Consider the following 116,089-nt stretch of genomic DNA (forward strand, 5'->3'; position numbering starts at 1 on the left):
TAGGGACCCTGGCCCAGTGGGTAACAGTTCAAGTTCATGTGACCCCCCCTCAGCTATATGGATAACATAAGTGCCCTCCCATCCCTAGAGATAAATTTCCTCAGGGATGAGGCTATAGAAAAATCAATGTTCCCAGAAGGGCTACTTCACAGGGTAACTACACAGACAGAGAAATATTTATGAGATTCCCTGGGAGCTGTACATTCTTGTATATCACCAGAAAACTAAATCAAAGACAGATTGGCTGAGCAGAGTACAGGCTGAGCCCAGTGGACTGGAATAAAATCAAAGCAATTTTTCCTACTTCATAGAAGGTCCGGTCAGTGCACAGGCTGGTCCAACTTCAAGCTTCTTTGCCAGCACAAAGCACCAAGAGAAAAGTTCCCAAGTCTCTGTGAGTCATTTCTCAGAAAAAGTACTAGAGCTGGCAGGGCTTTTTCAGGAAAATTATTGCTTCACTTTTTTCTCAGTTTGCAGTAAGCCTCAAAGTTACTTATAAATCAGACAAGGCAGACTTGTTGCCAGCACAGATAGGCAGACTGGGTGTAATGCTGCTTTCTTTTCCACTTGCCTTCCAGAATTTCTAAAAACATTGCCTCATTTAGCACTCTTTCCCCTTAATAAACTAAATCAAGGATCTGTCATTAATAGAAATTTCATCCATCTTACTGTAAGAAGGAAAGGAAATTTCATCCTCTTTTGCTACTGGCCTAGCAATCAAAAACGAATTCAGTTTTAAAAAGTGATGCATCTCTAGGTAGTTTTGCAAGGCCATATGAATGGATTTCTGAATATGTTCAACATTTCTCCTCAGATTTTTATGTAGATAATGTCATTTTAAAAGCTTGCATGACTCAGACAGAAAATAAAGAAGAGAAGGGAGGATAAATTCCTGCCCCTGTCCAGTAAGGTCTCTTTTACATAAAAATACCCATATGAAGCAGTGGCATGTATAAATGCATATGTATGAACCAGTGGTCAAGTGACCTGGAAAAAACTCACAAGGTGACGATCTGGTGACCTTGAACACAAATGGTTGCTTTTTTGCCCCAGAAAAAAATCATGTATCCTTTCTTACAGAAAAATCAAAATACTACAAGTTCCTGGTTGAAATGTAATCTAGAAGTAAATCAGTAACCCTGCACTGAATATTGCTTCTTTGTGTGTGCAGGAAAGTGATATGAATAATGGAGAAGAATTAATCTGCTCATCCTGGCAGGGGCAGTGACTTTCTTTTGTTTAAATCTCAAATTTCTGTGTTGATTTTCTGTTTGTTAAATGAATATTAAAGCAGAGTAGTCTAAGGCCACAATTCAAGAAAGCCCTGAAGCATGTGCTCAAGTGCTGTCCCAAATAGGGATGGTTTCCTAAATTGGGGCTTAGTTCTTCATCTCTTCCTTTAGGCTCTCATATTGCGGTGTCAATTTCAGAATGCTGCCTGCTGACAGATGTTACTGGACCATACTTTACACATTCTAGGGAAAGTTCTTTGGATATTTCCTGGAGGTACGTAGCCCCAGATTTCTATGAATTTAAAAATACTTTCTCTGGTATCAGAGGGTATGATGAGGATTTGTGCCTTATGTTGTAATAAAAATCTGTAAGATCCAGTAGTTATTTAATTTTGAGATATAACCCATATGAAGGGCTGAGGGAAAGAGGGTGGTATTGTAACACCATTTGTAAATGATGGTCAGGGGAGATTGCTAGTGATACCCAAACAAGAAAAAGGACAGTTGGAAACAATACTTTGAGAGTCTCTTAAATAGACAAACCCCTTTTAGGGCAGAGGTGCCACTATATGATCTTAATGTGGTGCCTGAGCCTGACCTAACAGAGGAGGAGGTGAGAAGCGTAGTCCAGGAAATGAAGGCAGAGGGACCTGGTCCCAATACATAAGAAGGGAAGCATCCATGAACGTGTTAACTTATTGAGCTATTAGCACAAGAGAGGAAGATTGGAAGTTTACTCTAGGGGAAGGCAGAATGTGCCCTCCCCCCCCCCCCCGAGTTCAGCCACAAATACATAGTGTCATTAATAAAGAGGTGCAGCCTGCAGTGCTCTGCCCTGATCACACCTCTCAACCTGCCAGACCCACCCCCCCCAACACACACTGGGATGCAGCATGTGACAAAGACCCTGAATAGGGGTGCTGTGACTCCATGTCAGAGGTAGCTAACTTTCAACCAAAAAAGTAACAGGGACCCCAGCTCTGTGCGGCCACAAGGACTCCTGGGATTAAAATGAGGGGGTTTGTCTCAATCTAAGTTGCAAAGGGGAGTCAGAGTCTAGGCTGCCAGCATCAAGTGGCACATGCACTGATGGGCTGTGCCGTCCCAGTGGGGTGTGTGGCTGCAGAGCATGCTGGGAGCTGTCATCTCCCCAGGGCTGGGGTGCAGCGGTGCATGTTGGGAGCTGTCATCTCCCCAAGGCTGGGGTGCAGGGGTGCATGCTGGGAGCTGGCATGTCCCAGGGCTGGGGTGCAGGGGCACATGCTGGGAGCTGGCATCTCCCCAGGGCTGGGGTGCAGGGGCACATGCTGGGAGCTGGCATCTCCCCAGGGCTGGGGTGCAGCGGTGCATGCTGGGACCTGCTGGCATGTCCCAGGGCTGGGGTGCAGTGGTGCATGCTGGGAGCTGGCATGTCCCAGGGCTGGGGTGCAGCGGTGCATGCTGGGAGCTGGCATCTCCCCAGAGCTGGGGTGCAGCGGTGCATGCTGGGAGCTGGCATGTCCCAGGGCTGGGGTGCAGCGGTGCATGCTGGGAGCTGCTGGCATGTCCCAGGGCTGGGGTGCAGCGTTGCATGCTGGGAGCTGTCATCTCCCCAGGGCTGGGGTGCAGTGGTGCATGCTGGGACCTGCTGGCATGTCCCAGGGCTGGGGTGCAGTGGTGCATGCTGGGAGCTGTCATCTCCCCAGGGCTGGGGTGCAGGGGTGCATGCTGGGAGCTGTCATCTCCCCAGGGCTGGGGTGCAGCGGTGCATGCTGGGACCTGCTGGCATGTCCCAGGGCTGGGGTGCAGCGGTGCATGCTGGGACCTGCTGGCATGTCCCAGGGCTGGGGTGCAGCAGTGCATGCTGGGAGCTGCTGGCTGCCCCTTCTGCATGGAAGTGGGGGCTGCTACGACCTGCTCCCGTCTGTGCCGCGCAGGGGACCCAGGCCAGAGCCCCGGCACGTCCCAGCGCCGCAGCCCGCGCTGAGCCCACCTGCGCGCAGCCCCAGGCCGCGGCCCCTTTAAGAAGGCGCCGAGCAAAGGCCGATCCAGACGGGACGGGCGTTGCAGCCAGCCAGTAGCGACAGGCTTCCCCGCCCAGGGGAGCCAATGAGAGCCCGGGGCGGGGCTGGAGCAGCCCCGCTGAGCCAATGAGAGCCGGGGGCGGGGCTGGAACGGCTGCTCCCAGGGGCCAGGTGGGTGCTGGTGCTCGCGGGGCGGCCGGGCGCGGGGGCTGCTCAGTGTCCGTGAGTTCGCGGCGGGGCCGCGTTTGTGACCCCCCCCCGGCTGGGCTCTGCGGGGGGGTCCCGGAGCACCCACCGCTCCGCGTTCCTGCCCCGGCGGGGCGCCATGTGCTGGTGCCCGGGAGGCGTCGGACCGCGGCCGGGGCGAGGGGGGGGCTTCTCCCTCCCGGGCTAGCCCGTGGCTAGGGGTGGCCCTGGCTCGACATGAGTGGGGGACTTGCGGTGGGGAGCGAGGCGCCTGTGAAAGGCCGGGGAATCGTGGCTCCAGGACCCAGGAGCGGCGGGGTGGGGGGAGCCCCGGAGGGACCCGCCCGGCAGCGGCGGGGTGGGGGGCGGGGAGCCCCGCCCGGCAGCGGCGGGGTGGGGGGCGGGGAGCCCCGGAGGGAGCCGCCCGGCAGCGGCGGGGTGGGGGGCGGGGAGCCCCGGAGGGAGCCGCCCGGCAGCGGCGGGGTAGGGTGTGGGGCGGGGAGCCCCGGAGGGACCCGCCCGGGAGCGGCGGGGTGTGGGGCGGGGAGCCCCGGAGGGACCCGCCCGGCAGCGGCGGGGTGGGGGGCGGGGAGCCCCGGAGGGACCCGCCCGGCAGCGGCGGGGTGCGCAGAAGGACGGTGTGGAGGGAGGCTAGTTCCAAAGGGGCAGTTCCCCCAAGGCGCACGGTGACCCGCAGTGGCTCGGCAGAGAAGTGGGGGCATCAGTTCCTGCTCCCTGGGGTTTTGGGGAGGCTGAAGGGTCCCCTTCCCATATCCCCTCACCTTCTTAGTGGCGCGCTCCTGTCAAGGCTGGTGCTTGGGTCCTGACATCTCTTTCTGGGGGTGGATCGTGCTGGGAAGCTGAGCCTGAAAAGGGCAATTGCTGGAGGGGACGATACCTGTACTTCTGCCTGGGCTTGTTAGCTGGGCCAAGGCTCCTACGGGCATTGCCAACTTGGGCTGGGCCCCGCACAGAGGCCTTGTCTTGCTCTCTGATTGAAACGCCTACTAGGGCAAATGTGACTTCCTCCCCCTGCCCCATGCTGCAGTGATGGGGGAGCACTGAAGGGGAGATGGGACGCACTGTCCCATAAATCGAGGCAGTTCTCTGAGCATCGTGGGGCTCACAGAATTAAGCTGCCTTCTGGTGCTTTTTTGTAGACTGGTACTGCGTGAGTCTCTGGAAAGGTGCTCTCTGGGGGGTGCCCATCCATGCTGTGCTCTTGGCTGAGGGCTTTACTCTGAATTCCCCCTTGGCAAGTGACTTGGGGCTGGTGGGGCAGGGTGGTGTGGTCAGGAGCCCAGGAAAGTGAGACCGGGTAGCTAGGGTCCTGTTTGTTAAAGGACTTGTACCTTGGCATGGTGACTACAGCCTCTAGCTTGCCTGTTGTTCGGGAAGCGTCCCAGCTGGGTGTGTGTTCCCCTCTGGTGACCCAGCATGCTGCTGCCTTCTGCGCTAGCTGCAGCCCATCTCGTAGCTGGGCTGGCAGCCTGGCCTGAAGGGGCTGGCAGTGAGAGGCAAAGCCCAGCAAGCAATGGGCTGGGGGGACAGTGGCTAAAGCAAGGATGAATTCATTATGGCCCTACGCAGCCCTGTTGGACCCCTGAGTCTCCCTGGCCAGTGACTGGTTAAGGGACGCTCCTGGACTTGTCCCAGCCATGTTTGTCCTTTCAGGGCCCAGGGTTCTGGGAGCACACTCCACGGAGTGACAAGTGTGAACAGGAATGTCGCTGTTACGTTTCAAGGGAGTGTAACTTTACCTCCCATGTTGTGTCAGGATCGCAAGGAGCCTGGTCATTAGCAAGGGCCTGAGAACCAGGAGGGGATGCTGACCGGGTGGGATTTGTTTGTTTTTTATGGGCCTGATCTTCATTATTCTACTGAAGTAGCACCCAGAGGCCCCCAGTGCTGGGTGCTGCACTGACTTGCAGTGTGAGACGGGCCTTTGATTTACACTGTTCAACCCATCAGGCCAGGGACTAAGGATGGGAGACGGTCAGGATCACTCTCCCACCTACTCACCTGGTCCTCCTCACTGTGGATCTGAGCATCTTTCTTCATTCCAGAGCGAGAGAAAGGAAAACGAGCAGTGGCAGTGGTGAAGAGAGAACTTCTATTAAAAACTCGCCAGTCTTTGCCTTTCGATAACTGGGGAGAGGGGTGTGACACTGAGGAGTAACTTCCTAAAACATGGCTCTTTTCTGGCCTGTGCCTTTGCTGTAGAGCGGTGGTTTTCAAACGACTTGCATTGGTGACCCCTTTCACACAGTGAGCCTCTGAGTATCACCCCCTCTTATAAGTTAAAAACGGGGGTGGGGGGAATTTAAAGGGGGCTGTCAGCCCCATAGAATGGGTAGTTCGTGACCCCCATGTAATTACCTTGGGACCCCCTGAGGGGTCACACCTCCAGTTTGAGAACCCCTGCCGTAGTGGATAGGAATGGCTAGAGCCGAGCCAGGCATTGCTGTGTGGTGCATGATGGTGCTTCAGCCAGGAGGCTGGAAGGGCCCAGACAGGGAGAAGGATGCTCTCTGGCAAGCCTAGAGCCCCGAGATGGTGGGTAGGCAGTTCTGAGCTGCATCTTCTGTCAAGTGTATTGCATTAGGGCCTCGAAGTTCAGTTCCTGGCTGGGACCCCAAGGTTCTAGGCACAGCACTGCAGGTCTTGTCTGGGTGTTTGGGCTGCAGACTCTGCTCGCAGTCCCTCTATGGCTGCTGAACATGACCCCCACAATTGTTTGCCTCAGTAGCTCCAGTTGCAAGTGTAGGTCACGGGTCGTTTTTTGTCTTGGGCTGGTGTCCAAGACCAGCATTGGTTTCGCTTCTGTAATTAACTGGCAGAAAGGCTGACACCTACTCCAGAGGAGGATGCCAAGGCACCTGATCTCCATCAGCTGTCACCAGACCAGTCTCTTCCTGTCCATCCCAAACCTGTTCTCTTACATGTTCATCTCCTGCTCCGCCCAGGTTGATGGGCACTCTGCTCTCATCTGTCCTCTGTGGAGCTGGGTTCCCCCTGTGTCTGACAGCAGCCAGGGTGTTCCCGCTCCATCTGCGAGCTGGCTGACCCTGCGCAGAGGGGTGCCTGGCCCTTCTCCTGCCCTGGCTGGGAGGTGACCTGTTAGCGTGTTTGCTGTGAGCGGCAGGTGCCTTTCCTCAGCGCGCTGCTTTGCTTGTAATAAACAGCTCCCAGTGAATGGTGTTTGCCCGCAGACCAAGCTCTTGCTGTGAACAAGCCTCCCTTGGTGCTGGGAGTGTTCTCTGCTGTATCCAGAGCAGTAGTGGGTTGTGCGGTGGAGACACAAGGTTCCTGTTTCTCTTTGAGGCCTTGGCTTGTCCTCCGCCCTCTGAGTGTGAGGCCAGGCTGGGAAGCTGGGTTGACCTAATCTGCCTGCCCTTGGACTCTTGGCAGCATCACTCGTTCACCTCTTCCTGGGGATTTTTTTTGCCATACTTGGCTCTAAAGCAGCCCAGTTTATGGGTCGCTCTGGTATCGGGTCCAGACATCTCCAAGCAGGGGCTGGGTGGGGATTTCAGACTCTGCAAGAGACTCCTCAAGCTTGATTCATTGATTGGTTTTTATTTTCAGATACCTTGGAAAAGAGGAATGAAACCTCTCTCCGAATGGCTGGCCTTCTGGAACTATCCCCTTGACTGAAGACCAAGAGCCTACCTGAGGGTGCAGCCCAGCCCAGAGGTTCCAACCGCCCTTGTTCCTCCAGCACCAGGGTAATCTCCACTGCCGGGTGTTTGGCAGCCAGGCCTTTCTGAAACCCTGGTGAGAGGCTCACCGGCCGCCCGTCCTGCTGTAGAATTTGGATCTGGGAAATATTTTCCCTCTGCCAGTTAGGCTCTTTGCTGCCTGTGAGCTTGATGGCTCCTCATTCCTCCCCATGCTGCGCCACGTTAGGCTCCATCTCCCAGCGAAGCCCAGCTCCCAGGTCTTGCTATAAATGGAAACAAGTTAGGGAAACGTGTGGTTGCAGTGATCCTGGGATCGGCCTCAGATTAACTCTTCCATGCCGGGCTGCTGGCTCTGGGAATTTCAGGTGCTTTGGTTCTGTGCCATTTGGAAACCCTCTGGTGGTAGCTTAGGGTCCCGGACCCTGGCTGTGGCTGAGTTATGATCGCTATTTATCAGAGTGAGAGTGCTGACTTCCCCTAGAGTGCTAGGCTGCGGAGAGGCAGGATCTGGGTTCTAAGGCCCCATTTCAAGGTAGCTCTTGAATCTCAAACTACAGTTCTTCTTAATCTCCCTCTGGGGAAAAAACCCCAAACAAAACATCCTCTTCTGTCATTACTTCCTAGTTAGTTGATCCTTGGCTCACCTCTCTGCCATGGCTTCTGGAGGGGAGGGTCTGGCTGATGGCTTCCCTGACTGGGGTGACACCAGCATCGATCTCAGCTCGCCAGGCCTCGCCAAGGCCAGCGCCTCCATCCTGGACAATGGGGAGGACTTCGAAGTCCTCAATGAGGATGACGACGATGACGACTTGAGTGAACTCCCCCCTTTGGAGGACATAGGGACAGGAAGGACCCCACCAGCCAGAGATGACACCCAGGTGCCTGAGTCAGAGCAAGCCCCAGAGGTGGCCTCCAACATGCCCCAGGCAGCTGAGGAGTGGCTTGATGTCTTGGGTAAGATCCTGTGTAGGAAGATGCCATGCTGTTTCCCGTTGTCGTAAGCCCTTCCCCTTCTCCCTGCCTCCCAGTGAGGGCAAGCAGGCTGAAGTCATGGCTCCCATGTGCCCCCGGCAGCAGCTCTGCCGTAGTGGTGTGGGAAAGGGGGCCCGAAGGTGTGGCAGATGCCTCGCTATGGAGCCTTTGGCCTCTGGGCCACCTGTCTGTACCCAGGTCAGGTGTCAGCAGTCATTGCGGTTTGATTACAGTGCCTCCTGTGAATCAGGTGTGCGTTCATTCAGCAGAGGTCTTGGCCCAGCCTCCAGCAGTATGCAGGTTGTTGGCTTGGATCGCCACAGCATTCAGAGCGTGCTAGTGCTTCCCTAGAAGAAAAAGATCTGGGGACTGTGGTGGCTAATCCGCTGAACGAGAGCACCCAGTGAGATGCTGTGGCAAAAGGGCTAATGCCATCCAGGGAAGCACAAACGGGGGGACGGTGAGCGGGTGCAGAGAGGTTATGTCACGTATGCACTTGGCACTGGTGTGACTGCGGCTGGAATCCTGCGTCCAGCCGTGGTGCCCACAGTTCAGGAAGGATGCTCATACTTAGAGAGAAAAGCCACGAGGCTGATGAAAGAATTTGATGACGTGTCCCTCCAGGAGGGACTTGGGAGCTCAGTCTGTTTGGTGTGACAAAGAGGTTAAGGAAGGACTTGGTCCGTCTAAATCCCTACCTGGGAAACAGAGATCTGATGATGGGCTCTTCAGCGTAGCAGACCAGGGGATGATGTAACACAACCGAAGGGCTGGAAGTTGAAGCCAGACCAATTCAGACTGGAAATATTCTTTAAATTTTCAACAGTGAGAGTCGTTAACTCGTTTACCAAGGGGTGAGCTGGATTCTCGATCGCTGGTGATTTTAAAGTCAAGATTGGATGATTTTCCAAAAGTTTCATAGATCCTAAGGTCAGAAGGGCTCATTGTGATCATCTAGTCTTACTCCCTGCAGAGCACAGGCCAGAGACCTGCCCCCTCAATAATCCCTAGAGCAGATTGGTTAGAGAAACATCCAGTCTTGATTTAAAAATGGCCAGTGATGGAGACTCCCCCGTGACCCTCGGTAAGTTGTCCTGATGGTTAAATACGAAGAGCTACTCTAGAATGAACGGGGGCAAGTTTCTGGTCTATGTTACCTGGGAGGTCAGACTAGCTGATCACAACGGTCCTTTCTGGCCTTGGAACCTACAAAATGCTGAGCAAGACACAGCCCCCACCCCCGGGAGGTAAGTGGCAGCTCTTTAGGGGATCCCCCAGCTAACATCTCAGCAGAGAGGCATGGAGCGTGAACCCTCCCTCTTGTCTCTAGCCCAGTCCCTCCCTGGCAGGATAGTAACAGGTTGGTGGTAGTTGCTGGGGATGACTTTGCTTTGTCCCGCTCTCCCTCCTCGGTGTCTGTATCCAGGAGCCTTGGTTCCCCAAGGCTGTGAATCTAGTGGTTCTTCAGGGCCACCACGTTCTTGTCAACATGAGCTGCGGGAGCAGTGGCTGTGTGGCCAACTCTGAGCCTGGCATCAGCTCCCTAGTGGGAATGTGCCAATTTGTCTGCCTCCCTTCCTACTTTAAACCCAAGTGGACGTGGGCGGCATGAGCCAAGAGAGCCTATCTCCCTCCCGCTGGCTGTGATGTGCTTCTGGCTCCTGTCTGTCTGCCCAGGGAGTGGCTTACTCAAGAAGAAGACCCTGGTGCCTGGTCAAGGCGTGGAGAGCCGGCCACGCAAAGGCCAGGATGTCACTGTCCGACTCAAGGCGATGCTGGAGGATGGCAGCGTGGTGGAGGACAATCCCAGCCTCTCCTTCACCTTGGGAGACTGTGACGTCATGCAGGTAGGTGCGAGGTGACTGAGGCCTGTGTGCCCTGGAGCTGGAGATGTTTGGGGCAGTGGAGGAGAAGAATCTCTGCACGGCACTGACCTGCCTGGGGGAACCCAGCCTGCGTGCAAAGCCTGGTTCATTGACTTGGGAATGTTCAGGTGGGAGGGCCCAGTGTGAGTCAGACTCCTGCTTCCTCTGGGCCCGGTATCCTGCCTGCCCGGAGTGACTGCAGACACCTGGTGCTCCAGGGAGAGCTCTTGTTCCTTTGTCATCTCCATAATGCACCTGGCTAACTGAGAAATGCTGTATGTGGGGCAGTGCAGGGGAGGAAGAGCCCAGGAAATTTCTTCTTTATCCCCAAAGGGGATATCTGTACCCTGAGGCAGAGGCCGTTTATCTTACACCCAGCTGCCGTGTAGCTCTGTGGATTTGGCAGCTGGCAGCTCCTCTAAGAACTCGGGGAGAGAGAGGAGGTGGAGCGGGAGCACGTCCTCCCTGGTGACCCACAGGAGCTGTGTGAGTGCTTCCTTTGCCCGCCTTGGCAGCGGGGCTCCCTGCCTTGCTCGAAGGCACCTGATCGCATTGGCTGATTGACCTGGTGCTCTGCGCAGAGACCCAATTCTGGGACCTACAGGCTGATGCCCTCTTGCCCTGCCCCGCTCTGTCCCTGCATTGTGCCGTGCTCACTCTGGTTTGCCTGGTGCCCGGCCGGCCTGCATGCTGAACTGCTCTGTGCTGGTTTAATGGCCTATCCAGCAGTACAGCCCCTTTGCCCACACTACAGCAGCCCTCTGGGGAGGAGCCCAAGTCTGGCTGTGGGATTTGAATCCATGACCACGCGCTCCCGTGCAGAGAGGGCCCTCCGCTGACCTCCCTCTGAACTCTGGATCCCTGCAGGCCCTAGACCTGTGTGCACAGCTGATGGAAATGGGAGAAACTGCCTTGATCATGTCGGATGGCAAGTACTGCTTCGGCCCGCAGGGCAGGTGAGTGGGGTCCTGGGACTTGTGGAGAGGTAACCACAGCAGGACCAAAGGAAGCGGGGGGATCCTTTGAGAGGAGGCTTAGCCAGTGTGGCCCCTGGCCTGCAGCAGCGAGGCCAAAGGCTGGAATCTGCCATGCGGAGAGTGAGAGGAGGTGTTGGTCTCAGGGCCGGCACAACCCATTAGATGACCTGGGCGGTTGCCTAGGGCGCTAACATTTGGGGGGTGGCGACCACGCGGCTGGATGTTTGGCCGCCCCAGTTGTCAGTGGTATTTCAGGGGTGGGACCTTCTGCCATCTGGAGCGCCAAAAAAGCTGGCAGTGCTCCTGGTTGGTCTTATTACAGTTCCTCATCAACGTGTCCCCAGCAAAGTTCACCCCCCAGCCGCAGTCCCAGTAGATAAGCCCAGGTGTCAGTCGGGGTGGGGTGGGATTTCTCCAGGGCAGGAATGAGGCATAGCTGGCAACAGGGTCTGTTCTTCTGCCCTCCCTGGTCTGGCTGCCTCCACACATGTCAGTCTTTGGGGTGCCCCTTTCCCCAGTGCTGAATCTGCATGGCTCCTCGGCAGCCCGGGGGTGTTCGGGGGCAGCAGCTGGCACCGGGCAGCTCTGATGCAGAGCAATAGTGTTGCTGGCCCCAGAGCCACAGCAGCCTAGGCTGGGCCTATTCTTCCTCCTGCAAGAGGTGCCATCGTGTCTCCTCCATCATGTGAGCAGGAGCCCCGACATCCCGCCCCACGCAGCCCTCACCCTGGAAGTTCAGCTGCTGGCCGTGCAGGACGCTCCTGATCTGGAGCTCCTCCGTGGGAGTGAGAAAATCCAGCTGGCCAATCGCAAGCGGGAAACCGGGAACTTCTACTACCAGCAGGCAGACTATGTGCTGGCCATCAACTCCTACGACATTGCCCTGAAGACCATTGACTCCAGCTCCAAAGGTACCTGCCCTGCCCTGGGGTCAGCCAGACCTGCCCAGGCAGTGGGGCTCTGGGAAGTGGAGTTACTGCACATCTGAGGTGTCTCCACCACCACTGTGCCCGACCCTCAGGGCTCAGCCCTCCTCATCCTCCTGTGTGATGCTGGCCCCTCTGGGACACACTGCTCATCGAACAGCGTCTCCTTGCCTGAGCCAGGGAGTCCCCTGCCTGGGAGCTGGGTCTCCTGGCAGCCTGTGTCTCTTGGGAGCTGTTGCCCTCTGAGATGCCTCCTTGCCTGGGGCACTTCTGCAGTGCCAGGGGAGATTTTTTGGAAAGCAGTGTTTGGTGGCTTTACAGCCTGCTTCCTTCATTGCCCACCTGCTCCTCACCCAGCATCCCCTGCGGGCAGCCATAGCAGCACGATTCTGAGATCCGGATCTCCATGGGCACCCTCTGTTGGTGTGTCCATGGCTGTGAGCCCTTGGGGCAGAGGCTGGCTCCTCTCTGCCCTGCCCAGAGCCCAGCAGCAGCCTATTGGGGCTCCCCTAGGGGTAATCTTCCTGGGCTGTTGGTGGCCCAGGTGAGGTCTAGACACCTCCATGGCTTGCAGGATAGGGAGGTGGGTTCCCTGCAATGCAAAACGAAGGGAACTGGAGGGAACGAAGGGTTGGAAAGCAGCTGTACTGCAGGTGTAACTTAGCTTTGGGATCTCTGCAGTCGACTATAGCCCGGAGGAGGAGGCTGAGCTGCTGGAGGTGAAGATGAAATGCCTCAACAACCTGGCAGCTTCTCAGCTCAAGCTGGACCATTATGAGGCTGCCCTGAGATCCTGCACCCAAGTCCTGGAGCACCAGCCGGAGAACATCAAGGCCCTCTTCCGCAAGGGGAAGGTAAGGGTGGGGCTCTGTGCTGCGCGAGGCCCCCTCCCTTTGGCATGCGGGAGCGTCGGATGGAGACCCTGGCCTCTCGCGGCCTGGGTGAGAGCATGTCCACTGGGGGTGGCCAGGGCCTCTCTGCTCAGCTTTGTGGCTTGTCTTCCAGGTGCTGGCACAGCAGGGAGAGTACAGCGAGGCTATACCCCTCCTCAAAGCAGCTTTGAAGCTGGAGCCATCAAACAAGGTAGGCTGCTGTGCCCGCTGCTGGCTGGGCTTGGGTAGCAGATTCCTCTGCCTGCTGGGATATAAGCGAGCGACCATCTGAGGATTTTCTCCTCTGGAGCCGCCAGGCTCCTGGTTGTGTGGCATCGCCTCTCTGAGACTCTGTTCTTGTTGCCAGCGATCCTGGCGTGGGGAGGCTGACTGGAGCAGGGCAGTGCTGCTCTGCTGGCCCATGCGAGGCAGGCAGTCTCTCCTGGGGGCTCAGATTCAGTGGTGCCATATGGCGTGTGTTCACACTGTGTAGTGCGGAGACTGAACCTGCTCTGGCTACGGATGGGAAAATGGATCTACTGGGTCTCTGCTTTTTCCCCTTCCTCCTTTGCCCCCAAAATCAAGTCCCATGGCAGGCAGGGCCCCCTCCAGCCCAGGCTTTGTTAAAAATGCCCCCTCCATTGATGGTTCCAGCCCAGCAACTTCCAGTGTCTTGGGCCATCATTGCAGGAGGTGGGGTGGAAAGCAAGCCCTGGCTCCTTGCTTGGCACTGCAGGGCATGACTGCCCTGGGAGCAGCCCTGTAGGGCTAGACTCCAGTTCAGCACATGGGCCGGGACGAGCTCTGGGTAGAGAATTTCCTGCTGCAGGAGTGGAAGCCCTGAAGCAGCCTGGAAATACCCTGGATGGCAGTGAGGATCGTGGACCAGGGCAGAAGACACACACTCCATGTGGCAGGGCAGAGAGTGGAGTAGGGCTTTGGTCTGGGTATGAGCACTCCCTGTCTGTCAGTGAGTGCCCCTGACTATGAAAAGGCATCTCAGTAGGCACTTCACTGCAGAGGTGTTAGACTTTATATCCCTGTGGCACCTGAAGGCCACAGATAAGATGGGCCCATTGTGCTAGGGGCTGTACAAACCTAGTGAATGACGATCCCTGCCCCAGAGAGGCTACAGCGTAAAAGGGGGCATCTCTGTTAGGAAGAGAGGTGGTGTTTGTGACGGGTTGGATCACAGAAACCCTCTTGGGAGCTGCCACCTGATGTGCCAAGACTACTTCTACCCCTGCCTTCCCTGCCAGCTCAGGGCCCCACCACCCTGTCTTGCTGAGCCAGACACTCCCACCTTCTCCAACAAAGACCCAGTGTCTGAATTACTTGCCCCAAAGCTGCAGGTTTACCTGAAAGCAGTTAACAGAAGTGTTCTTGTCTTTAACACTCAGATGCCCAGCTCCCAAAGGGGTCTAAACCCAAATAAATCTGTTTTACCCTGTATAGAGCTTATGCAGGGTAAACTCATGAATTGTTCGCCCGCTATAACACTGATAGAGAGAGATGCACAGCTGTTTGCTCCCCCAGGTATTAATACATACTCTGAGTTAATAAGTAAAAAATGATTTTATTAAATACAGAAAGTAGGATTTAAGTGGTTCCAAGTAGTAACAGACAGAACAAAGTCAGGCGCCAAGCAAAATAAAATAAAATCAAACTGAATACAGATAAGATCCTCACCAGTTCCAGAATGCTCCCTTTTACAAATTTAAACTCCTTTTAGCCTGGGTCCAGCAATCACTCAAACCGCTTGCACACTGTCCTTTGTTCCAGTTTCTTTCAAATATCCTGGGGGGTGGAAAGGCTCTCTCTTTAGCCTCTATGTGGAGGTGCCAGATTCTAACTCTTCAAATAGAGTAGGTGAAAAGGAGGCTCTGGCTAATTCCTTCCCCCCACGGGGGCAGGTTCTGCTCTGGAGATGTCTTGCTGCACAGCAAGGGACTGCACCCAAAAATTCCTCATGGGCTTGCAACTCTCATGAAAGCTATTGGACGTGACACCTTCCTAACAGGACCGACCTGGCAGACAGCCTGTGGGGTTTGGACAAGCAGCAATCACTGGGCTAACTTGTTGCATTTCACTCTCAAAAGCATCTTAAACACACCATCTGGAATCCAATCTTCTCTTGGGCGCCACTGATTTTTATTACTTTGGAAACGGTCAGATTAAATTTGGCTCGAAAGGCTGTTTTTTGAAAGGCTCCTCTTTCCAGAGCCTAAATCTCTTTCCATGAAAGGCAGAAACTGGAAATTCTGCATAGCTTGTCAAGGAAGAGCCCTTCCCCTGCAGCGCTCGGCTAGCGTACAGGAACCAAAGCAAGACGGCCCTGACTGCTCATTGCTCCAAATGAGAGAAGTCATGGGGAGAGCCCATCAGTGGGGAACAGCAAACTTGGATCTTTTAAATTAGCTGAATTTTAGAAACACCCAGGATAAATAACAGGAGTCCAGGTACTTTTCACCATGCCCGTGTGCCTTTACAAAGCCACTTCGTGGGATTACCTGCTGTGAAGAGACAAGTAGCCAGCTTCCCACAGCAGAGGGCGCAGTCCCACTACACAAGTGGCAAAGGCCGGAAGCCAAATACCTGACGCTTTCCAGGCCCTGGGTATGTCTTGTCCGCACTCGGCTCTGTTCTGGTTCTTCTGATGTGGGCTTTGGGAGCTGGCTAGTGGCTGCTTGGAATCCTCAGCCCATGGGCCAGGGGCTATTACTGCTGTATTCCAGAGAGTGGGGCTGAGACAGTGACCTCTGGCCACCCAAGGTGCTGGGAAAATGCCCCTGAATGGATCTCGAACCTGTCTTGTCTGAACCTAGCTCAGCTCTAAGAGGGTAGGACTGCAGGGCGGCACAGGCCGCGAGCTGAGTTCCATGCTGCACAGGGACTAGCCTGCACCTCTTGTGAAACCTCAGGGCTTTCCAGCGGAACTTCCCGGTGCTCCCAGGGATGCAGGCCAGGAGGGAGCGGATTTCAGTCACAGAATCCACTAAATTTTGTCACTGCTTCTTAGAGCAGCCAGGTGACCATGCTAAAGAGACTGGCAGGGGCTTGACGGATCCTGCTAGAGTCCAACTTCCGGCTGATCTTAACTGACCCTCTCCTCCCTTGTCCAGTCTCTCTGGTGGGAATCCGAACAAACACTGCTGCATTGCTGCTGTTCTTGGTTTCTTGGATACAGAGTTTTAGTCTCATTTACAACCAAAAAAAGTCCTTTTCCAATCAGCACACGGCACCGCTTCCTGTGAGGTGGCCTTTGGCCCCTCGCCCAGCCAAAGTCCCCTACCGATGGGCCGTTATACCCGGTGAGCAGAGGCAAGTTTGGCTTCCAGGAAGGATGGAATCTGACATCTGTTCCATCTCTTCAGAGCTATGGGGGGGTTGGGGTTCTGGTGTGTCCGTCTGTCCAGCCATCTTGCTCTTCCCTTCACTCCTGCTTCCCCGTAAGGCCCCTGTGATGGGGTCTGTTTACCCCACGCTAGCCCAGACAGGGTTAAGCCCCAGGTATTGACAGCGGAAGTCCCGCCTCCCTGGCAACACTGGGCATGCTCCAAGTGCTCTAGTAATATAAAGGGAGGGAGACCAGCTCATTCTGGGCTGGAGGCTGCAGGGGAAGGACCTGCCTGGGAAGCTCCCGTGGAGAGTCAGCCACAGCCTCTGACTGCACCAGGAATCAAAGCCATCCACAGCCCGCCTGCACCCCGACAACTGGAGGAAACCCTGGGGACGACTGGCCCTGCCAAGCACAGGGGAAAGCCCAGCACAGACTCTGGTAGGAAGTGACCCAGGGAGGGTGACGGAGTAGTATGTCCCACCTGGGGAAACTCAGCATGTTTCCGTAGGACCCCTGCTCTGAGTCAGTGGCAAGCCACTGTGCCACTGTTAGGGCCCTGGGTTAGGGCCTGGTGGAGTTAGGTGGGCCCAGACCCTGCTACCAGGGTTGCCCCACCCCATAAGGGGCACCGCAATGCTTTGTAGACTCTGGCCGCTAGGCCACACTGCTCTACGCTGAAGGGCTGCTTCGTAGACTGTGACGGATAGGCCGCGCGGGCTGTTGCAGCCCCATACTGCTGTGCACCTTCGCTTGCTGAGGTGGGCTAGCCTCTGCTCCGCTCTCACTTGATCCTGGGCCACGTCTCTTAGATGCAGGGGCAGCTCCAAGCGCATGCCTGAGGTGGCAAGCCACGGGGGCGCTCTGCTGATGCCATGTGGGCAGCAGGCAGGGTGCCTTCGGCGGCGTGCCTGCGAAAGATACGCTGGTCCTGTGGCTTTGGTGGACCGCCCACAGGCGTGTCTGCGGAAGGTCTGCCGAAGCCACGGGACCAGCGGACCCTCCGTGCTTGGGGTGGCAAAATGTCTAGAGCCGCCCCTGCTTAGTTGTGTTTACTCCAAGCCTGGGCTGCTTTCCCTCCTCCCAAGCCGGGTCTCTGTGACTCTCGGAGCTGGGAGCACAGAAAATAGCGGGACCTGGGAGCAGCCTGGCTAGGCCGCCATGCCCAGCACCTGCCAGGAGCTCAGGCCTGAGCCTAACAGCAGTGTCCTGCCATAACAGCTGTGGCACTGGCTGCAGCTGCACCTTGGAAGAGGCTGGAAGCTGCAGTACCTGCTTTGCCTGGGACCCTCCTGTTGTCCTGCCCTTGCTGGTGCTCTCCCCTCTGCTGGGGATTCCATGGCCTGACCAGCAGCCCCAGCCAGGCAGGGCAAACAGCCATCCCCAGGGGTTGTGATGGGCCTGTTGCGGCTGATGGAGCCAGGCTGAGCCACGTGCTCGTGGAGGGATCTGGTTTGGTGGCAGGGCGGGGGGTGATGGGGAGAGGAATTGTAGCAGGACTTTGCCCCAGGGTGGGGCTCCGGCAGACCAGCTGCAGAGGTGTGGCTTCGTTACCCACCACTAGGGTGCATCTCGCCCTCTAGCAGCGGATCTCAAACTCTTTTACTGGCGACTCTTTTCACATCGCAAGCCTCTGAGTGTGAGCCCCCCACCCCCAATAAGTTAAACGCACTGTTAAATGTATTTAACACCATTATAAGTGTTGGAGGCAAAGTGGGGTTTGGGGTGGAGGTTGACAGCTCATGACCCCCCCATGACCTTGTGACCCCCTGAGGGGTCCTGACTCCCAGTTTGGGAACTCCTGCTTTAGAGGGCTGGAGCAAATACAAGGCCCTGTCACCCACACGTGAGGCTCTTGGAGGTGGGAAACTGAGGCACAGAAGTGATGTGTCTTGCTGTACAGCAAGGACTCGTACTCAGGAGTCCTTGTTCTGAGCTGCATGCTCTCCCAGGCAGAAGCCTGGCCTGCCTGAACTGAGCAGCCTGGGTGTGCTGCCCCTGCTCAGAGGGGGGCTAGGTGGCAGTGGGGAGAGGCTGCTTGGGCACAGATGGCTTCTGCTGCTCAGGGGGGTGGCACAGCCTTGGTGTCTGAGCTCCTCTGTGCAGCCCTTGGATGCCCAGTTTGGCAGAGCCCAGCTCCGAGGGGCTGCTGGCTCTCTGTCCTCGCAGGGCTGTCGTGTTGCTCTTTCCTCCCTGCCCCCGTGTGCAGAGCGCCCTGGGAGCTGGCTGGAGAGGGGAAGTGGGGCTGGCATCTCATGTGTGCCTGGCTGTCTCGCTCCCAGACCATCCATGCGGAGCTGTCCAAGTTGGTGAAGAAACACGTGGAGCAGAAGAACGTGGAGACCGCAATGTACAGGAAGATGCTGGGGAACGCCAGCACCACCAGCACCGCTGCACCGTGCAAAGACAAGGCGCCCCGGGTGAGTGGTGGAGGATGCGGGAGTGGGAAGGAGCCTGGGAAAGCAGCAATGTGCTGGGGCCTCTGAGATCTGTCCCGGCTCTGAGTGGTTCCATGCTCGCTGTGTTCTGGCTGCCACTGCTTGTGCCCCCACATGCTGGCAGAGCAGGCCGCAGAGTGCGTGAGCCTTGCTGGGGCTCTCCTAGTCAGCACAGAGCCAGCACATGCCAGGGAAACTGCTGTTGTGTGCCAGGCTCTGAGCTGAGTCTGGAGCTGCCAGCTGGAGGGGTCTGTGGTGGAGAGGGCAGAGGTGCCAGCTTGTTGTGGCTGGTCGCGAGGGGGCAGGCTGCGAGTGGGGCAGAGGCATGGCTCCCGATCCGGCAGCCCAGAGAGCTGCAACGTCATCGGTCCACCTGATGGCATCACCCCTGGCCAGATAAAGGGAGCCCCCTCTCCTTCTCTGCTGCGCACAGGCTGCTAGTCCGGCCCTGCTGTGCCCAAATGCTCCTGGGGCAGGGAACCTCCCTGCACCCCAATTTAGGATTGGGGTTCCCAATCCCCCCATGTGACAGGCACAGGACTGGTGCCTCCTGCTCTTTCCATGCTGCTTTTGGGCCCCAGAGCCAGCGGGGTTCTAACGAATTCCCTGTCAAGGGCGGCCTACCCATGGAGCACCCCGGCTGGGTCCAGCTGGCTCTCCTCTAACATTCGTGGCTCTTTCCTTCCTTTCCAGTCTATTCCCTGGAAGTGGCTCTTCGGCGCAACAGCTGTAGCACTCGGTGGCGTGGCCTTGTCCGTCGTCATAGCCGCAAGGAACTAGCGTAGTCTGCGGAGAGGCCCAAGGAGCTGTGCCACGCCCCAGTCTGCTCACCAACTGCCCCGGCACATCCGGACCTGCCCCGGTGAGGACTGTCTGATTTTCTCCCCCTGGAGCGGAGCTGGGGCTCTGTGCATCGCTCCCCTTCCCCTACCCACTGATTGTAAATCACAGACTCAACCTCCTCTGCCTGAGGGTCCTGGCCAGCAGCAGTTGCAGCGACACCTTTGCAGCAGGACGGGGCGTGGGTGGAGAGGTGGCAGGCCAGGTGGAGATGCCCAGGGCGGGTGAGCCCTCTGCGTGTGGGATGAAGAGCCCAGCATCTCTGCACCTTGACTGCTGGTTCGTCATTGTCCTACCCCGCAGAACCTGCGACCTGGTGCCATCTTCCCCTTTCTGATGGTCAGGCAAGGAGGGGCTCCCCCAAAGAACCACTCTGTTAAGGGATGCACCTGTTTCTGGGGAAGGGTAGAGCAGGCAGGGCTTGTGTGGCCATGACTCTGGTTCTGCAGAGCCGGTTCCATGGTGGGGGATGCTCTCCATGTGGCTGTGGGGGAGGGCATGCGCTTGGCACCCCATCCCCCTAGTTAGAGGGAGCTGGGAGCTGTGCCCATGGGTGAGGGCTGGTTTTCCTGTTGTAAAGGGTTCTAGTGCCATTGCAGCCACCATGCTCTGCGACAGGCTCCTCAGGGTGTTGGAAGGTGGCACCTTGGCCCTGTCCCTGGATCCCTTGGGCAGTGGGGCTGGGCGGGAGTGTACAGCCCCTCCAGCAGAGTTCTCGCTGATATATCAGGGTCGGGGGGGCTCTCTTGGAGCACGCCCTGCCCCTCAGCCTTCATGCGCACCCTGCTGCCTTCTTCACAGGGTGGGGTCTAGTGTGCGATGGCCAAGAACTGTCCTGGGAGCATGAGATGCCCCCTGGAAGCAAAACGCCATGTGGCAGGAATGGTGCAGGGACAAAATGTCTGTGTCCATTTCATCCTGCTGGTGCCCAGGGCTTTGATCTCTCTGCGGGTCCCCTGGGGAGGGTATTTCCCCTCTGACTGTAGCTCTTTCCAGCTCTGGTCCTGGATTTCCCAGCTGCTCTGTCTCCCTCCCCACTGGGCAGCAGGGCCTGTGTCTTCTGTGTGTCCACACTGTCCTAACAGCTGCGCTTCTAAGGAGTCAAAGTACTATTCCGCCCCCAATCAACTGTGAAAACCCTCCAATAAAAGGACAAGTCACAATTGTGTCTCCTCCAGAGCTGGGCCTCTTCCTTGCTTTGGGTTTCTGTCCTGCTGGGGCAGGGGCAAGACCTGGCTGTAACTGCCTGGCCCTCGCACCAGCGGCTGTGAATGGGACAGAGGCAGCAGCTGTGGCCACAAGCTGGGGGGTGGGGGGGGGAGGTGATTATTTACCCTGCCCATCCGTGCCCTCCCTGGTTCAGGTCTAGGTCTGGTTCCTCCCAGAGGAGGGACCTGTTGGATTCTCCGTTGAGCCAGCAGGGAGGGATGGGGTGAGGGAGGAGACCCTCCCCTGGCCAGGAGCCACAGCTGGTCCTTGGAAACACTTGCTGTGAAAGCATCCAACTTGCAGCGTGTGGTCCAGGCTGTCCCCTTGCGGGTGTGTCTCCCCCACATGCCTCTCAGCCCATCCTCCTTGGCCCTCAGCCCCCCCCCCCCAGGTATGTCTTCATAGACTCATAGATTTTAAGGTCAGAAGGGACCATTATGATCATCTAGTCTGACCTCCTGCACAATTCAGGCTGCAGAATGTCACCCACCTACTCCTGTATCAAACCTATGTCTGAGCCATTGAAGTCCTCAAATCGTGGTTTAAAGACTTCAAGGTTCAGAGAATCTTCCAGCAAATGACCCATGCCCCACGCTGCAGAGGAAGGCAAAACCCCCCAGGGCTTCTGCCAATCTGCCCTGGAGGAAAATTCCTTCCTTGCCCCAGATATAGTGATCACTTAAACCCTGAGCATGTGGGCAAGACTCACCAGCCAGCACCCAGGAAAGAATTCTCTGTGGTAACTCAGATCCCACCCCATCTAACATCCCATCGGGCATATTTACTGCTAGTAGTCAAAGGGGAGAACTCCTGTCTTTAATTGGGGCTCAGGAAATACCCAGCCCCTCTTCTGTAAGGGGAGCTGCTTGGGGGCCTTTGCTGGCTGGAGATCTGCCTTGGGCCAGCGGGGAGAGATGGTCCAGGCAGTGGGAGGGGGATTCTGAGCCGTGCTGGGGCAGTGGCTGATGAGGGGCAGAGCAGTTGTGCTGGCTTCTCTGGACAACTGGCTGGGGGGCTGAGCCCTGCCGATGAGCAGCACCATGAGCACCCCTAGCCCAGGAGCTGGCCCCGCAGGGGCAGAGGGGAGCAGTTGGTGCTGCCGGCACTGTTGCTCAGGTTGCAATGGGGGCTGAAGCTTTTTGTTCTCACTGCTGCTAAATGTGTGGGACAGGCCGGGACAGTGCTGCTCAGACTTGGGGAGGAAAAGCATTTGGCAGAGAACCAGCCCGTGTGCAGGGGTGGGGGCGAACAGATGGGGGAACAGGCCTGTCTTGCTGTCACCTTCTCCAACACCCAGGATCTTTCAGTCAGACGGCAGGGCCAGGCAGCCCTTCCCAGGAAACGCCTTCGGGGTCCCAGCACCTCAGGGCAGGGGGAGAATGGCCAGTTGCACCAGCGGAGCGGCGGGCTGGACTGCAGGCATGCACCGCTGGGAGCAGGATGTGTCCAGTACCTCACAGCCTGGTGGGAAAAGCCTCCTGCAGCTGGGGCAACCACCCTGGTCCCTGCACAGGTGGATCTAGCCCCACCCCCCACATACCTTCCAGAGGGCAGGGATGGGGATTTCTGATTTGCTGTCACACTCTTGCACCTGCCCCTGTATTTACCCCTCACACACACGGCTCTCAGCTGCTGTGCAAGGAAACCCAAGTCCATCTGCAGGCCAGATTACCAGGCACTGGAGCCATGATTCACCCCAGCCTCTGTCCGCCCATGGGCACCTGTGCCCTGCGGTCTGCAGAATGGAGCTTTGTCTCTGGCCAGGTGGCTTTGCAGCATGGCACTGTCTCCTCTTGGGGCTCTCTCCTATCAGGTGGGACCAAGGGGAGTGCCACATGGGCCATGCCCATTGGGAAAGCCCTTTTGGGGGAGCTGCTGAGTGAGTCCCCAGCACCCCTGAAAGCCTCTCCACATCTGGCAGCCCCACTCACAGGCCAGCCCCATGTCAGTGTCTGCTACAAGATAGGCAGAGCGCACTGCAGTGGGAACAGCACAGGGGAGTCAGGGTTGGGCTCTTCCTTTGCCTGCTGCGTTCTGAGCTGCTGGGCCATTACCTGCATCCCATGACCAAACTTTTCTCTGGCCCCATTAGGATGAGCCCCTTCCTCAGTGTTTTTCTTGAAAGCAGCTGGGACTCAGCACCTGGAGTCCCAGGTGCTAGCACGAGATGTGCCATGATGCCAGAGAGTTGGCAGCATGGAGCTCGGTCGGACCCTGGCCCTTTCTCCACTGCCAATGGGAGACCATCGGCCACAGAAACCACGGCGTTTTCTGCGCCATGTTGGGCCCAAACCTGCTGACGGGTCCAGAAAACCACTGGCTCCCTTGTGGCTGAAATACTGCAGATGCCAGCGCGCTCTGCCATAGGTCAGAGCACCGGGCGCCCAGTGGCTGCTGCTCCACTTTAATAAACAAGGTGCCAGCTGGCGGGCGGAGAGGACAAGCCCAGCCTTTCCCTTCCCGGCCAGCGCTGGGCAGTGGAAGCTGGGGGTAACTGGAGAAGAATGTTCTCAAGAAAACAGCCTCAATCTCCCCCGTTCAGCCAAGGTTTGTGACCTGCCCCTGTAGGCATGGGCTGCGGAAGAATGACACAATCGTGGGACGCGCATCCCAGGCCCCTGGAGCGACTCCTAAAGAGCCAAGTTCATCTGTGAGTGGCTGAACCTGGGTTCTAAAAGCCAGCCCAGCAGCGTGGACACCTCGCATCCTCGGCACAGGTTAGCTGAGATCTGAGATGGCTGCTTGGTTCCCTCCTGTTGGCTATAAACGCACCTGGGGAAGGAGAAGCGTGAGCACTGGCTGTGCTAAGCTGCTGCACCGCAGTTGTTCCATAACTGAGCCCATGTGCGTCTGGGGCAGGGGCTAGAGCATCTACACACTGTGACACTGCAGAAGAGCCATGGCAACAGCTGGAAGAAGGGGACAGAAAACCCCTCACCATATGCTTGGCTGCTAGCTCTTGGAGATGCTGTGATTATGGTTTTGGTGCCCTCCAAAGGTCTGTCTACAGTGCAATTCGACCCCGTGACTGGCCTGTGCCAGCTGATTTGAGCTCACGGGGTTCAGACTAAGGGGCAGTTTAATTGTAGTGCAGACATTTTGAGCTCTGGGACCCTCCCACCTTGCAGGGGCCTAAAGCCTGGGCTCCAGCCCAAGCCCGCATGTCTGCACCGCTATTAAACAGCCCCTTAGCCCAAGCCCCACGAGCCCAACTGAGCTGGCACAGGCCAGCCGTGGGTTTTTAATTGCAGTGTGGACAGACCCATGACGCCCTGCTCAGGATACTGTGGCTGATTCCTGGGTCTGGAGCTATTTTTAGTTGCTCAGGAGACAAACTCTATCCTGGTTTCTAGTGAAGTCACAGAACCCATCTGGGGGGTGGCAGCCCGAGCAGACCTACGGATGTGGCTTGGCTGGGCTGCTATTGCTGTAGTTTAATAACCTCCCAGGAGCTCTGGAAGGTGCACGCGCATGCACAGATAATTCTAATCCCCTTTCTCAGGGACGGATGGGCTGTCCCTGAGGCTGCTACCTGGTGTTGCCTGTGCTGAATTTCACAGGCTAGCTGCATTTCAAATAGCACAATGGTAAACTAAACCAAAAGGCAGCATGTCCTTTGGGGAGAGGAGCCTCCTTTCTGCCCGCTGATCCACAGCGTAGCATGAGCTCAGGAGGCCAGACCCAGCTCGGGGAGCCAGTGGGCTGTGTCCCAGATGCTGCTCATTCCTTCCAGGGCAGCAGGTGCAGCCTGGTTCACTGGCTGCCCTGTCTGCATTTTGAGGAACTTCTTTTCTAACAACGGAAGTACCAGTAAGGTGACCAGACAGCAAGTGTGAAAAATTGGGACAGGAGGTGGAGGGTAATAGGAGTCTGTATAAGAAAAACACCCCACAATGGGACTGTCCCTGTAAAATCAGGACATCTGGTCACTCTAAGTACCAGAGATGGCACCATGAGCTTTCTTGTCAAGTGCTGGGGGGCTAGGGAACCCCTACATCCTCCAGCCTTGCAACTGTTCCCTGCAGTAGCCCTGAGACTAGCTGGCGATGGAGGCTGAGTGGGGTAGGGTGGAGCAATGACGTGCAGCTGCCAGAAACTACGAACGTTCCCCCAGTTTCAGAGGAGGAGCAAACCTCCCACAAGCAGCGGAAGGAAGCGATGCCAGCACAGAAGCGAGAGGGACCCTCCACTGGTACTGTACCAGCTGTTCCACTGTACGCTGGGCTCGCCACAAATCGCAGCACTTAGTCACAGGTGCCTGGGACTTTGACATGTAGAGGGCTGCTAGCAGCATGTCCTTCAGTGAGGCGCTTGGTGGCTGCCTGGCTCTACTACAGAGCTGAGTCTGCTAACAAAGCTGGGGGGAGCAGCTAGGGCCAGTGCTCAGCACACGCTGCTGCCTCTTTGCAGTGCTAGATCTGAAGAAGTTTTTCCATGCTGACCCCAGCCCACCCTTTCTCTGGTGGCAGCAACCTCATGCATTCGTTTAGTAGACTATACAAAGCGGGGCCCTAATCCTCTGGGCATTTAAACGTATGGCTGGAGCATTTGGCATGTGGGTGAGCCTATGTTCCTAAAGCCCAAAACCCTCTCCTGGAGCCTGTGCTGTAGTGGACTCTGCATGGGCCTGGGGGCACAGGAAGTTGGACTAAAGCAGGGTAGGCAACCTATGGCAGGTGTGCCAAAGGCAGCATGTGAGCTGTTCGTTAGTGGCACTCACAGTGCCCGGGTCCTGGCCACTGGTCCGAGGGGGCTCTGCATTTTAATTTACTTTTAAATGAAGCTTCTTAAACATTTTATAAACCTTGTTTACTTTACATACAACAATAGTATATTATAGACTTATAGAAAGAGACCTTCTAAAAACGTTAACATGTATTACTGGCACGCGAAACCTTAACTTAGAGTGAATAAATTAAGACTCAGCACAGCACTTCTGAAAGGTTGCCGAACCCTGGACTAAAGGGATGGGCTGGTGCTGGCATTATGACACTGGCTGGGCCCGTTCCAGAGACTGCACCAGCTGTCAAACGAGGATGACCGCCCTTCCTTTTGCCAGCCCTGTGTAGACAAGGCCTGCTGCACAGTGTCCCACGGGCTGAGTTACTGGTGGGAGTGATCTACTGCCAGCTATGCAGCTTCCTGTGTGGACACTTGTATGGGCTTGAAGTGCATCAGGCAAAAGCTAAATCACTGCAACCAATGTGGGCTACGTGGCATTTGTATCAGTAGCACTGTAATAATGAGGGGTGAGTAATTTACCAGTACAACCCCTCACACGGATGTCATGAACTGGTAAAAAAATTCCTTACAGGGGTGCAGTGTATTCCCCATCCCATAGCGTAGTCCTGTGTTTGGAGTGACTCTGGTATAAACGTGCTCACTCTGGAGTGGGGGCAGCTGTTGCTTTAACCCCCGCTGATGCTGTAATTAGCAGGGTGTGAACCAGAGTACATCTAACCCCCCCACCCAGCCTGGGGCAGCCAGGCTACAAACTGCAGAGCTGGTGGGCTTGGGGTCAAGCCGGGACCCTGAGGCCCTTCCCCTTGCAGGGGGCCAGGACCCCCACTCGCACCCCCTCCCCCTGGCAGGGTGCAGCCCCGCGTCCCCCATCCCACCGCGCGGGAACAAGGGCCCCCTACACTAGGGAATCTATCACCCCCCACTGCTCTCCGCCTGAGGGTGGCTCCAGGACCACACTACCCACAATGGACAGCGGCCTTTATTTGATTACCCCCGCCTCTCACGGCCGTACACCAATCGGAAGCCAGCCTTCCTCAGCCTGGCCAATCAGAGCGCGCTTGCCCGCCCTTTTCCCCCTCTTAGCCCAGCAACAGGCTCGCCGGCGGGGCGGGGCTCAGCGATTGGCCTGGTGAATAATCCATGAGGGGGCGTGTCCTAGGGCGGGAGGCCCCGTCCTGCCCAGCGCGGAGGGGGAGATGGTCCCAAGATGGCGGCGCTGCAGGCGGAGCGCGGGTACGGGCTGTCCTGCGGGCGGCTCGGCCGGGGCACCCGCGTCTCCGTCTTCCACGTCAAGCTGACGGACAGCGCGGTGCGGGCCTTCGAGGGCTACCAGGGCAGCAAGGTACCGGGGGCCGGCGGGGGGCTCCTGGGTATTGGGGGGCGGCCGGGGGAGCGCAGCTGGGTATGAGGGGGCGTAGCTGGGTATGGGGGAATGGCTGGGGGGGCTCCTGGGTATGGGGGGGCGGCTGGGGGGGCGGCCGGGGGGACTCCTGGGTATGGAGGGGCTCCTGGGTATGGGGGGGCGCCTGGGGGAGCGCAGCTGGGTATGGGGGGGCGGCTGGGGGCGCAGCTGGGTATGGGGGGGCGGCGGGGGGAGCGCAGCTGGGTATGGGGGGCGGCTGGGGGGGCTCCTGGGTATGGGGGGGCCGCTGGGGAGGTTGTAGCTGGGTATGGGGGGGATTCCTGAGTATGGGGGGGGCGGCCAGGGGGACTCCTGGGTAGGGGGGGGCTCCTGGGTATGAGGGGGCGGCCGGGGGGGCGCAGCTGGGTATAGGGGGAGCGGCTGGGGGAGCGCAGCTGGGTATGGGGGGGCGGCTGGGGGGAGCGCAGCTGGGTATGGGGGGGCGGCTGGGGGGAGCGCAGCTGGGTATGGGGGGGCGGCTGGGGGGAGCGCAGCTGGGTATGGGGGGGCGGCTGGGGGGAGCGCAGCTGGGTATGGGGGGATTCCTGAGTATGGGGGGGGCGGCCAGGGGGACTCTTGGGTAGGGGGGGACTCCTGGGTATGAGGGGGCGGCTGGGGGCGCAGCTGGGTATGGGGAGGTGGCTGGGGAGGGTGCAGCTGGGTATGGGGGGATTCCTGAGTATGGGGGGGGCGGCCGGGGGCGCAGCTGGGTATGGGGAGGTGGCTGGGGAGGGTGCAGCTGGGTATGGGGGGATTCCTGAGTATGGGGGGGGCGGCCAGGGGGACTCCTGGGTAGGGGGGGACTCCTGGGTATGGGGGAGGCGGCTGGGGAGGTTGCAGCTGGGTATGGGGGGGCTCCTGGGTATGAGGAGGGTGGCTGGGGGGCTCCTGGATATAAGGGGGATGGCTGAGGGGTGCAGCTGGGCATGGGGGGTCGGCTGGGGGGTCTCCTGGATATGGGGAGGTGGTCGAGAGGACTCCTGGATATGGGGAAGGGTGGGGGGGGCATAGAGGGCAGGCTCCTGTACATGGGGGACAGTGGAGTGATGTAGCACTTTCCTGGGGTCTCAGGGATCTGATCCCGTTCTCCCCACAGGCAGGGAAGGCAGTGTGGGGACAGGCGAGGGCCCTTCCATTGTGAGGGTAGTGTGTGGGTCCCCCACCCAAGTGCCAGGAATTGGAGGGCAGCGTCCCTGGTCCTGTGCTGGTGTTGATGAGGTTGCTGCTCTAAGGGGAGCTGGATAGGGGTGATCCAGGAGGTGCCCATTCCTGCTGGGGTGTGTCTTCTGTGAGGATGTTCCGCCCAGCCTATGGGGCATCTGTCCCAGCTTCCCTGGCCAGGGGCCTGGATCCCCCTTGTATGCTGTAAGGAGCAGCAGGGGGCACTGGGCTTGGAGTCAGGCCTGGCATAGGGCTTAGCTAGGATCAAGTAGATAGAGAATGTTATTGAGGCACCTTGCACACCCCTTTGGTGGTTTTGGGGGGAGGGGCCTGATGGGACAGGTTCTCTCCCATGGAGTAGAAATCCAGGGTGGTGGGGCTTGGGTCACCTCCATCGAGAAAGGGTTAAAATCCTTGGCCCCTTGCCAAGAGCCAGTGATGGGTTTTATACTGTGAACTGTCAGACCCCATCCTCCCTTGCTTGGGCTGGGGGCTGTAACCTTCAGTTTGAAACTTCACCTGTGTAAACTGAAAATACCAAGAATTTACACACACACACACACACGGCAGAGATCTATGTTGTAATGTAATGAGGGGTTCAGCACCACAACAATTCAGGGGGAGTTAATCCTTGTGTATCACGGAGTGATAAAGAAGGGGTGAATCAGATTCTCTTCAACTGGAAAGAGCCCAGCTTCCACCCTGTAGGAGCATTCAAGAGAGAGACTTCCCAGGAAGGAAGAGGCTACAGCTTTCACTCACTGTTGAATATTTAACACTGTTGGGTAAAATGGGGAATTTCCTTCTCCTGTCCCCGTCATTGCTGCTGCTGATCTCACTAAAAGCTCTGATTTATCGGCTTCTCCTTCCAGGCAGGCAGATACCTTGCACTGACCATAGACAAGGGTTCCCCATGCTCTAGAGCAGACTGTTGATTGCTGTAGGTGAGAAGGAAGCTAGCTTTTCTCTTTCTCTTCAAGTATCAGAGGGGTAGCTGTGTTAATCTGGATCTGTTAAAGCAGAAAAGAATCCTGTGGCACCTTATAGACTAACAGACGTTTTGGAGCATGAGCTTTCGTGGGTGAATACCCACTTCCTCAGATGCATGCACCTCAGATGCATATTCACCCACGAAAGCTCATGCTCCAAAACGTCTGTTAGTCTATAAGGTGCCACAGGATTCTTTGCTGCTCTTTCTCTTCGTCTTTGATATCTTTAAAATTTTCAGGAAGGCTGTTGTTGAGATGTTTCCTCAAATTGCATCCAGTTAGCTTATTAGCTACTGCATAAATAAATAAAAATGGAAACACTGGACATCTTTTACTAAGATGTCTCTAGAATTAATTAAAAAGATACCTCTTTTCTTTGCTCTTGCACAGTACACATTTTTCTGTCTTCACCTTGCAGGTAGGTGGTAAAAGCTGGGACTCTAACCTGTTTGTTGTTAGAAACATCCTGCTTGCCAGCGTCTGTAGAATAAACCATATGTTGTCACAACACTATTTTTAATTTAGGGTGTTGGTTACATCACATAAGTGAGTTGGGCAATCTCTGCATGAGGGTTAAAGGTAATTACAGTCCCAGGGTTTATCAATTTAACATTGGTAACAACAATTTATATTTTAATGAGTGTTTATCAGCTTTGTGAAAGGTCAGCAGCAATGAGTGAAGGAAACATTAGGCCTCTAATAGTGCGCTAGCTTTTCTCCAAAATGAGTCTGTCAAGGAAATTTTTGGGGGAAGCGGGGGAGATAAGGATTTTAGGCAGCTGTGTTAAATATTTTGGGAAACTTGTTTGAGTGCTTGTCGCACATGAATAGGGTTGCTTATTTTCTAAATGAAGTGTGGTTTCTATCTTTGTTTGGTAGCCAAGGGCTACTAATGGACTTTGCTTTCTGCTCCCCATCTGACACAGACAGACAGTTGGGCTTGTCTGCTACTAATGGTTAAATGGGTAGGAAAGGATAAGAGTTCACTAGTTTGTGTAATGAATAACATGACAATTCGTGGGCTATTAAACACATACACTGTTTCTGCATTTGTTCTATCAACAAGCTAGAGAAACTGTTTAACTTGTCGTCTTCCTCTGAAATGTGCTGTGCCAAGAAGCCGTCTTACTGCTCTTTCAGTATATGTGAAGGCTAGGCTTTAATTTCATTTGGGTTTGTAGAAGGTAAATAGAAGGATCTTGCAAAGGGTTTGTCCTGGTCTTTTTGAGTTTAAATTTGGTGTGACTGCAGTACTGGTCTAGCCCTTATCCAAGAAAATGTAAAAATCCAGTCCTGTTTGTTACCTGAAGTCAAATCTCTTTGGAGTCTGACCTGTCAATCCCTGTATAGTATGTTAGTGTGATTCCTATGGCCAGTCTCTGGAATTCTGCCAAAACAGTCAAGGTAAAAAAATTGTCTCCAGTTCCTTGCTGAGTTTGCTCTTTGACTTTGTAATGCATGTGTTGAGTGTATAGTCCATAAGTGAGCACCCAAAAGGAGTATTTGCCATCAGCTTTTCATTTTTCTCTTCCCCTCCATGTTCTTGCATGCTTGATAATAGCTTGCACCACTGGCAGATAACACAGACAGAGCTAACTTCTGTTCCATGACTTAGCTTCTAGTTAGAAGCCTCTGAGCAGCTTATTGGACTACTTCTTCCTAGCTGGGTCTTTGATACATGGTAAGTCATTTTTTGGCTCAAGTAGCTTTGATGTACCATTCTTGTAGACTTGGGAGTACTTGAAATATTATTTGTAGATGGAGGGCATAAAACTCCTTTTGGAGAAGGCCACATTACATTTTTACTTGTCCATGACTCAAGTGTGTAAAGTTAGGGTCATATACTCCCCTTGATCCACAATGGATCTCCCGATGAGATGGGCATAAAGATCAAGTATGTGCCGTGACCCTTGTGTAGTAACAAAACTTGTAGCAATGCTACATTCAGCGTCACTGGGTAGGAGAGGAGAATGCACTTCTAGGACCACTATTATTTCTGCCCTTTGTCTGACCAATTGCCCTCATGATTGTGGACTTTTGGAAACTAGATGCACAGTTGCACAGCTTACATTTGAATATCTGATTCCGTGTCATCATTCTGTTTAAGAACTAATAGCCACAGAGATAAAATGGGTAAATATTTCACATCTTAGCCTGAAACAGCTCTGTCTGAAATCCAAGGAAGATAGCTGTGCATCAGATTTGCTTTACTCCACCTCCGCTATTGGCATATGCGTATGTTCTGCTTGGCAGTCACCTTGTGTGTCAGGCAGGACACAATTGCCAGCTTTCTCCTGCCTCCTGTTCCTTCTGGTCAGTCAAAAATTCCCATTACTCTCCTGAAAGGGTCAGTTCAAGACACTGTTGGTGCACTTCCTGTTTTTCTGTTTATTTAGCCTGGGTCCTGAACATTGTACAGTACTAGTGTTGGCCCATTTCCTAATTCAGGACCAAAGATATGTTCTTAATCCACTCACCACCCTTTTCCTATGTAGACAATATAAGTTGTACCCATCCTCTCAGCCTGTTGTACAGCTGAAAACCATAGTACAGGATACTCCCAATTAGCTGAGTAGCATGAGGGATGGGGGTTTTATTCAGATAAATCCAGAGGACAGGAGCCATTCAGCTGTGGAGTGGCCTGGAATGATTATGACTCCTCTGAACCCTAGCGCAGGGTCTCTGCTGTGCCCCACTCACTCACTTCTGTCACAGCAGGACTGCAGAGGGCTCCCTGTGTTGTCACAGGACTGTTAACACCCCATCCCTGCAGGCGCAAGGTGTGGGACTGAGCAAAGACCTCCAGCCAGGACGACAGCCTTCCCTGAACCTTGTGCTTACAGGGATCAGGTGTCACTGGCCCTGCTGCAGTGCAGGGAGCTCTCTGCAACTCAGCTGTCACAACCCCATTGTCAGTGGGGCCACAGAGGGCTCCCTGCACTGCTGCAGTGGTCATCCTCCTCACATTTCTAACTGGGGGTCTCTGCTCTGTTATCTGAACTTCTGCATTATCCAACCCTTCATTTTCCCACAGCGTGAGATACTTGGGAGACGAGGAGGAGATTCAGATAATAGGTTTCAGAGTGGTAGCCATGTTAGTCTGTAGCAGCAAAAACAAGGAGGAGTACTTTGTTAGTCTCTAAGGTACCACAAGTACTCCCTGTAGTTTTTATTCCGATAATAGTTATTTTCAGATAAGAGTTTTGACTAAATGGGAATATACTGTACTAAAATGCGCATACATGACATGTCAGGCTTCAATGTCATGTTGTAACTGGCAAGGTTCTACATCCTGTGATGGGGCGGGTGAGGGTATGTGGATAGCATTAAAGCTGATGATAGAACCTTTAATTGTGAATCTCCTGAGTCTCTAGCCCAGGGGTGGGCAACCTTTCAGAAGTGCTGTGCCGAGTCTTCATTTATTCACTCTAATTTAAGGTTTTGCATGCCAGTAATGCATTTTAATGATTTTAGAAGGTCTCTTTCTATGTCTATAATATATAACTAAACTATTGTTGTATGTAAAGTAAATAAGGTTTTTAAAATGTTTAAGAAGCTTCATTTAAAATTAAATTAAAATGCAGAGCCCTCCGGACTGGTGGCCAGGACCCGGGCAGTGTGAGTGTCACTGAAAATCGGCACACGTGCGATAGGTTGCTTACCCCTGCTCTAGCCTGTAGTTCTTTAAAACTGCAGCTTCATGGTTTAAAGGACAATATGCTGTGAATGTTTAGAATTAATGTATCTGCTTTCTGTATTACATCTACCAGCCTTTCTCCTTTATTTGTGAAGATTGTAGTGATTATGAAATTCAGGAGCCAGTGGGGTTGCTGTGAGTATGACAGGTGGAGATGATGCAAGCTTCTGTCCCTGTTCCTCAGTCCTAGCCTGCAGGCACTCCTCCCCCACTACTTTTCCATAGCACCTCTCTTGAGCTGAGGCACCTGGTTGAGCCAGACTGGTGAATTTTGGGATGTGGACTACCACAGGGTATTGTCCCTCTGCAGCACACCCTAGTCTTTGGCTTCAATCCTGGAACCTTGGTTTGTTGACAAATCTGAATCTTCCAGATTTTGGAGTGAGGGTATGGCTACACTTGAAACTTGCAGCGCTTTGAAGTGTGAGTGTGGTTGCAGCCTCTATGGGTGTAGCTTGCAGCGCTGGGAGCCACACTCCCAGCGCTGCGGCACTGTTTACACTGGCGCTTTACAGCGCTGTATCTTGCTGCGCTCGGGTGTTTTTTTTCACACCGCTGAGCACGAAAGTTGCAGCGCTGTAAAGCGCCAGTGTAGCCATGGCCTTAGGTACTGCTCCTGTGCCAGCCGCTCTCTTGGTTTTATTTTCAGTCATATGCCCATTAATTTCTCAGTGGTAAAGTGAAGGCTTCCGAAGCAGCTGCTGAGTGGAGGAATAGATCAGTGGTTTGAGCATTGGCCTGCTAAACCCAGGGTTGTGAGTTCAGTCCATTTAGGGAACTGAGGTAAAATCTGTCTGGGGATTGGTCCTGCTTTGAGCAGGGAGTTGGACTAGATGGCCTCCTTAGGTCCCTTCCAACCCTGATATTCTATGAAATCTGCTTCATTTGCACATCAAGTTATTTTACATGTTTGGCCACACAGAGTTTTCTTTTTGTTGTCTTGTGGGAAATAAAAAATGAGGCCTTTAATTTTCAGCACAGACTGTTCAAAGGGATGGACATGTCTTGCTGCTTGTTGAGAGCATGTAGCTTTTTAATCAAAACCCATTAAACTATCTTAAAGATTTTTGCATAATTATTCCTTCTCTGTAACCTCTCTTCTCCTGCCTCATTAGTTCACAAATGCCTTCAGTCCATCAAAACTGAAGCATTTATGACATCATTAACATGGGATTGTGACGTTGCTAAGTGAATCAGTCAGGAAGAGGTTAGTTAGAAAGGAAACTCATCTGTTTGCACGTACACCCTTTGATGATAAGCAGTGATGGGGCTGGAGATAGCAAACATTACTGGTCTGTTAAAAGTTCTATTAGAGATTTTTTAATCTTGACCTGAATGTGCTGCCTTCCTTTTCGAGAAAGGGTACAGACAGAGATTTAATCTTGTGTTTGAGGTATGTTTTGGCTGTTTCCTTTCAGTTATTTAGGGTAGCTTTTCTTCCAACCATATATCATTTAGATCTGCTCAAATTATAGATTTATCTCTCTACTTTTCAAATTGCCTGGGAAAGAATTGTCTATAATTTACATCTAAAGTGACGTACAGTTGCTATGGGATTCAGTGGCAGATTATAAACCTATTATGTGCTTTTTTGTACTGCTGGTAGCTGACTAAAAACTAGGACTACTTGGTGATATGCCAGTGAAAAGTAGAGAGAGCAGTATTTTGTCAGACCATCACTGAAAATGGTAGCAAGAATTTGAAAAGTGCTGCAGCAAGTTTGTGCTTTAAAGAAGGTACACTATTAACTTGAAAATCACAATTCTGTCTTGAAATATTTTATCGATATATTTTAACAAGCAACTCTTAGAGCAACAAACACTGAAAGATTAGTGCCCAGTTCTTCATCTGCAGATAGGTCTTAAATCCTGGAAGGTGCTGAGGAAAAATTGTGGCACAAATCCAGCAGCTGGATTAAGGCCACTGTGTTCAGCATCTTGCAAGAAACTCATGCTTATTTCCATTGTGTGATCAACTAGCTTCTGTACTGAAAATCTCTTCTAAACATCAGCAGGGGAACAGAAAAAACATTTAAAATTCCTTACAAAATACTTTTAAATGTCAAACTATTATTTGAGGTATATCTTATCAAACTCTGGTCTTCCAAAATTAAACTTAAGAAAACCCTGTTTGATAACATCCTTTTCAGATGAGCCCTGTGCACTGTTAAAAAGTCTGTATCTCTAAGTGGCTTGTATGCTTACATTATAAACTAATGGTTGACCTTAGAGCCCTCTCTATTAATAGGTGACCCTCAAACACGTCTCCATCTCTTGGAAATGTTTTCTTCTTCTTCTTCACTTATTGTAATGTTCCCTGGCAGAGAGACTACTGCTGTTACGTCACAGTCACTCACTCACATAGTACAGGCTTTTGTCCTGCTAGCAGAGCAATTCTTTGTTAACAACTGGGAGAGGAGAGAGTCTTTTTAAAAAAAACAAACAAAAAAGCCCCCAAAAAACAAAACCTAAAATTTGAGAACTCAGTGTAGACAAATGAAGGCTGGTCAGTTGTGCGTTTATTTCCTGGATAATTTGCAGAGACCCCACTGTGTGCTGCGGGCAGGGCGAGTTTGCAAAGTATCTCTAAATCTCTGTGCATGTTATAAAGTGAGAAGGAAGAGACCATACATGCATCACTTTAATACCAATTTATGCCAAATAATCCCTGGAAGAAGAATGCATTTTGGCTGACTTAGCGGTTTGCTGAGTGAGATGGACGGAGTTGCTTTGCAAGAGTAAGTAAAGTTTGGAGCTACAGCAGCTACTTTTAGGCTCTCTAGAGTAGTCAGTGCAGTTGTAAGGATGCCAGGGGTTGGTTTTTTGGTGTGAGGGAAGAGGGGTTCTCCTTACTCTAGCAGCAGCAGTAATTTCAAGAGCATGAACAACTTTGTGCTTACCCCTGAAATGTTAGGGATAATGCCACTTTTATGAACATCATCATCCTAACAAAAGGAATCGGATTGACAGCCCCCAGACTAGCCATCCTCTTACCCACAGAGCAGGCACCAGTAAAGCCAGCTTTCTCCCTGGCCAGCATGCCTAAACCCTTACCTGGAGGCATCATCCAGAGAGGGAGCTTAAATTTTGTAGGAGAAATAACTTTCTGTGGTAGCATTAATGTTGCTTGGAGTAACCCATGCATTAACGCAGCCTTTGCACATTGTAGTAACTTAGTGTTGTGTGTTGATTGATCTTGAAGAATTTTGGTATAATAAACAGGATGGCACCATTTTTTTGCAGCTGTTGTCCTAACCTGATAGTTTGTTTTGAGTTCCAGTACTGCAGTGAAAAGGGAAACGTTAAAAATCCAATGCATTTTGCATTGCTGTACTGAATAGACAGGGTTTAGGAAAAAACACTGCTGTGTACACTTCGTCTCTCCTTTCTTTGTTTTGGACAGATGCCTTTTTAACTTAAAGAAACCAGATTTGTTTAACTTTGAAAAGTGGTCACTTGATATGAATATGACTTTATTTGGCAACCCACCTCCACCCATTTTGAGGCTTCTCTGATCTAGCTACAGTCTAGTGGCTTCTGTTAACCTCTCTCCTCCCCCCTCACCCAACAATCTATGCAGCAAAACCACTTTTTTGGCCTGTGTTATCTAGGAGAGAATTTCATGCAGTGTGGACTGTAGCAGCAAAGATCAAGTACTTGATGCAAAGGTTTTATTAGAAGGTCAGCCAGTTTTGTTCTGCTCCTGAGGGCTGTTCCTTACCTGACAGGTGATGTTCCAACCCATCAGCAGCCATGTGTGGCGTCTGCTTATGGGTCCAGCCTGCAACCATTCCTGGGCCCTTTGATGCAGAGAAAAGATAAACACTTTCTGATGCATTTGCCTCTTGGACCAACTGGAGTAGAGAAAAGGGGTGGCCCATGTGACTTGAGAGATGTGGTCTGAGCACAGGACTGTGAACCAAGGATTCTGGAGTTCTGCTTCTACTGGAACCTTTAGTCCAGATTATGCTGTTTATTTAAAGGTGGAGACTGAGTTCCCCTTTTTAGATCTATGCAGCTCCATGTGACAGATTAGCGGGTACTACAGAACACTCTAAACATTTCAGTCATTTCCTATATGTGTTTACTGGTGAAGTCTGATTATTACCACATCCCTTTTCAAGTTATTCTTTGGAGAGCTGGTTAAGAGCTTTCAAGCCCCAAATTCTAGTTCAGTAATTTTTGTCACTTGGATGACATGCCCTTCCTTTGATTAGAGAGAGAAGTAATTTTTGATACTTACAGCACTTCTGCTCATATTAATAAGATCTTGATAGTAAGAAGAGTTTAGTATGGACTAATTAATAGTGTGTAGAAAGAATAAGAATGTTGCACACAGTCTTAGCAAAGGATACTAGTAGGGATGGAAGAAATATTGGCTTAATCCACATTGTGTTATGCCCGAAGGATCTGCATCTCCCAGTACCCTAAATAGAAGAAGCTTTAATCTTCATTTTTATATTCCTGATAGCTGAGGGCCTGCATTATGTGATGGGCTTCAATCAGAAGCTTATGTGGCAGTTAATTATTAGAATCATATTCCACATTTCAGTGTCTAGACTCTGTTTGTATGATTTTTGTTGTTGTATCTTTTCAGATTCTTGGCACATATTTAAATTGTTATTGGCCCATTGTCATTGTCTCACCCCCCCCCCCAGAAAAAAAAAAGGCAGTGGAACAAGGGAATTGACAAAACTTCACTTGTATAACCTGTTAGCCACTGAATTGGGCTTTGCTGAGGAAACTCTCACTTGGGCAAGTTGTGTCAAGTAAACCTACTCTGAAAGCACTTTGAAATCTGCAATGGCTTGGAAGTCATACCACTTGATCACGAGATGACAGATGTGAGGAAAGATCACAAATTCTTGATTGGTTCAGTGGGACAAATATCTTTCAGTGAATGACATGGATATGAATTTTATTGTAAGTGTTTAAAAAAAAATACCCAAGGGAAATTAGAGACTCAAATTTAATCTTCCTAAAACTAAAAATAGCACTGAATCTGACTTAAACCCACAAAAGCAAGAAAATTCCTAGTTGAGACTGGAGTGAAGCAGCTTTTTAATTTGAGTCAGAACTGCTCTAGTCCATTTTCAACCAGGAACTTTCTTGCATTTGTATGTCTATAAGATCTTTAATATTCCAGCAAACACATTCTCAGTGGACTTCATCTTCTTTCCGTTGCCTTCAGTGGGAGCAAGATTTGGCCCCATCCCTTGAATCTTTAAAAGAGATGGACTGCTGTTATAAGTTGAATGATTTGTGCCTAAATCATACTTGCGTTACTACTGTGAATAGACCTACTGAATATAAAGGATCATCACAGAATATCAGGGTTGGATGGGACCTCAGAAGGTCATCTAGTCCAACCCCCTGCTCAAAGCAGGACCAATCCCCAACCAAATCATCCCAGCCAGGGCTTTGTCAAGCCTAACTTTAAAAACCTCTAAGGAAAGAGGTTCCACCACCTCCCTAGGTAGCCCATTCCAGTGCTTCACCACCCTCCTAGTGAAAAAGTTTTTCCTAATATCCAACCTAAACCTCCCCCACTGCAACTTGAGACCATTACTCCTTGTTCAGTCATCTGGTACTACTGAGAACAGTCTAGATTGATCCCCTTTTGAACTCCCTTTCAGGTAGTTGAAAGCAGCTATCAAATCCTCCCTCATTCTTCTCTTCTGCAGACTGAACAATCCCAGTTCCCTCAGCCTCTCCTCATAAGTCATGTGCTTCAGCCCCCTAATCATTTTTGTTGCCCTCCACTGGACTCTTCCCAATTTTTCCACATCCTTCTTGTAGCGTGGGGCCCAAAACTGAACAGTACTCCAGATGAGGCCTCACCAATGCCAAATAGAGAGGAATGATCACATCCCTCGATCTGCTGGCAATGCCCCTACGTATACAACCCAAAATGCTGTTAGCCTTCTTGCCAACAAGGGCACACTGTTGACTCATATCCAGCTTCTCATCCACTGTAACCCCTAGGTCCTTTCCTGCAGAACTGCTTCCTAACCATTCGGTCTCTAGTCTGTAAGAGTGAATGGGATTCTTCAGTCCTAAGTGCAGGACTCTGACTTGTCCTTGTTGAACCTCATCAAGTTTCTTTTGGCCCAATCCTCTAATTTGTCTAGGGCCCTCTGTATCCTATCCCTACCCTCCAGCGTATCTACCACTCCTCCCAGTTTAGTGTCATCTGCAAACTGGCTGAGAGTGCAGTCCACACCATCCTCCAGATCATTAATGAAGGTATTAAACAAAACCAGCCCCAGGACCGACCCTTGGGGCACTCCACTTGAAACCAGCTGCCAACTAGATATGGAGCCATTGATCACTACCCGTTGATCCCAATGATCTAGCCATCTTTCTGTCCACCTTATAGTCCGTTCATCCAGCCTATACTACTTTAACTTGCTGGCAAGAATACTGTGGGAGACCATATCAAAAGCTGTGCTAAAGTCAAGGAATAGCACATCCACTGCTTTCCCCTCATCCATAGACCCAGTTATCTCCTCATAGAAGGCAATTAGGTTAGTCAGGCATGACCTGCCTTTGGAGAATCCATGATGACTATTCCTGATCACTTTCCTCTCCTCTAAGTGCTTCAGAATTGATTCCTTGAGGACCTGCTTCATGATTTTTCCAGGGACTGAGGTGAGGCTGACTGGCCTGTAGTTCCCCAGATCCTCCTCCTTTCCTTTTTTTAAAGATAGGCACTACATTAGCCTTTTTCCAGTAAGATCTTTTTTATCATTAACTCTAACTGGCAAATGGAGCACTGTCTTGAGCTGGATTGGAAAAAAATTAGTCCCATGTGTGAAGCTGTGGTTACCTTGCTTGATGAAAGCTGCATTCATTGAAGAACCCATCTACGGGGAAAGAATGAACTTGGAAGAATATCAACAAATAGAGTAAAAGTTCAGAAACATCCTCAGTCTGATGAAATAACTATACTAGGTCTTCTTATATAAAATGTAAATTGGATCTTCCTACTGGAACTAATACAGACTAGTTAGTCTCGATTTTGAAAACAAAATAACTCATGATACCCACAGGAAAAAATTAAAAGTTGCAAATTTAAACTGGTAAAAGGAAATGGTATTGTTCATAACGCATTTTATGGCAGTGAGTTTCACAATTATATCGGGATTCACAAAGGGTTATGCATATGTCTGGGTAATAAAGTTCAAGTACATGATAGGTTAAGAATATAAGGATATAAACTTGTGATTCAAGACATAAGATAGCCCAGGGGTTGGCAGCCTTTCAGAATTGCTGTGCCGGGTCTTCATTTATTCACTATAATTTAAGGTTTCTCATGCCAGTAATATATTTTAATGTTTTTAGAAGGTCTCTCTCTTTAAGTCTATAATATATAACTAAACTGTTGTTGTATGTAAAGTAAAGAAGGTTTTTAAAATGTTTAAGAAGCTCAGTTTAAAATTAAACTAAAATGCAGAGCTCTCCAGACTGGTGGCCAGGACCTGGGCAGTGTGAGTGCCACTGAAAATCAGCTCGCGTGCCCGCTTTGGCACATGTGCCCTACGTTGCCTACCCCTGAGATAGACATAAGTTGACAGGAATTAGAAAGAAACTTCCTCCAGCACACTTGTCCATTTTTTTTGGTGATTAAAATTTGGTAGACCTAATTGGTTTAAATGTGTAATCAAAGAATTCACTCAATTTAATAAAATCATTAGAAATGACATGTCATAAGCAGTGTAAAGATGCTTACTCCTTTTAAATAGAGAACTCCAATAATTATATTACTGTATAACATTTATCTAAACAAAAGCTCACTGCTGCAATGATTATTGTATTGTCTCTGATACTTACCTGGCTAGGATTTCTAAAGCTGTTAAGACTTCCCAAGTAAATACATAAGTGAAGGTGAGGAGGGGAAGAAAGGAAAAAAAAGCTTACTCTTTAGTCAGGTTATTCCATAATCTTTTTCATGATGGGGTTTCTTGAACCTTCCTTGTAAGCATCTAGTACTGGCCAGTGTTAACCTGGGATGCTGGACCAAATGGACCATTCATCTGATCTCACAGCACTGTTTCCTAATATGTTTTAAGAAGAGATCCGAAAAACAGATCAGTTGAACTTTCAGGGGGTTTTAATGGGGTACTTATCAATCTTGGTAAATTCCAAATCTTGACTTATACTTTTTTATCCTTTAAGACAGAAATCTTATTAATCTAGTCTCCCACCTCCTCCATACCGAAAAACCCCTGACAAGTGTTTCAGTATTTTATTTTAAAGGGATGTTACTCAAAATCTCCTGACTTTCTTGAGCTAGTCTTTGCCCTCTGACTTCCCCACTCTGCTCCTGCACTGGGAGTTACATTATGTGCGATGACTTGTTAGCATCCTGTCCCCATCCCATGGGCAGCTGTTTGGTAAGAAGGGGAATCCCTGCCTGTCTGTGGGAATGCGAGCTTTCTCTGTTAGATCTCCAGTGTATGGTATAAGTGGTCTCTGTTCTGCTTTCTGTCTCCCATTCAGGATTTGGGAGTAGGGGGTGCTTCCTGTATTGCCACAGCAGTTGCCTGCAGCTGCAGTAATGGATCCCTGTGGGCTGCCTTTTGTTGACGTCATAGCAGAAGTTGGGGCTTGTTTCTAGTTTGAGGTTAAAAGTTTCTGTGTGTTCCTTATTGTCTCAGAAAACAACAAAACCCTTAAATTTCAGTTTGACTCCATAAGAAGCAGTTACTAATCCTGACTTTCACTTTACTGCAAAGTGAGAATGAGAGCATCATCCTAAATGGGAGTGCTTAGGAAATCAATGCAGGCAAGTGACCCTACAATAACAAACCAATATGTGCAGCTCAGAATTAAGAAGCAGGTCTGCAATAACAAACCTGGCGTGCTGGAACAAAAATAAGTTTACTGAGGAAGTTGGCTTTGGTTTTCAAGTTTCCAAAGGATTATTGTCAACAAAGGGGTAGTAGTGAGGATAGTTATATAACATTGATGAAAATAAATGGGATATCCTTTTAAATCTGCTTGAAATCTGAATTTCAATTTGTGTAACAGTTGTGATTAGGAACTTGCTGCAACTATTTTACTAGGGGCATGATTTATAAGTCCTAGATCATAATGGTCCCTCCTGACCTTGAAGTCTGAGTCTATAAGAATAAAACAAGAACTTTGTTGAAGCTGCCCACACACCACTGATCCCATTTTTAAGTAGTGCAGGACTGACTTCTACATCAAGATCAACTAAAATGTTTATTTTGTAATTCCTAAAGCTAAAAAGTCTTACTCCCACTTACCAGGAAGAAGTGGGTTTTTTTTACCCATGAAAGCTTATGCCCAAATAAATCTGTTAGTCTTTAAGGTGCCACCAGACTCCTTGTTGTATTTACCAGGAAGAGTTACCGCTGGTATTTTGCGGTATATAGACTGGCTGTTAGGGTTTATTTGTACAACTTCTGAGTGAAACTCTGCAATGTAGAGAAACCCACAGTGGTTGTACCTACCTGTCTAAAGATGAAACCGCATCTTTCACATATGCAGTTATGGAGCCAATGCATCCAGCTCAGTACTGAGAAGCTTTTTAAAAATTGAATCATAAAATGAAGCTTGGATGAACTGACAGCAAAGAAACATCCTGTGTCCGAGCTCAGATAGCCCAGCCATTTGCCTTCTTAAAACAATCCACTAGCATTCCAATTACCATTCTTCTGAGGCTAAAAATTCTGATCCCATAACTGCGTAAAGATTCAATGGCCATACTATCTCTTTGGCATGTGTGTTACTAGACTGAGGGTACGTCCAGACTACCCGCCGTATCGGCGGGTTAAAATCGATTGCTCGGGGATCGATATATCGCGTCTAATCTAGATGCGATATATCGATCCCCGAGTGCGCTTATATCGATTCCGGAACTCCATCAACCCCAACGGAGTTCCGGAATCGACACAGAGAGCCGCGGACATCGATCCCGCGCCTTCTGGATGGGTGAGTAATCCGATCTTAGATATTCGACTTCAGCTACGTTATTCACGTAGCTGAAGTTGCGTATCTAAGATCGATTTCCCCCCCCCCCCCCAGTGTGGACGAGCCGTAACTCTGCTCAGTGGCAGAGATTCTCTGTCTGCTCTGCTGTAAAAGGCTCTTGAGGACATCTAAGCTTGTGCCCCTGTGAGGTTTGGTGCAGGGATGTGGTTTTTCTCTGTTTAGCCAGCAGAGGTAGTATATTTTTACTGTTCTTATCTTAAGATTTTGATATTCATTTTTGGAATCCCTTGTAACCATGAACTTCCACAGAGTGCCTGATGGGAAGCAGAGAAACATCTGATTTTAAGGGCAGATTTCTTCAGTTTCTTCCATTGTTTTTGTTTTTGGAATGGATTTTGTTACCAATCAGCCTGGCAGTGTAAACAAAAAATGTGGCTAGAACAGAGCTAGTTTTGTGTGTTCTCATCCAGAAGGTCTATTGAGGGGAAGGGAGAGCCTCACTTCGCTCAGCGGAGGCCTCTCCAGCCAATTGTTAGTAGACAGGAAGGAGTCCAGCGGTACAGAGGGATGGTGGTTGCATCTTCTCAGCAGCAAGCAGTAATTGCAATGGGGAGGGAAAGATGGTTAGGCAGATGAATTAATTGTGAAGTTAACTCGTCTGCTTTGCATAATGCTGTCAACTTAGTTGGAAACAACTCAGTATCATTCCAGTGGAAGTGCTGAGTGTTTGCAATGACTCCATTTCTCATTTAATCTGCAAGGAAGAACTAGTGGTTTCCCTGAATTTCTGTGACTCGGAGGAGCTCTGAGTGTAACTGTGCTCTTAGATTCATAGATGCTAGGACTGGAAGGGACCTCGAGAGGTCGAGTCCAGTCCCCTGCCCTCATGGCAGGACCAGATACTGTCTAGACCATCCCTGATAGACATTTATCTAACCTCCTCTTAAATATCTCCAGAGATGGAGATTCCACAACCTCCCTAGGCAATTTATTCCAGTGTTTAACCACCCTGACAGTTAGGAACTTTTTCCTAATGTCCAACCTAAACCTCCCTTGTTACAGTTTAAGCCATTGCTTCTTATTCTATCCTTAGAAGCTAAGGTGAACAAGTTTTCTCCCTCCTCCTTCATGTCGTGTTTGACATTTTACTAAGGACTTGTCTACACTTACATTTTATAGTGTTCTAATTTGCTGGCTCGGGGGTGAAAAATCACTCCTGAGTGCAGCATGTCTGAGTGCTTTAAAGTGCTAGTGTAGACAGGCTCTGAGCACTGGGAGCTAATCCCCTCGTGGAGGTGGATTACTGCATGACCGCGGCAGCACTTTGAAGTTTCCAGTGTAGACTCAAAGTGCCTTGGCCTAGCTGGCGATGCTGCATGAAAGCATGGTGGAAGCTAAATTTGGACTCTTGGCTTCCTTTTTTATGGTTGGGATGAATTGTAGAGGGGTGGGATTTCTTCAGGCTTCACTTGATTCTTGTTCCCCCTCTGAAGGTCATGTGCCTTGCATTGCAGCAACCTACTTTCATCTCCATGTTGCTTCAGCTGTACAGCCTAATTATTTAAAAAGATAAATGTAGCAATAAAATCTGATGCCCACAGCAGTAAAACCAAGAAAACCAGTTCTGGCTGTTTATCCCAGGTTCAGCAATGCACGTGGTGAGGTATGTGCCATGGTTGGGACAGCGGGCATGTTAAGTCAATTTGAACTCTCGATTCCATGGCTGTCGTCTCTCCCGCAACAAAAGTAGCGTAAGGATCACAGTGACGCTTCTGCCAACTAGCGAAGATCTGTCTGGGGGCAAGTAGCCATATGAAAGAGCCTTGTATTTTGTTTAGCACGTTCTAAAACAAATGAGGTGTTTTCTTTACCAAACTTGGAGGCTTGGAATTACCATATTTTCATTAAGAATACAGAGAAAAAAATCCTCTTTAAAATTCAGCCTTGGTGTGGTTTCATAATATCCATTAACGGACAGTTAATGGAATTAGTCACTAATGTTTACTTTGTGTAATGAGTTTGATGTTGAGAATGGAGTACAGAACTGATGTTATTGCTACCCTTCTATTAGATTATCACTTGTTGTATATAGCTTGGTCTACTGACTAAACTTCCTTTTACAAAAACTGCCAGAACTTATATGTAGTAAAAAGCAACAGTCCTGTGGCACCTTATAGACTAACAGAAGTATTGGAGCATAAGCTTTTGTGGGTGACGAAGTGGGTATTCACCCACGAAAGCTCATGTTCCAATACTTCTGTTGTTCTGTAAGGTGCCACAGGACTCTTAGTCTGGATCTGTAAAAAGCAACAAACACAGCTATCCCTCCTGATACTTAAATGTAGTAGTTTCTAGAGCCTGGAAGAAAAGTTTTGGTTGCTAGTAGTTTGGTAACTTTGTTTTTAGTACAAAGGTCGTTATAAAGCCAGACAAATTTCAGGTCGGTGACCTGCAACTTCATTGGGGTTACAAATGGCCACTAGCTGCTCGTAGTTTGCATTTCTGAGTGAGAGTGCAACGAGTCGGATTTACAACGCCTGACTTATGTCGGATTCCACTTATAATGCTTTTCAATTGACTAGAGTGACCAGATGTCCCAATTTTATAGGGACAGTCCTGATTTTGGAGTCTTTCTTATATAGGCTCCTATCACCTCCCACCCCCTGTCTTGATTTTTCACATTTGCTGTCTGGTTTTTTTGCTGAGTGTAAAAACAAATAGTTTAAAAATTAGGAAAATAACTGTAAACACACACAGATTGGGAAGGGAGCAAAAGGGCAGAAATATTACTTGGAGTTATTAAGTACTTTTTAAAATGACTAGACTTTGACTTGACGGGGCCTCTTCAACACTTTTTTTTTTTTTTTTTTAATGCTGTTGGTGAAAAGGTGCTTGAGGGCTCAGTGAAACCCACTAGATAGTGTTAAAAGGAAAGGACAATGATGCTCATCCATTTTGGCAGTAATTGGGAGGCTATAGCAGCAAATACTTAGTTATGGCAAAATAATCAGCTGTTTGACGTGACAGTGATAACCAGAAATAACCGTTTAGAACTACCAAGAACTCCAGAATGACAGGGGATTTTAGATTTTTTTTTTTCCATTTCCAGTATTACTCTAAAGATACTGATTAAATTCCAGCTTTCCTTTGAGGATCTGAGTACTTGGCAGATATTAATAAATTAAGATTTATAGCACCTCGTGTATCACATAGGTTGTTAGCCATCTTTTACAGAAAGAAACAGGAGCACATTGGTGCAGTGGCTTCACAAGGTCATGCAAGCCTGTGGCAGGAGAAGTGGAGCCATGGTCCTGTCTCCAAATCCTGTGGTCTGGCCACTTGATAAAGCTTCTTCAAAATAACAAAGTACTTAAGCTGAAGATGTTTTATGATGGAATAACTTGGTTATTGTACTAATTTATATATATTCTCTCTCTTTTTCTTGGAGTGGACGAGAAGGAAGTTCTGGAAGAAATAGACTTCCATGGGACAATTTTGCTACATGTGGGAAAGCAGCTCTTTCTTTTCACAGTCTAGGATTTTGTACAGTACAAAAACTGAAGCCAAAATAAACAGGGAGCTTAAATAAACAGTCTGTAGTATTAAACAGTCCCTATATTTGATACAATTCAGCATGGAAAAGATTTCTTTGATCTACTTTACTGTTTAAATGGAGAGAAGTGATGGCAACTTTTTTTTACTCTAATGTCAAAGTTCATTAGTTTGGCCAAAGCATTTCAAACAAAAGCCAATAGGGAAAGGATGGGAGGTTGACTAGGTCAGTCGCTATTCTTGTTGTTCAGTTTGTATGAGGAAATTTGCCATAAAACTCTCAGTAGCTCTTGATTTGGGGAAATGTGATATAGAAGACAAAGGGCTTATTTTTCTTTCAGCAGATGCACATAACTTGTATTAAATGTAGTTGCACTTTAGTACTGTATTTATATTGCACTATATACAGGAGTCACTTCTTCTGTCCCCTCTGGAGTAGAACATGGCAGCTGTTTAACCATGCATTACAACACTACACAGTTTTAGAACAGGAGCTCAGGAAGAACAGCGTAACAAATTGAAGAAGAAAGAGATTTTTAAGCAGGCTGTAACTAGCCAGAGCCATAAGTTAATATCCCCAGTGAAAAATGCTATGGAATCTCCATTGTCCACAAATGGCCAGGAGTTCTGATTTACTTCTCTTCTGAAAGTAATGTGACTTCATTTTAAAAAATAGACCAGCAGGAATAATTAGTCTAAAATTTTTATTTTGGAAAGATTGGTGAAGAGTATTATGAAAGATGCCTTGCTTTTCCAGTCATGTGTGGGAAATCCCTCACCACCTCCAAACTACCTAGGAACCTATCTCACTAATGAACTATGTGTCGTTTTCAGAGTACTTCAGACAGTTCTTAACTCTTCTCTCTTTTTCTTCCTGGTCACAACTTGTTTGTTTCCCTTGTGAGAGGTGATCACATCTCAAGCATCTAGTACAGGGGTTCTCAAAATGGGGGTCTGGACCCTTCAAGGGGTCGCAAGGTTATTACATGGGGCGTCGCAAGCTGTCAGCTTCCACCTCAAACCCCACTTTGCCTCCAGCATTTATAATGGTGTTAAATATATTAAAAAGTGTGTTAAATGTATAAGGGGGGTTGCACTCAGAGGCTTGCAGTGTGAAAGGGGTTACCAGTACAAAAGTTTGAGAACCACTGACTAGTAAGTAGTTCAGGAAAGCTCTTCTCTCTTGGAGGGAGCACAGAAGCCTGATCTCAAGCTGCCTCAGGGAAATGGCTTTTAAAATATTAATCTAACACAGTCTAACTGTATAGTTAACTAATATTACTGATGTTTGGATCTTAAACTGCTTAAAATCTTGAGAGGGGAAAATAGCAGCTCTTTTAACAGGGTTGGGAATTTTGGAATATTCAGTTTCCTACTACCATATTTTTCATTCCTTTCCCAATTTAACAAGATTTGATTGTGCCAATAAAATACTTCTTCAGAAAAACCAATGTGGTTCAAAGAGATTATCTAGGGAGTTTTGAGTATGAATGTCTTCATGTGAATCTTGGCAGAACTGAGATCACTGTAAACCAGGCGTAAGCAACCCATGTCACGCATGCCGAAGGCACTACACGAGCTGATTTTCAGTGGCACTCACACTGCTCGGGTCCTATAGTTTAGTTATATGTTCTAGACTTATAGAAAGACACCTTCTAAAAATGGTAAAATGTATTACCGGCATGCGAAACCTTAAATCAGAGTGAATAAATGAAGACACAGCACACCACTTCTGAAAGGTTGCTGACCCCTGCTGTAAACTAACTTTCAATACAGAGGAGACCTCTTGAACTTTTATATACAGTAGGCTGCATCATTTGAGCTTCTTGAGATAATGTTAGTAATTATAAACTTAACACCATTGCACAGTTATAACAATTTTTCCAAATTGCTATGTACACTTTACTGGTGTGAAAGTTTTTTTTCTGCCTTATTGGTTAAGAACTCTGCCCTTGGTTTTAGAAGTGAAAATCACAAAAGGAAAGATCTTATTCTGTTGGTACACACTTTGAAAATGCAGTTATTTCACCTTTTGTGTAGCAGAGCAATCTTGAAATCTGCTGGTGATTCTGCCAACAGAAGTGTGCCAGAAGGTACATGGTTGTGCTTTGCGATATAGAAGTGCTGGCCTTTAGAGGTCACCTAAATTCCGACTCGGTCTTTCTAAAACATTTCCCCCTTCATAAGCAAATCACTAAATGTCTGCTATTTTTGTAAGAAATGGGTTTTGGAAACTGTTGCATTAATGCAGAATGGATTTTTCCTAGAGTTGTATTATATCATCCTTTTAAGCAAAAAAGTGTAGAAATTTTATGTTTTCTACTTCATTTCTTGACTCTGAATTTGCAAGCCCAGCATAATACTCTCAAGTGCTCTGGGAAATATTGTCAACTTGTTTTATACTCTCCTGGTATTGTCTTTTATTGCTGCTAGTCTGAGAGTTATAAGAACTATCTTGTCAATAGAACAGGATTACTTGTGGCACCTTAGACTAACAAATTTATTTGAGCATAAGCTTTTGTGGGCTACAGCCCACTTCATCGGATGCATGCAGTGGAAAATACAGTTGTCAATATAATCTGTCCGTTCCTAATACACAAACAAAGAGAGAGAAGAAGAACCCTTGAATAGCCATGTTTAACAGAAGTTTTCAAAGCTCATGATACTACATTGTGGATGGGAGTAGTTTCACATGCGGTCACTAAGAATAACTTACAAAATGCTAGCAGACTGCTGGACTGTTCTGAGGGATCATACTATATTTTAAGAATTGTTGAGTATGGCTTGATCCTGTGAGGTGCAAGGCCATTCAACTCCATTGGATGTGGTAAGAGTTGTGAGCACTTGGGGTTTGGCCTATTATTTTCTGGCAAATAAAACATTAAGGAGCCTAACTTTGCTTCCATAGTCCTTGGGAGTTCTGTCAGTGAGTTTAGAGGGAGACTGTGCTTAAGTATCTTTTCCCCAGCTAAGCACCGCCAGGCTTCTTCAGCTTTTTGTGGCACTGTGAATTTTAGCAAGGCAAGTTGAGAGTTCTTGATTGTCATTCCTCCAGGTGGGTTTATTCAGGATGGCCACCTCAAAAAAAAAAATTTACTAATTAAAATCTTTCCAATAAAGTTTGTGGAACTCCATTATCGGGAGCTCTCCAGTGGTGAGATTTATTTCTCATCCATGGTAAAGATGACAGTAATAGTCAGTGTGAGTGAACAAAACAATCAAATATAAATTAAACTGTAGCAATAGGACCTCACTACTTAATAAAAAGCAATTACATCATGATAAAGTAGTAGTTGTCCAAAGGTAAAACGGTGACGTGTTCCAGAATTGTTACCTTTTCTACAAGCTATGGAATCCTTTCAATTCAGGTATTTCCTGCCTTCAGTAAAAAAAACTGTATAGGTTAGTAGAAATTAAGTCTAGTCACTGTTTAACCCTAAATCCCAGTTGAGATGAAGATAATACTTAGACATGCTGTAAGGCCAGTGGCTCTAATTTTTGAACTCTTACTCTCAGAAACAAGGTTCGTATGTCTTCAGAACGTAACTTGTAAGCATATTGGTGGGCTTCTGCGATGCATGCACCTTATCCTGCAAATTGTCATTCCTGTCTAATAAGATTACATTTAAAATGGCACATTAAAGTTTTCCATTATTAACCTAATTTCAAATTCCAGTGGGCTGAAATCCTGACACTTTCTGGGGAAAAAACAAAGAAAAATCTCCCAAACTTCTGCATATCTTTTTAGTGGTTTGGGAGGTACTGGTGTTACCACATTATGTGTGACCAATTAGCCATTTTCTTATTGATGTTTAGGATGGTAATTTGAATTAATAGTAGGCAAATGACTATTTTATTATGCTATCATATATTGTGAAGATACAGAATGCTAAACAGGTGTGAAATATTGTGGCCAAAGTTTCTGAACTTGGGGACCTAACCACATACCCTGATTTTTCATAGGCACAGAGGCTCAGTAACTGTCATTGACTTCATTGGGAATGGTAGGTGCTTGGTGTCTGGGTTACAAGACTAATTATACCTGGTGGTCTCTTGGAGTGCACCCCCCATAGGTTTCAGGCCTCTGGACCAGAGCTTTTTAACCTTTTTCTTTCTGAGGCCCCCCCGCTATAAACTCTATAGCTAGCCCGCCTGTGCCACAACTGTTTTTCTGCGCATAAAAGTCAGGGCTGGTGTTAGTGAGTAGCAAGCAGGGCAGTTGTCTGGGGCCCTATACCACAGAGGACTCGGCAAAGCTAAGTTGCTCAGGCTTTGGCTTCAGCCTCGGATGACGGGGCCCCAGGCTTCAGCGCTGCTTTGCAGGGCTTTGGCTTTCTTCCCGGGCTGCAGTGACCCTGTAGCCATGCTTGGTGCTCCCCCCTCCTCCCCCCCCCCCGCTAGAACTTGCTCACGGACCCCCAGGAGGCCCCAGACCTCTGATTGAGAACTACTGCTTTATACATCACCTGGCTCAGGGTGGAATCTTGTGATTCTCCTATTCTCCAGCCACCCTTTAACTGCAGTCTCCTGGTGTTAACTATAATTACTGCAGTGGGCACTGAAGATCTGTTCCTTCCAGGAGTAATGACAGTGGCATCCAGTGACCCAACTGTCATCTTACAGCATTTATTTCAAACAAAAACATTTGACAGACAGACTGTAAACAATAAACCAGTCTCTCTGCATGCCTGCTTTTTCCTAAGGCTTAACATTCTTTGGATGTGGGGGAAGAGACAGCTCTTTGAGACTCCTAACAGCTTCTCTGTCAACCTGTCCTCCTGACAATTGACCTCATCTCTCCCGAAAAAGACTTTTGATCATTGGGTTTCTAACTTGGCAAAAGGTGCTTGCATCTTCACGGGAGACATGATGTAGGATCTTCAGAGCTAACAGTTTCCCATATTGTCTTGTAATTGCTCTCAAGTTTCTGCTTGGAGATTGCTTACCTGGATCCATTGTGTTGCTTCCCTGGTTATTTTTCTTACAGCTCCCTAATAAGCTAGATCAATACATTTTGTCCAGAAAGTATTGTTGTATATTGGGTTATAATTTCTCCTCACTGACCAGGTCACACATAGCGTATATAAAATTATTACATCTCCATATTAGATTACATAGCAATTCCACATCCATCACACTTGGCACTTGTGAAAATCCGGCTGTTTAGTAAGTGCCTAATCTCAGGCATTATTTTAGATTGCTTGCATAATATTTAGCATGTGCTAAAGTCAAATCCCATTTATTTTGAGAAATGTTTGTGTAAGGAATTGAATGTCTTGCAGTTCTCCTTCTGAAAGACACCCCTGAATTGTACTTACTGTGTGCACCTTTTTTTTGTTGGAAGACTGTGTCTTGTTTTTCTTAATGTCTTAGCTTTTTTGGTTGCGAGCAACGTCTACTCTAAGTCCCTGGATTTTAACTGTGGTGTACAGTGTGTTGATTTCATTACCAAAGGTGCCTTTCACAATATTTGTTGTCTGGTGCTAAAAAGGGGTTCAGAATATCACATCTCATGTCTCAGAGGCATCTGTTCTCTTGGGTGTTAAAGGCTTATTTTTGTACATACAGTGTAAGTAAAAACACAGTATGGCTCTGCAGTGAGGTGAAAATTCTCTCAAGAACAAGAGCCATTAGTGAAGTGAAGTTACACCAGCACTGAGGTTGAAATTAAAACAGTTTTCACTGTGCTTAAAGGGAAGGTTTATGTAACTTAAAACCGTTCTGTAAACAAATCATAGTAATATGCATTCACCCCAGTGTTAGAGCTCTTTTTGAAACCCCCTTATCAAACAGGAGCTTAGAAGACTGCATTGTTAGTTTGCCTCCATTGGACCTCCTCCATATCAGACAGATGGGGGTTGGAAGTAATTGGCCACTTACCACAGAAAACTGGAGGCTACTTCACAGCTAATTCTTCCCTTCAGCCATTTTGTTCAATCCACTTACTCTTAAGAGTGGTAGAAACTGTTCAACGTATCATACAAGTTGTGGCAATAGAACCAACCTCAAAGAAAAATTTCAGGAAGTTTACTCCATATCTTGGTTTCAGAATCTTCTGATGGCATCTGGACAATTTTAGACCTAAAGAGCTCTTTTTAAAAAAATTAAAATTCAAGCTGAAACCTTTCTGAAGTCCTCCCTTTCTCTAGTTCCCAACAAGATTATCTCTTCAGTTGACTGTAGGGATGCATTCATTTCTCCTACTGTTGAGATCATGACCAATACATACTCTTCTCCCCTTGGCTTTTACAAGCCTCCTAAGTTGCAGCTTCTCCAAAAAATAAAATAAATTATTTAGGCACTTAAGCCCCAATTCCTTATTGTGCTGAGATCCACAGTTCCATTAGAATGGTTACTTAAGCCTGCTTTCAGCTTGGGGGCAGAACCAGTTCACCATCACTGGCAGCAGGGGAATGCCCCACCCGCTTAAGTTCCCTGTACCAGGAGTGGTGAGTTGTATGGGGCCGTGGTGCTGTGCTCCACCAATATGAGAGCACGGGGGCCTAGCTCCACCAAAGTTTGGGGCTGGGTCTCTCCCCTGGCCCCACCTGCTGCCCTGCACACCTCCCCCAAAGCATCCCCCCGGCCCTGCCTGCTGCTCCTGGGCAATTTAAAATAGCCCATGAGCCTCGGCACTGCCACTGGCAGCACAGCGGGGCTGAGGTGGCTTCCTGCCCACTCGCTCCACTTCCAGAAGTGGCTGGCATGTCCCTGCGGTCCTTTGAGGGGGGGGGTGCATCCCCGTATGCTGCCCCCACCCCAAGTGCCGACTCTGCCAACTGTGGCCAATGGGAGCTGCAGCGGTGGTGCCTACGGGCAGCAGTGCGCAGACACCCTTCTGGCCCCCCTGCCTAGGAGCTGCTGCCAGAGGGGGGTGCGGGTGGCTTTTGGGAGCCGCCCAAGATAAGTGCTGCATCACGCCCCAGCCCGCACCCTAACTTCCTCCTAACCACCTGTCCCCTGCACTGCCTTCCACCTCCCAACCCCCTGCCCCAGCCCAGAGCCTGCACCCCGCACCCAAATGCCCTCCCAGAGCCCACCCCTGCACCCCCTCCTACAGCCCAGATCCTGCACCCAAACTCTCTCCCAGAGCCCCACCCTTCCCCCCTCCCACACCCAAACTCCCTTCCAGAGCCTTAGACGGGTGTGTGTGTCAGAGGGATACTTGGACCCATTCTGGGCACCACCAAAATGATACAAACCTGCTGCCTCTTCCCTGTAGTTTTAGTTGTCTCCCTAGCAGCCAGCTGCAGCGCTTTTTCTGAAGGAAAGTTTTATTTCAAATTTCTGATAATTGCGGCTCAGTGTCTCTAATTCCCAGTGGTGTTCCAGGACTGTGTTTTTCTTTTGGGGAGATTGCCCTCTCTGCTTTTACTCCTCTTGAGGCATTTGAAGCAGCTGCTGTCCCTAGAAGCTTCAAGGCAAGACGTAGGCCAAGAGCCAGAGGTTGTCTCTGGGTTCATCCCCTTATCAAGTTTTTCATTGGAGCTCTGCTGACACCAGGCAGGCAGGGTTGGAAAAACTACCTCAAGGGGTAAGCAGCTTCATGAGAGGAGTGATAATGGAAGGGCAGCATGCCAGATGGAGGATTGTACCTAAGTCCCTGGAGCCCACATTAGCAGCCATGCTTTGGACTGCAGAGCTCAGGTGCCTCCTTCCCTGCGCATGATCTTGGAACCTCATTCTGCTCCTTACAGAACTATCCAGATGGAATCTCCTGTGCTATCAGAGTAGACTTCCTGATAGTGATCTCCAGACAGACAAGTTTTGAAATTAGGAGCTTTCTCAAATGAGACATCTAGTGTTGTGCTTTTAATTAAGACAAGCAGATCTCCCAGCTATCACAGCATTCATTCACAACATAAATTCAAGAAATATTCTTCCTTCTGATAAGCATCAAAGTCCACATCTTAGGAGCACTGACAGTCTAAGGGGAGAGAAGTACATTTCTTCTGTACTGGGATCTGCTAGGTGTCCGTCAGTACATAAATTTACCAAGAATCTGTCAATCATCTAGTCTTCAGACAAAGCCATATTTTTGGTGGTAGTCTTCTCCATGCCTTAGTACCCAGATGAAGATGGAGGATATATAAAACACCTCATTTAGATGCCTGTATTTAAGGATAAACCTGCTTCCCACCCTGGAGGCACAGGGTGTGAAGATCCCATTTTCATTGACCTGTGGACCATAGAATGATGAATAGGAACACTCCGAGTAATAAGGTTCTTGCCCAGGAGATACTGATCATCCCAAATAGAGATGAGAACTGATGTCCAGACACTTGGGTTTGTTTCAGTGGTGGGAATTGCACATGGTCTGCATTAGGAAAAATTGTACTCTTTCCTCAAAGTGTATTGAATGCAATCTATAATTTAGTAAAATAGAATGGAATTACTTCGGCTATGGAATCTGTCTCAACTGGAGGGGAGTTTCAGTGGCAGGGTGGTTCCCTGCTGCTGATGAGTGAGAGGTCTGGTTGTACCCCAAGTTGCAAGCAGGCTGAAGTACCCATTGTACCGGATCTATGGTGCATATTTAAGTGACTGCATATTTAAGTACATGTTTATATTTCATTTGTTGTAGCATGACATGGACCTGTAATGCATCCCACACATACAAACTGCTTAACTTGAGCTGTTTATACCAGATATAACTAGAAGGACCAGACTCTTGTCCTTTCTACAAATTTTGGGATTATCTAGTTATACTTCAAACTAGATTTAAATGGGATTAGGGGAAAAGTCTTGAAATACATATGTGACTCATACTACATAACTTATATGGCAAACTCGAATGCATTTTTTTAATACTGACAGTGGACAAGTTCACTTTTAGTAAGGGAACTGTAATGCTGGGCCTGTTTAAACATTCCATACTTAAATACACCATGTTCCTTTTTATCCCTGGTGCTGCACATTGCTGTATGCTTGGCTCATTTTAATACCTTTTTGTTTACGTTAGCTCTGTGTGTGCATTATCTGAAGCTCAGCGTTAGGTTTGACTCTTTCATTCTGAAATCTCTTCATGCCAGTACATTCCCAATACTGACTTTGCTCTGCTTGTTGGAGCACATTCCATTTCCCTAGATTCTTGATTGTGACACAACTCCTCCTTCCACACATCAGGTCTGACAAGCCTCTTGTTGAAAGACACAACTCCCTTCATTGCCTGTTCATGTTTTCCATTTTCTGTATAGCTTCTGAAATTTCTTGCAAGAGTCTTGAGGCATTTTGACTCACCAAGTAATGTGACTGCAGTGGTACTGTTCACATGCTTTGTTAGGCACCTGCTTAAGTGTCTTACTGGATTGGAGTCATAATGAGTAGATCCACTGTAGTTTCTAGAACAAAAAACCCCAAATACAGAGTACATTTAGATTTTTATAATAAATGCTTGGGAGAAAAAAGTATTGGCAGTTGCTATGAGATACTATTTACAGATAACTCTGCTACCTATTTGAATCTCCATTTAAGAAGATAAAATTGCTTGTGCAGTAAACCTTGGCTACTAGTATTTTTTGGAGCATCTTTTAAAGTTATATTCTGAGAGTACTTCATAACAATTTGGGAAACTCTCTTTTTAATAGCTCATCAGATTTTTGTGAGAAACTGAATTGCTGTTCAAAGTAAACTGTTTCTTCTCATTTTCTATTCTGGAAAGTAGTAGTGGGATTTAGTGAAATAACTTCCTGCATTTAGATTCTTCCCAACCAATAGATTCAGTTCCTACCACATGCTGTTAATGTTGAATATATTTCTAATTGACAGTATTTAAGATCCACTGCAAACTTCATATATACATTTTCATAAACTAAGTGTACCAAATGGAAGCTCTGAATTCCAGTTGTATAAAATGTCAAATGGATGAAGATTAAGGCTAACACTGGCATGTCTACCTTTGACCATAGTAACCTCACTTATGACAACATCCACAGAAAATTCATAAGTTTTTATTGATATTCCAACTGAAGTTTGATCTTAACACTTTGACCTGTGGCTGAAGAGGGTTTTTATTTGTTTATTTCTATTTTATAAACTGTTTTTACACAGTCTTATGAAGGGTTAATTTTCAAAGCTGTCCTCTGTATGTTCCTTTTTCATCTGGACTCATTAGTCCTGTTACTAGATCTGTATCTGGATATTGTTAGTAAGACTAATCCTAATTAAGCTCTATCTGTGATGAGTTAAAGCTTAAAAGTATTGTTCCAGTTAGGTTCTTCCAGCAAGATTCAGAGCAATGAAACACATTCTGGAAACTGCTGCCCAGAAGTTCAGGAATCTGATTTAGTGACCTACTTTTTCTTGTACACGTAGCATAGCTTAAGATGTTTAGTGATCATGTAGCTGTTTCATCGAGATTGTTCTAAATGATGCTTTTTAACCTTTTCAGGTTTCTGTGGTGTAACAGTATATTGATCCTTTGATTACTATCAGACTTTCTGAGGGGAAAATAGTGATTTTTACTTTGTCTTCAGTGATTTTTCATGGTTAGACTTGGCAGAAGCACATGTTCTATGGGTAGCAAGCCCAGTTCTTGAGTGCAGTATGAGGATCTTGGTGAAGCAAAAGTCTTATCTGTTCAGTGGCAGAAGATCTCTTGTTCTGATACATGTTAATTATTGCCACCTCAGACAGTAAATGTAATTGTTGTCTTATAGATTGGACGTGTTTTACACTGAGCTCTGCTCAAGGTAATTTGAAGTTCTAATTAGTGTTGTCTTAACCAATTTCTAACAGAATTCTAATGAAATTATAACATCACAAGAGTGAAGAGACTGAAAGCTCATCAGCAGAAAGGAGGCGTATTTAAATCTTTGTTACTGTTTTTTCTTAACATCTAAATTCTGCTGCCTAATGAACCCTTGGGTGAAAAGACATCTTGACAATTCAGCATTCCATCCCCTCAAGTAAGGTGTGAGAGCTCCCACTGTGCTTGTGTGTGAGATTCGCCCCGCCCCCAAAGGTCTCCAGTGGACCCTGGGAATGCCAGACTTCATGTTCTTGATATTTCTAAGATTTAAAAAAAAACCAAACCCTTCCAGGCTGCCTTTATACCTAAGGGTTGAGGAAGGGGGTGGGGGGAAGGGCAGGTTTTAAAAAAAGTCCTTTGGCAAGTTGTATTTAAAACTTAAGGTCAATTCCAAAACAGTCCATTTACAGAAATTAGGATTCCTCTCTCCTCAAATCCTGCCTCCAGAGTCATGGCAGTACAGCAGTCCTGAGTGCGACTTGCAGGAAGTTCCTACATCACTCAGACTACTGTGTAATGGGGAAGTAAAGTGACAACAGGTTTCCTGTAATGCAGTGCACAGTGAAGGGTTCAGTTAGATTCAGCTGAGAATCTAAACTCAAATGAATTATCCATCTAAGGATCATATGAAGAAATGCAGTTCTGGCTTTTCATTACAGTCTGGTTTTTTTAACCTGGATTAGAAGAGGTTGTATCTGGGCATGTGTGAGAGAATAGACTTGAGCTGAGCTAGCTCTAGAGTTCCTTGTGAAGTGATGTCCTGATGACAGGGGAGTCAGTTGCTTGGAGGTTTGCATACTATTGTTTAGGGACCGGGTGTGTGTGGGTGTGTCTTTGCGCTCACAGTACAAAACCTTTTCATTATGCTACATCTTTAACTTGATGTACAGGAGTTGTAAATCTTCCCCCTAAACTGACTGACGTGAACCATCTCATGTGACTCAAGTGGTCTTGGTATTGTTGGTGGTCTTTTTGGAAATCACATTGCTGCAAAAGCACAAAAGTTGGCACCTGTTTGGTTGGTTGGTTCCCCCCACACCAAAAAAAACCCCAAGACCTGTTAGTGCTGAAATTCTCCAGGTCAGAGCCATAGTTCTGGAAGTTTAAAATCTGTAAGTGCCTTTAACTCAGTATTGGCACTCTAACCAAAACTTCTGTTTGAACTTTTCAATAAGAACAGAAATGAAGTAGCGCATCTAATTTCAGGTACTACAGTGCTGAGGAGATGGAATTCTCGCTATACCAATACAGTTTGAGTATGTGGTTGAGGGCAAGGAAAATAGTATAGGACTGGTTTCTAAACTATTAATTTATGGTGGATTAACACTTTACAATCCAAGTGAACTTTTTGTTCTTGTGTCCTTTTTATTCTGTGTTCGTAAAGCACCTATCAAAATGGGGTCTTGGTCATGTCAAGGGCTTGTAGGTTCTACTACCCCTGGCTTGCAAGAAGGCAGCATTTTAATAATATAAGCAATAGACAGGTGGTAAATTTCACTTTTAAAAGCATAGATGAGTTGACAATATTCCAGACAATATGCCCTTCTGAATGGATGGTGCCTCTATGCAGTCAGACTTTGGAATGTCTTGAGATAGACCTCTTTCATCTCTATTTAGCCTATGCCCTTTTCAGAACAATAGATGCTAACTTAATTGGTGACTAGTGAACTTGAATTTTCTTCACCCACCATTTGACGTTCCTGGAGTACGTTCCTTACAGATATTACCAGTGGGATTTGTATGCTGTGCTACTAGAACTCTTAATGAACCTTGGGACTCTGTGATGTGGATTTCTTATGATTCCTTGGCAACTAACCTTTGGATGTTTGTTTTTGCTTTGGTTTTTGCTGCATGTAGTTTCACTCTGCAGAAAGACTGGAGTGAGGTGTTTGAAACAAAACAATAAATAGTAGATAATCAAAACTACTTTCTTCAAGACTTCAATGGGGCACAGGGGTCTGCTTGTGCTGAGTAAATCATTGGATTGGAGCATGTCATGAGATTTACACAAATAGAATTCCTTGCCTTGTGTTTGGGCCTTTAGAGTACACTTGGGTCATGTTTTCCACTTTCTCTCTATAAGGGTAAGGGCTAGTTCGTTCCTTAGCTATGGCTGGGAAGGGTGGGAACTTTTTGCCTTAGGAAGCACCTAATGGAAAAGGCCACGAGGCAGCAATTGGACCCAGACTCGGGCACCCCCTGTACATTTGCCTAACTCAGCAAAGACAATGCCTCCTGCCAGAAGGTCCAAATCAGGAGCGGAGTCTACTCTTGGCCGGGTCTTGTTGGGAGAGCAGGGAGCATTCTCATAAGCGTGAGGCTAAGTCTTCCTCCAAATCCACTTGGAGCAGGTCTGATCCAGCCCTGCCTAAACCAAGCACTATCTCAGCTCAAGAGAATTTAGGACGTCCTAAGTCTGAGGCACAATACGAAAGCGCACAGTCTAGTATTCTGTTGGCACTGGATCAGAATTGTTTGGTGCCCGTGCCTGTGGTACTTCCCAAGCACAAACCTGGCATCTGCTGGTATCAGTGACGATTGAGTGATTGAGAACACCGATCATCCGCGGTTCTATCTTTGCTTTCAGCAGCTATGGCACAGATTGTCTCTATTGCAGCTCCTGCGGCCCAGGCAGACAGGACTCTTCTCATGCTGGGAAGAACAGACAGCTACACTCCTCCTGAGGACATCTTCGCTCTCCCAGTCCTGGAGTCTCCCACTCCTTTGGGTCCCTCCCTTTTGAGAGAGGTGGTCGTTCTACCAGGGAGCCATCCTTTGGAAGGAGTTTATCTCCCCTTCCATCTTCGGGCTGTGATTTTCCTCCAGTGGCACCCTCGGTAGCAGCATTGTAACTGGAGGTTCTTTGAGATGTGTAGTCTAATCAATCTGTATTCCACTGTTTGCCCTCCTTCCCCTCTGCTTCGGATCTTCTCTGATTCATAGTGGAGAAAGAACTGGAGAGGCAGTCAGACTGATATACTGTTTATCTCCTTGGTCAGAGGCCTGAGGTGAACCAGGGCACAAGTGTGGACCAATGGACACTGCTTTCAAAATTCTCCAGCTCTGGGCACATAGAGCACGTGTACCCACAGTGCATACAGATAGGGACCACACATCTCAAAGAACCTCCAGTTGCTGTAAGATAAGTACATTTCTCTTTTTGATGACAGTTCACATCCCAGAGCTCTTTTGTACTGAGGCTGCTACTTTGAATGACATTTGAAAGGCTTTCTATGCAAACATAATGCCTAGAAATATCTAAAAAAATAAGTGCTTATGTTCTGCAGAAACTGAATTTGACAGCAGATTAGCAGTTTGAAACCTCTAGTCTAGAGCTTTTGTATTTTGAAAACTTACTACTGTACATCACTGATAACTGAGGTATGGAGCAGGAGCAGTGAGAGCAGCAGTTAACAGATTGGAAATGGAGAGACAGGTTGTGTCTCCTAGGGAACAAGTGAATGATGGGGTGTAAAGTGGAAGGTTCCCTGTTTAAATAAGTGAAATTTGGAGATTATCAGAGTGGCAGGATTGTCACTGATTTTGGAGGTTGTGAAATAGAACATATATCAAATTTGAAGTTTAAGCTGTGGGTTATTCATAATTCTGAATAGCTTGATCAAGTCTTCAACTCTTAATTTCTGTACACCTTCTCAGAGTACAGCCCTGCTTCATTTTAGTCTAATGTTGGCTGATAACTTATGTTAACTGTGCAGATCTGGGAGAGAGGTAACACCTGTGAACCGCAATGGGAAGGATCATATTTCCTGAGTGAAATGAATGAATTAAGAAAAACGTATCTTATTTCTCATTCTAGGTAAATGCTTAGTAGGGCTTCTTGGCCATCTTTCAAAAATAAAATTACATTTGAGACAGTCTTCTCCCTAGCTCAGATGCTAAATGATGTGAGAAATCTGTGCTTACGTCTAAGTCTTTAGTAGATGATTTAGTCCCTGAACTTATAAGATCTCCAATTAGAGACACAAAATGGGTGAAGTAATATATTTTATTGGACCCAACCTCACCCACCTCGTCTCTAGTATCCTGGGACTGACATGGCTCCAGCTACACTGCGTACAAACTCTCCAGTGTTTTGACTTCTTGGCCCTCACTCTTAAGAAAAGGTGTCCTACTATAGAAAGGACCATAGCCATGATTTAGTACAGCTTTGGTCTAATGGTGATCTTACTAGAGAGAGCACAAAATGGCTACCTCACTGTTACTGTCATACAGGATGTGGCTTGGAGACACCTGTCTTATGGATCAAGGTCTACTGCTGTGGGAAGTATCTAATAGTCTTTTTGGAAAGGGTGAAACCTTGATAACCTTTCAATTCATTTATCATGGCCTGTAGTTCCTATTTTGAGGCATCTGAAACAATAATGAAACAGAGCAAATAACACTATGTAGTGTATTATGTCCACTGTTTGGATTTGCCATAGACTGGGTAATGAAGAAGGGTGTTAGCCATGTGAGTAGATAGCAAATGTCTAGAAGATTTAGACCATGCCAGTGATACTGCACTACAGAGCGTCACTGCCGTAAAGCTTTCAAGACCGATAACCTGGCAAAAATAGCAGGCCAAGCATGGCTCAGAATTAGTTACACCAAAACAAACATCCTCAAAGTGTAGATGTCAAGCGTTGTCATCACAGTAGAAGGCAAAAACAAAAGGAAAGTAGAACAGTTCCTGGGCAGCATCATACTAGCCAATGGAGACCTTAAGAAGGAAGCAACACTTAGTTAGGAAAGGCGTCCACAGCAGTTGTTAAACTCAACATATGGAAATCAGAGATACTAGGAGAAAACTGAAAATCAGATATGTCAGAACAAAACCGAGCATTTTCAATTCAAACATAATCTCAGTGCTAACATGTAGCTGCGAGAGCTGGAAATCTACCAAAGCGTTGGACCAAAACTAGACTCCTTCAGAAATAAGTGCCTATGAAAGATCCTGGTCATTGGATGGAAAGACTTGATCACCAACGAAGAGATCAAAGATATTGCCAACTTCTCCCTGTAGGAAGGGAAGAACGGTAGATAGGGCCGGCTCTAGGTTTTTTGCAACCACAAGCAAAAAGAATTTGGCTGCCTGCCACCCCAGCCCTGGACTCTCACCCCCCCCCCCCCCAACCTCCTGCCGCCCCAGCCCTGGGCTCTCTCTTCCTTCCACTGCCCTAGCCCTGGGCTCTCTCTTCTTCCCCCCCACCTGCACTCCCAGCACTGGATTCTCTCTCCCCCTCCCCCTCCAACCCGCACTCTTGCCCCAGTTCTGGGCTCCCACCCCACCAGTGCTGATTCTGCCCACTCCCCCCTCACCTCCAGCCGGTCTGGTGCTGGCAGGGTTGGGGTAAGCAGCAGGGCTCCCGGGCTGCGCCTTAGCTCTGAGTCCCTCCAGCCAGGGCTCCTGCCTCCAGGACCAGCCGGGACCCAGGAGGGCAGAGCTGGGGGACCACCCCAGCAAGGGGCTGAGGAGCCGGGGCAGGGTAGCCCCAGAGCGAGCAGAGCCCCGGAGACTGAGGCATGGGCGCTGCACAGCAGTGCCCCACCCTCTATGGCCTCGCTGCTGCTGCTTCTGTCCGCCCTTCCGCAGTCCCTAGGTGGCTCGGGCCGCTTCACACAGCCCCAGCTGCGGCGCTGGGGGGTGGCCGCCCTGTGGCACCTGCAGACAGCTCCATGTGCCCCGTGAGGCAGCCGCCAGCCTGACTGTCCCCTACTAGGAGCCTGCCCAGCCCAGCCACAAGGTGCTGGTGTTGCTCCCCTGCAGCACGAACCGCAGCAGCTCCATGGCACCCCTGCGCACGGCGCACTGCTGCTGTCAGGGCTGGCTCTAGGCTTTTGCCGCCAGAAGGAAAAAAAATGGCCAGAATGCCGCCCTTGAAAATGTGCTGCCCCCAGCATGTGCTTGGTTTTCTGGTGCCTAGAGCCTGCCTTGACAGTAGATAAACTTTTGAGCGTAGGGGAAAGTACAGTGTAAAATAAAGCTAAAGCTCGTCACCTAATTCATGAGACTCCTTCCCCTGGAATCTTTCATAAATCATCTCTTACTTCTGCAGTGGTGTGAAAGTGAATGTTGCTTGTTGGATATGTACATTTTATAAAATAAGTTCTGTGATTACAAATTTGTCATGATTTGCATACAATATGTCTGGACTTCATGGGATTGCTTTTTATTCCAGTTAAGTAATTTTCCAGATTAATTGCAGATTTTAAATCTGTAATTAGATATAGAAGTGCAATGCTCTTATGCAATGCAGTGTTCTTTAAAATGCCTTCAAATTTAGTGTCCTCTAAATTAGTCATATGGATTTATGGACATACACTGTACAGTACATGCTGACACGAAGAACAAGAGCTGGCCAGTCTGTCTATGAACAGTGTGCTGTGGTATGCAGTGTCGTGGTAGTTAAAGAATTTAGTGAACCCTGTATGAAGTGCATGAGAGACGTTTATCATTTCACCATGAAGTTACATTGTCTGCAGAGTATTCAGTACAATGCAGAAAGTGAGTGCTTTCCAGATTTCAAGACCACTGGTTTTCTTTAGTGATAGTGGATACCTGACTTGGTTACACTGCTGGAAGTTATGTTAATGACTTAAATCATAATGGATGTGTAGTGAAACACCCTGTGGATTTCATCTTGCTCTAAGCTTGTTGTTTGTCTATAGACTTTTTCTAGATCAGGGGTTTTCTTTGCTAAGCCACAATAATTTGATGTCAGTTGGAAAGATCCCTTATGGAATTCAATAGGGAAACTCTGCTTAATAGACTCTGAAGCCATTAACTCTTTCACAGCGAGGTACACCCTCTTACATATGCATATTTCTGGGGCAATTAATCATTGAAATCTGTGAAATGTTGGGATGTCCCAGATAAATGGAAGTAGCACAGAAAGTGTTCCCCTATTATGTGCACCCAAACACATCAAAAAAGTTAAAGCAATTCAGAGAGAAATCCTAATGGAATTCATTCCTTTGAAATGGCAGTCGTCAAGGTATATGTGACTAGTTGCTTTTCATCACTTGGAAGGCTGGTACTGAAATCAGTCTCTCCCTACCAAAATGTATTCATTAATTAAACATGCTTGCTACCCTATCAGTAGAGCATGATTGCTGGGCTGTAGGCAAGTATCTATTGCGTTAAAATGCACTGAAATGTTTTGGGGTTTAGGAAGTGAAAAGAACCTACATAGATTACACCAGCTTTCCAAACCAATTTGTAGTTATATACATATTTTTTTTCAGTCTTAGTATCTTTTAAGTAATTACTTTAAACTGATTATTCTTTAGCCTCCAGTGCCATCAAAGGTTAAGGTATCAGGGAATGCATACGGTATATTTGGTTTTTTGGATTACAGTGTATCCATAATCTAAATAAAATGTAATGATTGAATTCAATTGTCTATTATAAGGAACTTTTTATAGGGTTGTGACTGAACAAACAATAGCGGAACTTCCTGAAATGAAAGCAAATTAGTGTCACAGGAAAAATCTTTTTTGAAGTGGACAGTCAGAAAACATCACAACCTCATTGTAAGATATTGTTAACAGGAACCTGACAGCTAAGTACGTTGAAGAGTTAGGTGGAATGATAATTTACCTAAAATTCTAGATTTGAGTGCTGTAACAGATTTTTTTCCCTTAATCCTCTACTAAGAATGTAGGCTTACAAACTACTTAAGCATTGCAAATATACAACCAATGTGTCTGTATGTGCCTCAGATATAATGCTTCAAGGTGTAAGTTAATGATTACAGGGATCAGGAAGGAATTCAATATGTGGTATTTCAAAGGTGCCAGGAGCATTACAGTATTTTTGCGTTCCTCTGAAACATGTATGAAAGAATGTAAGTGCAAAGTATTACTGTTGGGTATTGGACACTACTGATGGCATAATAGACTAATGTCTAATTCAGTATGGCATTTTTTATTATTCTGGGGATGCATCCCTATTAAATTTACAACTTAAAAGATCAGTAGCAAAACTTTGTGGTTAGTTCACTATGCCTTTTCCTTCAGAATATATATACTGTAGTGTCCTTGTTAATGCAAACTGAATTATTTGAATATTTTTGGTAGTGCATGTTATAACTGAGACTGTTTGTTTTTTTTCTTGTTTTGTAGGACTCTGTTGCATTGAGACCAACAATCCAATTCCAAGGAAACCAAGGGGTAAGTTTTGTGTATGGGTCTGGCTGGAAGGCTGTCCCAGGGATGTGACTACTGACTGCTTTGAAGTTAACCTATCTGAGATCTGTCCTGGGTTCGAAAATGCATTAGATGAGTTCATGGAGAATAGGTCCATCAATGACTATTAGCCAAGATGGTCCAGGATGCAACTCCCATGTTTCGGGTGTCCTTAAGCCTCCAACTGCCTGAAGTTGGAACTGGACAATGGAATGGATCACTTGAAATTTCCCTGTTCTATTCATTCCCTCTGAAGCATCTGGCACTGGTTGCTGCCAGAAGACAGGATACTGGGCAAGATGGATACTGGGCAAGATGGATACTGGTCTGACCCAGTATGGCTGTTCTTATGCACATATCAAAGTCTACCTTACTGGGTGATATGATTTTTTTAAAAGCATTGAGTTGTGTGCACACAGTCTTTTCCAAGTAAAAGCATTGGGTGTTTCTACACAGACTGCCTTTCCTTACAGTTTCTCACTATTGTTTATCACTGTTGATAGCCATGGTGGGGCACAGTAAAAAAGCCTTGTTGCCAAGAAGAATGAGGAAATCAAAAATACAAGTGATACGACTATATGTGATAAGTGTAGCAATTCATGGAAGCCTTGCCTATGCCCTGGGGAAACACCTCACCCAACCTGGCAGTTCTGATGCTACATTTTGAAGTGTGAATCAGAATAATACTGGTAGGCTGAATTATTAGTTCACTGTGATATTTGGCTTGACATAAAATCAGTCCCAAGCAACTGTGCAGCTCATGTATTGAGCACAGCTCAAAGCTCTTCTATTCAAGAGTCTTGGTTCCTTTATCATTTCTCTTCCTTTTGCTGAATTAATCAGATGTTTATGGAAGCATGAAACTGATTTAGTTACTGACAAGGGAAGGGCTAAATTTCCATTATCTCAAATAAAAGTAACTGATCACTTCGATACATTTTAAAGCTGTCACTTATAGATCTTTAAATACAAAAGGTGTTATTTTTAATGTTGGGACTCTTAACTAGAAAAAAGAAAAATTCCTCATCAATTCTGCTGCTCAGTTCTTGACGCACTCTTTGTATCAAAGCATTGCATTAGTCTTAGAATTGAGTCATCTTAATTATCATGTGTTGACATGCTCAGGCATAGGAAGGAGAGCTAAGAATGGAGTAGCTGCCTTAATACTAGATACCCTTCTTGATTTTTTTTGTTTAAATGATTTCCTTTAACGGACAATTCTACTCTGAATGGCATTGTACGTTCCCTTACGGGGTATGCCTCTGTTGCAGTTAGATGCCAGCTGACTTGGGCTAAAGATCTATTTAATCGTTGTAGACATTTGGGTTAGGGCTGCAGTCCAAGCTCTAGGACCTTCCCACCTCACAGGATCCGAAAGCCTGGACTCCAGCCCAAGCCCAAATGTCTACACCGCACTTAAACAGCCCTGAGCCCAAGTCAGCTGTTTTTAATTGCCATGTAGATATTCCCACTATGTCTTAACTCCAGATCAAGTTTGGTCCACTTCCAGGATGACTTTTATTCCTAATCACGGTAGCACCGACTTACCCTGGAGTATGAAACAAGTTGTGTTCTTTCTACAAACCAGGTTCTGCTTTCATTTACATTGTGTGATCCCATGTCTTGTTTGTGTAGTTACACAGCTGTAACTGAACACTGAATATGGGCCCTGGCTTAAAACTTGGTTTTGAACATTTTGACCTGAGTACCTGAACTTGAGCTCCTAGATTCATATTTAGTAACCTAAATAAAAAATGGCCTTGGGCTGCGGAATATCTGCAGCTTTCAGTGTGATTTACACGTTGAAGTAAATTGTGTCATTCTGAGTTTACATCAATGTGAGAGAATTTGGCCCTAAATAAAGAGAACGAACACATGGAGCTCAAGCTGTGGGCAAAAGCTGTTTTGAACAATTTCTTCTCTAAATAGAATGAGTTACAGAAACAACAATGGCTACAGAATCAACAGTGCCTGTTTAATCAGTGATTACCAAGATGGTTCTGAATGCTCTGCTTTGAACATTGATTTTTGTAACCGAGTTAAGAACTTCTGTCAAAGTAGGTAGTTTAGGTTGAAATGCAGTCCCAGCATTTAATTGAACCAAAGTTTATATATAGCCGGCAAAATGTGCAATTTTTTCCCCCCAGGTGCACATGTAACAGCCTCAGTAGCATTGTGCTGAAACTATTTGGAAAAGAAAACAGATATGAGTATAATATGTAGCCCAAAGGAGAGTGTTGTGGTTGGCACAGAGTGGGACTGTAAATTTGAAGTCAGATTTTAAAATTGTGTATGTAAAGGCAATTTCTTCTCCTTTTGTTTAAAGGGCCCAGTTTATGCCCTCAGACATAATTTGCTTGTTAAAGCTGCTTTCCCTTGTTAAGATGAGAACTTTGCAAATGTGTGTTTGGCTCCTTCCCAACCCTGTTTAACCTTAACTTTCATGAGCCCCAAAAGTATACAAATCTCTTCCTGGATTTTGTAATAGGGTTCGTGCCTACGTCCAAGGCATTTTAGTTTTAAATAACTTCACACTGAACTGTTGGCCAGCAGGTTCTGGAAGCCTTCCCTGCTGCTGCCAGCTCATCCCAATTGGATGCTGATCTCTAACCCGAGGGAGTCTTTGGGATGGTGGATTGTGATGGAAGTCTCTGGCTGACATCTTGTATTAGTCTTAAACCTCATGTTGTTGTTGTTGTTGTTGTTGTTGTTGTTGTTGTTGTTGTTGTTGTTGTGATGACATGATTTACCTCCGCAATATGGCGGAATATACAGCAAGGCCAATCTGTCCTGACTACTCAATGAACTGTTAGGGATTGTTTGTGTAGTGAAAATGACAGGTCTTTTCATAAAAATTCAAATCAATTCAGTGTGTATAAATGTGAAATACACATTGGCGAGAATAATTAGAACTCACACACCTTCTAGGTGTATTTAACTGGATGCACACAGGAACAGTGGGGCATTACTGTGGTCAGCTCAATAAAGACCTTTGTTCAACATGCAACAGAAGTCAAAGCAAACAATGTTAACATGCATAGGGAATAGGTGTAAGAACAACTCACAAAATGCTATAATGCATCCTAAAAATAGTCTGGCCTCACATGGAATGTTCAGTCCTGGTCACTCAATCTGAAAACAAGATGTAGCTGATTTAGAGGGGGTAGGGAAATGGGCAACAGGAATGAACTGGTGGCATGGAAAATTGCTGTCCTATGCAAATTGAAAAACTAGGGACTACTTCCTCTAGAGGAGATAGGAGAACACGTTTTAAAAATACACAAAATAAATGGTATAGAGACGGAAATCAGGAGCACTGTTCTCTGACTTAAGTTGGTGCGGATCCTGTTGTAAGTGCGCATGTGCCACGTGCATGTGCAATTGGATTTTTTAAGGAACTGTCCAGGCCATGCATGCACCCTATGTCCCTTCATGCTCTTGTATTGGGGATTTGAAACCTGTCGGCTTCAAGCACTACCTATCTTGTGATGGGCTAATTCCACTGAAAGATGAACACAGCAGGTGCCTCTTCCACTTAGTCCCATGTACTGAGCAGTTGTGCTTGCCAGTCACCTGCAGTGGAATCTACATGGATATGTACCTGAAGAAAGAATGGTCACTTACCCTACAATGACTGTGGTTCTTCTAGATGTTGTTGTCAGTGTGGATCCCACAACTCGCCCTCTATCCCCACTTTTCAAAGTCTTCAACAACATTGGCTTTGAATTGCAGGGGAAGGGCGGGAAGATTGTGGCTGCCCCATTATGCCTTTGTATAAGCACCTGCAGTGGAATCCATACCAACTACCACATCTTGAACAACCAGAGGTACTGTAAGGTACCTCTCTCTAATACAAGACCAAAGGGACCTTCAGTGAAATTGTGTCAAATTCAAAACCAGGACTAGATGATCTCCTGAGGTCCCTTCCAACCCTAATAATCTGTGATTCTGTGATAACTTCCACACAACATAACTAAACTGTGAGGCTCATTTCCACAGGTTATCACAGTCCAAGAGCTTATCAGGATTCAAAAAAGGATTATTGGTAACAAGAATATCTAGAGTTCTTATAGCAAATTAAAAAAAAGAAAAGGAAGGGATATAAACCCTCATGTTTCAGGGCATCAGCCAAGCTTTAATTATTGGGGGTCAGCAGGAAACTTTCGCTGGGGTGGGCTATCTCGTAGCTGTCGGAAAAGTTTCTTAACAGCTTCTTCTGAAGTATGTGGGACTGGCTTTTGTTGATGGAATACTCTACCATGTGGCCACCAGTCTGTTCCTGAATGGCAATTACTACATTCCTAGTAGAGGTGGAACAGATTTATACTCAAATTTGAGGATATCTGGGGCAGTTTCCAAGAGAGATCTTAGCTTATAAGCAGGGATCTCGTTTCTTGGTTTCATTGTCTTGGAAAATGAAGTAGAGCAAAATTACACAGTCTGTTTCTTGGAAGCAAAGTTTTATCTTCTGTCTCGCCATCACACAGGATTGCAGCTGAAATGAGAATCTAATTCAAATGCTGTGCTCAGCTCCCTGTCTCTTTTGTGATTCTGCGGCCATGGAATTTGTTGCAGAATCCACCCCTCGCCAAGGAAGTGTGCAGCAGAATCTGTGCTGTCATTTGTAAATATTACACTTCTAGCCCTTATGTGGTTGCGAAGAAAATCTTCCAAATGTGAGAGTTAAATAGATGTTAACAAACTCTAGTAATTCCTTCCCTGCGCAGGTGCTCGCATTTCAGTGCCTTGTAGTTTCGCAATCCTACTAGCTCTCTAGCCCACCAACAAAACAGGGAAAGCAAGGTATAATCGCTTTGGTAAAGTTTCAAACAAAAATAACCCCAAGCCCCTTTTTGGTTTTGGGTGCTGGAGGCATGCAGGGAAGGTGCCACTTTCAGGCTTTCTTTATAGATAGTGGAATTTTTTTGAAAAATTGCACGTGCGGCAGACACTCAGCATGGAAAATTCATGACCCAAAAGTTAGATTGGCAGTTGTAAGCAATTGAAAACAAGGCTTTATAATGGGATGTGTTGGGCAGCCTTAATTCAGTGGTGCCATCAGCCCTGCCTGCAGTGAAGAAGCCAACAAAGTGCCCAGACTTCCCCCTTGACAGGTCGGTCACCTTTTAAGGATCTAAATATGATTTTCACTGTAAAACTTTATAATAATAAGAATTAGAATTTTCCCTTTCTAGCTGTTTACATTATCTTCGTCTTCCAAGGATGTAGTTTAACAGTGGGAAAATTCATCTGAACAACTTCAAAGTCCAGCCCCTGCCCTCCCTATCGCTTCCCTTTATTTAGTGAAGTTGATATTGCAGAGTTACCAACACCACTGGGAGGCTGCATTCTTAAAGCTAGTGCACTTTTGGCCTAATTGAAATAAAACATACTTCAAAAACAATATTGATAATAAGAACAGATTAAGAAAAAAGTTAGTGTACTTTATTGAGGTTTTTTGGCCATGAATTTAAAGCTTCACAGAATAGTTTTTAATGGAAACAGCTGTCAGTCATCTGTAATTGTAGTCTGTTGAATGAAAAGGGAATTAAGCAGTGTGATTACTTCTAACATGACCATTTAATGAGTGAAACACTGAGACTTGCGCAGTTTGAGCTGCATTGTGGGTGGAGAGAGGCTGTTGGCAGCTCTGAGCTGCCCTCTGATTGCCTTGTTGTCAGCTGTGTAATTAATTGCACTGCCAAGTAAAGGCCAAAGGTAGAGCTTTGTGGGGAAGGAGAACCAGCTCACTTGGGACAGATAGAAGGAGCTTTGTCTTTTTTCATTGTCTTTGCTGAGTAGGACAAGAAGCTGGCAGTTCTGTAACCATCTGCTTTTAAATTTAGTATTTGTATATGTGAGGCTAGAGCCTCACTTTAAGGAATTAGCAGTTTAGCTTTAAACAATTTATAGTAAATCTAATTCAAGCAGAACAAATAAGAGCTAAATCAGTAATTAATAAGTCCTCACATCCAAATGATCACATGAATACCTTTTTTTTTATCTATTATTTTTGGAACAAACTTATCTCCCCCCCCATTCTTCCTTTATCTCTTCTTCCCCCCCCCCCCCCCCCCCCCCCGCCTTGTATGTTACCTCAGAATGTATGTTGCTATGGAGATGATTTTTATATCGTAACTTTTAAGGGTCACAAGTTCTGTATCTGGGACATACTTCAAAGAGAATATAATTTAAAGACGCAGTCTCCAGCAGCACATGGTTTTTAAAGGCTGAGGCGCTTTTTCCCCCTGTATGCCTCCATCCTACAGAGAGAAAAATCCTGCAAATTATTTAGAAATGTTTTGGTGGGGATGGGAGGGAGCAGGGGGAACGAGAGGGTGAGAAACATTTTAAGACAAATGTGTCTTCCCTTACATTGGCATTAATTCTCTAGAAATGCTCTCCATGCCATTTGAGACTTCATTACCCATTTTAAAATAAGCCATATGTCCACCTTCTTTCATTAGCATGTAATGTTTGCAGTAAGTACCTCAGACCACTGTCTCCCAGCTGTCCATTCATCCTCTGGAAATACCTTTCATCTTGATCATTATTCCATAATTAAAGTGATATTAAGGTTGGGAGGCACAGAAAGTTCAGGTTCAGAAAGTTCAAGGCATGGCAGTGGTTCTACATTGTCTAAGGAATGCAGAGCTGAAAGGAAGGCTGTCAGGGTTGTTGGCTCAAAATATGACTGACAGCTCTTTCAAGTATTAATTTGCAATCAGGAGGAAAGATCTTCCAAATATGACCACTGTCCCAGGTGGATTACATTTGGGTTCTGAAAGCTTTGACAGGTCATCTTAATCACATGTTGGAAGTTACACATCTCACAAGAGCGAGGGTATCTTCAAATTAGCATGGTTTTGTTAACTATGTTCTTGGTGTGTTACCATGTAATGTTTTTATAACTTTCAGCCTTTTCAGAATGTCTTCAATAAAAATAGATGGTCATTGCTGTAGTGTTACTCAGCCTTAAAGCAAGTGCTGGATCCATTGCTGAAATAAACTGCCTTATGGTCTTCATTAAGCTCCTTGAAAGAGGCACATCAGTTTGTTACATTTGTATAAAGATTTTTCATCATCAACACGCTTTACTTTATTTTATAAAATATTCACTTTACTCTTTCCGTGAGACAGTTCTAAATTAGAGTTCAAAAGCGTCAACAAGGGTGGCAGTTCTTGCAGTGCAAATCATTGTGAAATGTACAAGAGTTGCTGAAGATAGTTTCTATTTCAGTAAAAGGATGTACTGAGGGTAGGGTTGGTGCTGTGTCAGATTTACAGGTGGTGAGTGGAAAGAGGGAGCAAGGAGAGAAACAGTTAAACGAGTTCAAATTAATTTTAAAATCTGAAGTTTCCTATACTTTTTTGCAACTTTATCTTAATATTTTCACAAGGTATTTTTAAAAACCCAAAATGTGTGAATAACAACTTAATTGGAAACATGCCATTTTTTCCACTTATTGGCATGGACTTGCATTGGCAGTAATGAATGTAAGTTTCACTTAGAACATCTGTGTAGCCTTTTTGTTTCCAATGATTTCTTGTAATAGAGAACAAAAGTCACATCTGTAAATGGGCTATTTTTAAATACCAGTGGTTACATGGTAGAGTGATTACTGAACACCAGCATCAAGGCTCTTTTGAAGACTTATTATGTGGATTAGGTAGCTGGAGGACCTGCTGCTTCAGCTAAAAATAATTCCTAGATAACTGTCAATTTGCATTAAACCTACTTTTCAGTACTGAAACAAGCAAATTTTAACGTAAATGTTAATTGCGGATCTTGGTCACCTCAGTCTCAATTGTGTCCCTGGAGGGCACTGGCTTTATAACTATTACAGAAATTCTTCAGAAGTGCTAGGTTTGGGACTTTACGAGCAATCATTGTCTAGTTATAACAAACTACTACAAATTTGACACTTGGCTAACTTCTGATCTGGTTTTTTCTTAGTATGGGACAAAACACTTGAAAATGTACTGTAAGGAACAGTTCCACATTGGTAGGGGGGGAGAAAAGGCCCACTAGATCATCTTGTCTATGTTCGATGCATGCTGGTTTATCTAGAAATATAAAAGGGAACATTAACTGTGTAAAAAAATTAGAGGACATGTAACATTTTAGATCTTCAAACATCCTCATATCCCACCTGTCAGAGGCCAGAATTATACCCATTTTACAGATGAGGAAACTGACAGGTTGAAATCCCTGGTCACCCATTATGTGTTTGACAGCTGAGAAGTTCCCAGGACTCAGTCCATTACGCTTTACTTTGGGGAAAGAGTTGATGTTATATCTTGGTAGAGCACTGGTAGCTGGAATTCTACCCAATCAAGTCCAGTGAATTTACATTAAAATAGTGAATTCACAGATTGGATAACTTGGTCATGTTTCACATTTGTAAACTGTATGAAGTGACATTTGATGTTTACCTGCTCTTTTGGAAATGGGAAAATCACTTCTAGGAATTAGGGGCAGGCAAGCTTTGTTGTTGTAAAAATTATACTTGTGTAGGGGAGGAGCACTACGGGCGCTCATTTTGCCAAGTGCTGCTCCCTGAAGCATTTCTTGCCAGAACAATAGTAAGACATAATAAGCATTGCGTTCCTAGGCTGTTAGAGCACTCTGCTGTTACAGTACTTGGAGGCCAAAACTATGCGACTCTGAACACCCAGAAAGCTGTATAGATCCTACTAAATGGAGTTTATATTATTCAGGAAATGGCTACTAGTTGGACCCATGGCTGCGCTGGACATGGTAGACATGGATGTGAAATATATGCATGTATGGTGATACAAGATACAACCAGTAATTCACTTGGGGCTTGCCTGCGAGGTGAATTAGTACACAGAAAGCCAGGGTGTACATGCACATTGCACCAGCTTGTCATGGACTAACATACCATATGAACACTGCTCCAGCAAGTCCTCCAGTGTCTACATGGCAAGTTAGTAGTGTGGCAAATTGGTGTGCTGTCAATTCACACTCTGGCTAGCTTTTGTACTAACTCTCTGTGTAGACAAGCCCTTATAGGCAGTCAAACTTTAAATAGTATATGGTACAACTGAAAATAGATTACAACGGGCATTCACTCTGCACCCTACGCTGGCAACTGTCTTAATTATCATTTATATTGTGGAAGGCCCTATTCCATGCTGAGCCCAAAACATACATGGAAAAGAGACAAGCAGCTCTTTTCAGTTGAAAAACTAGCGTGGTAGGACTCGGAGAATTCGTTATCCATGAGAAAATGGTATAAGTTAGGCTGATGCCAGTGTCATCTGTAGGGTTCTCTGCAGAGCACACTTAATGTTTGATTCATAGCAGGGTCACGCTCCAGTGTGAGCCTGAAATCCTGATTAGGAAATTATAATCTATCGAGATAATAATCCTGATTTCTAGTGGCTTGTGTTGCACAGTTTAGTGCCAGATCACTAATTTTAAAGAAGCCAGCCCACACTGGTTTGAATTAAACACTGACAACAGCAACCATGATTTGAGGATGAGTGAATGAGGGTGGACCAACTTCCTAGAGCGGTGTTTGTCAGTGTCTTCTGGGGAGATTTCCTCCCTCCCCCTGTGATTGATTGGCAGATAGCTGTCAGTCCCCACCCATGCCTTCATACAGATTCAGCCTTTTGGTTTTGGGGGGGATTTTTTTTATTTTTTGTACCATTTCCTCTTTGCTCATTTTCTGCCTGTCCTGTTTTTCTTTCATCGAGCCTGTGTGTGTGGCAACTTCTGTTCTACTTTGTGGCTCCTACCTCCCTATCTTCCACTTTGAGCACTACATGCTACTTGGCGTGAGAAGGGTACCCATTGGGAGATCTTTGGAACCAGGTGCTGTGTTCTTGCAGCTGTACTAAGTGTTGCAAAAACTGGCTATGCTGGCTCTTGCAACTTTACTGTGAGTACCCCAATACCTGGTATCTTATTAAATCACTAGCTCCTGGAGGCAAGTGATTATATGAGAAACTCAGCTTTCATTTATGTTTTAAAAAAAAAAAAAAAGCTTCTAGTCCTTATGGTTCCATAGCAACTTGAAAATATAATCCTAATGCACTCTAAGTTCCAAAACTAGAAAGCAAATAAAAAGAATCCCAGATTTTTGACATGATTTTTTTAAAAAGCCAATCTTCATTTTTTGGCGGTGTGGGGGTCTGACTCCTGATCTCTGAATGCCTGGAGTTGGCAGAGCCCAAGACTAGAGGAGAAAAGCTGGGGCTGGTGAATCTTGAGCCTGCAGCCAGATACGTTTGAGCTCGGGGTAGATAAGTGGATTTCAAGGAATTGCCTGTTGCTTGACATGCAGGAGCACGTTTGAGCCTTATCTACACTAGCACACTGACTGATTGAAAAAAATCCCTCAAAGCTGCCAGCTGTGGTGTAGTACCAGTGCAGCTCCTGCAGTGGTAGCGACATCGATGGCACTGGTTCAGACAGAGCACAAGTGTTCACCAGCATTCCTCCCACCTTATCTAGACCTGCTCTGAGACGTCTCCATGACATGATGTTAAAAACAGCATTGTCCACAGCAAGGCTCCCCCTGCTGCTAACACAGGAGGAACAGCGCAAATGATGATAACTGTAGGAAATTTTTGAGGGAGAAGACGAGCACATCCTCTCACTACTAGGAGCTCTGAAACCTCAACCAATTTTTCCAGCTTATCTTTCTGGAATCTGGCAGAAATATTTCAAATGGCTTTGTCTAGCCTTCGATCTAGATTTAACTGGTGCATTACTTTTTGATGAGCTGCTAAGCCTTCCTACCTCCAAAAAAATCTATCATTAAAGTCTAGTCTATGCTAAGAGGTTTTTGCTGGTTTAACAATACCAGTTTAACTAAACTGGCAAAACCCTCCTAGTGTAGCTATAGTTACACTGATATAAGTGTCTACAGCAGTGTAACCTACTGCTGGCTCTGTGACCGACATAAGCTTATACTGCCATAAGCACTTCTGTACCCATATAACTGCACTTATACTAGGGATTTTACCAGCATAGCTGTGTTGGCAAAAAATCACACCCCAACTGACATAGCTGTGCAGTCAAGTCTAGAATCTACAGCCCTAAGGTGAACCTGCTGGGGGGATAGAACCCACAGGAAGTGTATACCTCTTCAGAAACCTTCTCCAGATGGTTTGGATTCCCTCTTGCTGTGGTAAACCAGAATTTAAAAAGCCAACTACTGCCTTAGATTGAATTTGCTGGTAAAAATTCATAATGCTCTTCTCCCTCATTCTGTCGCTATTTCTAAATCTCACACACATCTTACCCTTCTGTGACCAAGACCAGACTGCCATTTTCTGGTACTGTATAATTGAAGAAAATAAATAAAGCTAGAAAATGACTTGGGGTTGGGATGGAGAAGGGAAGACAGAAGCAACTGTTAATGTTCGTTAACTATATGAAACTGCCCCACTGCTGCTCCTTTTGCTTGACATCATTCCTGTGTTCTGTGCTGTAATTCACAAACGTTACGTGCTGAAAGTGACTAGAGAGAAATAAGCACTAAGTGACCCTCTGAATGTCTTGTGTTTGTGATAGAGCAGACTTGCCAATGATCTACCTTTTTTTTTTTTTTTCTTTTCCAAACAGCACATCACTATTCCCAGGCCCGATTGCCAAACGGAAGTGCGAACTTTCATGTTTTATCTTTCAAATATTGGCAGGGACAGCCCCCAGGGGAGTTTTGACTGCATACAGCAGTATGTATCCAGGTAAGTGGTACATCAAAAAGGGGGGGGAAAATCCTGTTGCTCGGAATGAAGGGTTTTTACTTACTTTATGAATAAAATTGAAATGTAAATGTGCCTTTAAAGTAAGTTTTTTGTTTTTTTGAGGAGGCTTTCTCTTTGTGGGACCTAGTGTGTGTGCCGAGCGGTCATGCACAGAAAAAGACTACCTGTCCCAGCCACTTCCTGATTTTTTGCAGATGCGTTCGAAGACTACCCAGTCCTCTTCACATTCCACATTCTTTTGTTATTTTACAGGCTGCTTCCATGTCTGTGTTAAACTTTTTTCCTTAAAATTTCAGCTCTAGCAATGGTGGAGGTGCTAACGTAGACTGGCCACTAATATTTTAACCCGCACACTGACTAGCCCCACTTAGAGCAGCAGGTCTAGAAAGCTTGGTGACTAAAATGCTGGTGGCCACTAGTGGCCTGTGCACGCGAAGTATCCTGCTTCACTATCATAATGGGTCTGTCAGTGAGAGCCTTGGAAATTCTTAGTTTAGTGCTTTGCAGGAGGGCTTAAGTATTGGGCTACAATCCTTTTCCATGTCTGTAACGTCCTACCTTTCTCTTATCCTTAGAAAGCTGTAGTGACTTTACTGACCCTTTTCCAGTGATAGGGGACGAACATGGAATCATAGAATATCAGGGTTGGAAGGGACCTCAAGAGGTCATCTAGTCCAACTCCCTGCTCAAAGCAGGACCACTGAGCCTCAGCTTCACCACATGGCAAATGAAGATGTCATCATCTTACAGGAATATTAGGGTTTATTCATATTTGTTAAAGAGTCTGAGCTGTTTAGATGAAGCATAGCCACGTGAGTGTAATTATTTCTGTAATAACTTGCTGGCAGGAATCTGAAGTAATAAACTGATTAGCTGACTAGCAGGTGTGGGGGGGGGGGGTTGTTTTTTTTACTGCATATATAGAAAAATGTTGGTATGGTTTGTTATATAAGGAACTGACTTTTACCAAAAGGCCGTGATGTGCACAGCTGCTTTCAGGTAACTTCAGGTCTCTCCATGGCTCGCTCACTAGGCCAGCAGGGAAATGTATGTTAATCCTAAGAATATCTGATTATATCATTCATTTTTTACAGCAATGGTAATATCCATCTGGATTGTCTTGGAAGCATACAGGATAAAATCACTGTGTGTGCTACTGATGACTCCTACCAGAAGGCAAGGCAGAGCATGGCACAAGCTGAGGAGGAAACTCGCAGCCGAAGTGCAATAGTAATTAAACCTGGCGGGAGATATGTAGGTAAGAAGCAACTTAATTGTTGGAGATGTACCTGGTTCCCACTTCGGAGGCATCTGTTAGTGTTTGTCTGGGCTATTCATGGCTTGAGTGTAAGTGGTTTGTTGGCCAAACCTGACGTCTTCACAATTCGTTCTTTTAAACAGTATCTGATAGTGTCTGAGGGTCTGGTAACTTCTCTAGAGTAAAGATGCTGAGCATAGCAAAGCTAGGGGTCAGATATTCAGTGACCATTCTGTTTCTAGATGGCAGCTGAGGATTGGTCTTACATAGTTCGCTTTTTGAGAGTCTTCCTTTATTTCTGTTACCGGGGTCCAAATTGTTGTATTGCGTCAAAAAGTGTTTCTGTACTGGCCACCTGACCAGATACACAACCCATGACCCACCCATCCTGTTCTACATACCTGGAATGCCATTAACTGTCGTCTGGGGACTGAACTTGTATTCATCAACAAAAGGATTAAGGTGGTGGTGTTAATTGCAGCCATGAAAGAAACCGTTCTACCTTACAAGCTGAAAGGTAGAATCTCTGCTGGGATGGAAGAGAGACAGGACAAATACCAGTGGGTTCCAAACTCCAGTGGGGAGATCCCTATCCACTGCCAAAACATGAACAATTAGTGCAACCCAGAAGGCCCAGGCTCAGTTTTTATGAGTCAGTTGGTTTTTCTTCTCCCAGCTCATGTGATCTGATGACTTGTTTCCTCCCAGAGGATGTCTATGAACAGAACGGTGAGTTGCAGAATTTAGAATAGACCTTCACTCTTAGTTTTATCAACCAAGTGCTCAAAGCTGAGAAGTAAGATAGTAATCAGGAAGGAAATTCATTGATTTCCTGTACTCTAGAAAATTTCGTTTAACTCTTCATATTCGAAAAACCATTAGAGTAAAGGGATAAAGTTGTCAGATTCATGAGCAAACAGCTTCCCAGAAAGAAAGGATAATAAAACTTAAAGTTCTAGTAAGAATTTTAAACTTTCCCTTTATAAAATGAAGACCCGGCCACGCAAGGGTCGGGGTGGAGGTGGGGTTTACTGTGTAAGCTGAGACATTGATGTCAAAATGTTTGGGGATGGGGAGGAGGAGAAGACTGGGAGCGCAGTAGTTAGGTTTATTCAAGAAAAGGGAAGAGAGGTCCGGGGTCCTGCTCTCAAGCCTAGGGTTAAAGATGCATACCCAGAGTAGCCTCACCTTTTAAGATGCACATTGTGCTGACTTACAGGATCCTCAAGTATGTATGTGACTTGTTGACTTTATATGATCTAAGGGAGGAGGGAAAGCTGGTTTTTTGTTTTTTTTTTTTTTAAATGAATGTTTATATAAGATGAATATGTAGTGATTTCGGGCAGCTCAACCTGATTGCTATGAAGAAGTTAAAGAATTTCTCATTAAGTGTGAAAATTAGAGCAGTCTGGATAAACCTGACCCTTGAACAGAAGACTTGTTGAGGTTAAAAAGGGTTTGGTTTAACATCAGGTATATCTTCTGTGTATCTCTCCAGCTCTTGGTTCCATCTATAAATGGAAATGCCACAAAAAACATATTTCTGGTGTTTGATTCCTGGCAAAAAAACCAAGCAAGCTCTAGAAACCTGACGAGTCTGTTCTTGTGACATTTCCTATCCTATTTCTAGAAATTAGATCCTTTTAGACCTCTCAACTTCTGAATGCTTAACAACCATGTGTGGACTTTTTTGTTCTCTCCCTTTTTATCTTCACTCAACCTCACCAGTGGAACAGCCTTTATTGACTTGCATCAATGTGTGTAATCAGAACCGAGGAAATGATGACTTAAAAAAATTATGCAACCTGCATTTCAGTAGAATAAACAAACATTGCACACAATCAGCAGCATCTTCAAATGACTTGGTTGAAAACATTGTTTCCTAAGCAGAGAAAACTGCCATGCTGAAATAAGATCACCAAAAATTGTCAGAATAAGTAGCTGGATTTCATTTATGCCAGATCAAATCACTCTATTTGAACTAAAATGGTTGTTAATTTTTTAAATGGCTTCTGTAAAACTGTGCAAGATCTGAAGCCTCTGGTTTTGGCATCTAGTTTTCTTTTCTGTAGACTGTATTCTCTGTCATGGGGGCACATTTATGATTAATAGGATCTGGCTTTTCATTAAGAAAGTTCTTGTTTTCCATATGGAAACAACCCAGGTTTTTTTTAGAAAGAGGGGTGACTGATCTTCTAGCAAATGATGCAGTTTGTCTCTGAGTCACATCAAAATGATTTCTCTTTTAAAATAAAAAATTCAGGCTTTGTGGTAGCTGGAAAAACTTAGGCCCAGAGGGTATAATCAAAAGGAAATAGATAAAAACAAAACTCCCAAAATGGAATTGAGGAAGTTTTCCTGGGGGATTTGAACTGAATGTTAACCATTTTACAGTTCTCAAGTGTACACAAATACCCATTAAGAGGCTGAAAGTTATTACTTAAATAGAAACATATTAAATAATCGGTATGATACATGCAGTCTAGACATCTAAGTGTTAGACCCCAGTCATGTCCTTGTGTTTGCTCTCGGGGAAGGGCTTGTGGAACCAGACCCATAAAGTTCCTATTGTTCCAGAAACAGAAATGTTTGCTGGAGAAGAGTTTAGCTGAGATCAGCAGTGGGCCTCTCGTTGGCCTCTTCTGCTCTTATCCCTCTGTATTGCAGCACTGCTCTACATAGCAATTGTGGGACTTTCCTTTTCAGAGGAAAAATCTGGCTGGACTAAGTAGGGGATGTAGAACATTGTGAAGAAGGAAGGACTGGTGAGCAGAGAATTGAAGTTCGTCAAGTTTGTAGCCAGTAATAGCCATGTTCCCCATGTGTGATGATGCAGCTTTGGACTTCCAGTCATTTTTACGCTTGGATTAACTCTTCTTAGGTTTCACAGAATGTTTTTCTCGGACTTCCATTAGCACAGGAGTGTGTGTATTTGAGTCTTCCGTTGTCTGTCAGGGCTTCATGTTGGAGTTTATTATGTACATATGCACATTGGCAAAACACTGGACTTTGCAAGGTGACTCCTGCAGTTCACTACGTTTTCATCTCATTTTAGGTAAAAAGGTTCAGGTTCGTAAGCCTGCACCAGGAGCTTCCGATGCTGTTCCCTCTAGGAAACGTCCAACACCAGTCAACCTTGCTAGTGCAATAAAGAGAGGCAATAGTGCAATTTCTCAGAGACCCTTCAAAGATAGGGTTGTGCACTTATTGGCACTAAAGCCTTATAAGAAAGCTGAACTTATTCTCAGATTGCAGAAGGATGGACTTTCTCAGCAGGACAAGGATTTGCTGGACAGCCTCCTGCAACAGGTTAGTGTCCTACCTAGATGTTTGCCTAAATCATTAAGACACATGTGGTGTCATAATGTTTGGCAGACTTTCTTAGTCCATATTTAAGCTGCAGCTTTAATGTGATCCATAGATTAATTTTCCTTAATGGCTGTGCCCAGTAAGAATCAACTAAGGGATAGGTTGCGGTGTTACATTGGTTTTCTAGAGAGACATTAGCAGCTCCTCAATGTTTTCACTTTCAGGGGTTTATAACCAATTTGTATAAATTACCTACCAATTAGGACAGCTTTAAGAGCAGACATTTTGGTCACCTTCCACACTTTCAAATTGCACTGCAGTATATTGGATATTTAATGCCGAACTGTGACCTCTCTTTGTTTTTATGGCTTTGTGGCAAACACTTAAACTTGAGTATGAATTGATATGAACTGTGGTAGATAGGGTTCAGAGGTGTTCATAATACATGCAAAACAAGAACATGTCAGTAAATTGGCATTTGCAATATTTTTCATCCAAAAGAGAAAATATATTCCCTGCTCACTGTGTCCCTCAGCTTCTCTCAGATCATGCCTTTACTGCTAAAGAAATGTATTACATTGTTTAACTCTGAAGATCATGCAGCTTCTTGCTAGACATGTTCTCATGTATGCCAGACATTAATGCTTGTCTTCCAGTTATACCAATTCAGTAATACCAGCCTGAATACTCCGACTTTATTTGTGCTAGCTGAATGTGCCATTCATAATAATTATCTTTACTGCTTTTATAGTATTTACATTTTGAGAGCACATTATCAACATTAATTAAACCCCACAACATCCCTCTCCTTTAGGTATTGGAATTGTTAACCTTCATCTGTAGCTGGTGAGATTGAGACAGAGAGGTGAAGTCGCTTGTCCAAGGGCATATAGCAAGTTATAGCCAAATTAGGATTGTAACTCTGGCATGACTGGTTCTTGGTCTGGATTTTAATCCACTAGAACTACTGCCTCAATGTTCAGTACCATTCTGAGTTCTTTTTAACTTCCTGAATGTCTTAATTTTGTGTAACTTCAATGAACAGTGTCTGCTGTAATGTAGTCACAAACCTCTAGCAGGTTGCTACTATGTCTAGTAGTCACAACACTACTAACATGATTAGGATAACTCTGGCTTGGCTGGAAACTTATCACTTGTAAATTTATTACCTCTCAGCAGCAGTGGTGCTCCCATCCTCAAGCAAACACAGATAAGCTACAGAACACGGGCTGTGTTAACTTCTTGCCCAAATGTGTCTGGGTGTCAGTTCGTTATGCTGTTTTATCTACACAGCACTGTGCTAGTATTGAGTGTACAGTCTAATTTCTCAAAAGATACTACTGGGGGAATGGAGCATGCAGGTCCCAGGAGCTGCAGTGTTCCCAGGACTTGCTGATGTGGAAAGCAATTTAAAAAATCCTGAGAACTTTTTCTGAGTAGATTATAAAACCTTCTGAGCAGGGCTCTCTGTACAGTACCTGGCACGCTGTTGGTGCAACAGGAAAAATGATCTGGGTATTGATAGATATTTTTGGGGAGTTTCTGAGGCAGAAACTAGCTTTGTTTCCCTTTTCATATTGGACATTACTGTGTGATTTAAATGTAACGTACATTGTAATTTATCTTTTGCTTGGCTCAGGATTTTGGAACATTGATAACTGAAAGGAAAAACGAAATATTTGTCATGTAAACTGACAATTGTATGTTTATCTCTCATCTGCAAAATGTGCAATATTCAGTCCTTGACTAGAACTTTTTAGATGAGATTGTCACATAGTGTTTCTTGTTAGGTGTCATCTTTCCTGCTCCTTCACTTTGCTTTTATGGGGGTAATTTCTCGTTTTGTGAGGATAATCTAATAGCACATTTCATACAGTGTGCTGTCAAGATGATTTACAATCCATAAAGACAACCTAAAATGGAACTGCTTCTACTGAGCTCTGTAAACCCTAGAAAACATATTTAATCTCAAACTGATAAATAGTATCTCCACTGACAAACTAAGAGGACATGTCCAAATGTAAAGTGCAGCCTATTTTAGGACAGGGGAGTAAGAACCCATGGAATATGAAACTTCTTTCCTGTCTTTGCCAATTTGTAAACATGACATTGCACAAGTACTTAACATGTGTGCCTCCGTTTCCCTTTCTGTAAAAGTGAGCCTAGTACTTCATCCCATACGTGAACTGTGATCCTTGACTGTTGCTTTGGAAAGTGCTTTGCAGTCCTCTGACAGGCTGTAGAAACATGTAGAGTATTTACAAAGGCATGATCCCTGCACGTGTAAGAGTTACTAATACATTCGTATGAACCTTGTATTTTTCAGATGAGAAGGTAATTGCAGCTGAGAGTTTAAATTTCAGTCTGACTGGTGAAAGATGAATGACAGGAGGGAAACCTAAGTTGTTTCCACGCTGGCATGTTTGTTATCTCCAACAGAGTTCCTCATTAGGCCTCGAATGGTCTCTGTGTATAGGAAATCTCTCAGTGTTAGGTTCTGTCAAAATGCAAAAAGCTTCCCAAGGTCATGTGCTGTATTAGTTATAGAATATGATTATTGGGTGAGGTGATGATTTTGTTGAGCTCTGGAGTACAAGTTATTAATGGTAGGTTTTGCTTTCTCTCTTCATAGTAGCTGTCAACATGATCACTTTTTCTTCTCCCATAAAACTAAGCAGGTCACTTTAACTAGAAGTATATCCTGTAAAACCACATTGTGAGGACCCTGAAGTATCGAGGAAAGCATTCTTTCTCCTGCCCTTCCAGACTATTACATCTTTTCTATTTTTAATTACTCCTCTCTACAGTGGGAAACTTTGTCTTCAAAGCTGTTACCATAACAGTTTGTATATCAGTTGATATGCAGCTTCATCTTAGGTGTTGGACAGCCTTGATAAATTGTCTGCCTGTTCCTAGCAGGTTTTATTTCCAGATGTTTCCCTTAGCTCATGTTGGAGCAGCCTCAGATTATGTTGTCTGTATTGAATGGCCATTTGTAGTCTCTATAGTTTTTTGTACTTGCATCTCAGTATAATTTGATATGTACTTAATAAATGAACATTTGCTGGGGCTCCTAGGTGCTGCTAATATTGTGCTGCCACTGTACGCAAAAAAGAAGACAGTTGGATAAATAATTTGGAAGCAAATATTAATCCTGGTGCTTATTGACACTTACGACTAACTGGTTCAGTAAATCTGCTGAAGCTTTGCATTCAGATTTTTTTGAATTTTTTTTGTAAAAATGTGTGAAAGTGAAACCCTAATGGTTTTTCACAAATTACTTTTCTATTTCAGGTGGCAAATCTGAGTGCCAAGGACGGCACTTACACATTGAAAGATTGTATGTACAAAGATGTACAGAAAGATTGGCCTGGCTACTTGGAAGGAGATCAGCAATTACTGAAGAGGATACTTGTTCGGTAATTGTTCCACACTTTGATGTCATCTTCTAGCTGGATCTCTTACTAATCTACTAATTTGGACCTATGAATAGTGAGCCAGAGGCTGGTGTAAATCAGGGTAGCTCAGTGAAGTCAATAGAACTACATCAAGCAGATCTGGTTCATAGTGTCAAGTATTTGATTCTAACATGCAACCTATTTAATCTGCTACTAAATTTTGCTGGTGAATGTGCTCAAGAGCATCAAAACCATATGCGGTCTCTAGTAAACGTAGGAATTTCACAAGTTACATGTCACTGTATTCTTAACCAATGAAAACGCAAGCCACAGGGAAAATATTGGAAGAAAGGAAAAGCCATTCCTTAGATGGGAAGTTAATGATTATTTAGAACTCCTGGAAGAGAATTTAGTTAGCGAGGGCTGTAGTTCTCCAAATTTGGCTCTTCGTTTAATGTTCCCTCCCCATACATGTCACTTTGTTGCCTTGCTGTCCTCTGTGCACAGACTTCTGTTAGTCCCTTCCCCTGAGGACAGGTTATCCAGTGATGTGATTTCCCCCTTCTGCCCTGACATGCTGCTCAGCTACTGTGTTCACTGCTCTTCTGGATGTTCCCCTCCCAATAATGACTGTGTCTTTTTATGGCAGCTTCTATTTTAATCCTCTTGAGCCCTATCTGTGTGTACAGGTTTTGGTCGTGTTTAACATAAATTGTTCTAGATGGAACAATCTAACACACTTTGTGTCCAAACACAAGTCTCTTAATTGTGTGCCTGCTATGCTACAGTTTGTGCCAGGTAACCCAGGGTTAACTATGACTCAGGATCAATCATGTTAAACCTCATGTGGATGGAGATTAAAGCAAACAAGGCAGTGTAGCTCTGCATATGGCAGCCATCCCCCCTCTGCCCATTTACCTAGCCTTCACTGCCTAGGTGTCCACCTGGACAGAAGCCTCTTACCTTGTACATTTCCTTATTTACTAGCAGCCCCTCATAGAGGCAGCTAGGATGGCTTCTCTGTTTCCAGCTGTTTTTTCAGGCCTTTGAGTCTTGTCTCATTAAAGCCTGTGGGATTGGAACCTCTATTTGGCAGGCAGAAGGAGTGAAAACATGTTTATTGCTGGGGGAGGGCAGTAAGCAGACTGTTAGAATCTGTCCACTTCATCAGGTACTTGTCCCTAGGATTGAAAGTCTCCCTCAATCTGGGAGTTCCCAGAAGAGACTCTCATCCAACCTTTGCAGCTATACTCCTTAAATTACAACGAGCCCTACAGATCTTTTAGGGGACTCCACTCTGTTCTACAGGTTTGTAGTCCCACTTCTGGTTTCTGTGTGTTTTTCTCAGTATGTGCTGTTTGTGCAGGTAAAGACTTGATCTGGACTTGTTTTGAGACTTATTTCCGTTGTGATTTTGGTTAATATAAAATATAGCTTTTTGTTTGAACCGTTTCTGTGATTTGAAAGCACAGTTGGCTTGAAGATGAGACTTTTTAAACCAACAAAGTCTGTAACACTAAATGTTCTTTGGCATACTTAGGAAAACTCAAACTGGTGTGTTGTAACCAATTTAAACATCCTTCGTGCTGAATTATAGTTAAATGGAAAATTACAACTATCCGCACGGTCTGTATGGCTTTTTATTAAAAAAAAAAAAAAAAAAAGTTGATTCTTCCTAGTAGAGAAGTGTTTACTGCTTTGCTCGAATTGTGGCATTCAGTTATGCAGCAATCTAAAAATAAACCCTGGAAAGGATGTATTCAACTGTACAAACAAAGACTCGCTCAGCCAGTGCAGGTAATGAGACTACAAAATGGAAAAAACATGTCGCGTTGAAGCTGGTAGAAAAACATTCTCAGAGAGCACAGACACCAGATGCAGGGTTTTACATAGTTTTGCCATGGTGACCTCAACTGCTGCTTAGTTCTGTCCAATTGTTAAATATCCTTTGTCACCACCCTAGCTCTTTGTTTTTATGCTCACAAAACACTTGGGATGGGTTAGGAATTGCTCTAATAACCCAGCTTCAGGCATTTTAAATGGTTTCTAACAAAATTAATGTTGGGTTGATTTGCTTTTTCCAGTGTTGCTTCCTTTTTCCAGCTTTCCCGCTGTGCTGTAGCGCAGTCTTTGGAGACCATGTCTCTGCTCTGGGCCCTAGAGCAGCATAGTAATGGCACGACAGCTGTACTACACTAAGCGCTAGTGTAGATGCAGACGATAGCAATTAAAGGGGCCTGTTTGTCACTATAGTAACTCCACTTCCCCAGGCAATGGTAGCTAGGTCTATTGGAATCATTCTTCTGCCGACCTAACTGTGTCTACACTAGGTCAGGTTGGCATAGCTATGGTGCTTAGGTGCAAATTCTTCACACCCCTGGCCCTGAGCAGGTTACTGTCAGCCTAAATTTTAACTGTAGGCCAGGTCTGAGTGTTAGCAACTTATACTGTGCATTGGATTCAGTGGCTTTATCCCTTTTTGAATACTGTTCATTTCAGTGAAGAGAGACATTCTGGAATTGCTTTTGTTAACTAGTTGAGGAGGCGAATTGGTCGTACTTGAGGCTAGTACATGAGAAACTGACTTTAAAATGTTAGTTAGTTGTAACCTATATGCATTGCCGCTAGTCCCCTTCATAGGTGTACAAATTACCGTCCACTCAAGCATGTTTCTTGATGACCGTTACCACTGAGGCATGGTTGTTTGGTTTATATTGTCACTTCATTTAGTTTAAATCTCTTATTTAAGAGGATGTGGCTTTAAACATGAAAATTAACTGCTGAAGTATTGCTGGTGTGTAATCAAAGCTTCAGGTAAGGGAAAGAAACAAGTTCCTCTGAAATTTTGCAGATATCTCTGTAGTAGTTTTCTAGATTTGCAAAATAAATAAATTTAAAAAAATAACATTCGTCAATTTAAAACTATCTATTGAATCATTTTATGGGAAAACTTAGATCTTGGTACTTAACATTGACATGTGGGTTGTAGAACTGCTGCAGTAAAACCTTCTTTGTTCTAAATCCTCTTCAGAGTTAACTCGTTTACAGATGCAACCTGATTCAGTAGAAGACATTTATTTCCTGAGTGATTTAAGACATGGGTTCTCTGGCTCATGCTGGAAAAGTCCCAGGGCAAAGTTAATGTTCTCTGAAACTTACTCTGGGAGCTGTGGAACTGCATAGAAAAATTAGCCTGATACTTAAAAGGTGGATGATGGATTTAGCAATCAAAATGAACTGTAGTATCTTGCTTTGATGCAAGAGGTTGCCATCTTATTTGAGACAGTACTGCAAGTGCAGCACTTGGAGCAATCAGCTGGGAGGTGCAAGTTTAAAGGGTATTTATTATGGAGCCTTAAATGTGCCTGGTGCATAACAGATCAATGAGGTTCTTGTTAGAGATGCCACTTTTCTTCCCCTAACCACCCCAATGGTTCACTTTTAAGGGATAATTGTCCCACCCTCTCTGGACTAAAATGCTCTCCTAATGGGGAGATATTTTCTCCATTTAACACTTGAACTTACTTTCAAAGCAAGGACCCAGTAAGAATGTCTCTGCTTTGATTAATTTTTTGAAAGACGACCTTAACCCTACAAGACTTAAAAACGTTTGAAAAGTCAGTGAGAATCTAAATGAATTCTGGTTACTAAAGGGCATCCATCAGTCTTCAAGCACTGGCTAGAACTCACTGTGGCCTCCAGTACAGTCACTTGACTTTTTTTCGTTTTAATATAAATGTTTTATCTGGCATGCCCCTGGAATAATTTTGTTAGAGTAGAATGAATTTCTACAGTAGCAATTTTTAGGTCTAGGCATCAGGGAAAACAAGCCGAAGGGTAAATGTGAAGAAAATAAGCTACCTCCCCATCAGGGAATGCTGACTCCAGTCTCTCAGGCAGGGGTACTCACTGCTCTATTGACTCTACCCTTAGAGGCACTGCATGGGCCTGTTCTCTTGTGATGAACAAGCCGATGTTGGGGAAAGAGGGAGATTCCTTCAATATTTTGGTACCCTCAGTATTTTACTGGGCAGTTTTGTACATCTTGAACTTGGTTTCCCTTCCTAGAGATTTGACTCGTCTGGAGTCTGCCTTTCCCTTTCTAAGGGCAGAGTAGCAGCTGTCCCTGAGGTAAGGAGGGCTTTCTCCCACGCCAGCTATTGCTGTTTGCAGTATTTGCCAAGTTGGAATGCTAAAGTCCCCGCTGGCCCTTAGAGCTTGCAACTACTTCTGCCACTAGACCTCCAGGCCAATTGTATGGGATTATCAAACATGAGCGTTACTATGGGTGCAGATTTATTGAATAACTTTGAGATGATCCTCTCATGCTAGAGGAGGGTCTTCAGTGCCACCTGATGCTTTTTTGTCCCTAAGGTACAGGGTGTAAACCACCATACATTCTGTTTTTCAGGAAGCTCTGTCAGCCCCAGAATGTTAGCAGTTTTGTGGGAGACGCTCCTTCCTTGAGTCCCCCAAAAGGCAATGTGAACTCCTCTTCCCCTCCTCAGGTAGGTGGGTGAACTGCCGGGGCTAGTGTGTGGGGTAGCTTGGTGTCTGGTGATTAGCACAGGGCCTGGAGCCATCACAGTTTAAACCCAACAACTGGCTCAGTGTTGGGCTTTCGGGAGGTGGTTCAACCTCTGGTTGCCCATCTGTAAAACTGGACATAGTTACTGCACAAGAGTGATGAAGATTAACCGACTATAAAGCTTTGCACAAAGGTAGAGCATTATTGTGAGCGGCACGCTAATCCATTTCCCCTCCTAAGGTGCTGTGCTGTGCTGTCTCTGTGGGTCAGCAGCCAGCAGCCTGTAAGATTCTTAACCTCGCCTCTTAAATGCTTTGGAATGCTTATTGAAATCCTGTGGCACTTCTGCTTCTCTGGGACTTAAACACTTTTTGAAATTTTTGAAAATTACCAATAATGTAGAGCCAGCCAGTAATGACCAACTCCCAAGCACAACTAAGGGCTTGTCTGCATGCAAGGTACTATGCAGCAAGTCCATGTGTGAATCTATAGTGCACCATCTTGCTGCTCAGTAACGTCCCACATCAAGATTGCTGCAGCACACTCTGGGGCTTTCACTATGCTTGCTGTGTACCTCATTCTCAAATTGAACTTTTTCTAAAATAAGTATTTATTTAGTATGTTTCATCCAAGAAAATAAAGGTGTTGCTGTTAACTATAATACAGGCCTTCGTTTAAGGTGAGTAAAAATTGGCTATTTATTTGGTTTGTTTTCATCTGTCAGGATCTGCGGACACCAGAATCTGTGAGTCACACTTATTGGGGGTTGCTTGTAGTCTCCTCTATCTGCACAGCCCTGCACCTTGTAGCAAAGAGGCGGTAACAGTATTGAAAAGCCATGAGGAGGCATTGAGGAAGTGATGTGGTTGCCCCATAAATCCTTGGCAGAGTGCATATTTCCTCTCCACATCCCTCCTGATTGTAACTAGTCTGGAAAGCAGGACTTCGTGTCACCAAGCATTCTTGGGCCTTCTCGAGTGGGCAAATGTGGGGAATTAACTGGAAGAAGAAAGCTAATTGGATGATTTCCATCAAAGGAGCTGAGATTCCAAATGCACTTGGAAGGAATAAAAATTCCACTTGCAAACACAACAGTCCTGTCTGAGACAGTAAGAATAATCATTAAATATCCCAAAGAAACACAATCAAAACTTCTCCAATATTCCAGTGGGTTCTAAATAATCCTGCCTCAGATTCTGTGCAGCCTTTTGCAGCAAGGTAAATGTACACTGTGGTACTGAAGGCTATCCAAGGTAATTTGGCTGCCTCTGAAACTGGATTTGGGCTGGCAGCCATAGCTGCTGGCTCCAAGCTAAGCTTTTTGTACATTGACTGAAAAAAGGTTCTTTCACAGTGTAACTCTTTCTAAGCTAACCTGTAATCCCCAACAACCACCTGATTTAAGATGCAGATGTGGTTAGTTACCCTCATCCATCAACAGTGGATTTATCACTGACAGGCATTTTCTCAAAGCATTATCTTCAGAACTCCATCCCAATAGGTCTCAAAGGGCAAGTGGAAAATTCCTGCCTTCTCTCTACTTCCAGCCTGCCAGGAGTTTTCCATATGTCAGTAGTTGTTAAGATTTAAGTGCTTATGTTTCTGCATTTCTCTAGCATCTTTTGTACTGTGAACACACAGCTCTTTACAAACATTCAGCCTTGGGCCCGCTTCACCTTCCTTGAATCCCTTTGAGGTGGGGAAGGATATTATCCCTATTTTATAGGGGAAGAGACTGAGGCACAAAGTTCAAGTGACTAACCGAAGGCCACAGAGTAAGTCAGTATTGGTCTGGAGTAGTATCCAGAAATCCTGACTCTTGGAGCTCTAACCACTGAATATGCTTCCTCCTTTGCCATTATCCTACGTGGGTGTTTTGCAAATGCAGCATCTTTGGCAAATACTTATTGGATATGCTCTCCAGACAGAAGAGATTGCAGCCCTCTGTTTTGTTAGTGTTCCATTACCCCTTGCATGGTGGTAGCTTTGCTCCAACTGGGTGAAATTTGAAACAAAAAAGTTGGAAAGAGACTGACGGGTTGGTTTGGGCTTCTACAGGAGAGGCAGAGAGCATAATAGTATGTCTGTGACTAAGCTTGATAAGTTTATGGAAGGGATGGTATGATGAGAGCGCTTAATTTTGGCAATTGATCTTTGATTACCAGCAGATAAGTATGCCCAGTGGTCAGTGATGGGATGTGGGATGGGATGGGATCTGAGTTACTGCAGAGAATTCTTTCCTGAGTGCTGGCTGGTGAATCTTGCCCACATGCTCAGGGTTTAGCTGATCGCCATATTCGGGTTCGGGAAGGAATTTTCCTCCAGGGCAGATTGGCAGAAGCCCTGGAGGTTTTTCACCTTCCTCTGCAGTGTGGGGCAGGGGTCACTTGCTGGTGGATTCTCTGCAGCTTGAGGTCTTCAAACCACAATTTGAAGACTTCAATAACTCGGACATAAGTTAGGGGTTTGTTATAGAAGTGGATGGGTAGGGTTCTGTGGCCTGCTTTGTGCAGGAGGTCAGACTAGATGATCATATTGGTCCCTTCTGACCCTGAAGTCTGAGTCTATAAGCTTTCTCTATCCACTTGCTCATACAGCCTCTCTGGGCAAGGGCCTTCTAGTCCTGTGTAGCACTCCCACTCCTTTTTTGTGTGGCTGTGCAGTTACTATAGGGTCTCTAAGAGAATTAGCTGCTTGGGGAGCAGAATCAGGTTTCTCCTTGTATTGGATTGAAGGCTGGCAGCTTATACTGTAAGGCACAAGCTTGTGTCCTATCTGGAGTCTCCGGTGAGACAGCTTGATGGATTTGCATTGGATTCATAGATTCTAAGGCTGGAAGGGTCCATTGTGATCCTCTTGTCTGACCTCCTGTATAACACAGGCCAGAGACCTGTCCAAAAATAATTCCAAGAGCAGATCTTTTAGAAAAACATCCCGTCTTGATTTAAACATTGCCAGTGATGAAGCATCCCCCAAAAGCCTGGGTAAATTGTTCCAGTGGCTAATTACACTCACTGTTAAAAAATGTGCCCCTTATTTCCAATCTGAATTTGTGTTCCTTCAACTTCCAGCCAGTGGAGGATGTTAGACCTGTCTTCGCTCGAGTGAGGAGCCCAATATTAAATGTTTGTTCTGCATGCAGGGACTTACAGACTCTAATCAAGTCATCCCTTAACTTTTGTGTTTAAGTTAAATGGAATGAGCTCCTTGTGTCTATCCAGGTCATTAATAAAAACGTTAATAACATCAAGCCAAGAACTGATCCCTATGGTAACCCACTAAGACACAGCTGCTAGATGATTCCCGGTTTACAATTCCATTTTGAGACTCATCTGTTGGCCATCTTTCAATCCACTTACTGTGTGCTACATTAATTTTACATCGTTGTGGTTATTAATCAAAATGTCATGGATTTTGCAAGTCATACACCTTACAGAAGTCTCATCAGCACTATCACCTTTATTCCTTAAACTTGTAATTTCATCAGAAAAAGATATCAGGTTATACAGGATCTGTTTTCCATTAACCCGTATTGACTGCATTAATTAGATTATCCTCCTTTTATTCTTTAATTGAGTGCTATATGTTACCGATAGGCCTAAGATTACTTGGGTCATCCTCTTCATCCTTTTTAAGTATTGGTACAACATTAGTTTACTTCTAGGTTTCTGGAACTTCTCCAGGTTCCAGTACTTACTGAAAATCAACTTTAATGGTTCAGCAAGCTTCTCAGCTAGCTCTTTGAACACTCTTGGATGCAAGTTATCTGGACCTGCTGATATTAGAAATGTCTAACTTTAGTAGCTACTGTTTAGTATCCTCCGGAGATACTAATGGAATGGAAAGTTATAATATGACTGCGTCTGTTCCCCCTCCACACACACACACACATACGCCCCCGAAGGAGAATGTTTATTGAATGCCTTTCTGCATTGGGCTGCTGGCCAAAGTACTTAATTTTTTTATTTCTGGTCTAGTGACTTTTTTGTTTGCTTATTGATACAGCAATGCCACCTACTGGTGAAGCAGAATATTTAAAGCAAATGACTGATTTGAAATCACTGTCTTATTAGTCTTTAAAAGAATGTTTTTCTTTGTCCTCAGAAACGATCCCAGCCTCTGGAATTCATTGATCCACTAGCCAACAAAAAGCCTAGGATATCTCACTTGGCCCATAGAACTCAGCCCACTTTCAATGGGAAACTGAACTCCTCGAACGGGAAAGATGCACCTGCTCCTGCGGTGCAGTCGGCTGTGGCCGATTCTGTCAGCTCCGGCTCTCACTTACCAGTTCTGGAGCTTCCAAGGCCTCATGACCCCCTTTCCGATGTCAGCAGTGACCTAAGTCACAATGGCAGAGACTGTGAGAACCCAGAGGCAACTGACAGATTGACTAATCCTTTGTCAACAGACTGTCCCCAAACAAGCAAACACAACTGTAGCTCACTGTATGTGAAAACAAAGAAAAAATCCAAAAAGCACAAAGAAAAAGAGAGGAAAGAGAGAAGTGAAGAAAAATGCAAAGAGGAGAAGCAGGACTGTGAACTAATCAAGAAAGGTGACTTAAAAATTAATACCTCCAAGGGTGTCACAGGTATGTGAATTTTGAAACTCTCTGCCTGCCTGTATGAACAAATGGCTGCGTGAAAAATATTGGTATAGATTGTATGATGGTTTTTGAACAGAAACAGTGTCCTGCCTATAGATTTGCTAGTGAAACACTCTCACGGTCTCTATCTAGATCACATATGGGCTTTCTGTGCAGAGTATATCAAACTTTTTTCCTGTTTAACTTTTTTTATTTTATATGGCTTTGGAATCTACTTCTGACTGTCAAGTTTCTCCTAATTAAATTAAGCCTTGTATTAGTACATGGATAGTCATTCTGGTCTGAATACCAGTTTGCAACTGAGTACTTATAGCTGCCACTCTATTTCCCAATGGATTTGCATTTTCATATTGTTGATTGTGTTGATTTTAACTCCATAATGGAAAAACTAGTCACATCAAAGTCTTTTAATGTTGAATACAACAGAAGCTATAGATAAACTTAACATGATACCTGTTGTTGTTAGGACTCGCAATAATGAACCTTATACTGTCTATCTCATTATTTACCTGATCTAATTTTCTCAAGGATGGACAAAGCTACCAACATCTCAAGTGTTAAAAAAGGAAGAATGGAAAAAACAACTCCAGTACAGTGTTTCAGAGATTACTTACTGTGTAGATTCACAGAAATTACATGGGAAAACGTCTGTTGGCTAATCTAATCCATTCACCTGCTAGTGCAGTCGTGTTTCCTGTTTGCTACTACTTTGTCAAGTCTAATTTATAATGTCTCAAGTGATACTGCTTCTGCTGCAGCCTTTGGAAATAGTAGTTCAAGACTCTCGGACCTGTCACTAAATTATACATTACATCCAGCCTTTTCCCTTAATTTTACCTCATGACTTCTAATTAAACTCCATTTTTAACCACACTAAACCCTCTCCACCTTTGATGCATGAGAGTGCATATAAATTCCTTTCTTTTGAATAGTTTATCTTTTACAGAAGATACATTCTGTTAAAGCCCAAATACAAGTGAAAAATAGAATGAACTGTTTTTGATAAAGGTACACACTTGTTTTAGAGAACAAACCTTCCAGTTCAATATAGGTGAACTCAATAGAGAAGATATTAAATCTTGTAATTTTCCCCATACCAGCCAAAGCAGTTCATGTACACAGGATCTGATTGTTGACAAGTGATTTTAACTGCTCTCGTGTAGGCTGTTCTGACCATTATAAATGGGGAAGGTTTTGGTACTTCAGGTGCTTTCCATTATTACATCAAACCTCATTTTACTATTTTGATCCTATTTACTGTGCGCTTCACTGTTCTGTGAATTTCTTCTCTTCCTGTTGCTTTTGTCTGTGTGACTGTCGTCTTGATTTTTGGCATAAGTCATGCAGAAAATACATGCTATTTTCCTGACACTACTTGTTCAGTAGCAAAATATTACAGTTTGTGTTTTGTTTTTTTTAAATGAGCTACTTACTTTCTGGTTTGGGATTTTTAAAGTGTAAGGTAGAAAAGTGGTAAAACAGCAGTTTTGCAGTTCTGACTTGTTGCTGTATTAACGGGAACTGGGCTCGTTGTTTCTTCTTGACTTGTCCCAGATACGTCATATCTATACATTAATAAAGTAACTTATTTTCCACAATTCCTAGCAGTGCTCCAAGTGATTGGAGATCGTAAGTAACCATAAACAAAATGTAGTAGGTGATGCATAGATTCAGCATTGTAACTGGTTGGGTAAATCTGGCTAGGTTCACCTCCATGCCTCCCAGATGCCTTGTATAGAAGTTGAGTTTGTCCTTGCAGATTGTTTTAGTTGGAGATGAAGACCACATCGGGGTCTCCTGAGTTAGACAGTAGGTGGCACTCAAGGGCAAAATGAACCTCTGATTTATTTTTCTCTCCTCTCTGCTTTGCTTCTTACCCTTGTCCCAAATAGTCCTTCACTTTACTAACCCATGCTCAGGTAGGTAAGTAATTTGGTGGGGAGGACTCTGTCCGCTCACCATCAGAAATCAAGATTGCTGTACTCCTGCTGATAGTTCTTCTGTCCCCTTCCTGTTCCTGGTATGGTTTTCTTCGCCTTAGGGAAGTCTTGGTACAACCTCCAACAGGAATGTATCTTAAAAGGGAGCATTGGGCAGCTCATCCTAGGACAGGATTTATTACTTCAGAAGTAGCTTTGGGGTAACTATTCCAGAGGAATTTTAGGGGGGATGAAAACACCAAAGTAGTTGTAGCTGGTGCTATAAATGTGGGTCTTGGGGAATATGTTACCATTCCTATGTAACTCTTTTTTCTGTATTACAAGATCAATATATAGTCAGATTCTACTTGCTTTGCTGACTCATTTGCTTTGAAGCACATTGTACTTCTCCAGAATAGGATGAGTACACCCTCACTTCTATGGCTTTGAAGCCACCCCCATTTGTCTCTGCAACTTGCTGCTTTCTCTCAGACTGCAGCTGACTTCCTAGTAGGGCCTATCAGAGCAGTGCACACTTCTAACCTTTCAAGTTAATTTCCCACTGCCTATGGGGTATCCTCCCCTGAGGTGGTCATAAGAACATAGCCATCCTGTGTGCCCGAGGCCAGATGCTTCAGAGGGAATGAACAGCAGAGGGCAGTTTTGAGTGACCACTAACCAGTTACTGGTCCATGAGAGAATAACTTTTATCCTCTGCTGCTTGATTTGCTTAAGAGCCTTTGCTGAGGAACCTTGTCAAAGGCATTCTGAAAGTCCAAGTACATTTTCAACTGGATTACCCTTGTCCACATGCTTGTTGATTCCCTCAGAGAATTCTAATAGATTGGTGAGGCATGATTTCGCTTTACAAAAGCTGTGTTGACTCTTCCACAACAAACTTGTGTTCATCTATGTCTGATCATTCTGTTCTTTACTTTAGTTTCAACCAATTTGCTTGCTACTGAAATTAAGAATATTGGTGGCCTGTAATTGCTAAGACCACCTCTGAAGCCTTCTTTACAAATAGTGTTATATTAGCTACCCTCCACTTACCTAGTACAGAGACTGATTTAAGTGGTAGTTAGTAGTTCTGCAATTTCACGTTTGAGTTCCGTCACAGCTCTTGGGTGAATATTATCTGGTCCTGGTGACTTATTACTGTTTAATTTATTAATTTGTTCCAAAACCACCTCCTAATGACACCTCTATCTGAGACAGTTCCTCAGATTTGTCACCTGAAAGGAATAGTTATGTGTTCAGCTCAAATTGAAGTCAAGTCTACCTTGGACCTAAATCTTATGCCTGCCAAGATCTGGTGTCATTCTCTTACCCCAAGAAAACCTTATGGGATTTTTAGGTGATGTCTATATTGGCAATTGAACTACAAAACTTTTTTGTCTTTCAGAGGAGTTCTCTCCTTGCCCGAAAGACAAGTTTTTGCTGTGACGAGTGCCAGTATGAACAGTGCGTTGTCGGCAGAAACACTCTCCTGCCGACAACGCAAACGCTACTTGTGGGGGATGGAAGTTTTTTGTTAGCTAGAGAGCTGACAGACAGTGGCTACACTGCATGCCTTTTATTGGCATGGCTATAGCAACACAACCATGTTGCTATAAGCTGTGTAGTGTAGACATAGTCTTAGTCCTTTGCCAATTCACTTCCGCTTGTCCCCAACTCTCAGTTTTCCTAGCTTTCTGGAACAGAGTGGTTTCTGTTGTGCTCTGTGAGTGGATGGCCTAGTCTATAGACACGCATGAATGACAGCAGGGGTTTGCTTTATGAAGCAATAAATCTATAAATGCAGTGTTGAACATATCCCTTCATCCCATTCTGACATTCCTCCAGGAATCCATAGTGTGAATAGCAGTAAAGCATCTAGTATAGAATAGAAGGGGAAATAATTATACTCTGCTCAACTTTCTGATCTGCCCATCTGGACTGCATTCATTTGTTTTGCAGTTCACCAGTGCTGGGTTTAGTACATTCTCCCTGGTGGGAGGCATGCAGCAATATTTATAAACTTGTTACGTTAAGAGACGTGTCTGCTGCTCAACGCATTTGCAAATAGATGAATATTAGCTAAATCTCATAATGTTGATACACTCTCTTTGGTCAGTTTAAACTGGAACCACAAATCCTTTTATAACAAGGAATGCATTTTGTAAATGAGATATGAAGTTGGACTGTAGCTTTGTAAGATGTAGGGCTGATGCAAATGTGGGTTTTTATTTTTTGCAGGTTTAAATGGAACATGCAATAATTCTAGTGTACCAACATCAACTTCGGAAATGCCAGATTATTTATTGTAAGTATCTTCATTGTATCATTACCTTGGGGTCCAATTCCAAACTATCCATCAAAACCAGTTAGTGACTAAGACAGACTAACTCAGTTATTTTCTGATTTCTACGTTAGAACTCGGTAAAAATTATTTAAAAAAACAAACACAAACCCAGGAATTGAATCTAAATTCACAAATGTATGGCCTTAAACTCCAACTAGGTGTTACAGCAGGTAGTGCTGCCAGCCCTCTTCTAGCTTCATTGGGTCCATTTTGGGGTACCCAGGGATCATGCAGCCTTGTGCTTCATGAGGAGGTGAAGAGGAGGGCATCCTTTATTCTGCCTGCAATGCAAAAATGGTCAGTCACAGCTTGGTGTATTAGAGGGTATGACTGTTTCCCATACTCTAATCAGAGTGATGGTTTTATTGGTGTATAGGGGGACTTCACAACTGAGTTCTTTGAGCTGCTGTTGGCACTGCTGTTGAAGGAATTGAGGACTCTTTGAATGCAGCATGCATGTAGGATGTTACCTCTGATAGGCCACCATGTCTTTCTAGGGTGAGGAATCCTTGGGGGGTTATAGCCAGAGAGAACACCTGAGCTGCCAGCCATATTCTCAACCTTGTCTTTGGGTCTGATTTGAATGTTTGATATTTGAGTCACAGTATAGGCTCTCCTGTGTAGTCACTCTGTGCTGACGGGACAGAGCTCTCCCACTGACGACATTCAGCCACCCCAACAAATGGTGGTAGCTGTGTCAGTGGGAGAGCCTCTGCTGCTGACATAGCACTGTCCACCCCGGTTGGTGAAACTTATGTCAGTCAGGTGTATTTTTTTTCGTACTCTAACTGGTAAGAGTTTTACTAACAAAAGTGCTAGTGTAGATGCACGCTTAGTATCTAGCAAAATTATGAAGTTAAGTTCCCAGGTTCATCTTTTTGAAAATGTTGAGGGTGAGGATTGAGAGCTCAGGTACGGAGTGATCGCTTTGTGTCATCTCTCCTATGCAGTTTTGTTGTCAGTAGCCCAGTAAAACCACAACTTTGCAGCACAGAGAACAGTCATATCCTCTAATAAACTAATATGTAGCTGTGACACTTGGAGCACCTTTCCCAGCCCCGAGGAGGAATCTGTGTAGCTGGAACACTTGTCTCTCACCGACAGAAGTTGGTCCAATAAACAATATTACTTCACCCACCTTTCATCTCTCTCACTCTGGGACCAACGTGGCTACCACAACACTGCATACAACATACATGTCAATTCAGTCACTTCAGTGATGCATCTCTGTAAATTAGGCTTCCTTTAATACAGAGTCCTTCACTGTTCTCGTTCAGTCACTCAAGACCTGTGTTAGCCTGGCAGATCTCCAGCCCCCACTGTCACTGCTGCAAAGAGTAAGGTGAGATATTGGTGCTGTCACCTATGGTAAACTTGTTAAAGCAGATGTGAGGTCAAACATGGAGATGAAAGGGAAGAGTGGTCCCTTATATCGGACTAGACAGAAGGTGCCCTGCTGAAAGTCAGGTGAATTGTGTTTGATTAGACTGAGTGGCTTTTAACTGACCTACGAGCTGTCTCTTTGGATACGCATGGGCACTCTGTGTGTTCGGTTCGTGCAAGGTATTTTCAGAAGGTGAAGAAGGGGATATGTTCCCTTTTTTAACATGGGAAGTGCTGTGTCTTCTGTGTTCTTGCAGTCCCCAGACCAGTGGGGGCCCAGTGCTGACTGAGGCATCCAGGTGCTGTTGCAATGCAAATAACATGGTTTGTCCTGGAAGGCAGGCACCTGCCTGGCCACCTTCTTTGAACTGCAGTAACATTGCTGCTTGAAAAGAGATTTGTTGTAAACTGCTGTTTAAACTCTGTTCCCTTCAGAAAATATGCCTCCATTTCCTCTTTGGAGCAGCGTCAGAGTTATAAGAATGACTTCAATGCAGAGTACAATGAGTACAGAGACTTGCACGCCCGGATAGAGAGAATAACTCGACGGTTCACCCAGTTAGATTCCCAGCTGAAGCAGCTTTCGCAGGGCTCTGAAGAATATAAGGTATAAGCAAGAATTTCTGTTTGAAAACTTAACCCTGCCACTTACAGAGCTGTGGTTTGTTTGTCGTTCACATGGCCGCCGTGTTGGGGTGTCTTGGGCGGACTTGCATTAGGCACTGTGTGATTGTATTAAATGTACTGTACACAGCCCTGAACTGATGGATGCAGAGCGTTCATGCAGCTGACAACTTTTCAGGCTGTTTGTACAACAGCCCTGTGTTCTTTCAGTTGAAACACATATTGTGGTAGTTGTTGACAACGAGCAGCCTCACTGAGACAATTGGTGTCCCCAACCATATCCTGCTGGCAGTGATTAGTATATCATCCTCGCCAGAAAAATGATATTTCACCCGTATGGGACCTTATTAAAGGTGGAAAGTGAGCTAATATGGGGTCATCTGTTTCTCCTGATTCTTTGATCTTAATAGTAGAGTATTATTCAACCTGTCAGACTGATTTTAAGAGCTTTAACTATTCATTAGCTTGAGAAAATAAATTTCACTGAGGATAATAAACTGTTCTTTACAGAGCACTTCTTGTGCTGCTCCAGTGTCCTTCCCTTCTTCCGAAATATGCTTTGTTTTGCTGTTGCTTTTCTTGGGACAGTAAAACAATTCAGCACTTGTCAGTGGAGGAAAGTTAAGGTACTTGCAGAGTAGACTAGGTAGCTCTCCTCAAGAACAGCATTCTTGGGGCCTGATCCTTCCAGCACTTGCTATTGATGTAGCCATTGCCATAGTGAGTCACTGAAGCCAATGAAACCACTCTCAGTAAAACACAGTTACTGTTGAAGGGATCAGACCCTTGTTTTGGATCAGCTAACTGTTGGGCACCTGTACATATTTCAGACTCTGTCCCTGCCACATCTCCTCCACTAAATCGTAGCTGCTTTTTTTCCTTTTGATATTGAACATTCAGCTCTTTTATGTGAATGCAAATATACATTTTTTTATTTTTATTTTTTTCCATCTAAGTTAGCATATCTCCTGTACGCTGTAGTGGAAATTCTGAACTGGCCACTTTTCAGTTTGGAAAGGGCCAAGAGGACCTAAAACACACCAAAATAATTCCAGGTGCAAGAAACTGGGGGGCGGGGGAATATACAGTAATTCTTTACATGTGATAGTTTGATAAACAGCAACCTCTGGGAAAGAGGTCAGGGTCTCACTTGACTCAACTTTGAATAGTCAAAGGCCTTGGCTACATTGGCGCTTTATAGCGCTGCAACTTTCTCACTCAGGGGTGTGAAAAAACACCCCCCTGAGTGCAGCAAGTTCCAGCGCTGCAAAGTGCCAGTGTAAACAGTGCCCGAGTGCGGCTCCCAGCGCTGCAAGCTAATCCCCATGGGGAGGTGGAGTACGTGCAGCGCAGCGCTGGGAGAGCTGTCTTCCAGTGCTGTTGCCGCGACCACATTCGCACTTCAATGCACTGCCGCGGGAGCGCTCCCCTGGCAGCGCGTCGGGGTTTCGAGTGTAGCCAAGCCCAAAGTGCCACTCACTAAAGTAGGTTCCAGTTGTATTGTTTTTAGGGAAACACAGAACTTGATGATGTTCTTTCTTTTTCAGACTATCCATGATCAAATTTTACAGGAATATCGTAAAATCAAAAAGGTGAGTGAAAACTCTCAGCCACAAACTGAAATAATCCCTTTCTGCACTTTGCAGAGGCAAGGTTTATCTGATGTGATTTGTCTGGCTGCTATTTGTCAGGAAGGAAAGGGCTCCCTCTGCTGGTTAGATGGGGCTCAATGGCTGAGGCAAGGCCCTGCAGCGAGATGTTAGTCCAGGGGTAGGAACCTATGGCGCGTCTGCCACAGGCGGCACACGAGCTGATTTTCAGGGGCACTCACACTGCCCAGGTCCTGGCCACTGGTCTGGAGGGCTCTGCATTTTAATTTTAAATGAAGTTTCGTGGATATTTTTAAAAACCTTATTTACTTTACATACAACCATAGTTTAGTTCTATATTATAGACTTATAGAAAGAGACCTTCTAAAAACATTAAAATGTATGACTGGCACGGGAAGCCTTAAATCTGAGTGAATCAATGAAGACACAGCACACCACTTCTGAAAGGTTGCTGACCCCTGTGTTAATCAGCACTTTGTGTTGAATGAAATGCTGGCAAAAGAATGAACGAGCTACATTTCTGCGTTAGTGCCTGAGATCGCAAAAGGGCACCTCTGAGGCTTTGAGTGCACAGCCTGAGTGACAGTTATTGGAGTCCCCCTTGTTTTGTGGTGTCACTGGCATTTCTCAATGCATGCCGATATTACACAGATGGGCCGAGTATTAAAATCCTCCACTGAGGATACTGGCTTGCTGGTTTTATTCTTTGTGTAGCACCTGCAGTGTGTTGTGTGCCTCAGGTAAAGTGACATGGTCCCTGCCCTGAAGGCTTGTAGTCTAGAGTGGTGAGGTAGAAATGCAGGCGGGCAGCGAGCCAGGCGGTGAGCAGTGACATGGGCACACCTTGAACCACTGTGGTTTTTCTTTTATCAGTTTTTTAGTTTGTGAAAGGGATTCTGAGCCCTCCCTTTGCTGAGTAGTTGGTGGGCTTTGTGAAGTGAGTTTCTGGGGCACTCTCCCCTGTGCTCCACTTCCCCTTTAGAAGGATCCTGTGTTTCAGCTCCGAGGCTGAGAGGGAGGGCAGAGCTGTGTGGGCTGCAGATAACGCTGTTGTGCCATTGCTTGATAGCCTATCTACACAGGTGACCTCTGTGTCCCCTTTGCAGCCTTGCGGAAGAGGCCCTCACATCCCTCTTTTTTAGCTAATACCTAGGTTAGGGGCATTGCACGCCACATTGTACCCAGCATGGGGGCAGATATGGTAACTGCATGTGTTTGTGCTCTTCCCACAATGCTGTTCACTTCTGCTCACTTGTGTCAAGGTGTATATCCCACAATATCCTGCACAGCACAACTCAGCACTTGGCATAGGCAGATCTGGAACGTGTCAGAAACCAGACCACACGAATGCCTTGCCCTCAGCTTGGGAGGTGTCTTCTCAGCCCCTAGCACTCGGACTGTGGTGTCCGGTGAAGGAGATAAAGGAAGATGCAGAACAAGTTAACAAACGGCTGGGTTGGATCTTAAGTGACACACACAGTGCTTTTAACTTGTACACAGCCCTGCTAAAAAATATGACGACTATGAATGCGTATTTCCAGCAATAACCTCCGTGTAAGGTGAACTGCAGGCTGCAAAAAACAGGTTGATGGAGATGCTGCTTTGCTTTGCTTTAGACAATAAATTGGCTGCGCTTGGTTATTTGGTCTCTTACAGTTTGATATTCAAATTTTTCAAGTGTAGTAAAAATCTGGCTATCCTTCCAGCAATACCCTACTTAGCGTTCCTAATTCAGGGGCTGGGGGCCCCACTTACAGGACAGACACTGAGGCCTATAGCCTTGCACTGTTAGGAGGGGCATTATCTTAATCGAAATGAAGTGTGGTTGCATTTATAAGTTTCTGTTGATAGTTTTATAAGGGTTTAATGTTTTAAGCACATTACACTTATGACGGTGTGTTGTGGATGGTAATATAACCACCTATTATAACCTGTAACAATTAACCATTTCTTGCAATGTCTATTAATCAAACTTTTTATAAGTAATATAAAGTGACTCAAAAGTAATGGGCACCTCTTTCCCCTTCAGTCCTCCAGTGGTGGGAGAGTTCACTCCAGAGCTTCTCTCCTGAGAAATGTACAAATTGCTGGCCTGTGCCCTCCCAGATCTGCAACAATGCAACCTGCTAGGATACGCGTTGCAGTACCTGCCCTTGCCTAACCCTAACCTCATAAAGGAATCTGACGAAGTGGGTATTCACCCATGAAAGCTCATGCTCCAAAACGTCTGTTAGTCTGTAAGGTGCCACAGGACTCTCTGCTGCTTTTACAGATCCAGACTAACACGGCTACCCCTCGGATACTCATAAAGGAAGAGGGGCTTATCGCTGTCTCCCACTTAAAGGGGCTGTTTTGCTTTTTTCCTGGAGTTACCCTACTCAGAACAGCTTTCTAATTTTAGATTGAGGGCGGGTTGAGGAATAGAACTAGTCCACACAATCCAGGACCAACACTATTTGCTGTAACCTGGCAACAACAAATCCAAATGCCTTTTTGAGGGAGAAGGAAAGATCTTCCTGATGAAGAAACTTAAAAAACTATTAGGCTTATTGGTGAGTCAGGGATGGTGACTGTCCATCCAGCAAAGGAACCAAACTTCAGTGCCTACTGTTAACCAGCATCAATATGGTTTGCATTTTGGGGCTGTCTGACCCACTCTGTGATGTGTGTTATGATAGAACTGGAGAACTATTAACTTCGGTAATTGTATCTTCCTTTTCCTTGCAGACAAACCCTAATTACAGCCAAGAAAAGAATCGTTGCGAATACCTCCACAACAAACTGGCTCATATAAAAAAACTGATAGCAGAGTATGACCAACAGCAGTTTTAGTCTTGGCACTAATATCTGGACTGGGTAGTGCAAAAAAAAAAAATCACTTGGATGTTAGTTTCCTTTATACAACAAAAAAATAAATTCCTTTCAGAGCCAAGCACGAAGTCCTTGTGGTTGGAAGAACTTGGAGATGATTATGATGCGGAGTCTGTCACACCAGCATCTGAGCCAAGTAGTGAAACTAGCATCTGGCATAGTCCTCTCAAGTTTTACCCTCTCTGAATGCTGGAAAGTAAAATAAAGGAAAATCTGCTTATTTGAAGCCAGCTTTTGACACTTAAGGGAAACTTGCCTAAAGTGAATAAAACTCCCAAAGGTAAAGAATCAATCGTTTTCATGGATAAAGTTTGGAATGAAGTTTAGTTCTTGCTGGCCCAGCTCTCGCTGTGCTGCATATTCTTTTCTGCAGATGGTGAGGAACTGGAATGCTGCTAAGTTACCTCCTTCTCTGGCACCTGCAATGTTCATATGCAAGCTGTCTGCGCTACACGGCACCATGTTAAATGCTCAATTTCCCAGAGCTCTCGTTGGTCATTCCTGTTTGTCGTCATCTCCAGTTTGTGCTCTCCTAGAGGTGGCTGTGTCAGCAGGAGGGGAACTGCCCAGGAATCTGCACCGAATGCTTTGTCCGACGCAGACTTTTGGATTCTTCATATATGAAATCTTTTATCCAGCTTGTGCATTTGGAAACAATCGGCGTAAACTTTGCCATGGCTTCTCCAGTGTGCACAATTCAGTCAGCCTGCATTATCCTTCATATACCAATGCCAGGAAGACTGAGACCTGTCTGTCTTTGACTTTTGTAGTTTTATACCAAGACAGCCAATTTTATTAATTGCTAATGAGACTGTGGTCTATTTTTCTATATATATAAAAAGAAGCATCTTTTCTAAAACTGTGCCTCCCTTTTCCTTTAGGCCAAGTGTTTCAGAACCTTCCCTGTCTTATAATTGCAGTATTCCTAATGCTCATTGGATAATTACCCAGAGAAGTTACTTTGTTTGTAATGACCCTTAGAATGGGATAAAAAAGGATTTGGTGGGGTGTGGGAGGGCGATGCTTTCTTCTTCTGTGTTCTGCGCATTTCCAAAGAAGCAGCAGCAGAGAATCAAACCCTCAGAATAGGAACTGGAAGAGAGAAGTTTGAGAGAAATAAGGTAGCATGTCCAGTGCGGGTCACTTACACTGTTGTGCTTTGTCCAACCTTTCCTCTGGATTTTTGGACTTGAAGGGAATACTTTAGAACATGGCCGAGGCGCGAGGAACTCAGCAAAAAGCACAAGGGTGCCCTTTAGCGCTGTGGTTTTTACCTTTTAATCCTGCCAGCCTGTGTGATTTTACTTGCTCCCGCTTCCACTTTTATCTTCCAAACAGCAGAGCTTTTCTTTCGTCCCCAGTTGTGGCTCCTTGCATCAGAAGAATGTGATCCTCTTTGAGAGAGTGAAATGGCAGAGTCAGGTCCTCAGGAATAAGGTGGGGGGAGCAGGGGCGGGAGGGACGACTAGTTTTTCTCTGACTAGGTTTTGTTTTGTGTTTTGCTGCCCAAGAACGTGTGGATCTATCTGAAATAATTCCATTCCAGCTGGACTCTATTGCTGCTAGTTTAATAGACTTGTGCTCCAAAACTCTCACCACTTGTCATCTTAAAAGGCCCTTGTTCAAGGTGTAGATAGTTTTAAAGTGCCAGTGTTTCTCTTTCCTGCTTAGTTCTCCAGCACCAGTGGAATTGCTGGTGCTGCCATAGTTTGCTCCCACAGGGATCTGGCTTAGTGCTAATGGGAACCATTTGCATGTACCGCTATGTCGGTTCTGGTATGGGGGTTCTGCAGCCATGATCCATGACTAGCCAGTGGCCAGTTACAATTTGCAGTCTAGCAGGAGGGCCTCATGTGTTTTCAGAACCAAGCAGTAAAGGGTTAGTAAGGAGTTGGGAGGATAAGGAGGCTCTCACAGAGGTCTGCAGAATGACTTGGTGGAAGAATCCAGTGTTTTGTGGGAGTGAAGTCCTAGAAACAGCTGAAGTTTTAAGGAAAATGTTGGTGTCTTCGCTTCCCCTACCCACAGAGCAGACTAACGTTCCGTGGGGTAGGAGAGTAGGGGAAGGTTTATTCTTGTCTCGTGGACATAAGTAGCTGTCTTCAGAACATCTCATGCCCCACTGGGGCTTCCAGTGGCTAGGGAAAGCTGAAAAATATGGATGATTTTAAAGTGAAAAGCTTTTGTCAAATGAGTTTTTTTTTCTCCTGATGTTACACGCATGAGTTCCCCCTCACCTCCAACAGCAAGTGGTGGTTTCATGGGAATATCACAAACAAAGGATGTCCATTTTTCCTTGTCTGAGCTCAAAGCGTGCTAAAAACAGGGGCTATCTGAAACAGCTTTGATCTGACAGACTTTCTGTAGCTGTGAGTCGCATCAAGATCTGTTTTATTAGAGCATCAGTGATCTGTTTTGTTCCAGCTGTGGTTAATTTGGGGGGTTACATTGCCCTGCTGTTGGGCTCCCTCTTCACCTTGTTTGTACTGTTGTCAGCAGAGACCTCTGGGCATGTTGTGAGGATTCACAATGCAAGGCCCAAAAAGCAACTGAGTATGGCTGTAGGCAGCTTCGCTAGCTGGCAGTTTTGGGAATCCAGCATTTTCTGGTGGCAGCACTAAATCTGTGTAAAGGCTCTGCCAGAAGGCAGCGTTGTGATTTCGGGATGCAATCAGCAACATTCTGCCAGACGATGCAACCAGTTGGGCTTGAAAGAGTTTTTTCCTCGGTGGCTTTCAGATTGGTGGTCTAATCTGTAGCACAAACATTTATCAGCCACCGTGTTTTTTTAGCAAAAGAAACACAAAGTATGCTTCCTCTTGGAAACGCAAGGAACTACAAATCTCCAAATGGCAGAAAAGGGCATCAGTTATGAACCAAGATAAATTCTTCCATAGAAACACATCTCGTTCTGATCCTTAATATTTTGAAAGGGTTTTTTGGATTTTTTTTTTGAGGGAAGTAGAGATGGATCTCAGTCTTTATACATCTACTATAAAATATTTTTGCAAACAGAGTTGTATACAAAGATGTATTATGTACATTTACATGTATATTCTGGAACTTCTAGAATCGGAATATAAAGCTGAAAAAAATCTTTAATGACTATCCAAACTGTGAGACCCAATTAGCTTAACAACTTTCTGCTTCATTTTCTTTTGGTCTGTTATGTAGTCAAATCTGCCTTTTTCTTCTTTTTTTCCCCTTTTCTTTTTAGAGAGTATGAAGCTAGGCAAATCTTGTGCTTTTTGGGTTGATAGAAACCAGTTCTAGATAATTAAGTATGATCTAACTTATTGATACCGTGTTTTACTTTGTAATGTACTGTGGATAAAACCATATTGAGCCATGGAGTTGGAGTTTACAAAGAGCTTTTCACTTTGCCAAAATGTTACAATTTAAAGGCAGCATACCCTTCAGCTTTCCTAATCTTTTCTTAAAGAGCTAGTGTCTTTTTGTACACTGAAAAGCTGAATGCTGATTTTGCAACATATAATAAATTCACTGTATTGGAAAACAAGCACAACAAGGTTGTATATTTCTTTTCAGAGTTTATTTCTGAGGGTAAATGGCTGGCATGGGGTTTAACCCTCCAATAAAGAATGAACCAGAATTTTTGAAATATTGTGCTAAAATTCTGTATTACAAAATGTAAGGAGTTATCGCTGCAGTAGGGAGAGAACCAATGGCACAGGATGTGGTCTGACACATCAGGTTGTGATAGGGGTACATCCCAGGGCTAGCGTTCTCCTGTCACCCGCAAAGGATTTGGTAACTTATCAAGGAAACATCATTGCAGATGCAGAACAATGGAGCTTTCAGGGAGGTTCTCTCTCTGTTCCTGTGTGACTTGAGGGTCAGGGTGCTCAGAGAACTCCCTCAAGATTTGAATTCAGGATCAGCTGCCTTATGTCCTTGGAGCTTTAGGATCGGGTTGCTCTAATTGGCTCTGATTTATCCCCTCTCTGTCCCCCGGTGGTTCTTAATCCAAAGCCCCATCTGTCTGCAGTGCCTAGGTACTTACCTGTGCTCCATCGCTGGAGCGATGCCTCTCAACCCCCTTCTGGGTAAAGTGTGGGCAAGGTGCTCTCTGAAGTGGACTAATCCTAATCTCAGAATGTTCTCACTGGGGGATTAATAGTTATTTTTGTTAGCCCTGCCCTACTTGCCTGCGTCTGTTGGGGGGTTGGAAGGGCTGCGAAAATAGAGACCTGTGACCCGGTGGAAAATTTCACAAACGGCCGAGTCCCACTGCAAAAGGGACCTGTTCCAGTGCTGCTCATGCAGCTGCTTGACAGACAAGAATTAACATGCTTTCTACTTGGCCGACCTCAGTGTGTACAGCACATCTGGTTCCAAACTGGCTTAGTGAGGTGTATGACAATGTTCAGCCACCAGGGGGCAGTACAGGGGTTCTCAAACCTTGGTACTGGTGACCCCTTTCACACAGCAACCCTCCGAGTGCGACCCCCAACCCCAATTAAAAACACTTCTACTTTTCTATTTGGCACCATTATAAATGCTGGAGTGAAAGCAGGGTTTGGGGTGGAGGCTGACAGCTTGCGACCCCCAGTTTGGGAACTGGTGGGGCAGTCCTCTCCATGGCCTCTGACTGGCCTGTGTTGCTTAGTTAAGGACACATTCTTGTCAGTCTAAACTTTTCTGTGTGTTTTTAATTTTCCACTGACTCAGGGAAAATCCTCTTTGGCAGCAGCAACCCCATGCACATTCCCATCCTCAAGCCCAGTGGTGTGGAGAGCTTGAACTGGGGAGACGCTGTGGGTTGTGGAGGATCAGCAAGTCCCCTTGTGGCTGCAGCCCTTGAGGGGAAGGTGGGAGGGGATTCTTTGCTCCATGGCCAATTCCCTTGGTTTGAGGCTGACTCATGAGAGAGCACCTGGAAGAACAGCAGAATTCTAACTGAAAACACACCAGGTCCTGGGGCCAGTAGGCGTCCCCTCTCAGGTGTGATTAGGAGCAGCCTGTACCACATGCAGTGCTGGGGGAGATCGAATTGGCCTGTACGTCAGCTGTCACATGGGAATCCATCTCCTGTTCCACGAACCAGTGAGCAGAGCATCTGACCCAAGCTGCCTTTGCGGCCCATGTGAAAGCCTCCACAATCCAGGAACGTTTGCTCAACTGATGGGCAGGAGGTGATGGTGCACCCTCAGTTGGTACCGATTCATGGTATGGGTGGAGCACGCTGTGCTGCTGGATACCCCGCTCCACACAGAGCACTTGGTGCCCCTGCTTGCTTTGGGACATTTTCACAAGACTTGGAGGTTAGCTCTGTCTAAATTCCCACCCGCTCTCTCTCTCCGGGTGCTGCTCATTCCCCTGCCGTGGGCATGTGCCACAGTCAGTGACGTGATCCCTGTAGATAGGGTGGCAGAGCCCTCAGAAGGAGCTGAGAAAAGTAAGAATTTAAAACTTGGCTAGTGGAAATTTCCAGCAGGCTCTCCAGTGCCCCACCCAGGCTGCTTAAGCTGAAATCCTCATTTGCAACTTATAGTCTAGAAAGCTGACTCTGGCAGGCTGAAAGTTTAATGTGCAAATGAGATCTCTGCATATTTAAACATGGCAAATACCTTAAAGGGGCCATTACCAAGTTCTCGTGGGAAACTCCAGCCTGTGGCATTACTTCAAAAGGTGGATTTTTGTCCCCTTAAGACTTCTGCTCTTTGCCTCAATATCTAGCTGCCTGCTTGCTGGTATGGCATTGTTCCTGCAGGAACCTCCCAGGGCCACCAGTTCAGCATGACTTGCAGTACCTGCTGGGGAGAGTTGGGGTGAAGGCAGCAGGGAGTGTCACAGCTCAGGATGAAAGGCCTTGGCGGATGTGAAGGGTCTCGGGACTCGCAGAGCTGGCTGAGGTTGGGCTGGAAGAATGGACTCAACAAAGCAATCCAGCTCGTGGAGTCCTAGTTTCTAACGTGAGACACCAAAAGTGCCTGTCCATTTATTTCAGATACTTTAAAAGAGAGAGTAAATGAGGGACACTAAGAATCCTCCAGCACAGAGCGCAGGCTGGGTGAGGAAATCCTGCCTAACACAGGAATTAAATGAGAACATCTAGTGACTGGTCAGTATCCAAACCCATTCCTAAAACAGCCTCTGTTCTTCCCTTCATAGCTGCTGTCTGTTCTGTGACCACGTGCTGTAGTGGAGGGGGAGGGGGAGAGGGATGCAAGTGTCCATAGCTGGCGGGTGGCTTTTTTCTAAGGCCCAAAGGGACCATCCACAGGACTCCTGGGTCCAGTTAGTGTCAGCAACTTAAGAAGGATGTCGATAACCTATGGTGGGGTCAGAGAAGAGCTGTGAGAGTGATTCAAGGGTTGGAAAACCTGCCTTAGAGTGACAGACCCAAGGAACTCAATCTATTTCGCTTGACACAGAGAAGGTTACGGACTGACTTGATTACAGTTCAGAATGACTTATCTGGGGAACAAACACTGGATAATGGGGGCCCTTTGGTCTAGGAGGCAGAGGTCTAACAAGATCCAATGGGCTGCAAGCTAAAGCAATTCAGACTTGAAATAAGGTGCAGATTTGCAACGGAGGGTACCTAACCACTGGAACAATTTACTGAGGGTAGTGGGGAGCAGGGGCGGCTCTAGACATTTCACTGCCCCAAGCATGGCGGCATGCCACGGGGGGGCGCTCTGTCTGTCGCCGGTCCTGCGGCTCCGGTGGACCTCCCACAGGCGTGCCTGCGGAGGGTCCACTGGTCCCGTGGCTCCACCAAAGCCGCAGGACCAGTGGATCCTCTGCAGGCACGCCTGCGGGAGGTCCACCGGAGCCGCCTGCTGCCCTCCTGGCAACTGGCAAGGCACCCCCAGGGCATGCTGCCCCAAGCATGCACTTGGCATGCTGGGGCCTGGAGCCGCCCCTGGTGGGGAGTTTTCCAGCCCTGGCAACAAATCAAGACTGGATGCTTTCATCAAAGATCTGCCCTAGTGCAAATGAATTACTTCAGACCAGCCTGGGTTCTGCTTGAGGTCAGACTAGATGATCTGTGGTCCCTTCTGGCTTTATTAATCATCTAGTCTGACAACACAGGCCCCAGAATGTCATCCAGTGGTTCCATATCTGTCTCCATGCGGGACTAGTGCAGTTTTATTTAGACCAGTATCTTGTCTATCTAAATAGCAAATCCTTCAGAGGAAGGTGCAGGAAACCATGTCATGCAATAACCTGCCTATAACACAGGCTTCTCCATAATCTCTTTACAGTGGCTGGTGATGTAGGAGCATGAGGGTTTATATCCTGTATACATGTAGCTACAGTAGAGACCATGGGTGGTTGTGATCCGTATGTGCACAGGTCAGTTCTTCTTTGAAATCCTGCTAAGCTCTTGATCTCCTGTGCAGGGAGTTCCATAGTTTAATTACATGTTCTGTTAAAAATATTGTTTTTCATTTTTTAATTTCTTTCAATTTCATTGGATTTCCTTTGATCTTTTTATCAGAGGAGATACAGGAGTGTCAGATCTCCCTTCTCTGGTCTAGTCCTTACTGTGTGCATTTCTGTCATGTTCTCCTCACTGTCTGCATCCTGTTTTCCAATCTCTTTCACGTGGAAGTCTCCCAAAGCCAGTGTGTGGAACAGCTGATCCAAAAGTCCTGTTCTACCTCCTCCCCTTGTTCCCAGGACCTGTGCAGGGGGCTGCCTGAGGCTCTAACAAGCACTGAACTGGGGGAAGAAAAACAATACCTAGCAACGCTGATTAAGACACTTACCCTTTGGACAGAGGCTACCTCTCGGTTGCCAAAATGGAATGTGTGTGTAAATAGCACTAAATTGCTGCTTTCCTGTCACTTCTAGGCAATTCCAAGTCCATAAACTGCTGTCAGATTGCGTTCCGGGCTGGATCAGGAGAGAACCAATTAGCAGACTGCCTGGAGCTTTAGCAGGGCTGCATGAGAGAAAACTGCCAGTGGAAATTTACCAGCCGCTTCCTCTCTGCCACGCCCAGCATTGCCATAGAAGCTTCCCTCTTATCTGAACCTAATTGTCTGGAAACTTGACTCTCCTGTCCGTTAGCTGAAAGTTTCATGTGTGATCACTAATTGGCTCTGAGCCTGCATGCTCCCAAAACCCAGCTCTCTATGGGGGTGGCCAGAAGCAGGGATGGGCTAACAGGTGCCAGTTTGACATGCTGAGCAATGGGCCCTGGCTTGTTTCTTCTGTGGGGTTAGGCTGAGTGTTCTGGGACAGGACTCGCCTCTGGCCAGCTTCTCCCAGGGAGTTCTGTGCTGTACAGCAAAGCTGGGCACTCAGGGTAAGTGGGGGTCAACTTAGCTACATCAAGCACAAGCTGCTGCTTTCCTTGCTCTGAAGTTAGCGTGATGTTGCCAGCTGAGAGGCAAACAGCACCAAGGTTCAGCTGTGGGATTTAACAAAGGTGGTTCCCTTGGGGTAGCCTTAACGTGGAAGAATTAAAAACTTTCCATCACAAAAGCTGCTCCTGTATCTGTTCACTTAGAATTGCTTCCGGCCTCCCTGGGTTGTGCTTGCCAGCCCTCGCCTGTCTCCTTTCACGTGGTGCAGGGCTCTTGTCTCCATAAGCAGCTTGTGTCGATATGCCAAGATGACACCAAGGGTCCCCATCTCAGTCTGGCTCTGCCCGAGTTACAGCCCTATGAAGTGCCAGGATGTTTACAGGGCGGCAGCAGGGCTGGGGATAGGCCCTGGAGCCCTGTTAATGGGACCAGGCGCCTTTGCTCCAGCGAGGCCTTTGCTGCTTCCCTCAGAAGAACGGCTCCATGGGGCAGAACAGCCTGGGGCCGAGTGATCAGGGCTCCTTGTAGAAGCCTGGGGCAGCTCTCACTTTTCGTGGGGGGCGGGTGTTTTCATGGTGGTTTCTAAGTGCTGGTGAGGTCACACTGGTCTCCTGGAGTGATGCTCTGCCAGAAGGCAGTGTGGGCTGGTGCTGGTGTTGGTGTTCAGAAGAGGGCTGGGGAAGCAGGCGCTGCTGCTGGCCTCGCCGTGATGCTGGAAAAGCAGAAGCCAGGGAGCCCCTGCTCGTGCTGCTCCGACAGGGCGGGTGGGAGCTGGCGCGGCAGGACAGGAACAATGGGGGAAGTCATGGGCGGGGGTAAAAAGGAGAAGCAGTGGAAAAGTACCAGCTCCAGGCCCCCTGGCCAGGACTTTCAGAGCCAAGATCCTGGTACAAAGCCGTGTTTTTGTTTCAATCCTTTGCTGAGGCTTTGGAATTCCAGTGCTCCGGCCATTCTGTCCTTCATCTACCCACCAACGCCAGCAGTGTTCAGCGGGGTCCAGCGTGCACAGGCTTCCGCAGAGGGGATGCAGCTTTTGCAGGCCGCTTTCTCTCCGTTTACTGCTAATGCAGAGCATGCTTTCCTCCCAGGGACACAAAGCCGCCTAGCGAGCAGCAGGCTCTCTCCCAGGAGAGCTGGCCTGGGAAGCTTTCCTCTGCAAGCTGCAGGGGATGCTAGAGAAGCAAACGGGGTAGCAAAAGGCAGAAGAAAAGGGGCTGTTGACGTGGAAGGTTTGCACTGGGCTCATGATAAATCTCTGTCTGTGCTTCCTCCACCCCAGCCTCCCTGCTACTGTGGGACTTGTGGCCAGTGCTCATAGCCCAGGGCTGCACAAGGGGTGACTGTCGCTTTTCCAGCACAGAACGAGCTCGGAGGGCTGCAGAGGCTGCTGAGTGGGAGGGTTTTGCTGAGTGCAACATGGCCACCAGCCTTGTGTTCTCACTGCACAAGCCAAGCCACTGAGAGTCTGTTTGCAAAGCACTTTGGGACACCAAGTCAGGATGAAAGGCGCTTGGGGGAGGACAAACAGCCAAATTCTGCTCCCCTGAGAGTTAAGCCTGTTCCTATCCTTTTTCCGGTCCCCGTGCTTGTTCTCTTGTGCACGGTGCTCAATAGCAGCTGTGCTCCTGTGCTCTGACCTCTCTACTTTCGTTAACCCGTCTGCTGCCAGGTGCCCACCCTCACCCCATCAGCCCCCCATGACGAGACTCCTGCAGGCGCTGGACCCTGGGCCAGCTGTGAGCTTCCAGCTAGGCTGCTAAGGCAGTCCCTCCCTCCATTCCCAGCTCTCACAACTGGTTAAAGAAGTTTCTTTCTGATGAGCCAGGCCGGTCTGAGCACATCTGGCTGGGAGAGTGAGGGATTGCCCCCCCCCCCGGGGCGTGGAGTATCAATGATAATGAATGCTATTGCCTGTTGGCCTCTCCTAACACAGCATCCAGGTGCGGTGCAAGGAAGGACAAACACTTCACCCCCTGCCTTGCTGAGCTCCCACGGGGGCTTGTCGATGGCCGGGAGGAGCTGGTGAGGCCAGGCAGGCCCCAGCACCCCCTTGACCAGAACAGATCTCAGAGGGGGAACTGGCAGAGAATCTTGGGGGAATGGGAGGAAGGCAACAGCCCCCCTCCCTGCTGTTCCGGTCCAGCTGCCCGTGGCCTCAGGCACCCCTGCGGTGAGGTGTAGCTCACGCACGGATGGGTCTAGTGCTGTGTGGACAGTCAAGCAGCAGGATCTGGTGTTCCCAGCTCCAGGAAGAGACGGGGGTCTAGATATTGTTGTAGTGACCCTGTGTCAGGACGCCTGGGTCCTGTTCATTCCAGACGTGCTGTGTGATTGCAAATGCCTTCGGACCAGGCCTCGGGGGGAGGGGGCGGGGAGCTGCAGAGCCTCTGAGCAGTTAAGGAGCTGGGCTAGAGAAGGGCAAAGCATCCTGAGCCTGGGAGGCTGGTGCTGTATTTCTCTTGCTCCTTTGTGACCTGAGGGGCTGGGCAGACTCTGGGCCCCTGCTCCTGTTCCAGGGGAGGGTAGAAAGGGGGGACAGGTATTTATTTGAGGCAGTTTTGCTTATTTACAAAGAATCCGCAAAGTCCCATATCTGACCAGGCAATCAACCACCCGGATCCAGCGGCTTTGCTCCAAGCACACACATAACTGCACCCCCCCACCCAACGCTCTCAGCTGCTGCCTATTCCCATCAAACTCGGGGGTGTGTCTCTGTTTTCTGCCCTGGGTATTAACTGGACGGTGCCTTCAGACCCCTCTCAGAGGTTTGGGATCGCTGCAATCCCAGCACTGCTCCACCTACCAATCCTCTGCTGGAGCCAGGGGCCTGCTGCCCAGCCCTAAGCTCTGGGGCCTAGGCCTGGCTCTTTGGTGCATGCAACCCCCACCCCCCATAGCAGCTGGAGTCTGGGAGGTGAGGAGGGATCTGGAAACTCCTCAGCTCTTCGCAGTGGCTGGGGCTTAGTTGCTCCACAGAGAGAGTGCGGCCTGGCCTGTTTCCAGTGATTCTTGCTCCGCAGCTTCAATTCATGAAAATAGTTGACTGAGAAAAGGAAGGGGCCTGGCTCCTTTCCCCTTGAGAAGGAAGCAGAGTGCCCAGTGCTGGGCCACTGGCCAGCGCAGGGAATGGGCCGTAGGGCTCGGCCAGTGCTGGTTTGGGGGACTAGGCCGCAGGGCTGGGCTGCTGGGTGGGGCAGGGAACGGGCCACAGGGCTGGACCAGTGCT

The 116,089-nt window shown here is 46.3% G+C and overlaps 2 protein-coding genes across 6 annotated transcripts; both read left to right on the forward strand.

Moving 5' to 3' along the window:
* Positions 1-3,382: 3,382 nt before the first annotated feature.
* On the forward strand, positions 3,383-19,650 carry FKBP8 (FKBP prolyl isomerase 8). Of its 5 annotated transcripts, none has more exons than XM_050934397.1 (10): positions 3,383-3,406; positions 7,010-7,117; positions 7,729-8,058; positions 9,754-9,923; positions 10,809-10,897; positions 11,612-11,829; positions 12,526-12,698; positions 12,850-12,927; positions 18,336-18,473; positions 19,185-19,650. In XM_050934397.1, the coding sequence occupies exons 3-10, from the start codon at positions 7,758-7,760 to the stop codon at positions 19,269-19,271; spliced, it is 1,254 nt and encodes a 417-aa protein (XP_050790354.1). In that variant the 5' UTR covers positions 3,383-3,406; positions 7,010-7,117; positions 7,729-7,757; the 3' UTR covers positions 19,272-19,650. The 5 variants fall into 5 exon arrangements, with proteins under 5 accessions (XP_050790354.1, XP_050790353.1, XP_050790355.1 ...); XM_050934396.1 differs by having other exon boundaries at positions 3,402-3,457; XM_050934398.1 differs by lacking the exon at positions 3,383-3,406 and adding an exon at positions 3,588-3,662 and having other exon boundaries at positions 7,010-7,198.
* A 6,825-nt stretch (positions 19,651-26,475) lies between these two features.
* ELL (elongation factor for RNA polymerase II) lies at positions 26,476-108,098 on the forward strand. The gene is made up of 12 exons (XM_050934392.1): positions 26,476-26,625; positions 64,918-64,965; positions 76,583-76,704; positions 77,820-77,983; positions 81,039-81,292; positions 84,587-84,711; positions 89,102-89,198; positions 93,323-93,812; positions 97,985-98,051; positions 99,909-100,080; positions 101,645-101,689; positions 104,435-108,098. Exons 1-12 carry the CDS (start codon positions 26,491-26,493, stop codon positions 104,537-104,539), a joined length of 1,824 nt encoding a protein of 607 aa, XP_050790349.1. The 5' UTR covers positions 26,476-26,490; the 3' UTR covers positions 104,540-108,098.
* Positions 108,099-116,089: the final 7,991 nt, after the last annotated feature.

The sequence above is a fragment of the Gopherus flavomarginatus genome, chromosome 24 (genome assembly GCF_025201925.1).
Source record: "Gopherus flavomarginatus isolate rGopFla2 chromosome 24, rGopFla2.mat.asm, whole genome shotgun sequence".
Classification (NCBI taxonomy): Eukaryota; Metazoa; Chordata; order Testudines; family Testudinidae; genus Gopherus; species Gopherus flavomarginatus.

Bases quoted from the DNA above. Each gene is read 5' to 3' on its own strand.
- FKBP8 (XM_050934397.1), top strand. From the start codon at position 7,758: ATGGCTTCTGGAGGGGAGGGTCTGGCTGATGGCTTCCCTGACTGGGGT. The intron at 8,059-9,753 runs GTAAGATCCTGT...CTGTCTGCCCAG, and splicing joins GGAGTGGCTTGATGTCTTGG to GGAGTGGCTTACTCAAGAAG. The intron at 12,699-12,849 runs GTAAGGGTGGGG...CTTGTCTTCCAG, and splicing joins CCCTCTTCCGCAAGGGGAAG to GTGCTGGCACAGCAGGGAGA.
- ELL (XM_050934392.1), top strand. From the start codon at position 26,491: ATGGCGGCGCTGCAGGCGGAGCGCGGGTACGGGCTGTCCTGCGGGCGG. The intron at 84,712-89,101 runs GTAATTGTTCCA...TCTGTTTTTCAG, and splicing joins CTGAAGAGGATACTTGTTCG to GAAGCTCTGTCAGCCCCAGA. The intron at 100,081-101,644 runs GTATAAGCAAGA...TTTCTTTTTCAG, and splicing joins AGGGCTCTGAAGAATATAAG to ACTATCCATGATCAAATTTT.